The following is a 121896-nucleotide window of genomic DNA, read 5'->3' on the forward strand; positions in this document are numbered from 1 at the left end:
TTATAATCAATTAAGAGTTATTTCGAATTTATTAGGAATTATTCCTTCTTTTACCCATTCCAAGAAGTTTTGTGAGGAGTCTACAGAGCTCCATGGATTCCGAATAGTTATAGTTATCCCATGAGGAAGAGGAAGATGGGGATCAACCTCATCACATCCCTCCTTGCGCTAGGAACCAATCTAAAAGAACTAGATGGATTGAAAGCCTGTATCATTTTGTTGCTAGTCAAACACGAAGATTTCTTTGGTGTGGGTAAAAGGCATTGGAATCTTGACCAGACCAATCTACTGATGGGCCCAATTGAGTATGAACTCAACATAATAACTTGTATTTATGTAGACTATAACTGACAGTAGCATGTGGCCCATTCACTGATGGGTCACCACGGACATCTATAGTAGTAGCCGCCAATGCCATGTCCACATGTTGCAAAGCTGTACAGATATTTCTCAATTGTGCGTCGTAAACTATAATGGCAAAGGGTGCATGGGACTGATCTTTCACGGTGAATTTAATTGAACTGGCCCTTTCCGAATCCTCCTGAAAAATGAGACCGTGTAACCAAAAGTTCCATGGGGACCACGGAGATGTCCATGTGACTCTTCACTCCTCTACCAGTATCGGGGTTCATGCTAGGTCATGAGCCTGAAAACGATGCAGGTCAAAAGTTCAAGTGGGCAACACTACAGTAAACGGTGAGAATGGAAATGCCCTCCATTGAGGGAGCGGATTAGGTGAGACCCTGGATCCACTGAGCTCGGTGGGACCCCTGACTATGGGGCTCAGAGTGATGTGTGTGCCTTAAATCCACACAGTCCAACCATTTTTAAAGCTCATTTTAAGGCACGATCCCAAAAATGAATCTGAATCAAATCTTAGGTGGACCACACCACTGGAAACAGTCGTGATTGAATCCCCACAATTGAAAACTTCAAGGATTCCACCAGAAATGTTTATTTTCCATCCAACCTGTTGATAAGGTCACAAACACCTAGATGAAGAGACCACCCAAATATCATCTTGATCCAAAGCTTTTTTGGCCCACAAGGAGGTTTTAATGATCAATCACAACTGTTTCCTATACTATGGTCCATCTTGGATTTGGAACTGCATTATTTGGATCATGCCCTAAAATGAGCTTTCAATACGGATGGACTGCGTGAATATAGTCACATACATCAAAGTGTGGCCCCACAGCCAGGGGTCCCACCCACATCAGTGGATCTGGGTCTCACCCAATCCACTCCCTACCATTGAAACCATCCAACGGCCCATCATGATGTTTATATGCCATGCAACTGTTCAAATGGTACTGCTTTCCTCCATCCCAAGGGAAGACATTAATATCAGCCTAATCCAAATCCTCTGTGGTCCTCAGTGAATTAATTTACATTGATGATCATGCTTGGCATACAAGATTTAGTAAAAAGGAATTGATAGTCATAAATCTAAATTCACTAACATACACTTAAGAAGTGATACCATCTTTTAAATCTAAAATTCAATAACATATACTCAAATATTTCAAATATCTTTTAATCTGATGCACTAACGAGGATCTAATTCAGTAATAGACACCTCATTTATGGACCATGGCAATGCCACACCTGGAGCTTGATTCACCTCACATGTTTGCCTATGGGACTCTGTCATAGACATGACTGGAGCCGTTCTACTTGTGATAAAAAATGCAGGCTGTGAAGGTGCTGGGAGAGAGACAGAGAAGCGGTTGAGCATGAGCACAATCAAAGACATGGTGGGCCTATTGATGACATCTTCTTGAACACATAGCAATGCAATGTGGATGCATCGCATCACTTCGCTGCTCGAGCAAGATTCTCTTATAGTTGGATCAATCAGCTCTAAAACTGCGCCATCCTTCCATTGCTTCCATGCCTACAAAAATTGTACCAATGCAGAAATAATATTTTTAGAATGGTAGTATTGATGTGGTGGATTAATAACGTGAGGAATGCTGTCACTACTCATTTGAAGTATCCATCGATTCAAATTCTACTCTGCCCTGAGTGCAAGATCCAAGCCATTCGTCAGGTGGGCCAATGTTAACCTAATGGTTAGAAAATTAATGACCAACAGTTATATTCAGTGCACCCGTGTGAGACTTGATTTTTGGACAAGAGCATGTAAATAGTCAAATAAAACCCTCATTTATCATTTGAGAGTAGCCACGGCATTCTATCAGCGATTTTACCAATTTCATTTCAGATTGTTGAGAAAAATTCATCAAGACATTCTACTCACGTAGCTGAGAAGATACTCGGCACAGTCTGACTGGTAGAAATTACTGTTCTTCTGACCGGTAATGATCTCCAGAAGCAAAACACCGAAGCTGAATACATCTGATTTAATGGAGAACTGCCCACCCAAGACATACTCTGGGGCCATGTATCCACTTCAAGGAATAATCACCAATATCACCAGATGTTTGATAGTTAGTAGAGAATGGTTGATTTTACTCAAGCTGGATTTTAGTTGTTAGATATATAGAGAGAAATTGAAAAACATTTACAAGACAAGGAATGCTTATTTGGACGTCCCAACTGTCCAGGGAACATGACCAAAAATCTTGCTGATCGGACAATCCCAACCGCTCAATCATTTTTTACACTTATCTGTGGACGATAGAATGGACATTCCTTATCCTGTTTGATTCTGCATTGTGTACCTCTGTGAACACAATGAGCAATGGTTTTAAGGTTCGAAGACTTACTATGTTCCTGCAATTTGACTTGTACTGCACTGTGTTTGGTCCACTCCCACAATCCTAGCCAAGCCAAAATCTGAGATTTTTGGGTTCATCTCCAGATCCAACAAAACATTGCTAGCTTTGAGATCCCGATGTATAATCCTAAGTCGAGAATCTTCATGAAGATAAAGAAGGCCTCGAGCGACTCCATTGATGATTTTGTAACGCCTTTTCCAATCCAGATTTGACTTTTTATTTGGATCTATTCAGTAAGCCAACAGTTGCACATGAGTCATCAAATAATTTGCCAGAGTGAAAATACAAAAATCATTTCAAATAGTTCATTGTAAAGAAAGTTCTTATGTAGGATGAGAGTTATAATTTCACAAAAGCATGGACAAAGAGATTATGTGTCAAAAGGAGTACAAACCAAACAGAAACTTGTCGAGGCTGGCGTTTGGCACATATTCATAGACGAGAAGCTTCTCTTGTCCTTCCATGCAGCAACCTAAGACCCTAACAAGATTCCTGTGTTGAAGTTTAGCAACTAACGCAACCTCGCTCTTGAATTCTTTGAAACCTTGTACAGAGTCATGAGAGAGCCTCTTCACAGCTACTTCTTGTCCATCTGAAAGCCTACCCTGCAACATAGCAGGATTGTTAAAATCATCACTGATCAATAGGATTGCAGAATGCAGAGGCCCATTTATATTTACACCATATTCCGAATGAGGTCCATCTATCTTTGGATTAGGAACCCTTGATTGCCCTGGCAGAGCCCAATTTCAACCTACCAATCAGTGAGACGAAATGGTTAACCCCATCGATAAACCTTTTACATCAAAATTCAAACTATTCTGTGGATTGGTATGAATTTGTGACAAATTCAATTTATTCAGTCAGTATAGCTTATTTCGGAATATTCATAGCATCTCTTTTATATGGGTCTGTTTGGAGTGACCCCATCTGCATAGTGGTTCAACATTTTTACAATTTGGATTGATTTACAGTGTATGCCAGGTTGGTACAAGGGACAAACAAAATGATGGGCTTCTGATACCTTATAAACAGCGCCAAATCCACCTTCTCCAAGCTTGTTGTCTTCAGAGAAGTTGTCAGTTGCAGTTCTTATTGCAACCAAATCAAATTGCAGTGACTCCTCATTTCCTTCAATCCCATGAACGACATAAACAATGCAAATTTTAATTATTTTTGTTGGTTTGCTACACCTTAAGGTAGGAAAAGTTATGCAAATTTTGAAAGGAATGAAACTGTTTGCACTAGTGCAAAGGGTAACCCATGGTGGTTTACCAATCACTGGTTTCTTCTTTTTCCTCCTTAGGAAACAAGCAGCCACGGTGGAGATGAGCACGATTGCAACAACTATAGGAACCACAATGATGATAGTAGTTCGAGAGGAGCTTTGGTTTCTTCCTGCAAAAACAAGAAATACAGTAGGTTGTATTTTAAGGGGGAAAGTGGGCTTTCATAGAGTAGGTTGCAGTAATTTCTGGTTGAGCCAGGGCTGTGTCATATAAACCCAAATGGGTCATTTAGGACCCCTTGAATGTGAATTGGAAGTTTGAACTATTTAGATACTGGCACATCTTAGTGGTCTGATCAATCCAGGATGTCGAACATTAGAGTTCAATGCATAACAGGTCCTCAAAACAGAGGACATGGACAGAACACTTGGATTTTTTGTTTGTAAAAATGAGACCCATAGCTTAATCACCAAGATTGTTGGTCTGATTCAATCAATTGTCAGTGGACCATTCTAAAAAATCTCTCAGATTAGAAGATCACACCCACCAATGTTTGCCCATTTTCTATGTTTGTCTTCTGAACTCCTCATCCAGAAAACACCACAATTCAACAAGGTGGCTTTAATTAAGAACAATGGCGAACAGAAATCAACAGAAGAAGACCTGAAAACTTAGGAGAAGCAGCCGTTGTTGTTGTTGTTATCGCTAAGTCGTCATAGAACTTGAACATCTCAAACCTCAAATAGCAACTCGGCCCAATAACTTTCCCTCCTATTTTTCCATTACAGACTACCGGAAGGTGACCAATTGCACCTTTTAAGCACTCATTGCAATCATTTCTTGACAGATCGTTTGTGCATTGAACAACCACATATATCTTTTGGAAGATTGTGAAATTCGTTTCATTTGAAGCATACATCCGTTTGGATGGACCAAAAGCCGCCGTAGAAGCAAGACCATTCAACATCTGGCCCAAAATCAGATTAAACCGATCCATGTCTGATGCATTTAGATAATGGCAATAGGAAAACCATGGGGTATTTTCATATGATGATGAAAATGGTTGGTTGGAGTAGTGCAATAGACACCTTTCATACCATATAATTGCAGTTCTGTTGGGGCACTCTGCAATGATTTCTTCGCTTGCAGTGTTGAGGCAATCACGGCATTTGTCGGGTGTATTGTCGCCTCTGCATTGTGCAAGGCCATAGATTCGGTTTGGGTTGTCGCCGATCGTGTTGTTGGAGTAGCCGGTAAGTAAAGCATTGGTGGATAGAGAAGAGAGGAGGAGATTGAGGTTAGTCCCAAATGTGCTATTAGTGGTGTAATTAGCTGTGTTTGGACAGTCGGTCGAAAGAGGTTGTAGAATGCTAGTAGGGAGGTGGAATATAAAGAGTAGAAGGGGTGAGAGGAAGAGAAATTCAAAGGGTTTTGAGAGGAGAGAAGGCATCATGTGGTTGTTGTAGAATCTAGCTGAGTAATGGGAAGATGACATACTTCTTAATGATGAAGGTTTCTTATGCTAGATGTTGGGCACGCGGGGTCAACCTCACCTGCTACCTGAAGTCACAGGACGCGGTTTGGTTAGTGAGCCGTTTAATTTTTTAAGTCATTTCCAGTGGAAATCCCAGTACTGATCTTGTCGTACCGAGTAAACTCAGTTGGGCCAACCTTGAATGTATGTGGTCTATCCACGCCGTCCATCCCTTTTACCATATAATTTAAGGGGTTAAGCCCAAAAATTAAAGCATATCAAAGGATCAAGTGGATCATACTAGTGAAAACAATGGGGATAATGATTTCCTCCGTTGAAACCTTTTTAGGCGCCACAGTGATGTTTATTTGTCATCCAACCTATTCATAAGATCATATGGAAATGAAAGAAAGGAAATCACAAATATAACCTTGATCTAAAACTTATATAGCCCCAAGAATTTTTCAACGGCAGAGGTTCAATTCATCTGTTTACCGTGGTATGGTCCATTTGAACATTAGATATGCCTTATTTTTGGGCTCAAGCCTAAAATTATCTATTAAAATGGATGGATGGAGCAGATAAAATACATAAAATCATGGTGGACCTCACCCAGTTGACTCTCCTTACCAGTGGGATGACGAAGTGAAAAAACCAAAAACATAGCCTGATACCAAACTTTCATGGTGATAAGAATTCTTCAACGGTCCAACTGAATTCCCACTGTTTCCTCTCGTGTGGCCTACTTGAGTGTTAGATACACCTAATTTTTGACCGTATGTACTAAAATGAGCTCTTAAAACGGATGGATAGGATGGATTTCACATAAACATCTCCGTAGGGCCCACCCAGCATAATTGCGCACGATCTTTCTACGTGAGGCTTTCCATGAAATCCGCCCGTCTAGACCATACCATAGATAGTCAACAGGTCCAATTCAATGCAAATTCATCTCGTGGACCACGTTGTTACGTCACCGTGGAGCCCCGGTCACCGGAAGCTGATTGGCTGGTGTACCACATACCAGTTATACAGCTGGTGAATTGACGCCTGCAAGTTACGTGGGTCCCATCATGAGGTATGTGTTATATCCAAACCATCCATCCATTTGGCAAGCTCGTGGTAACGCTTGAAACTAAAAATAAAGCAGATCTAACTATCAAGTGGACCACACTACCCAAAAAGTGAGGGATTGAATGTCTACCATTGAAACCCTTTTGGGGCTACAGAAGTTTTGGATCAATATGAGATTTATTTGTCCTCTTCATCCAGGTCCGTGTGACCTCATGAACAGATTGGATGGGGAAAAAAACGTTGTGGTGGGCCCTACAAAATTTTTAGCGGTGAAAACCATTATCCGTACTGCTATTTGTGGTGTGGTACAGTTGATCTTTGGATATAATTTTATATAATTCTTTAAAATGATCTAAAAAAATGGGCGAAAGGTGTGGATATAATAAATACATCCCGTGGAGCCATGTAATTTCAATCTCCTTTGAACCGTTCTTACGACGCGGAGCTGAAGGATTAATATAAAAGTTTCTTTTCGTCTTCATCCATGTAATTTTCAACTGTAGGACCAGTATATGGCCCACAACCTTTTTAAGCCCACTTGCTTTTTACCTTCCAAGAATAATCCCCAGCTGTACGGCCTCATTTCTCAGGTCGAAAATGCCCCGGCTTTCCTTCCTGAGGCGGATCGCCTGGTGCTCGAAGACGAGCGCTTACGCTCCTCGAACTCCGAGTTGTACGAACGGTTCAAAAGATATCAAAGTTACGTGGGACCCACAGCTATGTATTTATTATATCCACAACGCTCATCCATATTTCGAGATCATTTCGGAGCATTATCAAAAAAAAATATTCATACCCAAAGATCAACTGGACCACACCACAACGAGCAGCGGGAAAATTGATTTTCACCGTTAAAATTTTTGTAGGGCCCACCATAACATATATTTTCCATCCAATCTATTCATAAGGTCAGAAAGACCTGGATGAAGAGGAAAAACAAATTTCATAATGATTCAAAACTTCTGTGACCCATGAAAGGATTTCAATGGTAGACGTTCAATCCTCCACTGCCTTTTACGGTGTGGTCCACTTGAGAGCTAGATCTGACTTATTTTTTGTCTCAAGGCTTAATACGAGTTCGCCAAATAGATGGACAGTTTGGATATAACACATACATCATAATGGGACCCATCAACAGCGATAGAATTACAACAGGAAAAAAAAAAAAGCCAGGCCCGGTCGACCGGGTCCAAACCCAGTCGACCCGACTAGCTGTCCCACTGACCCAGTCAACCCAGTCCAAACCCGGTTGACCCCAACTCGCCGTTCCATCTTTGTACTACTTTTTTTTTTCTTTTGCAAGGAGAACTTTTTCTCTCCAACATTTTTCTCTAATACATATTTATATAAATATGTATATATAAGCATATAAAATTTTTTTTCCCTCTTTTTATTCATTTCGTTCTTCATTTATTTAATAAACATATCTCTTAAACCAAAATGAGTTGCTTGACATACCATATGGGATTTGGAGGTAGGAGATGCTACTTTAGCTAACCAACTTACTTATTTTCCAAGATTCCATCAGGTCGATGGTTGAAAATTCATTTCATTCACTTCGTGGCCAATTTCAATCAGTTCGTGGTCAATTTTATTCATTTCATTTCACGTTCAATTCAATGCATTTCACGGTCAATTCCCTTCACTTTCACGGTCAATTCGCTTCACTTCACAATCAATTCCATTCATTTCACGGTCAAATCGCTTCACTTCACGGCCAATTCCATGCATTTCACGGTCAATTCCCTTCACTTCACAGTCAATTCGCTTCACTTCACGGTCATTTCCATGCATTTCACGGTCAATTCCCTTCACTTCAAAGTCATTTCTACGCATTTCACGGTCAATTCGCTTCACTTCACGGTCATTTCCATGCATTTCACGATCATTCCCGTCGATTCCGTGTTGATTCACGGTCATTTTCACGCATTTCATGGTCAATTCCCTTCACTTCACAGTCATTTCTATGAATTTCACGGTCAATTCGCTCCACTTCATGGTCATTTCCATGCATTTCACGGTCATTCCCGGCGATTCCGTGTTGATTTACGGTCATTTCCATGCATTTCACGGTCAATTCCCTTCACTTCACGATCATTTCTATGCATTTCACGGTCATTCCCGGCAATTCCGTGTTGATTCACGGTCATTTCCACGCATTTCACGGTCAATTCCCTTCACTTCATGGTCATTTCCATGCATTTCATGGTCAATTCGCTTCACTTTGCGGTCATTTTCATGCATTTCACAGTCATTCTTGCCGATTCTGTGTTGATTCACAGTCATTTCCATGCATTTCACGGTCAATTCCCTTCACTTCACGGTCATTTCCACACATTTCACGGTCAATTCGCTTCACTTCACGGTCATTTCCATGCATTTCACGGTCATTCCCGTCGATTCCGTGTTGATTCACGGTCATTTCCATGCATTTCACGGTCAATTTGCTTCACTTCACGGTCATTTCCATGCATTTCACAGTCATTCCCAGCAATTTCGTGTTGATTCACTGTCATTTTCACGCATTTCACGGTTAATTCCCTTCACTTCACGATCATTCCCTTCACTTCACTTTCATTTCCATGCATTTCACAGTGATTCACGGCGATTGAGTGTTGATTCACGGTCATTTCCACGCATTTCACGGTCAATTCGCCTCACTTCACGGTCATTTCCATGCATTTCACGGTCATTCCCGGCGATTCCATGTTGATTCACGGTCATTTCTACGCATTTCACGGTCAATTCCCTTCACTTCACGATCATTTCCACGCATTTCACGGTCAATTCGCTTCACTTCACGGTCATTTCCATGCATTTCACGGTCATTTCCGTCGATTCCGTGTTGATTCACGGTCATTTCCATGCATTTCACGGTCAATTCAATTCACTTCACGGTCAATTCCCTTCACTTCACGGTCAATTCGCTTCGCTTCAAGGTCATTTCCATGCATTTCACAGTCATTCCCGACGATTCCATGTTGATTCACGGTCATTTCCACGCATTTCACGGTCAATTCCCTTCACTTCACGGTCATTTCCACACATTTCACAATCAATTTGCTTCACTTCACAGTCATTTCCATGCATTTCATGGTCATTCCCGGCGATTCCGTGTTGATTCACGGTCATTTCCACGCATTTAATGGTCAATTCCATTCACTTCACGGTCATTTCCACGCATTTCATGGTCAATTCACTTCACTTCACGGTCATTTCCATGCATTTCACGGTCATTCCTGGTGATTCCGTGTTGATTCACGGTCATTTCCACACATTTCACACTCAATTCCCTTCACTTCACGGTCATTTCCATGCATTTCATGGTCAATTCGCTTCACTTCACGATCAATTCCATGCATTTCACGGTCATTCTTAGCGATTCCATGTTAATTCACGGTCATTTCCACGCATTTCACGATCAATTCCCTTCACTTCACGGTCATTTCCACGCATCGCTAAAGCATAATAACATATTTAAAATAAAAATCTAAAATAAAATAAGTACTAACCTTTGTAAGTTGTTCTTCCACTAATCTCTCTCATTTTATCTTTTCTTTTATTTTTATTTTTCTCTTTTTGATCGGTAAGAAATGTCCGTCCTTATAAAGAAAAGAGAGTTACTTGGATAAGACGGATAAGAAAATGATGAGGAAGGTTTTTGAGCCCCTTTAAAAAAAACTAAATTTTAAAAATTTTAAAATTTAAGGAACCAGAAAAATTTGGATTTGTTACAGATTTATTTTCCATTGATATGTGGGGTCCATCCTATTCCTTATGAGTAATCTATTCCGCTAATTCACTTTATTATATCATGTTAGGTTATGGACCAAAGGACATGACAAATCTAACAATGTATGAATGAGTGGTGATGATAGATGGTTGGTTGGATTGGATTGATAGTGACTAGGGTCACATAGTTGGGACGGTGTAGATCACTAGGAAAAAACACCCCGTTAATTCAACTTCTCGGATCTTATTAACTTATGGAAAAATGGAGCTTATTTGGTAATCATGTGTGCCACAAAGTTTAGAAATCAACTTAAATTTATCTATTATTAGAATTTTTCCTGTGGCCAGATCTGACGATCGGTTTGGATCTTCTCAGTGGATTCTACTGTGATGAAAGGGTGATGTGTTTAACTGGTCAAGATCCACTTTCGTTTCGCAACTAAATGAGTTGAGAGATAAAGTGTGATACCAAAACACATTGGTGTTATCTTTACTCCCTTTTAAAATAATTTTTTTTTCCCTTAGTTTTTGGAAATTTTTTTAAATGTAAATAACTTTCGTTCACACCGTTAGTTTCAGATGAAACTTTACCATGGCCCATCATTTCGTCTGCTCCATCAACAGGTAAAGTTTGAGCCTTGATCTCACCAAGATGCCCAAAATGCCTTTTTAATGACTCACATCTACCTGTAATTCAAATTAACGTGTATTAATCTCCCATATGAAAACTTATCGGTAATTGTAATGTATGTCCTATAATCTTTCAAATGAATAGTTTATTTTGATATTTTGATTATCCGTTTGGTGGATACAAATATGATGGATGGGATAATGAAGTACAAAATTTTAAGTAATTGAATTGTTAGGATATAATCGTACTTACGGCTTATTGTAAGGTAAGTTTTGTAAATGGATACATAAAAAGTAGTTTTTAGATGCGATCTATGTTAGAAATGTACACCGTTAGATTTAAGTGAAAAATTCATCGGTGTAAAATGTTTAGATCACAATTTTGACGGTAAGTTAAGCATATTTATAAGTGACGAACAAAATGAGCGGATTCAAATTTTAATTTGATGTCCGAACAAGTGGATGTGAAGATTTGGTAATTAGTTTACTTTGATCAGGTTGTCCAAATTTAATGTGGATGGTCGGATATCTTTATCTAATGGTAATATGTTATATCAATGGTTAGTTTTAATTTACGGGTAAGAATATTAAGGTATTTAATGATTCATCTTATCAATCAACGGTTGAAAAATGCTCCATGTGCTTAAATTCAGCTTAAACTACATAAATATTAATGGATCTATAAGTGTATAGTTGAACAAGTGTAAAAGTGTAATCGTACATCCTCACGTACAGATAAACATGCACCCAAAATTTCGGGTTGTTACAATTCTGGTCCAAAACCAATCATCTCAACATCATCTCTGCCATCAGATACTCCAGATCTCCTTCTTAGAATATTGTGAACATTTCCACTGTCTGATTCTATAGAACAGATTTACTGCATTAAACTATTCCATAGTGGACCCATCGTAATTGTTGCACGCCGGATTCAGACAGACTTGTCTTATCCTAGAAGCAATTCGCTTGTAACCCATCAACAATTGATAAGGGGGCAAATCATGCTTTAAGGATGACGTATCATTTTACGTGATTCAGCCTAATGAAACGAATTTCATATTTTATTTTATTTTTCTATTTTCAGTGTATCCGACGGATCATTTTTCTAATATAAATAGCATCCTGTCAAGTCTGGCGCAACTACGATTCATGCATGCTCGATTATTACACCAGGTCTAATTTGATCCTCAATGCCTATATTGAATAATCCACAATCATTTATGGCTTCACGAAATTCTTCCATGCCTAATGTGTTTGCTGGCTGACCTCCCATGCACTCCCCTGCATCAACTATGACATTAAAGCCTCCACAAATAAGCCAAGGACCTGAGATCATCATCCCAGAGAGTTCTTCTAGCTATTGGCTGTTTCACAGCAGGCATACACTACTGATACATAAACTTCAGCCTGAGAATTTTCGTGTTGGATCTTAACCGTGATGCATTCTCTTGAAGTTGCAATCGTGGAGACCTGATAGTAATTTATATACAGAATCCAAAATTTTCCTTCTGCTGCCCCTTCCATTACTGAATTGGAGAAGTCCAATTTAGCTCAATGGAAGTAATTTTTGTCCTTCTTTAACCATTGCCTCTTGAAGGAAAAGAAGGCCTACCTGATGGAGTTTTTTTTAACCCATACACTTTCTACTACGATATCCATTCAAATATTCAATAGGTGGGCCATATGTGCATTTGCAGACTATTATAACTCGACCATATTCAAGGTATACGTATGGAACACATTTCAAACTTTGGAAAGGAGTTTTTAAATCAGGCCCAAGCATGTTCGAGTTGAGCCCATGATCTCATAACTTGCCTCCAACCCAACCCATGAGCTAAGAAATGGGGTTCCACCTGGGTTGGGCCCACCAGCTAAACACTCGCAAGTCAATGTTGAACAAATTGCACCCTGCCAGCCGGCACAGACTAGTTACCAACCCTGGTTTGAACCTGTTCATCGCAATTTATGTGCATATATGCAGTAATCTAGCCTTTTGGACATGGACCATCAAAGATGTGGCCCACCTGATTGTTTCAGATCTTGTACGCGATTGCCACATGTATGAATTACATGTCATATATATGAAGCATATGTGGGAAACTAACTGAAAAGCGAATCATCTTCATGTGAAGGTCGAGCATCTACCTCTTGGTACCCATTTGAAGAATGGATAACATATTACACACATGACACATTCGGCGCTTTACGCGGCATTCATGCACAAAGCATCCAAGCCACTTCGCTACATAAATTATTCTCACAAGCATATAGTTTTCTTTTCTAAATACCCTTTTTATGCACTGAACTAACGAGGGGATAATTCGGTAATTGACACCTCATTCACAGACTCACTTGCCTGCGAATCGTTGCATCGGGGCACAGGCATCGGTTTCATTGTACTGGACAGAAAGAATGCAGGTTTTGAAGGCCTTGGGAGACTAACAGAATAGCTGTTGAGCATGAGAACAACAGTCGCCATGGTGGGCCTATCGAAGACATCCTCTTGAACACATAATAACGCAATGTTAATGCATCTGGTCACTTCACTTCTCGAATAGCATCCTCTCAAGCTTGAATCCACCAACTCTTGAAGTGTTCCATCCTTCCAATTTCTCCATGCCTGCACAAATTTGAGTTAATTAAAACAAGGAGCTTACAGTGATTTGCACGAGGAGAGATTGAAGTGGTGAATTGCGGAACATGTGTGCAGGATCCATGCCAACCATTAGGAAACTACATCGTGAAAACTTTATTTATTTCACTAAAAATAAGAATATATAAAAAAAGAGGAAGATCCATAAAAATCTTAAAAGATACACATTTTATTAAAAATGGAAATATCTTAATTTAATAAGATTATCATAATTTATTTTGAAACAAGAATAAACTACACATCATTGTAGGACTCAACTTCTACGTCCAACTAATCTCCAACCATGGTCCTCAAGCTTCTATGGCCAGAGGATTTGGGTGGGATGGCTGGACAGATTTGGTCATTTTCTGGGTTGAATAGGCTGCTGGTTGTTTGCTCAGGAGTATTCTTGTTAATGCTGGGAGAGGGGCAGCTCAGGCAGTGTTATGTTAGGAGCTCGACTTCCCCCTGTTGAGTAGCTGCTTGGCATGCTTTATTTCTCCTTTTCTGTTTTCTGGTTTTCCGATATGATAGGTGAGGCCCGATGTTTTGTGTGGGCCCACCCGAAAGAGTAGCTTGTACATCATTGTTTCTTTTATCTAAGATTCAAGGGCATAGCCCTCCTTTTGAAAAAAAGAAAAAGAAAAAAACAAACCATGGTCCTCAAGCATTGAAGAATCCACAAGATTTATCTGACCTCCAATTAATTAACATGATATTCAACCATGTACTTCTCCAAGCAGTGGCTCATGCAAATGGAACTGAGTTGTCTACAACCCCTATATTATACAGCACGCAATACACCCCAGCTCTGTGGGGCCCACCATGTGGTATATCTAAAATCAACTCTGTCCTTCAAGTGAAAACACTTATGTCCACATCGATGGGAGCAACATAAAATTGCGCCAACCAGCTGAACGGCATAAAAGTAGCTACAGATGTGCACTTACAATATCATCCTGATAAGTGTATTCCAATTTGTGGTTTTTTACCAACTCATCCCACTCATCCATTCACGGTGGGCCGAATATCATGTTCATTGTGTGACTGCGGACATTGATATGCCCACCAGTTTAGAGGGGTGGAAGCCATGATTGACATTCGTACCAGTGGTAATAAAATGGTTCATTGCACTTACATGGCTTAAAAGGTGCTTGCCAAGGCCTGATTCGTAGAAACAAGAGCTCATACCACTCACAGTCTCCAGAAGTAGAACGCCGAAGCTATACACATCCGACTTCACTGAGAAGTGCCCATGCATCGCATACTCTGGCGACATATATCCGCTGCGTATCACCAACAATAAAAATCACCTTTGATGAATCAAGCCAACTCAAGAACATTGCAAATTGGTCCCATTTCAACCACTCAGTTACATTGTGATTTGGTCGAATTTCAATTGATCAATGCCAGTTACAAGTACTCAGATTTTAAGTCGATAAATGAAGTGAGCTTCAAAGAACTTACAAAGTCCCAGCTATTCTCTCCGTATTGCCTTTAGTTTGGTCCATTCCAACAATCCTTGCTAACCCGAAATCTGAAATCTTGGGATTCATCCCTGCATCTAACAAAATGTTGCTAGCTTTGAGATCCCGATGAATAATCCTAAGTCGAGAATCTTCGTGAAGATAGAGAAGACCTCGTGCGATCCCTATGATGATTTTGTAACGTCTTTCCCAATCCAAACATGCCCTTTTAATTGGATCTGCACACCAATCCAAACAGTCAGTCGATGAAAATGAGGGTATCATTCATAGTGAACATTATGGTCTGAATTTTATTGAAACAGAAAAGGCCATAGCGAACATTATGTTATGTAGGCTGTTAAGATCCCAAGGAGAGATGCTAAGGAAATTTAATGAGAAAAGATTGAATTGACAGTGAGGCACATGTGTCAAGGAATCATGGGTCACTCATCAAGTGGGGCCCACCACGAACAAACCCTGGCTCAAAAATACAAAGCTCAACAACACATCCGGCAGGCACGTGCATGGTGAAAATGGATTGTTATAACAGGGAAACAGCTGTCTGTATTCTTTTTTTTTTTTTTTTTTTTTTTTTTTATAACAGGGAAACAGCCGTCTGTATTCAACATATGCACCTTGCCCACATTATATATTGAGAGACCTAATTTCTAAGACAGGGCATATTAATGGTAGGTTCCAACTAGAAACTGGCCCAGATCCACCAACATGTATCACATTAAAACCAATGCCATGAATGACGTTGCCTTTCCCTCTTTCATTCTAACAATTTCCTAGTCATCAGTCGCTTTAAACATCTTATTAGTTAGATCCAGAAAGAGAACGGATCCAATACAAATTTGTACTTCAAGCTTAGCCTACACTACATCGAAGTGCATTTAATTGCATGCAGTTGAGTGTATGTTAATCAAAGCAGTTTGGTGCACCTAAAAGCTTTGTACTGGATCTAGTTTCATGGAGAAATGCATATGAAAATGGGGCCAAACCGAATAGAAATTTATCGAGGCTTGTGTTGGGAAGGTATTCATAGATGAGTAGCTTTTCATTGCCCTCCAAACAGAAACCCATGAGCCTAACAAGATTCCTGTGTTGAAGCTTAGCCACTATTGCGACCTCGTTCTTGAACTCCTGCACCCCTTGTCTAGAATTCATGGAGAGCCTCTTCACAGCTATTTCTTGTCCATTCCTAAGCCAACCCTGCAAGAATTCAAGGACTTGAATATAATTCCCATGGACAAAGCTTCATTGTACCATGGTGGATAGTCTGAAATTTATATCGACTGAGATATCCTAACCATCCAGTTGGTGTCAATAGAATGGATGGTTAAAACAAATCGGTTGAGACAAATTGGATGCTTAAGATTGTCCAATAAGTTTTTGCTTTAATATATCCACATTGTGACGCACAATTTGGATAGTCTAGAATCAAGATTATCTATACGTATGACATGAGCCCGGGCCATTCAGTAATTTTTGCAGTCGTGTGGAAGGACCTTTCACTGACTGAATTTTACTTTTTCTTAGTAATTACCTTGTAAACAGAACCAAATCCACCTTGTCCAAGTTTATTAGCTTCAGAGAAGTTGTCTGTGGCAGCTCTAATCATGCCCAAATCGTATTGCAATGACTCCACATTTGTGCTCTCATCCCCATCTACACAAAAGTAGCAAATAATAAAAACCAAAATCAAAGTCATGAATATTATCTCCAACTAGAGAAATTTACTTAAATAAGGAGCTTATCTATTTCTTCCTTCATGCGGAATAATAGAAGCAACAACCATCTTAAAAGGCTCATTGGAATATAACATAAATGTGTGGGGGGAAAAAAAAAAGCAGTGAAATGAGTATTTCTAATTAACTTATGTGGGTGGAGTTGTTTTCTATACTCAGACAAGTTGAATGCAACTCATGAGAGTTTGCAATCTATGATTTGGGCTCAAAATCTTGAACTGCTCACCGGATGGGGTTATACAAAATTTGATTTTCTTTTTTGCTTTTTTTTTTTTCACAGGCTTGATGCATCCCTTACCAGCTCTAGAGGCTATATACATGTTCTTTGGATTCCTCCTGCGCAAACAAGCATAGATGGTAGAGAATAGCATCACGGCAGCAACTATCGGAATGACAATGGCGACCACAGTAGTGGATGAGATTTGTTTGCTACCTGCATGACAAGAAATGTTTTCCATACCTAGTAAAAATTTTCATTGGAAATGAAAGTATATGTCAAGGAAAGTTAAAATCAAAACAAATTAATAAACTTAAGAATACTTAATTCCAGAACCAAAATCTTCCACAACTCCATTTGAAGGAAGCACGTGCAATGCGGACATTGTGGGCCCCACCATGATGTAGGTGACATCCACTCTGTCCATCATTTGCCGCAACTCGTGTTCAGGATCCAAAATTTAGGTCGGCCACAACACAGGAACAATAAAAAATCATGGCCAAGACCACTAAATTCATGCTGAGCACCCCATTTGAGTTTTAGATTTGATGTGTCTCTTCATCTTAGTAGGGCTCGCTTGATGAATGGGTTGGATTTTATACAAACAACTTGGTGGCCCAAGGAAGGTTTTTATGTTGGATGTGTAAGACTCCTATCAGGTGGGCCACACATGATCATTGATTCAGATATGACCGTTGGATTATTCAGATTGAGCGGTTTAGTGAGCCCCACTACAGTTGTAATCATTGTATATAGGTTTGGGGCGGGACGCTTGAACCGATGTCTCTATATTCGGTTATTAAGCCAGATATGGAAACAGATAGTGTGGAGACCCTAAAAGGGAGAAGTGTGATGGGTAAGCTTCTAGCCCTCTTTCCTATAAATAGATGTCTTGGTCCCCTCACCAATACAAGTAAAAAAACCCTAATCTCATTGAAGGTTCTCCTAAAGGCGTGAGGTGCGGAAGACCAAGATTTCTGTCAGCAGAATGTCTTCCCAATCAGGTACTCTTTTAGGTTATGGTTTTGAATCTCCATTGTTGATGCATATATGATCTGTCAATTCCGCAATACAGGTATAATAGGATGTCCCATGATCTCCACTACTCACTGTGATGTAACCCACGTATGCTTTGGATTGGCTTGATTATTGCATTTAGGTCCTAGCAATGGCGACCACACTACTGATTGGATGTCCCATCTCACGGATTATTTGCTACTGTTCTGGTTATGCTGATTGGCTTTGAGGGTGGCCGCTTGCGGGGGTTGCCTAGCTAGCGTGGGCTATTTGCAAGGGCTGGCTGCAGGGCAAGTAGTGTGAAGGGTGGAATGCTTGGTACATGGTCTGCTTGGAAGTTGGTCTATTGGGTGGTTGGTTTTAGGCTATCAGTGGAAGGATCGACCTCCTTGGAGTTGGTTGGGGCCAATGGTTTGTTTGGCGCCCTGTCTAGCACCAGTTTGTGTTTAACAACTCCCTCTTCTTCCTTGGCCCTTCTGCAGATCTAGAAATGGGGCTTACCGGAGTTTGTCTGAGTTTGGCCCTCTTCTTCTCCTTTTTTATTATTTTTTATTAATTATTTTTAGTTTTTTTTTAACCCGCCTGTACTACAAGGCTATAAGTTTTCTTTTGGCAATATAATTGAGGTGGGAAATTCCACCTGCTTCTTAAAAATAAAAATAGTCCTAACAAGACCTGTCGCAATTAATGGACTGCGCAACTGTCACTAAAACATCACGGTGGCCCAAAGAAAAATTAATTAACTGAAAAGTTTCCCCTTGTAAGAAGGATTAGAATCCTCGTGTTCCCATCTTGAGTTGTACTCTTTTAATTTTTATTTTTAATAAATTCAGATGGTATAAAAAGAAATTTAAAAATACCATCCAGCTCCCACCATAAGATATTTAAAAATAAACAGATATTTTTTTTTTTTAAAAATGGCTTTAAATTGGAGTTTCTGCTATTGTCAAACCAGACTAGAAAGTTGGACCCAAAACAGCGGATTTTTATTCGAACCTAACCAATAGGTTAAAAACCCTGGGACCAGAAGCAGCAACATCGGCCCTTAAATTATTGGGTATAATGACAAATACCTGTGGTGCACGTAGAGAGGTCACCTTGACCTGGTGCCATGAATATCCATGTTTCCCCTACCGTAACTAGTATTTATATCAAAAGACTTGGCGACTGAAGACAGGCTCTTTTGGTCTGGAGTGAGTGGAGACTCTCCCGAGTCGGATGCGAATTGGCCTAACTTGTCGAAGATGGGGGTGAATCAGTATTGAATCAGATTGTGTCTAACCAAGTCGAGTTGAATTGTCCTGACTCGACCAATACATCACTGGATCATCGAGGCGACTCATGGTGCATGTCAAACCAGATTCGGTTCGATCTAGTCAGGGGTGAATTGGCCTGACTCGTCTGAGACGGGGTGAATCATCTGGGTGACTCATGGTGTCAAACTAGATAGGGTCTGACTGAGTCAAGGGTGAATTGGCCTGATTCATCTGGGAGGAGGACGAATCATGATGGTGAGTCGTGGTGTCAAACCAGACTGGTTCCAACCAAGTCTTTGTCAACTCGGACGATTCATCTAAATCTTGAAATAATGATTTAAATGGTTGCATTACATGAATTAGAATTCAAAACAAATAATCAGGACTTAGATGAAGATTTTTTTAAAAAAATAAAAATAGAAAAATAAAATGCTTACCAGTGTCATTTTGATCAGTGGATGGAGGAAGAAGAGGAGTTTGAGGATGAGGAGGAGGAGGAGCCTGTGTCACAACCGAGTCCTTATAGAACTTGTAGGCCTCAAACCTCAAATTACAACTCACCCCAAGAATTCTCACACCTCGGCTTCCATTACAGCATCTCGGTATTTCAGATACAGCCTGTTGCAGGCACATATTGCAATTTCTTCGGGATAGATCTCGGGTGCACTGCATAAGCCCATATATGTTTTCCAGGTTTGTAAAATTCACTTCTCCAGTCGCATACATGTCTGCTGACGGATCATAAGCTGCTTGCTGAATAAGACGTTTCATCAGGTTTGGCAGAAATAGATTAAACCGAGTTGGGTCTGAAACACCTTGGTTATTCGGCAGGAAAACTGGCACATAAGAATCCCACTGGTCAAAGAAACTTTTGTTCGAGTAGCGCAAGGAGCAGTTATCATACCATATAATTCCACTCTTGCTGGAACACCTTGTAACGATTTCTTCGCTTGCAGTATTGAGGCAATTACGGCATACATCCGGCGTAGCATCACCTCTGCAGAGGGCAAGACCATAGGCCCGGTTTGGGTTCCGGCCGACCATTTCTTTGGAGAAGCCGGTGAAAGTGGCGTTAGAGGTAAGAGAAGAGAAAAGGAGATTGAGATTAGTTCCAAAAGTGCTATGAGTTGTGTAATTACCATCGTCGAAACACATGTCATGGAGGGGTTCAGCACTAGTAGTAGAAACACGTGACAAGAAGAGTGGTAGGAATGAAATGAAGAGAAATTGAAATGGTTTTGAGAAGAGGATTGGAATCATCATAGTTCGTGCATCTGAGGTTTAACCACACCGAAGGGAAAGGTTGTAAGGTCTTTTGAGGAGAATTGAGTGTCCAATGGGCAAAAGAATTCAACTTGGGTTGGGCTGGATTGGACTGGTGTGAGTTTTGAAAAGTCAATCTGCTTTGGGTCGGGTGGTGCTTAACTATTACAAGTTGAACGTGACTCATCCGAATGGAACTCAGTCTCAGTCAACCCTCACTAGTCGACTCCAGACCCAACCTCTCTGGCTAAACCTAAATACAATATCGGAGATTCTGTAGTTTTGGTCGGGTTAGGTGATATGGAAAGGGGCTGGCTGGGCACACGTTCATAGCCTTTCTCATCTGGGAAACGAGGAACTTGTGGTTAACATGTGGTCGTACTACTCCACTCCTTCCTGGCCGAAACTGCCCGGGTCGTATACGACACGGAGGAGTCGTCAAACCATGCCCAAGTAAATAAACTAGACCGTGTAGCTTATGTTGATGGACCATTTCTCGAAAATTCCTAGATTAGAAGAATTTGGGAAGTTCTTAGCCATCTAAATTTGGATCACCACCACACCTCTTCTCCTAACCGTCTATTCCCAAGGTGCCAAAGTAGAGTGATAAGATCTACTTCTCTATCAAGAAAGTTGTTTAGATATATGCATAGGGAATTTACAAAGAACTACCTACTCAATGTAGAATTTATATTCCGTGATTTATTTTTATTTTTTTCCATAGAGTTTTTAACTAATCTATCTGATGCAGGGATGAACGTGATGAGGATAATTACTCCGAATCCACGGAGCTTCTCTGAACTCCTCACAGAGACTTCTTGAATCCACGAGGAAAGAAAGCAGAAAATAGAAATAAATTCTAAGAAATTCAAAATTGATTAATTGATGAATAAAAACGAGTTCACAACCCTTTAAATAGGGGTACCAAGCAATGGGAAAGAAATCAGAATCAAACTACAACTCAAACTCCTAGAATCCGCGACTTACTATAAATAGTAAACTTACTATTTATAGACGATCGTGATGCCTACTAGTGTGCAAAGTTTTCGGCCAAAAATAGTGTCCTATTTGGCTTCACCAAACCATTCTCCTAATTATTCTAAGCTCTTTTCACGTTGGGCACAACTCCTAAAGCTCGACGGATGAAGAGTTATAATCAAGCTAAAACTTATTATTTATAGTAAAAATGAAATTAAAACAGAGAAACGACCGTCGATCCAGGGATTTTTTTCACAATTTCGGGCTGCGTAACCTGGCGTAGCAGGGTTGGTTAGCTTTAGTAGCTCGTTCTACCCCAAAATCATATATTTTATGTCAGGTAACTCATTCCGGATTGCAAGATACGTCCAATTTAAGGTTCGATGGTCTGGATCTCTTCTGTCGTCGACCGGGCTTTTTCTGATCCATCGTAGCCATGTAACTGTCCGCGACCCGCTCTACATCACTATCCCATTAATTTAAGTAATTACCACCGAAGTATCATCCCTCATATTTCGAACAAAGTTAGGGTTGGCCATGTGAGCAAATAAGTCTACAGTACAGCCAGGCCCACTGTATGAAATTCCCCGTAATAACTAATTGTGTCCACACATTTTAAACCCAGCCACCAAAAATCAGCCCCACAATTAGGAACAAATACAAGTCAACCTTCACTCTCCAAACCATTCCCTAGGGAGCTCCTACTTGAATCACAAATTTGGATGTCACATAATGGTTGGAGTGTAACAACTCTGAGTTTTTGAACCATATAAGAACTAGACTAATCAAATTATTAATTTAATTTTGGTGGTTACTAAAAAAAAATCAAACACTTACATAGTAGGTAGGTGTACTCTTGGTGGAAGGATAGGTCAATGGAACAATTCCTAACATTAGAATATTTATATTTTTGTAAAAATTTACAATATCCTAGTGGATTCTTCTAGATTTGGGACTCTTTTTCTAATTAAAGGTGGAAAACCATAGGAAATCTCTGCAAAAAACCTTAAAGTAAAGAGTTGTTGGAAGAAAGAGAGAGAAGCCATGTGGAAGAGAAGCCTCTGTTGGTAAGTTTCTTGAGATTCCTTTTAAAATTTCTGAGTTTTCAACCTAAAAACCTTAGATTTAAACAATAAATGAGGTGAATCCATCCTACCTCCATTGTTTTGATCTATGGAGAAGTTTTGAAGAAAGAGAATGACTTTTGTGCAAAATCTCGTATTATTAGAGACCAGATTCAAGAAAATCAGACGTATTAAGTTTAGGAAGATTTGAATAAAATGATCGTAAAGTCAAATTATGTCAGGACCTCGAATCTTAAAGTGATTCAACTAAGGAATTTTCCACAGCAATATACAAATAGTGTAGATGATATTAGACTATGCCGTAAAATTTATTTTAACCAACGATTGTAAGACCCGAATATTTCAAATTCAAGCCATCCTTTGGTTATTTCAAATTTATCGCGGAGAAAACCGTTAGGTGGGTTGGACCCAATTTAGGAATCAATCGAATTCTCAAAAGCTAAGGAATAGAGGAGAAAATCGTAAAATTTTTAGAAAATCATATTATGTAACAGAACTTAGCCAACTTTGTTCAATTGATCGTAGTTAATATTTGATTGATTGAACGGGTCAATTTTTGTCCAGCAACCAAAGTTGAAAAATCATAACATGGTCCAATTGATCGAAGTCTAGGTTCGATCGATCGAGGGTATTCTTGAGTAATCTCAATCAATCGAGAATGGTAAAATATATCCAACGAGCTATTTGAATTAAATCTGACCTATTTTGATCAAGTGATGAGCAGATTCGATGATCAAAGGTGACTAAATTTGTTCAGAGACTTAAGATGTTAAAATAGGAATTTCATTGACCTATAGTTGATTGATCAGAAGATCGATCAAGGGACCTCAATCTAGCTCGATCAATTGACAATCCTCTGTTGATTTTCAAATTTAGTCAAAATTAAGGTTTAATGATGGTTCATCTTGGGTTGATCAAAGGTGAACCCCACTTGATGGAATAATTTAATTGTATTGTAATTTGTTAAATCATCTTAATAGAGATTCAAAGTCAAGTTTTCCAAGCATACGACTGTTCGGTAGATTTGACTCTACCAAGAATTAGTGAGTGAATCCCAATGTGTCTCATATCGATAGGGTTAAGATAGATAATATGTTTGTTATGATTGTTATAATTGTCATGATCTATTAATTATTGTGTCGCTGTGATAACATGCTAAGGTGATTCTTCTTGTATTGATTCATGCTTTGATGATTATTAATGTGAATTGAATATATGAACATTTGAGTCGTCATGATCATAAATTCATTGTTTCCTCTAGTACCAAGAGATGTACATACTGAGTATGTTGATGCATAGACATTGATCACGAATTACATGTATCCATAGTATTTCTGCATTAATTCTATAACCATCTTTAGATGACTGCATGCACACCTCATGCTTAAGTTTCTATCGGATCTCTCTAGATGGTTTGGTAGATTCGTTACCAGATGCCCTTGTTAGAAGAAGCCTACTCATGGAATAGACGTGTGCCTTGCATATGCCTAGCTATAGTAGAAGCCTACTAGGGGAATATATGTGTTGGCGGATATTCGACCCAAGCAAGTGGATGATCATCCTAGTTAACATGCATTCATGACATCTCAACATACATACTCATGCCTGCATATATTATTTGATTGTCGATTGCCCTATCTTATATTATGTTATGTATGAACCATGTTGGGTTCACTCACTGGCCTGGCCAGCTAACGTTGTGAATTGAAAAACATACAAAGACTAACGAAATAGGAAAACCGAATCAAGTGCCGGAGAATGAGACTAGGTTATATGAGACTCAAGACCAATGACTATATTTGACGAAAGATGAACTTACCACATTGGAGGAATGATTTGCTCATCTAATTGATTGATAGGAGATTATTTTCTATTTAGTCACCGATATTTTGATTTGACATTTCATTATTTATAATTATAGTTTTATTGAGAATGGTATTAGATATCCTAGTTGAATAAAGTTCCAATTGGTTAGATAGCTTGATTTTAGAATTTATTTTGTGGTTATGTATATGATGAAATAACTAAAAGCTAAAACATGTGATTGTGTGAATATATGGATGTTAATGCAGTGAGAAGTCAGAATACAATGAATTGCACCTCCTAACAATTGTTTGATGAGTGGAATTATGTGCACTTGGTGCACGGTTCATGTATTGTAACTTGGGTTTGATGGTGCACACTATGTATCCGAATTGCGGGGCCTGGCATGGAGTGAATTTTATATGATCACCACACACGAGCTCTATAAAAATAAATGGTGGACATCTCTCTCCCAACTCAATTATATTTTTTGGGTCTTAGGCCTTTTTTTTTTTTTTTTTTGGGTTATTAAAAGAAAGGTGGGAGCACACCACCTGTAGCTTTGTCACTACAATAAAATAGTTGTACACAATTTCAGGTAGGCACCACAAAAAATCGGACCTCACCTATCACACATCAACATGCAGCACCACAAAAGAAGAAAAATAGCAGGAGCAATCAGAGCCTCACTATACACAACCCTCTAACCGAACTAATTAACCAAGAACAGCTCCTAACTCCATGGAGGCTGGCTTTCTTTTTTCTCTTTTCTTTTCTTTAGAAAAAAAAAAAAACTGGAACCACCTTTTAAAGTGGCCACACCCAGCAGCACCAAAAAGAGTACCTCCTTCGGAATTTTAATCATGGTAGGTCTTGGTCCTAACGTTGGATTACACATGGATCTCACATAAACATCATGGTAGATCCATCAAAAATTACAGTGGAAATCCCTAAATTTTAATCCCCGTTTCCTTTTTTATTTCCTAGCTGTTGGGAGAGGAATGCCACCTTGATTTTTATGAGGCTCACCCTAACGTGTATTTGAGATCCACTTTGACCATTAAAGTTGTAATCAAATGTTACCAACAGAGCCAAAGAATTATGTTGACTTGTGTTTTAGGTGGGCCACACCAAAATTTAGGCACAGGGCCCAAACGTTAGGACCATATATGATTCAAGTGGACCATACCAATGGAAACAGTTTGGAAGGTAAGGATTGCCCTACATATTCTTTCCAATGGTGTGGTTCACCTAAATCAGGGATGAGACCAAATTTTTGGGATGTGGTGACTCACGATGGATTTCATAGTAAATCCATGGGTACTACGGTGGCCTTGCGCATTTCAGTTTCGGGCAGCGTGCTCTGCTAAGGTGGGGGGTTTCGAGCAGCTATGGGAAGGTGTAATTCTCCCTGGAATTGCAGGGTGGATTGGGCAATTTTTCCGCTCTGTTTTACATTTTATTTTTTGTTTTATTATTTTTATTTAAATTTTAGGTGAGGCCCAAATATTTTTTTGGTGTGGAGCCCACCTGAAATTGAACATATACATTGTTTGTTCCTTTCATCAAAGATACAGGGGCAAGGCTCTTCATTTGAAAAAAAAAAAATAATAATAATAATAAGTACTACGGTAGGGCCTACCTAAGCCTCCCACCACTTTACTCATATGGTTAAACACTAGGTTCCATTCAAAATTCTGAAGAAAGTACTCTAGTGATAGTTGCTTAAAATTGATGAGCATTTTTATTGGACAACCTTTTCAAAAGGCAGGGCCATGTAAATTTACACATTAAGTAGGTGGTTTTTTTTTTTTTCTTTTCTTTTCTTTTAATTCCCGTGCTTTTATGTAAAGCAATTTCCTGTACTCTCCGCCACAGCATAATAAGCACAAAAATGAGGCATATCCAAGTCTCAATTGAACCACATTCCTAAGGACCACCATGATATTTATTTGACATCCAACCTATGACATCCAACCTATTCATAACGTCACATAAACCCGGAGGGATGGAAAACAAAAAATCAGCTTTATCCAAAATCTTATTGCTTCTGAGAAGTTTTTCATGGAGAGCTCCACTTGAGTCCCGTCTCTACCTCAATTTTGGGTTTATACCTTAAAATGACATGGAAAAATAGATAGACGGTGCCGGTAAACCCATACATCATGGTAGCCCCTTAAGAGTACTTTCAGCTTGTGTTGAGCTGGGACCGGCCCGGTCGTACTCAAGCTGCCTCCCTAATTTTTAGAGTTGGGCACATCTAACCCGATGTGGTGCATCCGACTCAATCCGATCTGTTTTGATCCAAACCGATGACCTGGATCGGTGCGGATCAAGTAGGGGCCCTTCAGATTTGATTGTTTTCGGAGCGAGATCAGGTCGTGGTTAATCCGAACCGACCCGATCGGAATGGAACCGGACCGATTCGATCCGGCTAGATCCGGAGTGGTTCATATTGATATTTCTACTTTTTCCTATGGTATGGTCAACTTGAGCTGTGGATATTCATCAATTTTGAGTTCAACCACTAAAATGATATGGAAAAACGAATAGATGGTGTGGATAAACAACATGCATTCAAGGTGGGCCCCAACAGAATTTACTCACTACGGTAAGAGGATTTGCCCATGTAGTTCCACACAAAGTTAGCAGTAGCTAGATGTAGGTACGTGTCGTGCAAAGACGAGCACTGATGCTCCTCGAGCTCCGAGTTGTACGAACGGTGAGATTAAAGTTATATGGCCCCATGGTGATGTATTTATCATATCTACACCGTTCATATATTTTTAGAGATTATAATAGAGCACTATCCAAAAAAGGAATCATATTCAAAGATCATCTAGACCACACCGCAAATAACAGTTGAGAATGATTTCACCGTTAAACAATTCGTAGGGCCCACCATAACATTTATTTTACATCCAATTTGTTCATAAGGTAACAGAGGCCTGTATTGAGAGGAAAAACAAATTTCAAATTAATCCAAAAAGGGTTTCGATGGTAGACGTTGAATCACCACAGCTTTTTTAAGTGCGGTCCACTTGATAGTTAGATCTGTCTTATTTTTCATCTCAAGCCTTAAAACGAGCTCGTCAAATGGATGGACGGTTTGGATATAACACATACCTCATGATGAGACACACAAAACTTGCTAACGTTACACTATGCATGGGAGTCCCTTGCACAATGTGACAACTACTAGCGTGCTGCGCACGTCATTTCTGCGAGGAGTTGTTTGACCTATTGCCGATGCACGGGATCCATGTACACGCACTTAGCCATTGGACAGTAGAAAAACATATGTCTGAATCCAAGCCATCCAAATAGTGTGACCCACTTGTGGATGGTGCATTTATCCAGTGTACCATTGACTATTTCTTATGTTAGCCGTCTATTAGTTGCCTACCCATCAAAAACTTCAAATTGTAATATCAGTGTAATTTTTTGGGTCATGATACATTGTATACAATGATAAACTATTTGGATGGTTTAGATTGAGTTGCATGTTGGCCGATATGTACAGTAAATTTGTGCATGTGTACAAACCATCAAAGTCAGCAGAGTGACAACTTATTCAAGCCTTCTCTACATTTGAACCTAAAGCTACCAATGTCATAATTAAAATCACAACATTTGAACCTAGAGCTACCAATGTCATAATTAAAATCACAGCTGTACTCCTCAAGCTCCGAGTTGTACGAACGGCTCAAATGAGATCCACATTACGTGGGCCCCACAATGATGTATTTATTATATCCATATTGTTTATCAATTTTTCGTAATCATTTTAAAGCATTTGGTAAAAAGGAAAAAAAATCATATATCAAGTTCAAATGGACCACACTGAAAATAGGAGCAAGGATAATGATTTTCACCGTTAAAAAAAATCAATTTGTACCCAATCCGATCCGACTCGGTTTCCCTGACCCAGCCGGACTCAGTTCGGGTCAGGCCATTAATCATGCAATGGATCGGTTCAGGTCAGATGCCTCGAACTCCGTGCTGGATCAGATCGAAATCGGATCCAGCCACGTAGATTTCGGACCGAATTAGGTTGGACCGTATCCGGTACGCGGTCAATGCCCACCTCTGCTCCCTATCCGGTCTTGAAAATTTCTTTCATGCCGAAAAACGAAAGGGCGTTGGAATCGCCAGCTATATTTCTGGGTCAAGGGGGTAACAAACCTAACAACTCTCCACGGTGGGGATTAGCTGTTACCCGGGTAATACCTTACTGGGTGTTACCATAACGTGTGGGGCCACCTTGATGTGATGTAACTGTTGTATGTCCACGCCGTCCATCTATTTTTTCATCTCATTTTAGGATGCCATCCCAAGCCTTAAGAAGTTCCAAATTTCGGGTGGATCACACTATTAAAAACAGCGATGAATGACTATTATAAAAATAAAATAAATAAATAATTAAAGAAAGAAAAAGAAAAAAGAAATTGTAGCTTACACAAGCTTTGGACCAAGCTAACCGTTGTATTGTCCCTTCACCTAGTTCTTTTTTACGTTATTTACACGTTGGATGGCAAATAAACATTAGGAAAACCTTATAATAGGCCTTTTGGAATTTTTATTGGTGAGGCACTTGATCGCCACTATTTCATGTGGTGTTGTCCCCATTAGATTTGGATCTGCTTAATTTTTGGGCCGGGGAAAGTCAAAAAATGGGTTGGAGAAAGGTATGACACCATGGATATACAATACATAATTAAGGTGGGCCTCACGGTAAGGTTAATAGACTTCCAACTCTCTAACGTTGCCTGAGTATCATTGACAGCCGCACATGAACTAATAAAATTCGGTCACATTATAACACGATGGGCATCGGTAGTGTCAGGGTCCGTATCCCCTTCTGTCACATTTTAACACGATCGTACAGCTAGCCAATGCCATGTATACACGTCGCCAAGCTGTAAGGAAATATTTTCCAATGCTGTGGTCCTGAGCAAAAATGTCCGAGGACATGACAGAAAGTAATATTGATCGGTCGCTTTCCCAGTTGTCATCTGGTCATGGTGGAAAATGAACAGATGAAATATTGTTCACGTATTAGTTAGGGCTGAAAGTTGGGCAGGTTAAACCGACCGACCGTGATTGACCCGCCAATGGGTTGGGCTTGGGCAGGATTTATCAAGTCCCATTTCAAGCTTGGGCTGTACAAACACCTACCCTATAAACTTGGGTTGGGCTCGAGTTGAGGTCTTGGGTTGCCCGATCCAACCCGAACCCGATCAATATATTAATTAACTTATAAATTATAATTGAGTGTGGATTGTATGTGTTGAAGAGAAATTCCAGTGTTGTTGGGTCTCATTGGTCCACTTCATTTTCGATGACTCAAGCTAACAAGATATGCTGGATTTCTCTCTCCCAAATAGATTGTGTATTACACAACATGACTTTTAAATGAGTAGTTGTCTTATATTTTAACTTGTTTGTTTAGAATAAATGGAGTTTTTTCTGATAAATAGCTACATATATAATTAATAAAATTATAGATATAAAAAATAAGACATGTATTGAAATATAATAAACTAATGCAATCATTAAATATATTAGGACCAATACGACCGAACCTGCTTGGGTTAGGCTTGGATTGAGAATTCCCAACCCGAGGTTAGGTTGGGTTCGGTTAGGGTTGAGGTACAAGAACTTTGGGTTGGGCTAGGGTTGAGCATGAACCCGACCCGACCCAACTCAACTCAACTTGCCCAACTTTCAGCCATAGTATTAGTACGTGAAAGACACTACTTCCTGCAACACGAGTTACAAGAGCCCGGCCGAAGCTCAAGGGAGCCATTGAGATGTCCATGTGACACTCTCCATTCATTGGTTATGCAGGACATAAGTGTAAAGACGAGGCAGGTCCATAGCTTAAGCGGGCCACACCATGGTAAACGGTGAAGAGGAAGACACCCACTATTGAAACCTTCCACGGCCCATCCGTGGTGTTTATATGCCATGCAACCTGTTCACATGGTGATTTCCTCTTGTCGAAGGGAAGACAATAATATCAGCCTAATCCAAAACTTTCGTGGTCATCAACTATCCTCTGCTCATTAATTTGCATTGATGGGCATGCTTTGCTGCAGCGGATTGCGTCCTGCTCCGCTTGGATGGAAATAGGTCGAAGCAGTGGCTCCATGGGGCGGTTTTTTTTTTCCACATGGTTCATCCATTTTTACAAATTAGGGTATGAGCCCAAAAATGAGGGACATCTGAGCCTCAGGTGGAATATACTACATGAAGAAGTAGTGATAATGACACCCACCATGCAACTTCACCTAATATGGTATTCCCAATCAACTTGTAAAGATTATTATTTTATTGTGCTTTTCATCACTACGAATGCCTATTTAGAAACTTTAAGTACTTACTCGGAATTAGTAAACTTACACTTCTTTTTTTTCACATTAAACTTTTTTTTCCATTGAAGGTATGAAGAGAGAAGAACAGATTAGTATTTCAGGTGGGCACCACAAAAAGGTCGGGCCCTTCCTATCATATAGCCTAAATATGAAGCAAAAAAGAGCAGAGAGAAAAACTGCAGCCATCCTGCAGAGAACAGGGCATAATTGAACCCCAACGATGACGAAAAAGGAAAGATCAACCAGACTGGAAGCTGGGCTTAAACGAAAGAGGCTTGAGGGGAGCAAGGAACAAAAGCTGCCAAAAAAAAAGCCACTGACAGAGCTCAGGGCAAACTGCAAAGCACACCGATCTAACCACTGAGAGGACCAAGCCGAATTGCCCCTAGGCCTAGCTTGTCAAGGAAAAGGCTGCCTCTAACATGCCTCGGGAGGAGCGATGAGCGACAAAAGAGCAAAGAAACTTGGGACTCGCTGCCCATACGAGCCATACCATCTGTAAGACCGTTACCTTCTCGATAAATATGATAGAAAAGAATTTGAGCAGAAGATCTCCATCTCAGAATTCTATCTATCCAGTAGACCCATTTCCATGAGGGGCACGCGGTACCGTTGAGGAAATCAACCACCAGTTTAGAGTCGGGAGAAGCCTAATCTAAAACAATGGGCAATCCCATCATGGACCGCACGGAGTTCCGCATATGTGTTGGAAGCTAGCCCATAGCCAGCTGAAAAGGCAAAAATAAAGTCGCCATTATCACCCCTGCAAACACCACCACCCCCAGCCGGCCCTGGGTTACCCCTTGCCGAGCCATCAGTGTTGAGCTTGATCCATCCCCTACGAGGTTTCCCCCACCTGACGATTGTAGGGAGAGAGCGAGGGCGGGGAGAGACAGAAATCCCCAAAAAAGAGCAAGAAGAGCTAGAAGGAGGCGGGTACAATAGGTCAGGGGCACGCTTAACTAGCGAGGAAATCTCACACCTCACCTTGAACACAATCTCAGCCACCTTCATAGGCTTGCCATCATATTTAGCTGAGTTCCTAGACTTCCAGATCTCCCACAAAATCAAAGAGGGAGAAATCCTAAGAAGCGGGGAAAGATGCCGTTGCAGTCCTACTGGGTTCCACCATAGATCGAGGGTGTCTAGGATAGACAAATTGGCGACGAAAGGAATGCCGAAGGCCTGCCCAAAAATTTTCCATACGTCTGAAGCTGTCTCACTGCTGAAGAAAAGATGATGCAAGGATTCAGATTTGTGGCCACCGGATGCAATGCCATCGCAGCAAACGCACTTAGAGGCCAAAGATACACCTCGCCCCTGAACGTCTACATCAGTTGGAATCGCCCTATGCAAGATTCTCCAGACGAATAGAGAGACTTTGGGAGGCATTTTCTCATGCCAGACCCATCTTGACCAGGTCCTGCGCGGGAGGGCAGCCCTACTGAGTTGCCACGCTGACTTAACTGAGAACACACCTGACGCAGTGAAAGGCCAGACACAACAATCTGCTCTTTCTGACAGGCAGAAGCCTCCCTGAAAGATAAAGTCTATAACATGCTGAGGGAGAAAGGAGAAGAGAGACGTAGGCGGGAGAGGCCCGTTCCGCCCAAGCACTTGGTTAACTGGGGTGGCAAGCAGAGATGCAGGGATATGAGACGTGGAATGATTGATAAGTGGGCCCATACCTGTCCAATTGTCAGACCAGAAGCTGCAGGATCCACTACCGATTTTTCAACACACATTACCATCCAGAATAGGCAGCAACGCATGAATCTGCTTCCAAAGGGGAGAGGCGAACGAAGGCGGGCTGACAGAACCAACCGCAAACTGAAGTAACTTGTATTTCGCCTCAATGAAATTTTTCCACAGGCTATTACCTTCCTTGTACTTGGTAGCCCACCCCAGCTTCATCCAGAGAGCCTTCATGAATTCCGACAATTTCCTAACACCCAATCCGCCTTCAGCTTTAGGCAAACTTACCGACTGCTCCAATGGAGCTTCTTCTTACCCTCATACCAGCCCCAAAGAAAGTTGGCAAAATGGCGCGCCAACGACTTTAAGACACTCGAAGGGACAAGAGTTGCAGCCATGGAGTGAACTGGAATACTCCCAAGAACATGCTTAACCAGCACTAGCTTGCCAGCCTGAGAAAGGAAATGCGCTTACCAACCACCAATCCGGCTCTCAATCTTGTGGATAAGAGGGAGAAATGCACTCAATTTCAATCTACCTAAAGCCAATGGCACGCCCAAATAAGAGAGACTTGAAGAGCACTGTGAGATGCCAAGCAATCGTTCGATTCTTCTGGCCCTGATTGGAGGAAGTTTGGCCGTGCAGATAAGCACGCTTTTGTGAAAATTTATTTTTTGACCTGAAGCTCTTTGATAAGATTCCATGAAAAGCTTGATCGCGCGAAGAGAAGCAATGCCCCCGTTGACGAAAATGAGAGTGTCATCCGCATATAAGAGATGGGAGATGATCGGACACCCCCTTCTAAGCTTGAACGGAGCACATTTACCTTGATCGATCAGGCCTTTAATCCCTCTGCTGAGAACCTCAGCTGCTAGAATAAACAGACTTGGAGAAAGAGGGTCACCCTGCCGAATACCTCTCGAAGATTTGAAAAAACCGGTGGCTTCACCGTTGATGAGAATCGAAAACCAAGCATTACTCCAACAATTTTCAGCCATCTTGACCCAGGAATCACTGAAATCAAATTTCAAAAGCACTAGCTTCAAGAAATTCCAGTCTAGCCTATCATATGCTTTCTCCATGTCGAGCTTTATCACTACATTCCCTCCATGAACTTTCCTGTTTAGCTCTCTAACCACTTCCTGGGCCAGCGCGATGCTCTCAGCCATCGATCTGCCCTTAACAAAGGCTCCTTGCTCCGGGGAGATAAGCAAAGGAAGCACGGAATTCAGCCTTGCCGCGATGATGGAGGATATGATTTTGTATATGCAGTTACACAGGCTAATAGGCCTGAAATCTGAAAAGGATGATGGGGCAGATTTTTTTGGAATAAGACAAATAAGGGATGCTGACATAGCCCTAGGAAAAACACCACCCTGAAAAATGTGCGTGGCCGCTTTGTGAAGGTCGTTTCCGACTATCTCCCAGCAGGAGGAGAAAAAACTACCTGCATAGCCATAAGGCCCAGGGGCAGCATCTCTAGGGATGTTCTTCACCGCCGAATGGACTTCGAGGAGCGAGGGGAGGGCCATCAGAGTAGCGTTCATCTCCTGAGACACCAAGGAAGGAATTGGAGCCAGAATAGAGTTGTTGATTTGCACGTTTTCAGCTGCTAACAGGTTCTCAAAATAGCTGCAAGCAGCCTCTTTTATATCAGCTTGCTCTTCCAACCTACGGCCTGAGTCGAGCTTGATAAGTCTGATCGCTGCCCTTCTCTGTTTCTCCTTGGCTGAAGCATGGAAAAGCTTGGTGTTTCTATAACCCTCCTCTAGCCAATTGATTCTTGCTTTCTGCTTCCAATAGATCTCCTCCAACATCTCTACCCTCCTGAGATTTTTAGTAGCCGCTGCAAGTTGGAGCTGGGTTGTCCCGACAGAATTAGAGTCTGGCTGTAAATTTTGCAGCCGCTCCTCTAAGGCCGAAACATTGCGCTTAGCTTCTTTAAGTTGCTCGAAAATATTTCCAAAGCTTTCTTTATTCCAAGTCTTAAGGGCCCTCTTAACATTTTTCAGCTTCATAATTAGGTTGAACATGGGGTGAGAGGAGGTAGGTAAATCCCACGCTTCTTTCACTACCCGCGAGAAATCTGCATGATGGGTCCACATCCGCTGAAATCTAAAAGGCTTTGGGCCAGAAGGAATGCTGTGGGGAAGGGCCAACAACAGAGGGGCATGATCAGAATTTAATCGGGGGAGGTGCTTCACATAAAAGGAAGGAAATGCTGATGACCAAGAACCATTGATGAGGACCCTATCAAGCCTCGCCCATGCTCTAAAGGATCCGACTTGATTGTTGCACCACGTGAATCTTGGACCTACAAAACCTGCATCCATCAGGCCGGCATCATTAATCGCATCAACAAACTCTTGGGAACTAGGACTGGCTTGTTGTCTTCGACTCCTTCTCTCTGACATATCTGACACAGTACTGAAATCTCCACTCACTGCCCACAGACCCTGCAAAGACCTGGACAATACCGATATTTCCTGCCATAAAATTCTTCTACAATTTCTGTCACAGCTAGCGTACACAAAGGTGAGATATACAGGGAATGGAAGATGCTGAGAAATAACTGCAACTGACAGGGACTGAGATGACATAAGAATTATATTAACAGAAATTTCATTATGATAGAACAACCAAATCTTACCACCTGATTCAATATTGGAGAAAGAGGAGTGAAAACCGAGTTTAAGACCAGTTCTCACTCTCTTGTCCTCGCCAAGCATAGGTTCCAAGAAGGCAATGATCCAAGGCTTGTAGGTTTTGATCAATCTTTTTGCTGTTCTGATAGAATTTTGATTTTCAATACCCCGAATATTCCATACAAGAATGCTATCCATCAACAATTCTCCCCAGAAACTTAAGCCGTTGTTTTAGTGTTCTCAGCCTGGGCGCTGTGTTGAGGGTCAAATATTGCATATCAGACCCATTTATTGCATGGATTTACAAGCATGATACCGTTTAATAGCCTAATTTAATTGTATTTGTGATGCAGAGTGTATGTACGAGCCTGGACCGAAAAGGGTGCTTAAAGCATGGACTTAATGCTCTAATGACACTAAATCATGGGACGGACTCCAGAGACACAAGATCAACAGAATTATACATCAGGGACCCGGAAAAAAAATCGAGAAACCAAAGCTCAAACGGCCTGAAAGTCAGCCAGAATGCAAGATCACAGGGTTTCTACCATCCGTTCGGTTCGAAACTTCACATATGGCCTAAAGACCAAAAACTAACCGTACACGTCAAATTTCAGCCATTGGATCCCCCTGAAAGTGGCCCAACGGACAGATCAGCCCATAGATCAGTGATTTGGGGCCCGCCTGGTGTCTGAAAGTGCTTCAATCTTGGGCTCAACTGTTTAAATGAGCTGCCAAAACGGATAGACGGAGCGGATCTCTCAAAAGCATCATAATGGACCCCATTGGAGTGTGTGTGTGCATAGTGCATAAGTGCACTGGCCGTGCACAGGAACGAGAAGTCGGTCAATCCGACCTCTGCCCGTCTTCTTCTTCCAATTTCAACTAAAACGCACAGCGTTTTACGCCGTGCATTGCTGTTTTCGCCGGGAGATCATAGTGGACCCCACTCGCTCCTCAGTTCAACGATCCAAACCGTCCATTTGATCCGGAGGATGGCCAAGACCCTCGCTTAGGTGTTTTTTCTCCACCATGCAACTTATCGCACGTTCCTAGCCGTTTAACGCAGAATGGGCGGTGAAATTCAAAGTTCCATGGGCCACATCTACTATTAGCCAAAACAATCCATTCCTGGATGGTTTTTTGCAAGAAATCTAATGGATGGACTGGATTTCTCCGTATACGTCGATCATGGCCCCAACAACCACAACAGAGGGAATTGCGGAAGCTCTGTTTCGCAATCCGGCATCGGACGAAGCTCTGTGGACCACCGTCGTACATCAATTTTCCAATCCGGACCGACCAGTAGGGGCCCACGGGTCCCCTCATCCAAGCCTAGGTGGAGGAATCTCAATAAACAATGAAGATCGTTTTTTTTTTCTAAACAGAGGACGAACGGTAGAAGCACAAGTCCCATGATTCATGTCGAATCCAAGCCAAATTGGTCCATCTCCGACTGAAAATCGGACGTGAATCCACTGGACGGAGTGGATTTTTGTGCCAGCATTGATTATGGTCCGCCAATCATCACAGATGCGTAAGTTTTTCTTTGAATCCTGCTGCGTAAACTGAGGGAGTTTCCGACTCCGTTACAACAACTACTCCCACCGATCTCTATCCTCTATAAAAGGGATCGGTTTTTGTTGGAGAGGGGAGTTCTCGGTTTTGGGGAGAGAAAGGGAAGAAACGTGAGGAGGGAGGTAGCAGGGACGTGGAGAGCTGAAGCTTGGTTTCCATCGGGCTGAACGTGGAGTGCACAGCTGGTCTTTGGTTGAAAGGAAGGGCTGCACGTTGGCTGGGAGTGCTGAGCAGGAGCAAGGAAGAAAGAAAGAGGAGAAAACGTGGAGGTGGCTTGGGCTGCTAGAATGTGCAAACACTAAGGGTTTTCTTCTTTCCTTTTTCTTTGTGTTCCGTTTTTTTTCTTTTCACTTGTATTAATTTCAGGCCATCCATGTGTGGCTAATCCTCTTAGCTAGGGCTAAGAGGTGAAGCCTGTAGCGAGATGGGAGAGTCTAATTCTATGCACTTAATTTAAATTTCTGAACTGAGTTTAAGTTGATTATTCAAGGAATAGTTTTGTTAGTCTTTAATGGTCTGTTGTGACTAAAATTACAATGGGTCTGCAATGGCTTTGAATATTTCTTCCCCTTTTCATGTTTATGAAGTCAGGAAGCCCTGTTGTTCATCATTGCTCCATGGGCATGGTAGGATGACAGTACTTTTCCTGATCCTCATACATTGTTGATTGGTTGGTAATTAGTTTAATCCTGTTGTTTGCTTTGTCTCCTGGGCATGGTTAGATGATGGAATCCATTCTAATTCATATACCTCTCATCTCTTGAAAACCAGATCAAGTAAGTTCAGTTTGATTTCCATGATTCCTGATGCAGGCAAAAGATCTCCCTGATCCCTACAAGTGGATCCTCTGAATCCCTAGTTTCCTTCCTCTGAATTACTTAAGTTTTAGATAATTATTCCACCATTATACATCAATTTACATTGGAGTTATATTACATCTTTTTGCTAGTTCTATATCTAGTCAGTTTCAGATCACGTACAAGTTTCAGTCCCTGTGGATTCGACCTCGGTCTTACCGAGTTTATTACTACATCACAACCCTGCACTTGGGGTGTGAACAAGTTTTTGGCGCCGTTGCCGGGGACTGACGGTTACGTTTTTCTGAAATTAATTAGTTTTAGAATTAGGTTAGGATTAGGATTGTACTTACTTTAGGATAGAAGTTTTTATTTTATTTTATTCTATTTTTAGAACTTAACCTGTTTTCCTGTTTTGTAGGATCCTGACATAAGTTCTTAAATTGGTAATTCCCTCCTAATTTCTCTACTTCTTCTGTTTTTAGAATTAAGGTTTAAATCTTAGAAAATTTCTAACTCTAGTATCCTCCCTTCTGTAGGAAATAGTTTATTTTTAGAAATTAGGTTATTTCTTTCCCTTTTTAGAAATTAACTTTCTATTTTTATTTTAGTAACTTTCTAATTTTAACTCTTTTAAAATCTAATTTGTTTCCTAAATTAGTTTTAGAATTTTTGTTTAGAAACTAACCTTCTTATTTTGTAGGCCTTTAAGATAGAAATCTCTAATTCGGTACACTCCTTCTATACTTCCTATTTTTCAGTTCTCTTTTAGTAATTTACTTTCTAGTTTAGGACTTTCCTAATTCATTTTAGAAGTTTCCACTTTCTTTTAGAAATTAGTTTACTTCTACCTTTATTTTAAAGGATTGTTCCTCTTCTTTTAGAATTTAACTTATTTCGTTTTTATTTTTGCAGGTCCTTAACTTAGGGGCATCAATTTGGTAATTTCTTTCCAACTCTCTCTCTCTTTCTTTTTAGACTTTCTTTTCCTTTCTTAGGATTAGACTTTGAATTTGATTAAGGGCTGCGAGTGTTTTCATGCCCAAGTGGGCCCGTGACAACACTCGACGTCTCTTGACTGAAGGAGGATTGGTTGAGGGGTTGACTATCCATCGCAGGACTAGACACCGCTCGAAATCCCCTGAGTTAACTGAGGTTATGGCTGAAGACCAACCTCCTCCACTTCCACCCAGGGTGGAGGATACCCAAGATGAGAATGAGGTGCAACAAGCACCCCCGCCTCGTACTTTACGAGATTATCTACAACCGGCGGGAGTGAGTACGCCCTCATGCATGATTTTTCCTGAAAACACAGGACAAATGGACATCAAGCCAGGAGTTATCCAACTCCTTCCCAAATTCCATGGACTTGAATCAGAAAGTCCATATTTACATTTGAAAGAGTTCGATGAGATTATAGCTACATTATGTTTTCCTAATGTATCTGAGGATACAATTAGGCTGAAACTCTTTCCTTTTTCCTTAAAAGAGAAAGCTAAGACGTGGTTACATTCACTGCGTCCTAGATCCATTGGTACATGGAACGATATGCAGAGGGAATTCATAAAAAAATTCTTCCCACATCATAAAACGATTACCCTCAGAAAAGCAATCATGAACTTTGCCCAAAAGGAAGATGAAGCATTCTTCCAATGTTGGGAAAGGTTCAAAGATTTGGTCAGTTCATGCCCACAACACGGATTTGAAACGTGGCGCATTACAAATTTTTTCTATGATGGACTGACATCTTCCATGCGCCAAATGGTCGAGACAATGTGTAATGGAGAGTTCATCAACAAAGATGTTGACGAGGTATGGGATTACCTCGATAGTCTCGCTGAAAAAACACAATCATGGGACTATTACCCAATGGCGAACACCACGTCTAGGCCGACTCAATTAAAGGAAAAAGGTGGATTATATCTCTTGAAAGAAGAGGATGATCTCAAGTGTAAAGTGACTACGCTCATAAGGAAAGTTGAGGCCATGGAAGGAAAGAAGGATAAGGTCAACGAAATTGTTTGCGGCATCTGTGATTGCAACATTCACACAACTGAAAACTGTCCTACAATACCCGCCTTTCGAGGAGTGTTGAATGAACAAGCCAATGCCGTAAATAATTATCAAAGACCTTTTACTGGACCTAACTCCAACACATACAATCCTGGCTGGAAAAATCATCCAAACTTTAGTTGGAGGAATGGACAAACGGCGACTCCTCCGGGTTTCTTCAATCAAAATCCAAATCAAGTGAAACCTCAAGAGGAACCGGTTCAAAATCCCATACAAGAGCTGGCTCAGGCAATGCGGGGAATTACAGATTTTATGCAAGAGATAGACTCTCGTATGACGGTTATAGAAAAGGGGATGCTTCCTGCACAACCTCTCCCCAATCCTAAACCGCAGTACGAGAGTAATGATCCCAGCTCTTCAAATCAAATGAGGCATGCTAAATCCATCACCACTCTTAGGAGTGGGAAGATCATTGATAAAACTCTTGCGGTTAGGCCCAAAAAGCCTCAAGAACCAGAAGAGGACAACAATGATGGATCCAGTGATGCCCCACAAAAAGTAGAACCGGAACTTCTAGAGAAGCCAGTTGCTCCATTCCCCCAACGGTTGGTTTCACCAAAACCTCTCTCTAACTCTCAGGACATTATAGAGGTGTTGAAACAGGTGAAAGTCAACATTCCTCTACTTGATGTCGTTAAACAGATACCTTTATATGCCAAATTCCTGAAAGACTTATGCACGACCAAAAGACGGAAAATTATTCAAAAGAAAATCTTCTTGACTGAGAAAGTGAGTGCCATCCTAAAGCAAGACGTGCCGCAGAAATTCAAGGATCCCGGTAGCCCAACCATATCATGTGTAATCGGGAACCATCGAATTGATCATGCACTTCTTGACTTAGGAGCGAGCGTCAATTTGATTCCCTACTCGGTATACAAACAGTTAGGTTTGGGAGAATTAAAACCCACCCTAACCACACTACAACTTGCTGATCGCTCTGTTTGTGTACCAAGAGGGATAATTGAGGATGTGTTGGTCCAAGTTGATAGATTTTACTACCCTGTAGACTTTATCATCCTGGACACCGAACCCATCAATAACATGAGCACTCAGATTCCCGTCATTCTTGGTCGCCCATTCCTCGCCACGTCAAATGCAATTATCAATTGCAGGAATGGTATCATGACTATGTCTTTTGAAAATTTGACATTGGAGTCAAACATTTTTTTCAATAACGGCAGCAACGCAGAGGATGATGACGATTTCCACGACATTAACATGATTGACTCTTTCGTGGAAGATACGACACCTCTGACCTTATCCTCCGACCATCTAGAGACGTGCCTGGCCCACTCCCATGATTTTGATGATGACATGATTAGGGAGACATGTGCCTTGCTTGATACTGCTCGGTACTTGAAGTTAACCGGTGGAGGCCACAATTTGAAGAATTGCCACAAACCGATGTAGTGCCTCTACCGCCTAACCTAAGCCGCCCAAGCTTGACCTAAAACCTTTGCCCTCCGATTTGAAATATGCATATTTAGGTCAAGATGAGACATACCCTGTGGTGATCTCCTGCCCACCTGAAGAAAGAACAGAGAGTATGCTTATATCTACTCTCATTGAGCATAAAGAAGCCCGGATGGACGATAGCGGACCTCAAGGGAATCGATCCTCAATTTGTACTCATCGCATTTATCTTGAGGATAATGTGAAGACCTCTTGGCAATCACAACGTAGATTAAATCCAAATATGAAAGAAGTGGTTAACGTCGAGGTTCTTAAACTATAGGATGTAGGTATCATATACCCTATATCTGATAGTCAATGGGTGAGTCCAACTCAAGTGGTTCCTAAGAAGTCTGGCATCATCATCATAGCCAATGCCAATAATGAACTCGTGCCAACTAGAGTTACTACTGGTTGGAGAATGTGCATTAACTACAGGAAGTTAAATACCGTCACGAGGAAAGGCCACTTTCCTTTGCCCTTCATTAATTAGATCTTAAAAAGGTTAGCTGGTCATTCCTACTACTGTTTCCTTGATGAGTATTTGGGCTACAATTAGATAGATATAGCCCCTGAAGATCAGGAAAAGACTACATTTACATGTTGCTACGACACCTTTGCTTACCGAAGGATGTCATTCGGACTATGTAACGCCCTTGCCACCTTTCAGTGATGTATGATGAGTTTCTTTTCTGACATGGTGGGGCAATATTTAGAGGTCTTCATGGACAATTTCTCTGTCTTCGGTCCATCTTACAGTGAGTGTTTAGAAAGTCTTAAACGTGTGCTGAAAAGATGTGAAAAAAAGAACTTGGTACTTAATTGGGAGAAGTGTCATTTCATAGTTCATAAGGGAATTGTCCTTGGACATATTATCTCGTCCAAAGGGATCGATGTGGATAAGGCAAAAATTGATCTTATATCTAACCTACCCCCCCGCTAGAACATCAGAGACGTGCGATCCTTCTTAGTACACGCAGGATTTTACAGGCGATTCATAAAGGACTTTAGTCTTCTCTCTCATCCTTTATGTAATCTTCTTCAAAAGGATGCCCCGTACGAGAATGCCGGGAAGCTTTCACCAAGCTTAAGGGCACGTTAACCATCGCACCTATCATGCAGCCACCGACTCGAGCCTTCCTTTTGAGCTTATGTGCGACGCTTTTGATTATGCTCTTGGGGTCAGAGAAAAGATAAAAGGCCCTACGTCATTCATTACGCAAGTAGAACTTTAAATTCGCCGGTGAACTACTCGACTACGGAAAAGGAACTCTTGGTCGTAGTGTTCGCCTTGGACAAATTTAGGTCCTACTTGATCGGATCCAAGATCATTATCTACAGATCATGCGGCACTTAAGTATCTTCTTTCTAAGAATGATTCTAAGCCCCGTTTGATACGATGGATCCTTCTACTCCAAGAATTTGATTTGGAAATTAAAGATAAAAAGGGAGTAGAGAACGTAGTGGCCGATCACCTTTCTCGCCTTAATACCTCCGATTCCCTTGAGGTGACTCATATCAACGACATGTTCCCCGATGAACAACTGTTCAGAGTCTCCTTCACCTTGGTTTTCCGATATTGCTAATTATCTTGCTACAGTGCCATACCGACACAGTGGACTCGCAAGATAAGAAGAAATTTTTCACCGAGGTGCGCAACTTTTCTCGGATGATCCTTATTTATTTAAATATTGCCTACCAAATTCAAAGGAGATGTGTACCAGACGATGAGCATCCGAGCGTCATCTCCTTCTGTCACTCGAGGCTGTGGTGGTCACTTTTCTGGCTAAAAGACCACGGCCAAGATTCTGCAGTGTGGCTTTTTCGCCCACTATGTTTAGGGACACTCATGAATTTTGCAAAGCTTGTGAGCGTTGTCAAATTGGGAGCATTGTCCGTCGAAAGATGATGCCTTTGAATCCCATCCTTATCATTGAAGCATTTGATTGCCGGGGCATCGATTTCATGGGACCATTCCCAAAAATCTGGAAATCAGTATATTTTGCTCGCCGTGGATTATGTCACTAAATGGGTCGAAGCGATTCCGTGTCGAAAGAATGACCATCGCACGGTCATTAAATTCTTAAAAGAAAACATTCTTTCTCGATTCTAACGCCTCGAGCCATCATTAGTGATGGGGGCTCACACTTTTGTAATAAACCATTTGAGAGCTTAATGAAGAAATACGGTATCTCTCATAAGGTGAGCACTCATACCATCCACAGACAAGTAGGCAAGCCGAGATTTCTAATAGGAAAATTAAACACATCTTGGAGAAGACGGTCCAACCCCGATCGTAAGGATTGGTCAATTCGATTGACCGATGCCTTATGGGCATACCGCATCGCATTTAAAACCCCTATTGGAATGTCTCCTTTAGACTTGTCTATGGGAAGGCTTGTCACTTGCCGGTGGAGTTGGAACATAAGCGTACTCGGCGATCAAAAATCTTAAATTCAATCTGGACAATCGCTCGCTACGCAAACTTCAATTGAATGAACTTGAAGAAATCCTAATGATGCGTACGATAATTCGAGAATTTACAAGGACAAGATGAAAGCATTTCATGACCAACACATTTTGCGAAAATCATTCACGCCTGGTCAGAAGGTCCTTTTGTACAATTCTCGATTACATCTCTTCCCGGGTAAGCTTCGATCTCGTTGGACCGGCCCTTACATTGTTGTTACTGTTTTTCCTCATGGGGCCGTTGAGATAAGAGATCCCGACAATGGCAAGGAGTTTAAAGTCAATGGACATCGATTGAAACCATTTGTCGAGAAATTCGATTCAGAGGACATGTCCATGCCTCTGACTGATCCTGTTTACCAGGATAAATCTCCTAGTCTGATGGAGGTATAGGTAAGTTTCCTGTTTTCTTAGGACTAGGGTAGTTGCTTTATTTGTCTGGCTGAAGACGGTAAACTTAGCGCTCCTGGGAGGCAACCCAGTTCTTCATTTCATGTCATTTTTTTTCATTAGTCAGTTCAATGTTTGTGGGTAACATTACTGCAAACTCTCACGAGACTACAACTCGTCCACTAGGGGTAACCTAGGGGTTTAAAGGCTTGTTGCATACGCTAAATGCAATCGAGAGCACCTACGAAAGTGGTATAGGTAGGATTTTATTTTTTGTTATTTTTGTTGCCTTTTCTCTCGTGCTGACCGATGCCCATGCTGTGATCTCTTGGAAAGTGTCTCTCTATGCATCATCCAGGTACTATCTTCCCATTACTTCTCATTTACTCATTTTGTCCCATGTGCATTGCATGCCTATTTCGTTTACATTGAGGACAATGTAGAGTTTTGGTTGGGGGTGGGAGATTAGGTTTCTTAATCAGTGTTTCCTTGGTCTTGAGCAAAAATTGTGAAAATTTTTAAACTTTTCTAGAATTTCATATGAATTTGAAGCGATTTTGACGGCCATCTTGGACTTAGAATTTTAAAATGCGTGATGTTGGTACTTCATGACTCTTGGATTCAGTTATCTATCAAATTTCACAGTTAAGTTAGAACTATTAATCCATTATTAGAAGTTTTAAACATTGAATGAATCATAATTTTACATGTCACATCTCGCTTACACGTTAAGGTTTCATTCGATATTGAAGGATTAATTTGGTGATCACTAAGCTTGAAAGGAACCAACTTGAGAAATTGAAAAGATTGGGCGAATGGTTTTCACCATAGGTTTGCTCCCTATAGGTGAGGATTCGATTCCCCATGAATGATATGTGAAAAAGTTGGGTGTACAGTCTTTACCTTAGGTTTGCTCCCTATAGGTGAGGTTTGATCCTTCTCCTTGGCGTTACTTCTAATGAAAAAGTCAAAAATTAAAAAAATAAGGTGTAAGCCAAGTTGGGTTATCGTGATTTCTCTTATCTGTTACCAATGATATCCTTAAATATCAAGGTGAATCTTAATGTTGACAAGTCGAGATTAGACTATACATTCATAGATCTCAATAGTTAGAATTTTTCTAATTAATGGAATAATACTTTGAACTTGATTATGAAGTTTACCGTGCGCTTGAATCTAGGAGGAAGTAATATCCAACATTCATGAATCTGAGAATTCTCACATCTGGATTATTCTACAAAAATCACGCAAGTTTATAGAAATTGTTCTATAATTCTCAACTTACTTTTCGCATATTTTGCTCGGGACAAGCAAAATGCTGGTTGGGGGTTGTGTTGAGGGTCAAATATTGCATATCAGACCCATTTATTGCATGGATTTACAAGCATGATACCGTTTAATAACCTAATTTAATTGTATTTGTGATGCAGAGTGTATGTACGAGCCTGGACCGAAAAGGGTGCTTAAAGCATGGACTTAATGCTCTAATGACACTAAATCATGGGACGGACTCCAGAGACCCAAGATCAACAGAATTACACATCAGGGACCCAGAAAAAAATCGAGAAACCAAAGCTCAAACGGCCTGAAAGTCAGCCAGAATGCAAGATCACAGGGTTTCTACCATCCGTTCGGTTCGAAACTTCACATATGGCCTAAAGATCAAAAACTAACCGTACACGTCAAATTTCAGCCATTGGATCCCCCTGAAAGTGGCCCAACGGACAGATCAGCCCATAGATCAGTGATTTGGGGCCCGCCTGGTGTCTGAAAGTGCTTCAATCTTGGGCTCAACAGTTTAAATGAGCTGCCAAAACGGATAGACGGAGCAGATCTCTCAAAAGCATCATAATGGACCCCATTGGAGTGTGTGTGTGCATAGTGCATAAGTGCACTGGCAGTGCACAGGGACGAGAAGTCGGTCAATCCGACCTCTGCCCGTCTTCTTCTTCCAATTTCAACTAAAACGCACAGCGTTTTACGCCGTGCATTGCTGTTTTCGCCGGGAGATCATAGTGGACCCCACTCACTCCTCAGTTCAACGATCCAAACCGTCTATTTGATCCGGAGGATGGCCAAGACCCTCGCCTAGGTGTTTTTTCTCCACCATGCAACTTATCGCACGATCCTAGCCGTTTAACGCAGAATGGGCGGTGAAATTCAAAGTTCCATGGGCCACATCTACCATTAGCCAAAACAATCCATTCCTGGATGTTTTTTTTTGCAAGAAATCTAATGGATGGACTGGATTTCTCCGTATACTTCGATCATGGCCCCAACAACCACAACAGAGGGAATTGCGGAAGCTCTGTTTCGCAATCCGGCATCGGACGAAGCTCTGTGGGCCACCGTCGTACATTAATTTTCCAATCCGGACCGACCAGTAGGGGCCCACGGGTCCCCTCATCCAAGCCTAGGTGGAGGAATCTCAATAAACAATGAAGATCGTTTTTTTTTTATCTAAACAAGAGGACGAACGGTAGAAGCACAAGTCCCATGATTCATGTCGAATCCAAGCCAAATTGATCCATCTCCGACTGAAAATCATAGTGAATCCACTGGACGGAGTGGATTTTTGTGCCAGCATTGATTATGGTCCGCCAATCATCACAGATGCGTAAGTTTTTCTTTAAATCCTGCTGCGTAAACTGAGGGAGTTTCCGACTCCGTTACAACAACTACTCCCACCGATCTCTATCCTCTATAAAAGGGATCGGTTTTTGTTGAAGAGTGAGCGGTTTTGGTTTTGGGGAGAGAGGAGCTCGGTTTAGGAGGGAGTTGCTGCTGCTGCACGTGGAGAGCTGAAGCTTGGTTTCCATCGGGCTGAACGTGGAGTGCACAACTGGTCTTTGGTTGAAAGGAAGGGCTGCACGTTGGCTGGGAGTGCTGAGCAAGAGCAAGGAAGAAAGAAAGAGGAGAAAACGTGGAGGTGGCTTGGGCTGCTAGAATGTGCAAACGCTAAGGGTTTTCTTCTTTCCTTTTTCTTTTGTGTTCCGTTTTTTTTTTTCTCTTTTCACTTGTATTAATTTCAAGCCATCCATGTGTGGCTAATCCCCTTAGCTAGGGCTAAGAGGTGAAGCCTGTAGCGAGATGGGAGAGTCTAATTATATGCACTTAATTTAAATTTCTGAACTGAGTTTAAGTTGATTATTCAAGGAATAGTTTTGTTAGTCTTTAATGGTCTGTTGTGACTGAAATTACAATGGGTCTGCAATGGCTTTGAATATTTCTTCCCCTTTTCATGTTTATGAAGTCAGGTAGCCCTGTTGTTCATCATTGCTCCATGGGCATGGTAGGATGACAGTACTTTTCCTGATCCTCATACATTGTTGATTGGTTGGTAATTAGTTTAATCCTGTTGTTTGCTTTGTCTCTTGGGCATGGTTAGATGATGGAATCCATTCTAATTCATATACCTCTCATCTCTTGAAAACCAGATCAAGTAAGTTCAGTTTGATTTCCATGATTCCTGATGCAGGCAAAAGATCTCCCTGATCCCTACAAGTGGATCCTCTGAATCCCTAGTTTCCTTCCTCTGAATTACTTAAGTTTTAGATAATTATTCCACCATTATACATCAATTTACATTGGAGTTATATTACATCTTTTTGCTAGTTCTATATCTAGTCAGTTTCAGATCACGTACAAGTTTCAGTCCCTGTGGATTCGACCTCGGTCTTACCGAATTTATTACTACATCACAACCCTGCACTTGGGGTGTGAACACACAGCTGTGTCCTTGGAGCCGCTAATTAAAGATTGCTGTTGAGATGGGCTGGCAACTGACGCTGATGTTGCATCCTCTGCTGAGAAGATAGGCTAGGCAGGGGACTGACAAGGGGGAAATGGGATCACCGGTGAATCATCTCCCTGACGAGAATTGATATCCTCGACCGGGCTCGCGAACCTGGCCCTGTTGAAATATGGAGACAAATCTACCATTAATTCGGAGCTGCGATCGCACGAGTTCAACTCTCCCTGAGATGGAATGTGAACAAGCTGCTGAGGGAGGGGGTTGATGCTTGAAGAAAGGAGGTTGAAGAGCTCCTTGGGGGGTCTTTGGAGTGTTGATGGTGAGTGATATGGAACAATTTCCATTCCATGGAGAGAAGAAGAAGAGGGGAAGTCACCAGTGGATCTGGATTTGGAGAGCTTCCTGCCTGCTATGATAATGTTAGGCTGGTGCTCCGGGTAGTTGAGCTGCTTCCTACCAAAAATTAATGAGTGGGGAGAGTGTGGTGGATGCTCCTGGTCGCTACTATTGCTAACCGCACCTTCTGAAATGCTTGTGTGGGTCAGAAGAGGGCTGATGATCTTAACCGAGCCTGTGAGTTTTTGGGCTGGGCTAGGTGACCGAGCTGCAATATCTACCCTGTCTGAATGTTTCAGCAACAAGGCGTTGTCTGGGACACTGATGTAAACGCCCTGTCTAGAGTTCGGAGGGTCAGCATCACTGTTTGGGATTGTTAGTGTCATCTCACAAACACCTGCTGTGGAGCAATTTAGAAGCGTGTGCTCCGACTGAAAACGAGTTGCAACCCATTCTCTAGTGGAACCAGGTTGATCAGATGGTTTGCTAGATGGAGATCTGGTAGTTGGGATAATCCTGGAGGAAGAGGGCTTTTCCAACTCCGCCTGAACCAGGAACAATCTGTCACCGACTCTAAGCTCAATGATGCGCTGAAGATCTACATCCGAGTGTAGAATAACTTTGATCCTGGAGAAGGCTTGAAAAATACCATACCTACTAATAGTATCTAATTGAATAATTCTTCCAAAAGATCGCCCAAGATCAAGTAGAACAGATTCAAACCAGGCATGGGAGGGAATGCCATAGAGCCTGATCCAAGTCCCCACCTCCCCGCAGGCCGACTCCAGAGTCCAAGGTGTCACTGACTGAAGGCCCATCTTGACGTGCAGCTGTGTTTCTTCTATGAATTCCGAAATTTCTGATTTGGATTTGAAGGTGATGAGGAACGAATTAACAGATATCCTGGAGATGTCAATAGCAGAGGCATTAAATTTAGAGTCTCTTATAACATCTTGCAGCCTGATAATGGACGTATTTGGGTCTGTCGCTACTCTGATCAAAGCTAACTTGAGTTCATTCAATTTGAAATTCACCAGATCCGGATCAGCAACTATTGAAATTGCCATCCTAGGGTGTGTCCGGTCAGTTGGGTCCTGCTTCCCGGCCGAGATAGCTGCAGCGAAGGATGTTGTTTCTGCAATAGGGGCCTCCTATCTGCTAGGACGAGGAACAAACACCTTGTGGGCGAAGTTGCTGGCCACGGCTTTTTTCTGCTTTGCCTTCCTAACTGCAATGATTCTACCATCCACTCTATGGCCGTGCAGAGTATCCATGGCATTCTTCGCTTCTTGTTCATAGTAAAAACGGACAAACGCATAACCTTTTGGCCTGGAAGAATCTGGGAAAACTGGAGAGTAAACATCATACAGTTTTCCAAATCTGCAAAATATCTTCCACAGATCTTCAGATGAACAATCATAGGGAATGTTCCCCACGAACAAGCTGAAACCCTCTGATGGGTTGGCCTTCCTCGCCCATTTAGGACTGCCCGATCTTCTAGCCGATCTTCCTTTCCGCTGTTTAGAGCTAGCTACCGAGCCCCTTCTAGATGGGGCCCTCTCCCTACGCCATGGACTACGCCCTACCATCTGTTGCTCCCCACTTTGGATGATCGAGTTTGTTCATGCCAAGTCTTTTCTACATCGAGATATCATGCCAGATAATTTTCTTATACCAAGGGTTTTGAAATGGGTTTTGGGTAGGAAAAGGGAAGAGGGATTTGATGAGTTCTAGTAAACTTACACTCAAGTGCCTTTAATGCCCTAAAAGAGATGATTCTTGCTAAGGTCAGGAACGTGTCTCACATCTGTCAATAGACGTTCCACCCCACTGAATATCCTAATGCACATCGAACCAATACCAACCACCTTACAGACAATTATTATTATTAATTTTTTTTAAAAATTGTTTACAGGCAATGTTATTACCCATAAAAACATGTCCACCATCGTTCTTGTTGTAACTTGTGAACCAATTTCTATGAGAAGTCATGTGGTATGATGTTCTTGAATTCAAAATCTAGTCGTTACTTAGGTAACCACATTTACATGCAGTCATAACATCACAACCATCCACCTCTTCGCTAGATTACATCGTATTGGCTTCCTTCATCGCATTATTAGACTTTTTTCCCTTCTAAGGCTTATGATTTCGATAATCCTTCTTCATGTGCTATGTCATTCCACAATTCCAACACTTAATTTTTTTCATTCCCTTTTAATTTGAATCCAGATCGAGAATTTCCCTTCTTATATTCAAAATTTCTTCCATTGTTAACCAAAACATTTGTAGAGGTATCCTTGCTACTCTCTTTCTTTCTCAATTGCTTCATATGAATGGTTGAGATGTGACGCAGGGATGAACGTGATGAGGATAACCACTCCGAATCCACGGAGTTTCTCTGGACTACTCACAGAGACTTCTCGAATCCACGAGGAAAGAAAGCAGAAAATAGAAATAAATTCTAATAAATTCGAAATTGATTAATTGATTAATAAAAATGAGTTCACAACCCTTTAAATAGGGGTACTAAGCAATGTGAGAGAAATCAAAATCAAACTACAACTAAAACTCCTAGAATCAGTGACTTACTATAAATAGTAAACTTACTATTTATAGACGGTTGTGATGTCTACTAGTGCGCAAGTTTTTTGGCCAAAAATAGTAAGTGTCCTATTTGGCTTCACCAAACCGTTCTCCTAATTATTCTAAGCTCTTTTCACATTGGGTGCAACTCCTAAAGCCTGACGAATGAAGAGTTATAATCAAACTAAAACTTACTATTTATAGTAAAAACGAAATTAAAACAGGGAAACGACTGTCGATTCAGGGGTTTTTCGTAATTCCGGGTTGTGCAACCTGACATAGCCAGGTTGGTTGTCTAAAGTAGCTCGTTCTACCCCAAAATCATATATTTTACGTCAGATAACTCATTCCAGATTGCGAGATACGCTCGATCTAAGGTCCGACAGTTCGGATCACTTCCATCGTGGACCTAGTCTTTTCTGGTCTATCTTGGCGATGAAACTGTCCATGACCTGCTCTACATCAAGATGATAGTTTCAACATCGATGGTATCCGTACCGTAGATCAGAGTGTCTACGAGATTCTTATAAGACAATAAAAGCGAATTTAACAGAATTAATGCTTGATCTTCATCTCTGATTTTAACCTTCGTATTTGTCGGTTTCTAGAGAAATTCGCTATACATGCTCATGTGTTTACTCATATCAGATCTATCTGTCATCTTAAGATTGTAGAATTGTTTATTAACATAAAGACGACTGCCTACAGTTTTCTTCATGTACAAACTATCAAGTTTCGTTCATACCCCTGCGGCGGTCTTTTGATCTAGGACATTATACAAAACGTTGTTCACTGGACACATTTGGAAAAAGGTTGTAGCCCTCTCATCATGTTCATCTCACTTTTCATTAATCATAGATGCAAGACGCTTCACCTTACCAAGGAGAGCTTGTTACAATCCTCGTTGAATGAAAATGTCTCTTGTCTTCACCTGCAATAGTTCAAAATTATTTCTACCGCTGAACTTCTCTATTTTGTGTTTCATGTTAGATCCTTTCGTCGACGTATTTCAAATTAAAACTTGAAAATTTCCTTTGTCTATTAAGCCTTTTGTCTTTATTGCATTATTGTTGAACAATCATCACTAATGCAATTGTAAAAAGTCATTTTTACCGACTCGATGGATAGGCGGTTGAATAGAGGGCTTACCCTCAAGGTTCCCAGTCTCATTGTCTATTTGGTGTCTAGCTGCATCCGGCTCTAGCATGTCCAACAAAGCACATACACGACCGATCAAATTTGAGATAAACAAGTCCATCGAGTGCTCTCTTCGTTGTATGCTCAGATTCAATTGTTTAGGAAAGAAATGATGTTATGATCTAGTCTATTAGGGATTGTGCTGCGGAATCACACAGAGATGGATCTAGGATAACAATCCAAGAGCACCAAGCAAACACAAGAAAATATAAAAGATTTAACGTGAAAAATCCTTTTGGAAAAAAACCACGGCACAAAGCAATAGATCTTCACTATGAAAGCAGAAATTACAAAGAGAAAAGACTTACCATACTTAAGTAATCCTCAAATATCTCCCTTGCTCCACCATTTTAGAAACCCTAGAATGCTTTTAGAAAGCCTTAGAATCCCTTAGAATACCTCCTAATCCCGTTTACACCCATATATATAATTTTAGAAAGAATCTCAAATAAAATCAGAAAGAATCATAAACAAAATAGGAAACAAATCTCGCACTTGCGTAGTTTTGCGCAAAAAATCTATGTAAAATCTGATTAGATTTAGGACATTAAATACAACAATCTCCACCATGTCTTCAATTTTTAAATGTATATCTCCTTGTCCTCTTCTCGTATTTCTGCCTCGCATCATAGCTTCATTAATGCTTCTTGTGCACATTCTGTCTTCCTTTTACATCATCGCCAAGTCTAGAGAAGTTATATAGAACTTGAACTTCTCTATAGGAATAACCTTGGTGAGCATATCAGCTGGATTCACACTGTTGTGAATCTTCTCTAGTGTTACACCTCCTTCCTCAAGCACCTGTCGGATAAAGTGGTAAGAACATCAATGTGTTTAGTATGTGAGTGATAAACAAAATTTTTAGCCAAATTTATAGCACTTTCGCTATCACAGTTAACTAGCATGGCCTCCTGCTAAAGTCCCAACTGATTTATCATGCCTCTCAACCAAACACCTTTCTTAAACGCTTCCATCACTGTCATATACTCTACTTCTATTGTGAAAAGAGCCACCACGGATTGAAGCTTTGACATCCAACTAATTGCTCCACCCGCTAGTACAAACGAGTATCATGAAGTTGACTTTCTGAAATCCACATACCCTACTAACTTTGCCCATGTCTAAGATGTAGTCTTTTGTACCTCGAATGTATTGAAGTAGCCATTTCATCGCTTCTCAATGTTGCTTGGCGGAGTTTGATATGTATCTGTTCACAACATCGACTGCCTGTGAAATATCTGATCTCATATAGACCATGACATACATTAAACTGTTAACCGCATTCGAATAAGGCACATGAGACATAACTTGCTTTTTCTCATTTAATTTAGGACATTATTTTGAGGAAAGCTTGAAATGAGCCACGTGGGGAACGCTTATTGGCTTTTCTCGGTCTATCCTATACTTGATCAGCACCTTTTCAAGGTATTCTGCCTGTGATAACAAAAGTCTGTTCCTCTTCCTATCTCTATGAATATTTATGCCAAGAACCCTCTTTGCAGCCCTCAAATCTTTCATTTCGAATGTTCCTGATAATTGATTCTTCAGTATGTTGATTTCAGACATATCATAACAAGCGATCAACATATCATCAACATACGATACTAGGATGATGAATTTATCATTACTCAGTATCTTTTAATAGACACGGTGATTGTATTCACTCCGAGTAAATTTCTGACTCAACATGAAAGAATCAATTTTTTATACCACTACCTAGGTGACTGTTTCAGGACATACAATGACCTCATTAACCTACAAACTTTTTTCTCTACCCCTTTAACTTCGTAGCTCTCTAGTTGCTTCATGTAGATTTGCTCTTCCAACTCCTTGTGCAAGAATGCAGTCTTGACATCCATCTGTTCCAGCTCGAGATCGTATGGGCAACCAATACCAACACAAATCTGATAGATACTTGCTTAACCACTGGAGCGAATATATCTGTGAAGTCGATTCCTTCTCTCTGAGCATACTCCTTCGCTACTAGCCTCGTTTTGTATCTGTCATATTTCCTTTTGAATAGCTACTTGCATCTAATCATTTTTCGGCCCACTGGAAGCTCCATCAGCTCCCATGTGTGATTTTTGTGTAACGATTTCATCTCATCGTCCATAACCGCCTTTCACTTTTCTACATCAGGCTCATTAAGAGCCTCCTGAATAGTAGATGGGTCCCCATCATCTATGATGAGGGCATATGCAATATTAGAGTTGTCCTTATATCATCTTGGTAACTTGCGATCACGCGGTGGGTTTCTTCTAACAGGTGGCTACTTTACCTTCTCTTGTACCTCTGTCTGCACATCTGTCTCTGCCTGAGTATCATTTGTGTCAATCCGTACGTCTACGATCAACCTTTATGGTTCCTCTTGCTTCTCTTAATCATTCTTATGGAATAGGGAGCATTCATCAAATCTAATTAATGTCACGACTAGTGATAACCTTGCGTATGACCTTGTCAAATAACCTATAACCTTTCACACCAACACCATAGCCAACAAAGATGTATTTTTAGCTTTATGGTCTAATTTATCTTTCTCAACTGAAGGGTAAGCCTCACAATTAAATATGCACAAATCTGAGTAGTTCATCTTATGATCACTCTATACTTCCTTTGAGATTTTACATTCAATTTTCGTAGAAGGATACCGGTTCACTAAATAACAAGTCATTTTAATGGCCTCTGTCCATAAGTCCTTGCCCAACGCAGCACTTAACATGCATCGGGCCATTTGCTCAGCCACACTGTTTTGTTCAGGTGTATGGTGTACTGTGTTGTGCCTAATGATCTATTCATCCTTGTAATATTCATTAAACTCAGTGAAAGTAAATTCTCCACCATTATCAATCCTTAAAGCTTTTATTTTTCGCCCTGACCATTTTTCCATCATTGTCTTCCATTGTTTGAATACGGTGAAAACTTTAAATTTATGTTTCATGAAGTGAACCCAACTTTTTGAAAATAGTCATCAATGAATGAAATAAACCATGATGATCCCCCAACAGAAACTTCTGGCAAGACCCCCATACATTAGAGTGCACATAATCAAGCATTCATTTATATACATGTTTTCCAGATTGAAAAGATAATCTAATTTGTTTACCATATACACAATGCTCGCATATATCTAGATAAGAATTCTTAAAAGATGAAATCAAACAATGATCATATAGTACCTTTATGTCCCGCTCGCTAATGTGGCCCAGACGAGCATGTCACAAACAAACAGACGTAGAATCTGCAACAGTTGTTGCCGCTCCACTTGCTGAAGTATTCCCGATCAACCTGCAAAGGTTTTCGTGTCTTTGCGCTCTCATAACCACAAGTGCCCCTTTTGAAACTTTAAGGACATCATTAATACCAGTGAACTTGCACCCCATATCCTCGAGTGCATCGAGAGAAATCAAACTTTTCTTCATATCAGAAATGTGCCTAACATCAGTCAAGGTACGCTCCATCCCATCAAACATCTTGACGCTCACTGTACCAATATCCACAACTTTACAGGCATTGTCATTGCCCATAAAGACCTGTCCACCATCGCATTCCTTATAAATGGCGAACTAACTCCAATGAGGGGTCATGTGATATGATGCTCCTATGTCAAGCATCCATTTATCTTGATGATTGTCATGCAAGTGACCAATCATGGACACAGACAGAACATCACTAACACTTATCGTTTCATCAAATGTGACAACATTGGCCTCCTTGGAAGAAGCCTCTGAGTTTTCTGATCAGGGTCAAATATTGCATATCAGACCCCAGTAATTGCCTAAATTGACGTACATGATGAGGCTTAATGGAGTGTTTTACTCGTGTTTTTATTACAGGATGAAATCAGGAGTGTGTATTGAAAATTGATGTTAAAGGCATGGATTTCATGATCCAAAGTCTCCAGAGCATGGGATGGACTCCAGAGAACTAATAATGAAGATTTTACACGCCTGGGATCCAGGAAAATCAAGCCGTTCACATTAAAAAGGCCTGAAAATGGTCCAGAATGCAAGATCACATGGTTCCCGCCATCCGATTGACTTGAAACTTCATGCATAGCCTGGAGACCATAAATAAACCGTACATATTAAATTTCAACCATTGGATATCTCGAGAAGTGGCCCAACGGCCAGATCAGCCCTTTAATTCCTTAAGTGGGGCCCACCTGGTCCCTGGACATGGCTCATCTTTGGTATCAACGCTGTAAATTATATGGGGAATCATATGGATGGAGGAGATTTGGGGCATACATCATGATGGACCTCACATGTGCACTGCATGCACACAGGGCGGACGCACACCGGCAGTACAACCATACATTCAAGGTCGGTCAGCAGACGCTGACCGACGAATTTTAAAAGAAAACGGAAGTTGCCGTTTTTACAGAAACAGGGACTTGCGATCTCCTGTTGTGGGCCACCATCACGACTCGTGGGTCCAATCTGGACCGTCTATTAGACCATAAATGCCGATATTATCATCGCCTAGGTGGCGTTATTTCAGATGGCAATAGAGATCGGTTTTTAACCGTTCAAAAGCAGAATGGATGGCAAGAAGCGAAATCACGTGGGCCGCATCAGCAGACAGTGAAAACAGTCCATTCTCGTCCGAAATTGTGTGCTGCATCCAATGGACGGCTTGGATTTATCTATACAGCAACAAAGTGGGCTCCACCAATGTCGCAGCGCGAACAGTGTAATCCCTGTTTACGCACGCCGGACGCTGTCCGATTTTCGCACCTGTTGTGGCCCACTACACTTGATCAGATGGAAGATCTGATCCGTCCATCATGTAGAAGACTGGAAAACGTCCTAAGGGACGGTATTTATTTGGAAATCGAGTGAGGAAAGAGGGCTGTTTTACATCTGATCTTGGCTGCGGAAAGAGAGTCCGAACGCGGCTGCTGCTGCGACAGCGTTTCCAGCACGTCTCTCCACCGCCTAAATTGCTATAAGAAAGAGGAAAGAGAGCTCGTTTGGGGGACCAGAGATTGAGGAGGAGAGCCAGGGAATTTGAGACCTAGAGCAAGGGAGAGAAGAAAGAGAAGAAAGAGAAGAAAGAAGAGGGAGATCGATCGGTTTGATGTTCCTTGTTTTTATGAATTTTATTTCATCTATTTAATGGATTTTATGGGTCACTAATCTTTCAGCTAGGGCTGAGATGAAGCCCCTAATTTGATTAGTTCTTGTATTGGTTGAATTCACTTTGAATATTAATTAATTTGTTTCTTTCTCTAAGTGGGCTTGATTGGTTAAATTCTATACTTCTCCATCTATGAACTTGATTAAAGTATATATATGGATGTTGTTTGGATGCTTATTATAGGTGCTTGTGTCTGATCAAGAACAAGTTTCCTATAGAGGAAGAAACAGGGTGCTTTAATGAACTATACATTCCATGTGCCCGACCAAGGACATGGGATATGTCATTCATGGCATTGCTTAAAGGAATTAGACAGTCTGTATGCCCGATTAAGGACACAGATTGTGCTTTCTCTATATAAGTGGTATCAATCTAGATCAAGGTGAATCAACAGACAAAACAAGGGTTAGGATAATTAGGGGTGGATTCGAAAGTCCTAGTGCTCTCTCTCTGATTGAATTTTCTTTCCTGTTCTTAATTACTTATTTTTTTCATAAAATTGTGCTTAGTAATTCATTCCATTATTTGTTGGATTAGTTAAGGAGAATCATAGATTTGAATTGTGACGACCAGTCCTCGTGGGAACGATCTCGTAATACGTACTGTATCTACATCTGATTCGTATACTTGCGAGTTTAAAAATCATTTAAATCATGTTGGTTTAAATAAAACATCAAGTTTTTGAAGAAAAAAGAAAAAAAAAATTTCTTTCTTCGCTTCATTTTCTTTCTTCGCTTTAGGATTGGTACAATCTTTTTTCATGTATCCAGTCATCCCACAATTCTAGCACTTTAGTTTTCCTTTGGTCTTGCTCTTGAATTTAGATATAGGTCTTGAAGATCCTTTACCTCGATCAATATTTTTGCCCCTCGTAATCAGTGCATCAGAAGATGTCCACATGCTGCCGTTTAGCTTTCTCATGGCCTTCCCTCTAAGGGCTGAGATAATGGTGTCGACACTTAGGGTTTTTGTTCACACTCCAAGTATAAGGTTTTGATATAGTAATAAACTTAATAAGACGGAGGTCGAATCCACAGGGACTGAAACCTATACGTAATCTGAAAATAACCAGAACTAGAACTAGAATAAGATGAAATCTAAATTGAATGAATATGAGGGAATAATGGTGAAAATACTAATATAAAATTTGTAGAAATTAAAGGTGGAAAACTAGGGATTCAGAGGATCCACTTATAGAGATCAGGGAGATCTATGCTTGATTCATGAAGTCAACTGGACTTCGAGTCTCATCTTCATCCAGTTGGAAGATATATCACTAAAGTTCAATCTGAACTTCCTTTGATTTAGTTTTCAAAGAGATGAAAGGTATGAGAATTAAAGTTGATTTCATCATAAAACCATGCCCATGGGACAAAGTAAACAACAGAATTAAACCAATCAACAACCAATCAGATAGATATATGAATGTTAGGAAGGATTCAATCATCCAACCATATCCAGGGGGCAATGATAAACAACAGAGCTTCCTAACTTCACATCAAATAATGTAAAGGAAATACTCAAAGTTATCGCAAACTTATTGTAATTTTAGTCACAACAAACCATTAAAAACTAGAAGTATTCCTATAATCAAACTAGAATTAAAATCTGTTCAGTCTAACATAAATCAAAGCTGTAGGATCATTCCCATCACACCACAAGCTTCACCTCTTAGCCCTAGCTAAGAGGTTTAGCAAATCATGATCATGATTAACTAAATCCTTAAATAAAACATAAAGCAAAGATAAACAAAGGAGAAAAAAAAAACTCTGAAAAAAAAAACAAACTGCCCCACGTCCTTCTCTCCGCTCCACGTCCCAGAAATTGATATCCCCTGACCCTCTTCTCTCCTCTCTCTTTATAACAGCCAAAGGTCGGTCGGTTGGAGCTTCCGCACAAAGAGGCGGTGCATAGACAGCTGGAGTTGGTGGAAGAACCGACCTCCTTTCGCAGAAAATGAACCACACCCCGTAACAGCATCCTGCGTTTGAATTGAATCCGGGACGTAAGATCGTCCATTCCATGAGATCTGACAGCGTAGGCACCGTCGAGATTCCCTTCTCTGACTTATGGACGGTCAGGATCGTCCATCTGATCCTGTCTATAGACGTGTAACAGCCCAGAAAATCCAGGCAAATTTCGAACGCGTTGTACGTGCGTAATCCATATGCAGGGGAGCTGCGCTGAAGCTTGGTGGGGCCCATGAACGATGTCAACAGAGATATCCATTGAATTCCTTTTGGAATTTCAATCGGTAAGGGTTGTTTTTTCTTTGGTTTAGTGCGGCCCATCGAATCAAATATTTCCACAATCTATCTTATGTTTGATCGCTTTCTTCCTGTGTGCGCAGAATTGATGCAGATGGTCACCATATCTATAGTCGAAGCCTCCCCTTTAATGCATTAGACGGCTTGGATCATCGAATCTGATGACGAATATGGCCCACTGAATTTGTTGATGTAGACGCTGGCAAAAACAGAGTTCCGTTTCTATTTTTGAAGAAGGATCGGTCAACGTGCGTTGACCGATCTCTCCCGGTCTGGTGCACTACGAACGTGCACACCCCATGTGCACGTTCGTACTGGCATAGGGCCCACAGTAATGTGCATGGTAAATCCACTCCGTCCATCCATTTTTTTAGCTTATTTAAAGGGTTGAGACTTGAATTGAAGCATATCCAGGTACCAAGTGGGCCCAGAATCAATGGTTTACGGGCTGATCTGTCCATTGGGCTACTTTTATAGGAATCCAAGAGCTGAAATTCGACATGTAAGGTTAATTTATGGTCCTTGGGCCAGATATAAAGTTTTGAGTTGAACGGATAGTGAGAACCTTGTGATCTTGCATTCTGGGAGAATTTTAGGCTTCTTTAGCATGAACTACTAGATTTTCTTGAATCCCGGGCATGTGAATTCTTCGATCTCGGTCCCCTGGAGTCCATCCCTTGCCTTGGTGATTTTAGAGTATTAAATCCATACTTTTAGTACCCTTTTTCAGTCCAAGCTCCTAAATACACATTGCATCACAAACACGATTAAAATAGGACGTTAAGCATTATCATGTACGTAAAATCAGGTAAAATTTGGGGTTTAATATGCAATATTTGACCCTCAACAGTTTTATTTACGATGCACATTGTCCCTTAATGACTCATACGATGCCAGAAGAGAATTCAACAACATACATGATTGTTCGTCATCTTTGATCACTTCCTTTGTATCCAGTAGTTTGCAAACTAATTTATTAAAGTTATTGATGTGGGCCTCCATATCTCCACCCTCTGTCATCTTAAAGGTATACTACTGTAGCTTTAAGTGTAGGCGATTTTTAAAGAATTCTTTCGTATAGATATCCTCTAACTTCGCCTATAAACTAGCCACAGTTTTCTCCCTCAAAACACTGTAGATAACTTCATCCGTGAGACATAAACGGATGGAAGCTAAAGCATTCATGCAGTCAGGAGTATTCTAGTCTTCGTCATTTATAGTTGATTTCCACTCCTCAAGAGCCTTAACTTCGCCTTGCTTGGTTAATAACTAATCATCTTAATCTTCCATAACTCAAAATTATTTTTGCCTGAGTACTTCTCAATATTAAAGTTGGCATTTCCCATTGATACTAATCTTGCAGATTCATATTTGTGCCCAACGATTGCTCTAATACCACTTGTTGGGTTTTGGACTACAGAATCATACAGAGATGGATTTAGGATAGCAATCTAAGAGCACCAAGCAAATACAATAGAACATAAAGATTTAACGTGAAAAACCCTTTTACGAAAAAACTATGGCACAAAGCGACAAATCTTCACTATGAAAGCAGAAATTACATAGAGAAAGGACTTACCAGACTTGAGCAATCCTTAAATATCTCCCTTGCTCCATCCTTTTAGAAACAGTAGAACCCTTTTAGAAAGCCTTAGAATCCCTTAAAAAAATCTCTCAATCCCGTTTACACCCATATATATAGTTTTAGAAAGAATCCCAAACAAAATCGGAAAGAATCATAAACGAAATCGGAAACAAATCCCGCACTTTCGCAGTTTTGTGCAGAATCTTATTAGATTTAAGACATTAAATACAACATAGTCTACATTCTTCCCGCCCCCTCTATTTGTTACAGGTGATGGATCTTTCTCCTCTCTACTTCAAGATAAAGGGAAGCACCTTTTGTTTCAGTAGTAGTGGATAGATGGTTTTGGTGATCATTGGGTAAGTGCATTTGCTGGATAAGAGATTAAATAGGATCATCTTATAGGGTGTATTACTGTTAGTGAAGTTTGGAGCCTCTTGTCCTAGAGTTTTAGGGTTGCTAGCTCTGCTAATAGCTTTGATCTCGGCTAGTGGTCCAAAATCCTGGTTTATTGTTTGCAATTTTTGATATGGTAACAAGTCTTTTAACCATTTTGGTAGGTTTTTACCATTTCATAAAAGTTTTTTTTTTTTTGTTAAACTAGAAATTAAGGGCTTCTTTTGCTTATATAAGTACATTTAAAATAAAAAAGAAAAGCAGGAGCACACCACATGAGGGGATGTATATTATTTTTCCCTTACTTATATAAGCAAATTAAATACATTGTAACTATTACTTTCCATTAGGGCTATACACGAGCCAAGATAGCTCGAAAAGCTTGCTCGGCTTGGCTTGATCAATCTAGCTCGGCTTAACTAGGCTTGAGCGACAACTCAAGCCGAGCCAAGCTTCATATGACCCTGCTCATTTTGAAAATGAGCCGAGTTCGAACATAGTGGAGTTTGACTCAACATGACTCGACTTGAACTCGGTTCGGCTCAAAGCTCGAGCTTGTATTTGAACATTATATATATATATATATATATATATATATATATATATATATATATATGTATATATACACACATATATATATATATATATATATATATGGAAATGTTACTATAAGGTCACCCTCATGAGAACTTCCTGTGAGGTCGAGCTATGTAGGCCCCACCTTAATGTGTGTCAAACATCAATACCGTGCATTTGATAGATCCCCTTCCCATCCTTACCATTTTCCTTTCTTACCCAACTTGTCACGCCCAAGCTCCTTCGACGCAGGGAAGGACGTGAGGTCGAGCACCGTCTTCCTCAAGGAGTTAACTGTTCCGAATCCATGAAACTTCTTTGGACTCTTCACACAGACTCCTCGAATCCACTAGGAAAAGAATAAGAAAATAGAAAATAAATTCTATAAAATTCGAAATTGATTGATGAATGAAATAAACGAGTTCACAACCCTTTAAATAGGAATATTAAGAAATGGAAGAAATTTCAAAATCAAACTACAATTAAAACTCCTACAATTCGCAACTTACTATAAATAGTAAACTTACTATTTATAGACAGTCATGAATTCCACTAGTGCGCAAGGTTTTTAGCCAAAAATAATCAGTGCCCTTTTTGGCTTCACAAAGCTGTTCTTCTAATTATTCTAAGTACTTTTCATGTTGGGCAAAACTCCTAAAGCCCAACAGATGAAGAGTTATAATCAAACTAAAACTTACTACATATAGTAAAATTGGAATTAAATCAGGGAAACGACCGTCAATCTAATGGTATTTCAAAAATCTAGCTTGCATAACCCAGTAGGACAGGGTTGGGTGGCTAAATTAGCTCGTCTTACCCCAAAATCATATATTTTATGTCCGTTAACTCATTTCAGATTGCGAGATACGCCTGATTTAAGGTCTGACGGTCTGGATCACTTTTGTTGTCGACCGGGCCTTTTCTGATCCATCTTGGCCATGAAACTCTTCGCCACCTGCCCTACATCATCCTATCTTTCACTCTCTCTTATGCCCGAGCTCCACAACTCTCTCTCTCTCTCTCTCTCTCTCTCTCTGTCTCTCTCTCTCTCTCTCTCTCTCTACTTGGCCACTTGCATGAGCTTGACTCTGCTTTTTCATTTGTCTCAGCCTTATGGCCTGTACTCGGCCACTTGCCCGAGCTCTCTCTCTCTCTCTCTCTCTCTCTCTCTCTCTCTCTCTCTCTCAACACCAATAAGGCACCTAGCTCCATGGTGCCATCTAATATTTATATATATATAGGGAAAAGGTACTATGCGCTCGACCTCACGAGTCCGTCCCATGAGGTCGAGTTATGTGGGCCCCACCGTGATGCGTTTCGAACATCTACCCCATCAGTCAGATGCACCATTCCATCGTGGGCCTAGGTCTCAAAAATCAAGTCAATCCGTGACTTGTGTGGGCCACACCACATACAGAAGTGGGGAGGGGCTGTGCACCATTAAAACATTCATAATCAGTTTTTTGGGCCCATCGAGATGTGGTTTGCAAATCCAGCCCATCCATTATGTGTGTCCCACCTGAATGAGGGTTCAGACCAAGTTTCAGCAGCATTAAAAACTCAGGTGGGCCCCACCAAGTGCTTTTATATGTTTTAACGGTGTCTTCACATGATTTTAGATGGTATGGCCCACCTGAGTTCTGTATACGGCTGATTTTTGGGATATCCCATAATTTAGAGGGGACCCATCAAATGCACGGTGTTGATGGTCGACACGCATCACAGTGGGGCCCACACAGCTCGACCTCACATTACCTTATCATGAGGTCGAGCGCATAGTACCTTTTCCCATATATATATATATATATATATATAAAATTGAATATTTGATTTGGGAGTTGGGTTAGGTTGCTAGGTTGAGTTAGGTGTAGGTTGGGTTAGGTTGGGAACAGGCTCAACTCAACTCGAGGTAAGCTCACCTCGAGCTCGACTCGAAAGGTTTGGCAAACAAGCCGATATCCAATGGTAAGCTCAAGGCCGAGCTCGTGCTCGAACTCAAGGAGAGAAAGGACTAGTCAAGCCAGGCTCAACCAACCTCGACTCGACTCGGCTTTGTACAGCCCTACTTTTCATCAATAAAAACAGTTTTAATTTTTGGTTATTTAAGACTTCTCTGTTGGTTGAACGAAGTGTTATTTTTTAGAAGAAAACAGTTTTCTCTTCCTTTTTATCCATGCACCTGCTATGTTATCCATTCATATGTTCAATAGGCGGGCCACATGTGCCTTTAGAGACTATATAATATTACTCGTCCATATTCAAGGTACACGTACGGTACACAAGTCAATCTCTGTAAGGAGTTTTTCAGTTGGGTCGGACCCATCTAAAGCTATCAGGACCCACTAGCCGAACACTCAGCATATCAATGTTGAATAAATTGCAGCCCAACCACTGACCAACCTAGTTACCACCCTGGTTTGAGCCACTTCGTCGCAATTTATTTATATAAATGCAGTAATCTGGACTTTCGAACATGGCCCTAAAAGATGTGGCCCACCTGATTAATTCGAATATTGTCCACGATTGGCACATATGAATTACAGGTCACCTGGATATATGAATTAAGCATTGGAAATCAACTGAAAAGCAAATCACCTTCATGCAGAGATCGAGCATCTACCTCTTGGGACCGACTGAAAGGATGGACAGCATATATTGCACATGTGACACAATCGGCACATTTACATGGTGTGCACACACACAACAACCTAGCCACTCATATGCATACAAAGTAGTACAAGGGTAATTTTCTTTCTCATAAACATATAATTTTTCTTTCTAAAGACCTTTTTTATGAACAGAACTAACGAGGGGTTAATTCGGAAATTGACACCTCATTAACAGATTCACTTGCCTGTGAATCGTAGTACCGGGCCACTGGAATGTCCGGTTTCATTCTACTGGACACAATAAATGCAGGTTTTGAAGGCAATGGGAGAGTAACAGAAGAGCTATTGAGCATGAGAACAACCGTTGACATGGTGGGCCTATCAAACACATCCTCTTGAACACATAATAATGCAATGTGGATGCATCTGGTCACCTCACTTCTCGAATAGCGTCCTCGTAGGCTCGAATCCAATAGCTCTAGAGGCGTTCCATCCTTCCAATTTCTCCATGCCTGCACAAATTCGAGTTAAACAAGGAGCTTATAGTGATTAGCACGAGGTGATATTGAAGTGGTGAATTGTAGTACATGTGTGTGATATCCGGGCTAATCATTAGGTGGGGATGTCTAAGATGAAGACATGCGGCGCACAAAAAGTGGAGACCTCAATAACGGGTCAGGGCCCGGGTCCGTTTTTGGGACGTGACAGACTTGGTATTACAAGATGCATCTGACCTCCAATCAACACGGTATTCAACCATGTACTTCTCCAAGCAGTGGCCCATCCAAATGGATTGCGGACACCACCATCTTGGATGGTTGGGACCCATGATTCACATTCATACCAGTGGTAATCAAAGGGTTCATTGTACTTACAAAACTTAGAAGGTCTTTTTCAAGGCTTGAATCCGAGTAACAAGTGTTCCTCCTACCACTCACAATCTCCAGAAGTAGAACACCAAAGCTATACACATCAGACTTCACCGAGAAGTGCCCATGCATGGCATACTCTGGTGACATGTATCCGCTGCAAATCATCACAGATAGAAATCAACCTTGATTCTAAGCTGAGTCAAGAACATTGTGAATTGGTTCGATTTCAACCGGTCAGTTTCATTCTGAATTTGGTCAGATTTCAATGGATCAATTTCAATGTGACTTAGGAGGACTCAAATTTTAATTGCATAAATGAAGTGAGCTTGAAAAACTTACAAAGTCCCAGCTATTCTCTTTGTATTGCCTTTAGTTTGGTCCACTCCAACAATCTTTGCCAGACCAAAATCTGAAATTTTGGGATTCATCTCTGCATCTAACAAAATGTTGCTAGCTTTGAGATCCCGATGAATAATCCTAAGTTGAGAGTCTTGATGAAGGTAGAGAAGACCTCGTGCAATCCCTCCGATGATTTTGTAACGTATTTCCCAATCCAATGATGCCCTTTTAAGTGGATCTACACGCATCCAAACAGGTCAACAATACACATGAGGGGATCATTCATATATAGAAAACATTGTGTTATCTAGACTGATCATTCGATTCAAAAGAGAGATGCTTAGGCAATTTAATGAGGAAAGATTGAATTGATGGTCTGATACACGTGTCAAGGAGGCATGGGTCGTTCATCAAGTGCGGCCCACCATGAACACACCTTGCCCCAAAAAAATCAAGCTCAACAACTCTTCTAGTGGGCACAAGTGTATGATGAAAATGGATTTGTAACAAGAAAACAGCCGTTATATATTCTACATACCTTCCTTGCCCACATTATATGTTGAGACACCTAATTTCTAAGACAGGGCATCTTCATGGTAGGCCCTAACTAGGAAATGACTCAGATCTCACAAACATGTACCACATTAAAACCAGTGCCATGAATCACATTGTCTTGCGATTTTCCTTCTACCAATTGCCTAATCATCAGTTGGTTTGAAAATCTTAATAGATTGATCCAGAAAGAGACTTGACCCAATACAAATTTGTACATAAAGCTTAGCCTGCACCGCATCTAAGTGCATTTAAGTGTATGTTAATTGAAGCAATTTGGCACATGTAAAAGCACAGATGAAATTAGACACACTTAAACGTACTTCAATGCACTTAGTTCTTTAAGCTTAACATAGAAAGTGTTGTACTGATTCCAGTTTCATGGAGAAATGCATATGAAAATGGAGCCAAACCAAATAGAAATTTGTCGAGGCTACTGTTGAGAACGTATTCATAGATGAGTAGCTTTTCATTGCCCTCCAAACAACAACCCAAGACCCTAACAAGATTCCTGTGATGAAGCTTAGCCACTAATGCGACCTCATTCTTGAACTCCTGTACACCTTGTCCAGAATTCATGGAGAGCCTCTTCACAGCTATTTCTTGTCCACTCCAAAGACAACCCTGCAAGAATTTAAGGACTTGAACATAAGTGCCATGGACAAAACTTCATTGTACCATGGATGATTGCCAGAAATTTATACTGATTGTGCGATCCTAACCATCCAGTTGGTGGCAATAGAACGAATGGTTAAAATAAATCAGCTGGGCCAAATTGGATTGTTAAGATTGTCTAATAATTTTATACTATGATATATATCCACATCACGACCCACAATTTTGATGGTCTAGAATGTAGATTACCATACATATGACATGAGTCTAGGCCATTTAGAACTAAATTTTTGTTTTTCCAAGTAGTTATTACCTTGTAAACAGAACCAAATCCACCTTGTCCAAGCTTATTAGCTTCAGAGAAGTTGTCTGTGGCGGCTCTAATTGTACCCAGATCATATTGCACTGTCTCCACATTTATGCTTTCATTCCCATCTACACAATAGTAGTAAATAACAGATCGAAACTCAAATCAAAGGCATGAATATTATCTCCTACTAGAGAAAGTTGCTTAAATATAAAGCTTATCTCTTTCTTCCTTCAAGTAGAATAATAAAAGCAACACCTGTCTTTAAATTTTATTGAAATATGACATAAATGTGTGGCATTTTTATCTCCTATGTTCATTTGAGATGAGTATTTCTAATTAAATTGAGGTGAGTGGAGTTGTATTATGTACTTGGATAAGACGAGTGCAACCCATGAGAGCCAGCAATCTATGATTTGGGCTCAAATCTTGAACTTCTCATGGGATGAGCCTACTCAAAATTTGATTTTATTATTATTATTATTATTATTATTTTTTCGAGTCTGCTCTGGCTGGGCACAACCAATTTCCAGTTCTAGAGGCTATATACCTGTCAATGTCTTCTTCGGATTCCGCCTTCGCAAACAAGCGCAGATGGCAGAGAGTAGCATCACAGCAACAACTATTGGAACGACAATGGCGACCACAATACTGGATGAGATTTGTTTACTACCTGCATAACAAGAAATGTTTTCCATACCTAGTAAAAAATTTCATTGAAAATGAAAGTATATGTCAAGCAAAATTGAAATCAAAGCAAGTAAATGAACTTTAGAATACTTAGATTCCAGGACCGGAAACTTCCACAACTCCAGTTGACGGAAGCACATGCATACAACTTGGACATTGCGGGGCCCACCATGATGTAGGTGACATCCATTTAGTCCGTTGTTTTCAGCAACTTGGGTTCGCGATCCAAAATTCAGGTTGGTCACAAAACAAGAACAATATAAAATCATGGCTAAGACCACTAAATTCATGCTGAGCACCCTATATACGTGAGTTTTGGATTAGGTGTCTCTTCATCTTAGTCAGGCTCACTTGATGAATGGGTTGGATGGTATACAAACAACATGGTGGCCCAAGGAAGGTTTTTATGTTGGATGTCCCATCTACCCTTTTCACTGCGATGTGGCCCACATATGCTTTGGATTGGTTTGAATATTGCTTTTAGGGCCTTAAATGAGGTGTTGCAATTGATGGACCGAGTAGATGTCACTAAATTATCATGGTGACCCAAAGAAAAATTAATTAACCAAAAGGTTGGAGCCTCTCATATACCCTTGAAAGAAGGATTAGAATCCTCGTGTCCCCATCTTGAGTTGTTCTCTTTCCATTTTTATTTTTAATAAACTCAGGTGGTATGCTCCCACCTTTGGATATTGAAAAGTTAAAAAGATTTTAAAACAGAAAAGCCTTCTCTAAATTGGAGTTTTCGCTATTGTCAAACCAGACTAGAAGGTTGGACCCATTTGGGCTCTAGCCGGCCTCTCAAAACAGCTAGATTTTTTTAGAACCTAACCAATAGGTCAAAAGCTCTGGGGAACAATAGAACGCAGCAACATACACCCTTAAGTTATTGGGGATAGCGACATACCACACTACCCTCCACAACTGATGTATGTGGTACCCCATTTTGTGGCAGCACTCCTTCTGGCCTATGCTCAAGTAAGCCCTTTTCATCTTACGGTGACTCTCACTTTAGCCCATGTTGCCATTTTCATGGACGGCCCTCTTCAGCAATTGAAATTGGGACATGGTATTGGCTTTGATAACAAATGCTAGATGTTAAGAATCTAACAATATTCTAAAAGCCTTGCAACTAACGGAGCATGTCAAGTTTAGGCCCTTATACTGAAATATACACACAGCTCTGGCTGTTTTCTTTATATAAACTTAAAAAATAAAAAAATAAAAATAAAAAAATAGAATAAAAAAAAATTAGGCCCTTACACACCACTTGGGTGGATTGCAACATGGGTCGATATAGAACCCAGAAACATGGGCAATTACTTTGTTAAAGAAAAGCACTAACATCAGCAAAATCAAATCATGATTTCTACTTGAAAGTCAGAGGCTCTAACCCTCTAACCACTATGTTAATAGTTTATTAGCGGTTAATTTCTTCTATATTATAATTTTAGATTTTTTAGCCAAAGTGGGCCACGAGAGGGACAACCAATTGGACCAGAAGATGGACTGAACCACCGGTAAAATAATAGCTTATGATATGTCCTGATTCTAAAACATTGCTTCTAAGTATCACGAGGAAGATTGCCAATTTGCCTGTAATAAAGGTTACAAGAATCCCCTTATTCCCGACATTGCATGGTTAAAGCTTGCCACTTATGCGTGCAGAGGCAGGGCTGTAGTGATTAGTATGAAATACACGTTTCATGCAATGGAATTTTCTACTGATTTATAGGTCCCATTTTTGACATGCATTGGTGGCATGTCTTTATTAAATCATATCAGGAGTAACCGGGGATCCCTAAAACCAGTTACGGGGAATTTGTATCATTCTCCAACCCCTCGCATGCTGCCAACCTTCCACATGCCACTGAATGCACCAAGCTATCCTGCATTTAATCTACGCATACTTTGGCAGGGACCCCACAATCCATATATTAGTCCAAAAATCAGGACACTCTACTGATATAATTGGCCAGTGTTGGCATTTAACCGAAGAACTGGGTCACAATTTTTAACCAGGTCTATTTGTTTCTATGATCATCACCTCCCAACTGATGAGTGGACCAGCATGATTTTTGGGCCAGGTCAATGCCAGGTTGGGACCTGGTTGAGAATGCCTCGATCACTTTGGTGGCACATAGAGGAGCCACCTTATTACAATCATGTCAGACTACAGACCTCGTGCCAAAAATCTCCATGTTTGCACTACCGTAACTAGTATTCATAGGATGGTTAAAAAGACTTGGCAACTGAGGACAGACTCTTTTGGTCATGAGTCGAGTTAGAACTCGGGCAAGTCACCGGGGAAATCGACTTAGACATGGTAAAGATACTTGTTCTTGATGTCCCGTCTAAGAAAGAGACCCAAGTCCCAATAACCCCACTCGACGTAGATTCTACATATTGGAACCAAGCCAATCTTGGAGCAGCTTAATGGAATCAAGCAAACATCATTAACGGTGCAAAAACCAATGGACCAACATAGAAGTATAATTCGCTAGTTATTGTAGATGCTTGCCAAATCTGAAAAAAAATAAAATAAAATAAAATAAAAAGCAGAGGTTATTTCTTTGTCCTCAGAAACCCTCAAGGGAGTTGGATGAGAAGAAACTCTCACATCCGGTTCTGTAGTAGAGATGAGGTTGAGGGTAAATTATAGGTAACTCGTGGTGTTGGATGAGATTATGTCCAGCTGAATCAGGGGTGAATTGCATGACTCATCCAAGATGGGATTGAATCATCTAGGTGACTCGTGGTGTCAAACCAGATTAGTTCCAAAAGGGAGTGAATCATCTAGGTGGGTCACGGTGTCAAACAAGATTGGGTCCGACCGAGTCAGGGATGATTTTTTATTTTATTTTATTATTATTATTTTTTTTTATTTTTTTTTGAGTCAGGGATAAATTGGCCTGAATTCATGTGTACGAGGGTGTTGAATCATTAAAGTAATGGTGTGAAACCAAATTGGTTCCAACCGAATCTGAATCTACTCAGGCGATTTTCCTGAGTCTTCAAATAGTGATTTAAATGGGATGTATTACATGCGTTAGAATGCAAAATCTTTAATCAGGACTAAGATGAAGATATCATATGCTTACCAGTAGCAGTTTTATCAGTGGATGAAGGAGGAAGAGGATTTTGAGGAGGACTCTGTCGTACAACCAAGTCCTTATAGAACTTGTATACCTCAAACCTCAAATTACAACTCGTCCCAAGAAGTCTAGCACCTCGTTTTCCATCACAGCATATCTGAATTTGAGATACAAGCTGTTGCAGGCACATAATACAATTGCTTACCAATAGATCTTGGGTGCACTGCATAAGCCCATATAAGTTTTCAAGGCTCGTAAAGTTCTCTTCTCCAGTCGCATACATGTGACCTGACGGATCAGAAACTGCTTCCTGAACAAGACGTGTCATCAAGTTTGCTAGCAATGGATTAAACCGAGTTGGGTCTGAAACACTTTGATTACTCGGCAAGAAAATGGGCACATAAGATCCCCACTGATCAAAGAAACTTCTGTTCGAGTAGCGCAAGGTGCAGTTATCATACCATATAACTGCACTCTTGTCGGAACATCTTGTAACGATTTCTTGGCCTGCGGTATTGAGGCAACTACGGCATACGTCCGGCGTAGCGTCGCCTCTGCAGAGGGCGAGACCATAGACTTGGTTTGGATTTTGGCCGACTATTGCATTGGAGAAGCCGGTGGATGTAGCGTTAGAGGTTAGAGAAGAGAGGAGGATACTGAGATTATTTCCGTAAGTGCTATTACTTGTGTAATTACCATCTTCCAAACACATCTCGTGGAGAGGGTCAGCAATAGTAGCAGGAACATGTGACTTGAAGAGTAGTAGGAATTGAAGGAAGAGAAATTGAAAAGGTTTTGAGAAGAGGATTGGAATCATCATAGTTCGTGCATCTGATGTTTAACGATACCGAAGGGAAAGGGCGTAAGGGCTTTTCAGGATAATTGAGTGACGAATTGGAAAAACCTTTTTACCTGACTGGCCAAGCCTGGTATTGATTTCAACTTGGTTTGGGCTGGATTTGATTGGTGGGAGTTTTGAAAAACCAACTTACTTTATAGTTCGAGTTTTGGTTGACTCGCCCAAGTTGTATGTGACTCATCCGAGTCGAACTCAGTCTTAGTCAAGCCCGATCTATCTCAGCACCACGAGTCGACATTGAAAATACGTCCGGATTGGCCCGAAAAACTCAACACCAGATCACATTTCCAGGTAGTCTTCAATCTACGACACAACCTCTGGCTAATTAAACCCAAATCTTATACAGAATATTCTGAAAATTTGATCCGGTTTGATAATATGAAAAGGGGTTGGGCTCAAGTTCTGACATAGGGATAAACGTGATGAGATCGAGCACCATCTTCCTCAAGGATAACTACTCTGAATGCACAGAGTTTCTCACACTCATTGGAGAGACTTATAGGGATACTAAGCCCTGGAATAAGTTTCAGAGTTAAATTAAATCTAAAACTCTCTAAAATTCGTAACCTACTTTACTATTTGCGCAGGTTCAATTCTCGTCGTTCGCCCATCATTCCTTAGCTAAGTTCTCCTCTTTTTTTTTTACTTTTGTAAAGATGAAGAAACCTATTGGATTTTCCATATTCCTATTTACGGCGACAAAGAATTAAACTAGCTAGTACTATATGTATTCCTTTTCCTACTTCTTCTTCCAAGCACAGGATAACCCCAAGGCGTTGTGAGTTTTTTTTACCAATCGGGGCCCTCCCTTCACCACCCCCATGGGGATGGTCTACTGGGTTCATAACTACTTCTCTTATTACAAGACGCTTACCTAGCCAACACTTAGATCTAGCTGCACCCAAACTTTTCTGGTTCACCCCAACAATAGTAAGTTTCCTATTTTAAGGGAATTGTCGTTAGCTTCGAACTCCATTTTGAGGGAGTTGGGAATTGTCGGCCCCTCCCCTCAGAAGCCGATTCCTTCAATAGTGAAGTAGCAGTACCCAATCGGGGATTGTTGCAAGTTGAATGTGCATGGTTCAAGTAGGGGTAATCCGGGCCCGTCGGGAGGAGGAGGTGTTTGTAGAAAGAAAAAAGGGGCTTTCCTTTTCGCCTTTGTCATTGGATATGGCCTCAGATCCAATAACGTTGCTGAGCTCAGAGCAATCTGAGATGGTTTAGAGATGTGTTTGCATAGGGGTATCTCGAAGGTCCAAGTGGAGTCGGATTCAAAGTTAATTGTGGATCTCCTGAATGGTAAGTGTCACGGGAATGCAAGCTGGTGCCATTGGCTGTCTCGTATTCAAAGCTTCAGAGGTCAAGGTCAAATTTCCTTCTCTCACATCTTCAGGGAAGCCAATGCCACAATTGATGGTCTGGTGAAACTGGGGAGTTCAAATCAGTGCCACTCCACGTTCTCTAGCCCCAGTGGAGTCGGATTCAAAGTTAATTGTGGATCTCCTGAATGGTAAGTGTCATGGGAATGCAAGCTGGTGCCATTGGTTGTCTCGTATTCAAAGCTTCAGAGGTCAAGGTCAAATTTCCTTCTCTCACATCTTCAGGGAAGCCAATGCCATGGCTGATGGTCTGGCGAAAGTGGGGAGTTCAAATTTGCCACTCCACATTCTCCAGCCCCGCAGATCTCCCTACTCATATTAGGGGTTTGGTCTTGCTCGATAAAGTTGGCCTGGGCTCTATCTAACTTGGTGCAAATCGTAGTCGTTAGGCCCTTTTGCTTTCGGGGCCAGGCCCCTAGTCAGTCATACGTTGCCTTGCTTTTGTTTTCATTTTGAGGGTTTCTTTTGTTGCTGGTTGTCCCCTGGAAGGGCGTTTCTAGGTCCCTTCTAGTTGGCAGCCTGTTTCATCTTCTCTGTAAATCTTGTGGATATATATATATATATATATATATATATATAATTCACCTAATTATTCTAAGTACGTCTCATTTTGTACACAACTTCTAAAGCCTAACAAATGAAGAGTTATAATCAAACCAAATCTTACTAAAAATAGTAAAAATGGAAATAAGAAGGAAATTTGACCATTATGAAATATCATAAATTCATCATGGGTGACCCAGCATGGACAGGTTGGTTGGCTAAAGTAGTTTGTCCTACCCCAAAATCATATATGGTACATTGAGTAACTCATTTTGATTCACGAGGTATGTTTGTTTTAAGGTCTGGAGAATCTCAATGACTTCCACCTTCTGCCTTTTCTGGTCTTATACTAGACATCAAAGTGTACGTGACCTGCCCTACAAGCTAATTTAACTCCACGGAGGGGGAGCACGTGACCAACACGTGAACCTCGTATGACTCACTCGTTCGCAACTGAAACCTGGTCGACGCACCGAGTCGTATATCACATGGAGTCGTCTAACCATGCTTGAGTTAGTGAACTAGACCGCTGATCATGTAGCTTATGTACATGCACCATTTCTAGACAATTCCCAGATTAGAAGCATTTGGGAAGATCTTAGCCAACTAAATTCGGATCATTACTGCACTTCTTTGACTAACCGTCCATTTGCAGGCCGCCAAATTAGAGTGATACGGTTTCTATGCCTGGAAAGTCTGATGGGTATGGTCCATCCAAGGTGGGTCGAAAAGTCCAAGCTCATGGATTACCGAACCATGGAAGCCACGTGTGCAACTCGCCCCCTTAAAGATCATTTTAGGCTTGATCTAAAAATTGAGAGGGATATAAATCTCAGGTGGACCACACCACAGGAAAATAATAGTGATTGGATATCTACCATTAAAGTCGTACTAAGGCCCATTGTACTATTTATTTGACATCCAAACTGTTGATTAGGTCATATAGGCTAGGATGAAGGGAAAAAACTAAAAACTGCTTGACCAAAAACTTTCATGGCCCCTGAAATGTTTTTAATGGTCGATGCTCATTCAACATTGTTTCCTGTGACGTAGTCCACTTGGGATTGGGATATACCTTAATTTTGATATCATACCATAAAATGATCGGGAAAATGGAACGGACAAGGTAGATTTATCACAAACATCATGGTGCCCACCTAGCGCAGGAACTTGAGTAAATCCGCCTAAGCCGTGTCACTTCTGTCTATCATACGGCTAAGCCAGTGCCACGTATACACGTTGCCAGGGTGTACAGAGATATTTTTCAAAATATTGCTGTTGACAATAATGGCCAAGGGTCCCAGGACTGAAATTTGTCAGTGAATGCGATTGAACCGCTATTTCGCAGTCTTCGTCTTCGTTGAAAACGAAAAGAAAAAATATCGTACATGCTAAAGCCAAGTCTGTCCCCAACGGATGCGGATTGCGTCCTACCCCCGCCCCTCTCTAGCCCCGAAGGGGCAGTTCTGTGGGCGGGACCACCGTGATGTATCTTTATATCCAAGCCGTCCATCCCTTTTCTTAGATTATTTTAAGTTGCAATAAAAATGAAGCAAAGCAAGCTTAAGTGGACCACACCGCATATGATTCTTGCATTTCATGCAACCAAGCTTATTATTTGGTGTGGTCAACTTGAGCATTGGATCTGCTTATATTTTTTGTTCATGTTTTAAAATAAACTAAGAAAAGGGATAAACAGCTTGGATATACAGATACATCACGGTTCGCCCACCCACGGAACTGCCCGTTCGGGCTAGAGACGGGCGGGGATAGGACGCAATCCGTGTGCGTCTCCAACCGACTCATTCTATCAAACACTTTTTTTTTTTTTGTTAGCTTGCTCGTAAACTTTGTTAGCTTGTTACTCATTCTATGTAACACTTATTGCAGAGGCCAGGGGGTCACGAGATTACATCCACAAGTTTTGCACACTCAGGTTCAAAGCTTAAGTGTGCCACGCTACATTAAACGGTGAGTGGAGTTGGGCATATCTGACCCAATCTGGTGGATCCAACCCAAACCAACGGCCTGGATCGGTCGGATTGAGTTGGGTCATTCAAATCGAAATGTTTTTCGGATCGAGTTTGGATCGTTGTCAATCTAGACCGATCCGATCCAAATAAATCTGATTCGATCCGACCCGACCCGATCCGGAGTGAATAAACCACATGCATTCATGGTGGGCCCCAATAGAGTTTACTCAGTACGTCGTACCTACAGGTTACAGCAGCTATATAGCTAGTGTGTGGTACTAAGTTAACTCAGCTCACTTGCACAAGATCCTATCCCTTCATTTGTTGGGCCCTGATGAGGCATGACCCAATGGTTACAGTCATCATATGATCCTCCCCATTGATTTGAAGACTCTTGATAGTTGTTAATTAGCTAATCTCATCGATATGTTGGCATGTGGACTGTCCATCATATGTTCAACATATATATATATATGGAAGCCACTATTAGAACTGGAAAAGAGTGCGGATAAAGCCGTAGCTAGTTAAATAGCTACGGTTATTAGCCGTAGTATAACCCCAGCAATTGATACCATAGCTAGTATCTGTACCAAAAGCTCGTACAGCTGCAGATTATATTTGTAGCTTAATATGGAACGGGAACCGTAGCAATAGGCTAACCTAAGAAACAGCTACGGTTAATAGCCGTAGCTACTTGCTTTCGTTAAAAAAGTTTAATATAATGGTGTGCATTCCCTGACAAAAATTATAATACATCATATCTGAATTTTAAAAATAGATATATAAATAAAAATTGAGAGAAACAGGAGTTTAAACCAATCTAAAAAGACTCTAAATTACGTTTTTAAAAAGAAAAACAATATATTTTCTTTCTTCATCTTCTCCTCTTATTCATCGTCATCAGGCCCCACATAATCATCCTGTCATAAAATTAAATCCTTTCATCAACATCTAACCATCTAACAACAAATCCAACAACTACAAATTTTCAGACGTTCCTCAAGATAAGTGAAAAAAAATTCCATTCTATACAAACTGCAGGTTTGGGGCAGACATGAAATGAATATTCAGATTATGCTTTTCAACCTTCCCACCCCAAAAATAATATCCACAATACAAATGGAAAGAGAACAGACAACTGCATTGGAATCATAAAGTTCAATCAGACATACATAAAATGGCAAAAAGAAAATGAGCAGAGATTGGACTGGAATCATATAATCCAATTATAACTGTATCAATATAATGGTAAAACAACATGAAAATGATCCGAAGTCCAAAAATTCAAGCATGCCCACACGACCAAAAAAAGGTGAATAAACGGGGAGAGAGAGAGAGAGAGAGAGAGAGAGAGAGAGAGCAAAGAATTGAGTCAAGAAATTCTATCATGCCCACATCATAAAAGTAGCAAAGAACTGGAGAAGTAAACTAACATTCTATAAAATGCTATAATGGAGCTCATTTGTCACCGAAGTTCAATTCAATCCTCCCTGTGGTACGCATGGAAAACATGCAGGGTCGGCATTGTTGATGTGGATTGGTTATAGGCCAAATGACAGTGGTCAAACAAAACTAGCACCACCAGTTGTGAGTTTTCAGGTTAAATGCGGGTCATTGCTCTCATACTTCCTTTTAAAGGCCGTTAATTGGATGGCTACCACTGTAAGGATGGAGTTACATGGAACTTAGAGGACACAAGCTGCATAAATATCATTTTCTAAGATGAAAGCAGACATTAGAAGAAGGCACTTTAAGCTTTTAGGAATACCTGAGTATTAATTAATCTGAGCCACTTTATGGACATGCAGAAGGCCAACCATGTCCTGATAACCTGTGAGGAGTTTCGCCATCTCTTTGTCCTCATCTGATTCAAAAAGGTTTCCCCAAACAGATCCACAAATTATCACAGATACAGTTGGGCTGTAGATGAACGGATATGTAGAATAATAACCTGGGATCGCCCTGACAGAGAGCAGAGTATCCGCCAAATGCTGCCATCTCTTAGAGAAGGAAGGTGACAGAACAGATGGAGGGAAAGTAATCATCGCAACTGCATTGGTAGATTGTATCATACCCTTGAGAGATCTGATAAAGGAAAGCAAATCCCTGTCCTACAACGAAATGCGGACAGAAGTTAACTGATCATGGAATTATGATTATACCAAAGAGCGCCCCGACCTTTTTAAAGTACAGTAGATTGCTTTTTGGTGAGTAAAATGACTAAAATGCTGTCATCTATTATTATTCTTAAAAAGGTAGTGGAGTCAAGGCATTGTGGGGTCCGTATTGGGGCGCATGTGTCCATGTGTATATGATATCCAACCCATCCAACAGGTGCCTCCCACCATTTTGATCATGCAAACCAAAAATCAGGCCAATCCAGCAATCAGGTGGGCCATACCATAAAAAGTCTACACAACCCAAAACCCTCCAAATTCAATTGTGGCCCACTTGATTATTAGATCGGCCTGATTATTAGTTCATGTGGACATCATGGTGGGATGCACCTTTTGGACGGGCTGGATTTCACGAACACACCATGCCAGCCACAAAATGCTTGACTATACTCTGGAGAAATAATTGACTGGGCATTTCAGTCATTTCTCACAACAAAAAGCATGTTCTCGTACTTATAAAAAAGCTGAGGCATTGTTTCGTAAAATCAGAATTCTGCAGTAAAACCCCTAAAAAAAAGATCGTAGAAAACCAATGCTGGACTTGGAAGACGGTTTGTGCTCTAAAGGATCTATTCAATATGAATTTAATTTAAAGATTAAAGAGTTCTTAAAGGAAGCAGTCCAGCATAGACCATTACCTTTTCAGCAAGAATCATAAAACCGAGAGACTAATGGGATGTAGTCACAAGGTTGAAACTAACCAAGTCAGAGAAACAGCATTGTGGAGCACAGAGTGACTGTATAGCTATGCGGCCGGCAAACCCAATACCGGCACCATCATTTCTGGAAGTAAAACCAAAAGGTATTAACAAGGCCAACAAAGATAAAAGAGGAATATTCATATTGAGTTGAGCCTTCAAACGGCCTTCAAACGTAATGCACTAGTTGTAGAAGGCACTATATGATGCTCAACTGAGATTTTGATGTCCCTTAGCGGCCTTCAACAATGGTTTGGATCATAAGTTGTTCAAGATAAGCCACTTATTCCACAAGTAGCTTATCTTAGTTTCTACTTATTAAGAAGGTAAGTATGTTTGGCAAACAACCTACTTATCTGTTTCTACTCTCTTTCATCTCTCCAATGCCTCTCTTTGGCAACTTATGAAAAATAGCTTTCCAAACAGGCCGTTAATCTATTCCTAGAGTATAATTAGGATGAAAGAAAAACCAAGTATCATCTTGATCAAAAGTTTTTGTAGGCATAGGAAATGTCTTCCGGGTTCAATTCCTGAAAGTGTTACCTTCAGTTAAAAAGGTCAGTGTTACCTTCAAATAAAAAGGTCTTGTCCCAAGTTATTCTTTTTATCATTTTAGGTCATGAAAGGGAATCCAAAATTCAGGATGATGGAGAAGATCCAAACTTTTAAGTGGTCTGCACTTAGAAATAGTGGGAATGGAAATGTCCATAATTGAAACCATACCCGTGGTGTTGCTTATATAGATGCGGTTTAGCTAGTGACCCCAACATCAGCCATTTATCTAGCTAGTGTCAAAGGTCCGTGGGCTCCACCATGATATATGTGTTTTATTCGCACCATCCATCCATTTTCCAGCTCATTTTAGATCATGAGGTCAAAAATAAGGCAAATCCAAATCTCAGGTGGACTACTCCACAAGAAAATAATGTTGATTGAAGGCCCACCATTAAAAACTTCTTAGGATCCACTGTAATATTTATTTTCCATTGAACATGTTGATTGAAGGCCCACCATTCAAAATCTCAGTTGACCACACCAGGGGAAACATGAAAAGCCCAGCATTCATATTGGTAAGACCATCCAGTCTGCACCATTTTTCAAGAGTGGCCCACCCAAGGAGCTGCCCAGATAATAGACTGTAGTGCCACCTCCAATTTGACTGTAATGTAATACTATAGAAAATGGAAGCAAAAAAAAAAAGAAAAAAACAATTGGCCATCATCATCATCATGGTCTCATGCCAGCTATGCTAGAGTGGTACTGGTATGTGGCACCCACTTGATGTATAAAGGCAATCAACCCTATCTATCATATGCATCACCACACATTACCTAAATCTGCCTGATCCAACAGTCAAGTGGGCCACAACAAGGGAACAATGTGAGAGGGGATGCCTGCCCTTGATTTAAATAGGGTCACACCAGAAATATGAAACAGCTTGCTTTAAACGAAGTTGCAGGAACACCTACCAATATAAAAAAGAAAATTCCAAGTTACACATCAAACAAAGTTGGAAGGAGATACCAGCAATAAAAAAGAAAGTCCTAGTTTGTAGGAAGAGCATATCAAACAAAGTTCAAGGAGATCCCAATAATTGCTGTGAAGAATTCCATTGCAGCATGAATTACCTGATTGTGAAGCCCGGCATTTTTGTGGTGCCCACCTGAATGTGTGTGGATTGTACATCCCCTGTTCATATTGTCAAATACAGGGGCGAGACCCCTCCTTTTGAAAAAAAAAAAGGTCTACTAAGAAGAGGACCACATAGTTTTCACAAGCAGCTCAATGAGGCAATTCAACATGGAATTGACAAGGTAGGTAATAGATGAAATACCCCAACATTATTGTATTTCCAAAGCTTATGAACTCCATAATCAATTACCTGCAGCCAAAAACCAGCTCATGTCAACCAACAACTCTACACACATCATTTTTTTAATAAGCATCCAAGTAAAAATCAAAAGGAGATTGTCCAGGCATGGCCTGGATATTGCTAGTTACTGAAAACAAATTGCAAGAAACCTACAGCTAAATGTGGCAAATTACTATACCCAGGCACAAGGCCTTAGAGGTTTGCAATCCCCTCCATAGTCATCTCTACACAAATAGACATGCCAACCTGGCACATGCACAGGAGATCCAATCCAGTTTATCAGGTGAAACCATTATTAGATCATCAAACCAAAACAATTAGGCTGCCCAAGGGTATGCCAATGTCAATCTTTTCAAAAAAAAAGAAAACTACTCGCAATCAAGAGTCCATTTTTTTGTACATATTGACCACCTGATAGTTAACTGCTTTAATGGCAGATCACCTGAACTGGGTTGGTTTATGCCCAAATTTTGAACTGGCTAGGTCTGTCAACGGGCTGGTCTGGGTTAGTTTAAGCCCAGATTTTGAACTGGCTGGACGCTGTGACGAGCCCACTGACAACCCTGGGCTAACTGGGTTTTCTCTAACCTTGATGTAGAATTTCAGCAGCCACATCTTATCCTCAATGTAGCAGTTGGGAAGCAGAGTCAATTCCTGAAGGGAGGAATGTTAGTGTATATGAAAACAACATGTGCTTGGTCAAGCACAGATTGTCTATTTGAAAGGGGAAAAAAAAAAGGAAGAGAAAATGTACCCATTTAAATAGATATCCATGGTTTAGATTCCATGTATATGGGAGATTCACACCAAAGATCCCAGCAACCAATGAATAAATAGGGAGGCAAACAGTTCCTGAGCTAATGAACATCTCTAACTGCAATGGAATAGAAGAAAAGATAAATATATCCCCAAATTGTGCATTGCAATTTAAACAACTACTGTCAGCAGTAAAATGCAAGAACTTGGATATCACACTGAAGAAAAGAATCTAATGCATGGGGAGTTCATTACCAATGTCCTTGTAGAATCTCACCTGAATCAGTTGATTTCGATGATTGTCGAGCTGCGGCAGAGGGGAAAAAAACCATGACTAACATGGCTTTATTTAATTATTTTTTTAAGGAAAAAAAAAACAGCAGTAACAATCTATTTCCATCCAAATAAAACCACGTGTATTGTAAAAGAGAGAATTCTTCATGTACAAACAATTACTTGAATATTAATGCAATCTTCTGTGTTGTCAATATATTTGCATAGCTAGAAAGATATTTTAATTTAGTAAAATTCCATAATAAAAAGGTAAAATAGCAAACAGAAAAGTAGAAAGAAGATGATAGGGCTATGACACTCAGTATTGTTTTTAATTCAAAGTTTTAATAGTCCAACCATCCAGGTCAATTTGATTGGGAATTTGTGGACCACACACCCCTATGGAGAGAAAGCTCATCCGGCATTTTAAATGTAGTAGTTAATATAGTGTGCGACCCAATCTGTCATACGTGGGACCATGGATTAGTTGGGCGTTTAGAGATATGGCTGGAAAGTACATGTGGACCCTGTCTGAAAATCTGGGAATCGGACTCGAGCACTGCTCAGTATTAAAGAATTTGAGCCAATCGTGTACAGCTACAATCAGCCAGCCAAATCATAGCACATATCTGTGCACCAAGCACAGGAGCATCAATCACGGTATATCTCTATTCATGTGGATTGGAAGGGCTGTGATTGAGAGGCCCACCTTCAAATGGGTGAACGGTCCACCTGCATGACCCGACCATCTTCATCCATTTTTTACTTTCTTTATTTGATCAAGCTCTTCATTGATGCGAGAAAACAACAACCGTTAAGCCAGGGCATCATGGGCGACATGAACCTGAGAATCAATTGTCTTTGAATCAATCAATCAAGGAATCCTACCACACATGGAAGATAGACCCACAGGACCATTAAGCTAGGGCATCATGATGAGCTACACAGATCATCTCTGTTTTGAGCAAACTGTTGCTTTTGCAAGCCACTGATTGGTTGGCTTCTTGTAGACTATTTGATTATTATCAACACTTCCCATGGAGTTTTTAATTCAAAGTTCTCAGATTTTGAAATGATTGAGTCGCACAAATCATTGCACTCCACACGGTCAAATTCCTATTAGGAATTTCATCAAACACCCCACATGCACACCCAATCTCTGCATATTTCGCATAGATATTCTACAGCCTGGTCTGCACAAATGGTCTTGAGTCGAGTCTGTGGAGGAAAACATGCGAATGGATTTGCAGGACTTCTTCAAGTTTTTGAAAGACCCATATTATGTGCATGATTTAGTTTCTTAGTAAAAAAAAGAAAAAAGAAAAAAGGAGAAGCCGTTTGGATGCCTGTAATTTGTGTAAAATGTAAGAAAGTTACAGGTAGCTTTCTTACAGTTTGTGTTTGGGGGAGAAATGTTACAGGTAACAAAGTCTCAACCTATAACTTTCTATCAGGTAAGATTGCAAGAAATGTAACAGACGAATTAGGTGTTTTTCAAGTCACAGGTTACTTTGCTACAGGCAACGGCTATCCATTTCAAATTTGGGCGAGGGTGGTGGAAACGCAGCTGCATTGAGAGTGCACCTACGTGCTCTGACCCAACGTCTCCTTCTCCCTCTCTCAGCATCTCCTTCCCTCTCTCTCTCTCTCTCTCTCACAGCGTCTCCTTCCCTCTCTCTGCTCTGGCAAGGGAAGCCCTAGCCCTTACTGATTTTCTTTTTTATTTTTTCCTCTCCTTCATTTTTGTTCCTTTGCGTGAGTGCGGAACGGGGCTGTTTGGCAAGGCGGTTTCGGATGCCCAATTGTGGGGCCCACAGTGATGTACTTTCCTTACATCCACACCGTCCATCCGTATTGAAAACAATCTTAACTAAATTCCTACTATTAAAAACATCACGGATCCACTAAAATATTTATTTTCCAACCGACGGAAGCGGTTTCAGAGGTGGAAATCAATCCTAACTGTCCTGAGGTATAATCCACTTCATTTTTGTACATGCTTCAATTTTAGGCTTAATCCCTTACATTCTAAGGAAAAACGGATGGATGGCATGGATAGACCACGCCTACGTGAGTTTACACAGTATGGTAAGAGTGTACCTAACTCAGTACGCAGTCCGATTTCCGATCCAACCTATTAACAAGGAAATTGGATCCTTATTTGTACCGAGTAAACTCAATTGGGCCCACGGTGAATGTATATGATTTATCCATGCCGTCCATTCATTTTTTTAGCTTATTTAAGGGGTTGAGACCAAAATTAAAGCAAATCCAGAGCTCAAGTGGATCATACCACGGGAAATAGTGGGAATAATGATTTCCACCATTGAAACCTTGCTAGGCCCACAGTGATGTTTATTTGTCATCCAACATGTTCATAAGATCATACAAACATGGATGAAGGAAAAAATCAAATAAAGCTTGATCCAAAACTTCCATGGCCCCCAAGAATTTTTCAACAGTAGAAGTTCAATTCACATTGTTTCCTATGGTGTGGTTCATTTGATATTTGGATATTCTTCATTTTTGGGATCAAGACTTAAAATTATATGGTAAAATTGAAGCACACCATAGGAGTTTACTCAGCACGCAATCTGCTTTCGTTGATAAGGTAACAAAAACTTGGATGAAGATACCAAACAAATATTATCTTGATCCAAAAACTTTTGCGCCCACAAGAAGTTTTTAATGGTCGATTACTATTGTTTCCTATACTATGATTCACATGAGATTCAAATCTTCCTTTCAACACGGATGAACGATGTGGATGTGAGAAAAATACATCACAATGGGCTCCATAATTTGGGATCCCACACACCTCGATGGATCTACTCAAGTTTGACTAGCGACGTTAGCCAATAATTATATCACTACTAATTGGTGCTTTGTGGGCCTCACTATGTTGCATGTGTTTTATCCATGTTATTCATCAATTTTTTTCATATCATTTTAGGGCTTGATCCCAAAATCAGCAAACATAGGCAGATCTCAATCTTAGGTGTTCATGATTAAAAACCTCCTGGTGCTGACTATAATGTTTATTTGATGTCTTACCTCATAATTAGGACATAAAAACCTAGATGAAGGGAAAAACAAATATACACACACATATACATATGCATACATATATACATATACATATACATGTTCACTCCCCAAGTATAGGGTTGTGATGTAGTAATAAACTCGGTAAGACCGAGGTCGAATCCACAGGGACTGAAACCTGTACGCGGTCTGAAAATAACCAGAACCAGAACTAGAACTAGAATAAGATGAAATCTTAATTTAGTGAATATGAGGGAATAATGGTGAAATAGTAAACTAAAATATGTAGAATTCAGAGGTATGAAACTAGGGATTCAGAGGATCCACTTGTAGAGATCAAGGAGATCTATGCTTGATTCATGAACTCAATTGGATTTCAAGTCACATCTTCATCCAATTGGAAGATATATCACTATAGCACAATCTGAACTTCCTTTGATCTAGTTTTCAAAGAGACGAAAGGTATGAGAATTAGAATCGATTCCATCACAAAACCATGCCCATGAGACAAAGTAAACAACAAAACTAAACCAATCCACAACCAATCAGAAGATGTATGAATGTTAGGAAGGATTCCATCATCCAACCATGTCCAGGGGGCAATGGTGAACAACAGGGCTTTCTAATTTCACAATCAAAATAAAGAAAAAAAAAATACTCAAAGCCATCGCAGATCCATTGTAATTTAAGTCACAACAAACCATTAAAAACTGAAAGCATTCCTATGTTGGGGATTTGTGCTACGGAATCACACAGATCTAAATCTAGGATAGCAATCCAATGACACCAAGCACACACAAGAGAACACAGATTTAATGTAGAAAACCTTTGCAGGAAAAAACCATGGCACAAAGCGACAGATCTCCACTATGAAAATAGAAATTACAAAGAGAGAGGACTTACCCAATTCAAACAACCTCGAATCTCACCCTTGCTACACCCTTTAGAAACCCTAAAATTCTTTTAAGAACCCTTGGAACTCTTTTAGAAAACCTTAGAATACCTTTAAATCCCGCATACACCCCTTTATATAAGTTTATAAATAAGTAGAATCGGAATAGAAAACAAAAATTGCAAAATCTGCGTTTCTGCAGAAAATCTGCGTAAAATCTTCGATGTCATCGAAGGTCCATCAATGTCATCGAAAACGGACCAAAACTGTCCAGTAGCAGGGGTGAAAATTTTCGACAATTATCGATGGCATCGAGCAACCTTCAATGTCATCGACGACTGGCTTCGATGACATCGAAACCTGGTCGATGTCATCAACAGACCAACAGACAGATTTAAGACATCTGTCCATAACATCCTATTAATCAACTAAAATCAAATATCAGTTCATAAACATGAATCCAAGACGTAAAATCGCCCCATCACGCTACAAGCTTCACCTCTTAGCCCTAGCTAAGAGGTTTAGCAAATCATGATCATGATTAACTAATCTCTAAAACATAAAGCAAAACAAAGGGGAGATAAAAACTCTGTTAGGAAAACTGCTCCACGTCCAACACTCTCTCTCTCTCTGCTCCACGTCTCTGTTTTTACAGCAAATTGGCTCCCAGCATTTCTTGCATTCGATTTGTTCTTCCAAACGGTTCAGATCATTGATCATTACTTCCTGTCCCACTAAAATCTTCATGTAGAGCCTCTTTGAAATCCCTCTGCGAATCAACCTTATCCAGCTAATCAACCTTACGCAGCCACGCTCGCGGTTTCGTGTGAAAGCCTGAGAAACCTCTCCCACTGGTCCTCCTAGCATCCCTCAAAAGGTGTTAAAACAGCGTCCCATTGGACGGTTTTGGATGTAATTCAATACGGATGGTCTAGATCAGCCATTCGATCAACGATGGTGGCCCACCTGGATCGTCCGCAGGTCTTCTTGCAAAACAGAGCCTGCGGACTGCTGCGCTAGTGCTTGGTGGGGCTCATGTTTGGAATCTAAAGAGGAATCCATTCCGTCCATCGGATGTAGCTCGATATTATAGTTAAACATGGATATTTTCAGTCGTCCATTGATGAGGTCCACATGATCTTTTACTCTGCCGTCCATCTTACATTTGAATGAAATCCATCTGTGTGTGCATGTATGGGACCATAAGGAGACCTTGAAGAGGGTAGTGGACACCTTCTGGATCGAATGGACGGTCCTGATCATCAAAAAATGAGATGAGTGGGGCCCACTAGTGATCACAACGGCCGCACGTTGCGGATGCTATGTAATGCGAAAATCAGTCGGGTCAGCGCCGGTTTTGACCGGGCGGCCAGCCTGGTGCATTGCAGGAGTGCACCGCCTGTGCACTCCGACATGTATATGTGGCGTCCATTGTGATGCGTGTGAGAAATCCTCCCCGTCCATCTCTTTTCTCATCTCATTTAAACGGATAGAACCAAAATCGAGGCATATCCAGATATCAGGCAGGCCCCAAATCAGGATTTTATGGGCTGATCTGTTTGTTGGGCCACTTACACAAGGATCTAATGGGTGAAATTTTACATGTACGGTTAAATTATGGTCTTCAATCCATATATGAAGTTTTGAACTGAACGGATGGTGGGAACCCTGTGATCTAACATTCTGGACTACTTTCAGGCCTCTTTAGTGTGACACACGTGATCTTTTTAAATCTCGGCCATGTAGAATCATCAATCTCAGTCCCCTGGAGTCATTCCCTTGCCTTGGTGATTTATGAGCTTTAAATCCATGCTTTTAGTACCATTTTTCAGTCCAGGCTCCTAAATACATCCTGCGTCACAAACACGATTAAAATAAGTCGTTAAACAATATCGCGTTCATAAAATCAGGTAATAACTGGAGTCTAACATGCAATATTTGACCTTCAACAATACACAAATATATATACATATACACACACATATATATGGGAAATGCTCACCTGCGCACCAGTTCGCACGGAACCAGTGCGAACTTTTTTGAGAACCCATCATACTTGATGTGGATCTAAAATCTGAACCGTTCATGTGAAGCAGCACCTCATGAAACCCCCTGGGCCCAAGTTTTACTTTGATTTAAAACTTTGATGGGCCATGAAAAATGAAAACAGTTTTCTCCCTTGATTTGCATTTCTCTTTGCTATGGCCCACCAGACTTTTAGATCAGGGTGAAAATTTGTTACATGAGGTTTCATGGGATTCCGCATCACATGGACCGTTCAGATTACACACCCCTAACACGTGTGCAAAGGTGCGCACGTACGCAGGTGAGCATGACTCATATATATATATATATATATATATATATATATATATATATATATATATAGACGCACACACGCACGCACCCTTATATTCTATAATAAAAATAATGTTTCTCATATAATAATTAGTTTAGCTTTAGAATTAGTCCAACTAGTTATTTAAATAGGCTCAATAAAATTACATACTTTTAAACTTTTTAACAATTTCATATTCTAAACTCCGGTTAGTGTGAATATAAAACATCTTACATATAACTAACTTACGGGTTATCTAAACACAGAAACTAAGTTACCTGTAAGTTAGTTACAACTTACACCCAAATAGGATTACCCGTAACTTTCTTTCACATGTAAGTAGGTTACCTCTAACTTAGTTACAACTTAAAAAACTTACAAGCATCTAAACGCAGCCTAAATACTCCTAAGAAACCACCACCGAAAATGTGAAATATCCATAAAAATCTCCTCTAAAAGTAGCAAATGTGAAACCTAAGCAAAAAATATACACAGCAGCACATCCCAATCTACTTAGTTGAAAAGAACTTCCAATAAAAACCCTCAGAAATCCCAAGCAAGAAGCAAAGTCATCAGAAAATAAACAAAATCCATGTTAGATTTCCAAAAACAGAACGAAATCCACTCCTCAAATCATTGGAAACAGAGATCGAAGAAATTAGGGCATGAAAATTACCTTTCGAGATCTACTACAGAGATAGAGAGAGATGCTTCACTTCTCAATGTCGATGCCATGTTAGATCCAACATCCAATGCCTTATGCATGCACGAGAGAGAGAGAGAGAGAGAGAGAGAGAGAGAGAGAGGGAGTTAGGGGTGGGGAGAGCGGTGGAAAATAGGGTAGGGTTTTTTTTGTTACGTATTTATAGGAATCTTTAATAGCGCTCGATTTTTTGTTAACGTCGGCAAAAGATACACCAAGCTGCCGTCTGTGCCGGGTTTTTGACGTAGGGATGAACGTGATGAGGATAACTACTCCGAATCCACGGAGCTTCTCTAAACTCCTCACAGAGACTTCTCGAATCTACGAGGAAAGAAAGTAGAAAAATAGAAATAAATTCTAAGAAATTCAAAATTGATTAATTGATGACTAAAAACAAGCTCACAACCCTTTAAATAGGGGTACCAAGCAATGGGAAAGAAATCAGAATCAAACTACAACTAAAACTCCTAGAATCTGCGACTTACTATAAATAGTAAACTTACTATTTATAGACGGTCGTGATGTCTACTAGTGCGCAAGGTTTTCGGCCAAAAACAGTAAGTGTCCTATTTAGCTTCACCAAACCGTTCCCCTAATTATTCTAAGCTCTTTTCATGTTGGACGCAACTCCTAAAGCCCGACGGATGAAGAGTTATAATCAAACTAAAACTTACTATTTATAGTAAAAACGAAATTAAAGTAAGGAAACGACCGTCGATCAAGGGGTTTTTCGCAATCCGGGCTGCGCAATTGGGAATAACCGGGTTGGTTGGCTAAAGTAGCTCGTTCTACCCCAAAATCATATATTTTACGTTAGGTAACTCATTCTGGATTGCGAGATACACCCGATCTAAGGTCCGACGGTCCGGATCACTTCTGTCGTCGACCGGGCCTTTTCTGATCCATCTTGGCCATGAAACTGTCTGCGATCCGCTCTACATCAGTCTCCTCCACTTCAAAAGAACTCATCCTCGAGTTCTCATCCAGCGCTGGTTCATGATACTCGATCAGATCCGCGACGTTGAAAGTCCGTGAGATTGTCATGTCATCTGGAAGATCAATAACATAAGCGTTGTCATTGATCTTTCGAATGATTGAGACGGGTCCAATCTTCTTATTTTTCAACTTATTGTATGTCCCGGTCGGAAATCTCTCTTTGCGCAGATGGACTATAATGCGGTCGCCCACCTCGAACACTTTTGTCGCCGGTGCTTGTCCGCTTGTTCCTTATACTTCTTGTTCGAGGCATGTAGCTTGCTCTGTACTTCCACATAGATGCCCATGATCTTGTCAGCCATAAGTTCTACTACAATGCTCGTGCCTGGGTGCTTGGCCAGAGGGACCAAGTCAAGCATGTGACGAGGCACTCATCCATAGATAATCTGGAACGGTGATTTCCCTGTCGAGCGGTTCACCATGTTATTGAATGCAAACTCTACTTGAGACAAGGCCAAATCTCACTGCTTCGGTTTTTCTCCTGAAATACAGTGAATGAGGTTTCCCAACGTGCGATTCACAACTTCGGTCTGCCCATCAGTCTGTGGGTGGTAAGCACTACTGAATTGAAGTCGTGTAACGAATCGAGTCCACAAAGTCCGCTAAAAGTGGCTAATGAACTTCGTGTCACGATGAGAAGTAATGGTCTTGGAGACCCCGTGTAGCCATACGACCTCCCTAAAGAATAGATTCACCACGTGTGTTGCATCGAGAGTCTTCTTGCATGGGATAAAGTGTGCCATCTTGGAGAAACGATCTACCACCATGAACACCGAATCCATACCGTGTTGTGTTCGTGGGAGACCAAGCACGAAGTCCATTGATAAATCCTCCCAAGGACCGTCAGGCACAGGTAATGGGGTGTAGAGGCCCGTATTTTGATATTGCACTTTAAAGGTCTGACAAACATGACAACGTTGTATGGCTTTTCCCACATCACGTACTAATTGTGGCCAGTAATACCGCTCTTTCACAAGAGCTCGAGTCATGTCTCACCCAAGGTGTCCACTGAGGCCACTTCCATGTAGCTCCTGAATAATCTACTCCCTCAGAGAACTTTGGAAGATGCATAATCGATTCCCTTTGAAGAGAAAATTGTCCTGTATATGAAGTTCACTGGGGTGACCTTTTTAGCACTTCACCCAAGAATCTTTGAAATCCTCATCCTCGGCATACAGCTCCTTAAGACAGTCGAAGTCGACCACCTTGTTGCTCATCATAACAAGTAGTGATGCACGACGGCTAAGTGCATCAGCCACCTTATTCTGCTACCCTGACTTGTGCTTCAAAACGAACGTGAATTCCTATAAAAACGCAACCCATCTAGCATGCACACGATTCACGTTAGTCTAATTATTAATAAACTTTAATGCTTGACGGTTAGTGTACAAAACAAACTCTCTTTGAATCAGATAATGCCGCTAATGTCGCAGCGCCTGAACAACTGCGTACAACTCAAGCTCATAAGTCGACCACTTCTTTTAGGCTTCGCTGAGCTTCTCGCTGTAGAAGGCTACCGGCCTGCCTTCCTGTGATAATACTCCCCCAATTCCGACTTATGAAGCGTCACACTCAACTTCAAATAATTTATCGAAATTAGAAAGCACCAAAACCAGTGTTGTTGACAAACGATACTTGATCTCATGAAAGCTCTTGTCAGCTTTATCGGTTCACTGGAACGGTCCTTTTTTCATGCAATCTGTTAGAGGCGCGACTATGGTGCTAAAATCTCGCACAAATCAACGATAGAATATTGTTAACCCGTGAAAACTCCTGTAAGACCCGTATCCTAGCCCATACTGTTCCATAGGCTTCCACGGTCCTCCCAGTTGAATTTTGACAACCTGCGACACGTAGACAGCAGTTGCGTGTGATCCCGAGTCGTGTCCCGTATATCAGAGTTGACTCGACTCGAGACTGTACCATTGCGACCGCACCGTTGCCGCGGTTTCAATACCGCGACTCGCAGACCGATCCGATACCCTGGTAGGGAAATGTGGACCCGCGTTCAGTTCGAGAAAAAACACCGTGCATTACAAATCCCAAGAGAATCTCTACAACATGTCCCATCAATCAATCACTTCATCAATCAATCACATCACATCATGTCACGTACAAGAGCAACCCATGCTTCCTTTCTCCACAAGTCAAGCAAACCCCAAAGTCAACCAATCTCTCACCTCTCCCATCACTCACCTCACATCCATCACTCACATCTCTCTTATAACCACCACACGTCTCTCTCTTTCTCAACATAAATTCCAAGCAACAATTCCAAGAGAGAAGAGAGGTGGACGTCCATGCATTTCTAAGGAGAGAAGTGATTTTTGTGGCCCACTTTCCTATCCTATAAACCTTCATCCTAGCCATTCATTTTTCATCTTCCACCGTTAAAGTGAAGCACAAGGAGATCAGCTTTCCAATGGACCAAGAAGATCGAAGGTGGGTGCTTATTAGGCTAGATTTTTCATGTTTTGATGATGGGCTAAGTGAGGCCTACCGATTGATGGTATGGATCTCACTTTGGACCCTAGGTGTGGTCGATGGCCCACCTTGATGCTCATGATCATTCCATGATGGGGCCATTTTCCATGGACCCCATCATTGTGTTTATTTTCCCTGCATGAAAAGAGGTCATCTAGACCGTCCATTTCGAGGTGGAAAAGGGATCTCCACCGTTGATCTTTAATTTGGTGGGCCCACATGTATTGGGACCCACTTGATGTATGATTGAATTCAAGGGAGGGCTCATAGTGGCGGAGCCCTCCATCACACGTGCCTATTTCTCTCTCTCTCTCTCTCTCTCTCTCTCTCTCTCTCTCTCCCTTTTTGTGATGATATGGTTATGTGGCCCACTTGGATGGACCCCACCTTATATATGTGTTTTATCTACACCATCTACCATTTGGTGGCCCACCTAAGTAGGGCCCACCTCAATGCATGTGTTATGCCCAACCGTCAAGCGTCCTTGGGACACTGGACGTGAACTGGGAAAACACAAATATTAGCTTGTTTCCAAGCTTATGGGGTGGCCCACTCATATAGGCCCCACCTTGATATATGTATTCAATCCACGTCGTCCATCCTTTTCCTTAAACCATTTTAGGCGTTGAGCCGAAAAATGGGGCCAATCTGACCTTCTGGCGTCTATAGCATAGAAAATGGTGGTTTTCACGGTTAAAAATCCACATAATGTATCCACACACTAAAATATATTGAATATTGGGCTTGTTGGGCTTGTCTTGAGATATGAGAACCAATAGGCGAGGTAGATTCTTTCGATGCAGGCCCCACACACGAAGAACCTCAGAAAATGTGATTTCAAAAAAAAATAATAATAATAAAAGAGGCGGCAGACACTGCTACTGCCAGAGGCGCGCAGGCAGCGCTTGCCGCGTGGAGGCAGGTGGACGACTAGGTAGGGACCCACGGTCCCAGCCGTGGGCCCCACCATGATGTGTATTTGTCATCCAATCCGTTCATTTGGTGGGCCCCTTCCTGAAGTGAGCCCCCTCCAAATATCGACTCGATCTGAAACTCATATGGCCCACATCATAAGAAACAGTGGTGATTGAACGGCTGCCATTGGACCCCAAATTTGTTTTTACTCTTCGTCCAGGTCTCTGTGACCGTATGAACAGATTGGACGGCATATAAACAGTAGGGTGGGCCCCATGTGGGACCCACGAGGATGTATGCGTTTTATTCGCACCCTCCACTGCTGTGGATGGTGGAACCCACCAGACTGTATGTGTTTTATCAATGCCGTCCAGCCATATGGCTGGCTGTTGGATGGCTAGTGGCCCCCACCATGATGCATGTGCTGCATCCAAACCGTTTACCCATTTTAAAAGCTCATTTTATGATATGAGCTAAAGAATGAGTCAGGTCCATAGTTCATGTGGACCCCCACTATGATGCATGGGTTGCATCCAAACCATCCACCATTTGGCAAGCTTGTATTACAGGCTTGAGACTAAAAATAAGACAGATCTATAGTTCAAGTGGACCCCACCTTAGTATATGTATGGGGCCCATCTTGATTTATTTGTGGCTGCCTATTGAGGCCCACCTTGGTATATATATGAGGCCCATTTTGATTTATTTATGGCCGTCCATTGAGGCCCACCTTGGTATATGTATGGGCCTATTTTGATTTATTTATGGCCGTATATTGAGGCCCACCTTGGTATGTGTATGAGGCCCATCTTGATTTATTTGTGGTCGTCCATTGAGGCCCATATGATATGCATATGGCCCATGTGATTAGGCCCATTTTGACATATTCTAAGGCCCATCTTGATGTAGTTATGGCCCATCCATTAGGGCCCACCTTTGATATGTATGAGACCCATCTGTGAGGCCCACCTTTGATATGTTTATGGCCCATCTGTGAGGCCCACCTTTGATATGTTTATGGCCCGTTGTTGAGGCCCACTTGATGTATATGAGGCCCATATGATGTGGCCCATTTGATGTATTTAGAGCCCATGGGTTGAGGCCCATTGTGATGTATTAGGGCCCATGGGTTAAGGCCCATTGTGATGTATTAGGGCCCGTGGGTTGAGGCCCATTTAATGTATTTGAGGCCCATGGGTTGAGGCCCAATGGGATGTATATAAGGTCTATTGCATTGTATGATTCCACCATGGGTTATGTAATGACATTTATGGCGGGCCATGCCTTGAGAGCAATGTTGGTTTGACGTCCACATTATAAAAATAATGTTGGTTAAATGTACGGATTATAACTCTCCCTAGGGCCCATTGATAGGCCTATACTTGTTGTGTGTAGGCCATCAAGGCCCATCTTCGTTGTGAGGATAGTTCATCACCATATAAAATGCTTAGTATAACTCCATAATTCATGCCCATACGCATCATATGTATGCCTGATATGAGGAATGTTTGATCATAGCATACGCTATTGGGCAAACTATTTACGGGACTCCTTATGAGACGGAGTGCCCACATTATCGCGCCGTATGTGCAGGATTGCTGCATGACTGGATAATGTAACTCATGCATCTCACATATATGTGACTTGATCATTGTACGCCCTAGCGACATCAGGGCCGGGGCCTCCACAGACACATCATGGATGGCCAGATGGGACACCGAAAATGCTTGGTTCTAGCACTGTGGGCACGTAGGATGTCCTTGGGTGAAAATCTCAAAACCTCCTTAGTACCAGGAGATGCTCCAACGTCTATACCGAGTGGAATATGAGCGCCGGTGCCTATACCATGAGGTCGTGTCTCCCACTGTGTCGTGGTCGGTTGGAAGGGGGTGTGGCCTTATCCGCCCAAGTGAGGGGGCTATAAGCTAGGCTAAGTATGACCAGCTTGTAAATGGGTCCGCTATCGATGAGCCGGGCCCGATATTGGTAGGCGAATAGTTGGGTCTCTTCCACTCACTGGGCTGTGCAACTAGGGAGGAGGCAGTTGGAGTGGAGTGTAATAGACCCCGGTGATTTTTTCAGAGAGCAACCATACTGATATGTAGACTTATTAAACAGGAATTGCATATCCATTCATTCATTCATTCACTATCTACTCGGGCTGGTGGTGCGTAACTATTTGTCTCGTGTACCTTCGTATGGCCAGGATTTCGGTTGGGCGCGCGACTAACCTGAGATCAGGAGTTTACCACATTGAGTTGGACTATCCAAATTTAGGTATGGGACTGGTTTGGATAGAAGTCCCTTGTGGTGAACCCCGTAGCCTGCGATACTACGTACTATCATCCCGACTTCACATTCCAGCATGGCCATTTCATTCGCACCGCATATTACGTTGCATCCGTAGTACTTAACATTTTGGGTTACTATATTTTTGTATGAGGTTGATGATGTTCGTGGCTCGTCAGGATTTGCATATTGCATTACATACTCAGCATCTGTTATTGTCTTATTATGTTTCGCATCGCATAGCCTTGGTACGACTGATAGCACTCATGGACTTACCAGTATATTTTCGCTTACTTTGATATCGTATGATTCATGTCTTGAAAGTATTTCCGCTTATCCCGAGGATGTATAATTTATGGGCTTTATGGTATACTTGGCACTTATCTTATACACACTTTCACCACCCTTCAAGCTTTTGTAAGCTTATGCACGATAGATGCGTGCAGGTGGCGTTAGGTTGCAGCAGCGTTGAGCTTGGAGTATGCAGCTGTCCTCTGGAGCTTTGATTTCGATATATATGTATTTCCCTTTGCATTGTATCCAAATGATTATATTAGTAGATATGTGATGATAATGTTGCCTTTATGATTTGGGTATACTTGTGGTTATGCTTCTTATGAGACAAATGTATGTTGGAAAATCCTCCTTGTAGGATCTCAGGATCGGAACCTTGCGTATGTACCCTGGGGGCCGAGAATGGGGTACTACGGAGGCTGTCGGCACCGGGTTCGGCGATCGAGATTCCTGTGGATCCGATTTTCGTGTTTGGGGCGTGACAACTCCTCACCTCATGAATGTTTGTCGGGATCGGCCACTCCCTAATAGCTCGCACCTTTTCATCATCCACACGAATGCCTATGGACGTTACAACAAATCCTAGAAACAACAGGCTGTCAATTAAAAAACTATACTTCTTCAAGTTGAGGTACAACTTGTTAATTTATAAGACCTGCAGTACCTGCCTGAGATGTTTTCTATGCTCCACCTCATCCTGGCTATATATCAATATGTCATCAAAATATACTACCACAAATCGGCCAGTGAACGGCTTTAGAACTTGATTCATTAGATGCATAAAAGTACTTGGTGCGTTTTATAGGCCGAAGGGCATGACCAGTCACTCCTACAACCCTTCCTTGGTCTTGAATGCCGTTTTCCACTCATCACCGAGTCGGATACGAATCTGATGGTACCCACTCTTTAGATCTAGTTTAGAGAACACCTTGACCCCTTCTATCATATCAAGCATGTCGTCCAACCGTGATATTGGGAACCGATACTTGATGGTAATTTTGTTGATTGCCCGACTGTCGACACACATGCACTAGCTTCCATATTTTTTTGGCGTTAATAATGCTGGTACGGCACATGGGCTCATGCACTCTCTTAAAAGACCCTTACGGATCAATTCCTCCACTTACCCTTGAAGTATCTCACACTCCTTCAGACGCATCCGATAATGAGTACGGTTGAGTAGGCTAGCCCCAGGGATGAAGTCTATGTGATGTTGGATGTCCCTCATGGGGGGTAATCCATCAGGTAAATCTTTAGGCTAAACTTCTTTGAATTCGTTTAGCAATAGTCTTAAACTTGGAAGGATGTTTAAGGGTTCCTCTTCCTCGCCTTTCACCACTATGGCGTATACCTCGCTAGTTTCCTTGGATTCCTCCATGAAATCCCGAATGGTCAAGAGAAAACTCCCCTCCACTTTAGAAGCTTCAGGGTGGTTCTCTGGTGCCATAGGTGCAATGATTATTTTTTGACTATCCTTGACGAATATGTAAACATTATCTCGTCCCCGATGGGTCGCATCACGATCCGACTGTCAGGGTCGACTAAGTAGCATATGACAAGCTTCCATGTCGACCACATCACAAAGTATTTGATCCTTATAATTTTTACCAATTGAAAACGAGATAATGCATTGTTTAGTTATCTTGATCTCATTCACCTTTTTTATCCAGCCAATTGAGTACGGAGAAGGATGTTTCGTCGTTGGTAGTTGCAACTTGTCTACCATCACTCTTGAGATCATATTCTCGCTACTACCACTGTCTATGATCACATCACAGACCTTTCCGTTGATAGTATACCGAGTACGAAATATATTGTGTTACTGTGGATGTAATTCTTTTCGTGGGGCATACAGTAATCGCTTCACAACTAGAAAATCGTCACGATCCTCGCCCGTCACTTCATCGTCACCTGCTATTTCTTCAGTGGTTTGTTCATGTTCATCAAAGCCATGGTCTTCTTCTACGGCCTCATCTTCAGTGCCCCCTTCATTTATAGTCAAGTGTGATGCGGGACGTTGATGACAAGTGTTTAATAAGTGGCCTGGTTGGCCACAGTGGTAACAATTGTTCGACCATAGCCGAGCATAAGAATTTGGAATCCTACTCGGACTCGTTGTTGTGGGTTATGCATGTTGAGGTCTGAATGAGCCCTCCCCGTATCACGGTTTACGGTTGTAGGAGGTTGAGGACGTTCTCCTCTAGATCTTTTCCTCGTGTCAGCACTGGATCCTGCGTGGGACCCGTCATAGGGAGTCGAGTTGAAGGATATGGACGAGCAGGAGCTCTTGCAAGTTGTGTTTCTGCCCTACCCGCCAATTGAACTGTTTAATCCACGGTCCCAACTGGGTACATCTGAACTCGGTCCTGAATTGTCAGTCGCAACCCACCTATAAATTGTGCCACCTTCTGTGACTTAGATTCTGACAGATCGTTTCATGCAGCCAACCGTTGGAATTCTTCAGTGTAATCTGTGGCGGTTCGATTTCCTTGTCGGTAATTTTGATATTACTAGAATAATATCTGCTCATAATCACTGAGGAGAAATCATGATCGAAGAAGACGTCTCATTCGTGACCATGATGAGATGTGCGCCTTATTCTGGCGGGTTCGTGAGAGTTGTAATTGTTCCCACCATGCAGAAGCACCAGATTTTAATTTAAACGCTACCAACTTTACCCTTTTATGATTTGACACGTCCATATAATCAAAATATCTCTCTACTTTGGCTACCCAATCGAGAAAATCTTCTATACGTAATAAACCGTTAAAACTAAGAAGTTCAGCCTTACCTCGATAGTCTCTTTCAACACGATCTAGATGATCACCTCCATGGATTGGTCGTCGAGCAAAACCCTCATTAAGGTCTTCGCTGCTAAAACTTGAATCATCTGGTGTAGCCCTACGGTTTGCCACTGGTACTGCTTTACGAAAATCGGGGTTGCGTTGTATAGTAACCATAGGTGGTGGAGCAACCAAAGGTGGTGGAGCACCACTTAGGGTTCGGGGCGGAAGTAATGCATCCGCAAGACGGTTGAGAGTTGCCTACTGCCCTTGCAAGGTCAACTGACTCTCCCGATGGAAAGCTTCCATTCTTTCCGAAAGATAACGAATCCCTGGATCACCGTCCATAGGATTTTGATTAATACCTTCATTGTTTGTCATCGGCCCGAGGAGAATCCTCGCTTTGATACCAATTGATGCAGAGATGAACGTGATGAGGATAAATACTCCAAATCCACGGAGCTTCTCTAGACTCCTCATAGATACTTCTCGAATCCACGAGGAAAGAAAGTAGAAAAATAGAAATAAATTCTAAGAAATTCAAAATTGATTAATTGATGACTAAAAATGAGTTCACAACCCTTTAAATAGGGGTACCAAGCAATGGAAAAGATATTAGAATCAAACTACAACTAAAACTCCTAGAATCCGCGACTTACTATAAATAGTAAACTTACTATTTATAGTAAACTTACTATTTATAGACGGTCGTGATGTCTACTAGTGTGCAAGGTTTTCGGCCAAAAATAGTAAGTGTCCTATTTGGCTTCACCAAACCGTTCCCTTAATTATTCTAAGCTCTTTTCACGTTGGAAGCAACTCCTAAAGCCCGACGGATGAAGAGTTATAATCAAACTAAAACTTACTATTTATGGTAAAAACGAAATTAAAGCAGGGAAACAACCGTCGATCCAAGGGTTTTTCGCAATTCCCGGCTGCGTAACCCGGCATAGCTGGGTTGGTTGGCTAAAGTAGCTCGTTCTACCCCAAAATCATATATTTTACGTCAGGTAACTCATTCCGGATTACGAGATACACCCGATCTAAGGTCCGACGGTCCGGATCACTTCTGTCGTCGACTGGGCCTTTTCTGATCCATCTTGGCCATGAAACTGTTTGCGACCCGCTCTACATCAGTTTTCTTATAATGGAGCTTCACAGCTGCTGCAGTGGAGAGAGATAGAAGAGACGGCGGAGATGTATTGGAGAGAGAGAGGAGAATGAGAAAGATGGAGCAGAGAGAGGGTTAGGGAACGGAGAGAAGAGAATGAGAAAGATGGAGCAGAGATCGGGAGAGAGAGGGTTAGGGAACGGAGAGAGAGAGAGAGAGAGAGAGAGAGAGAGAGAGAGAGAGAGAGAGAGAGAGAGAGATGCAAAGTTTTGGGCACGGCTCTGTTTTGAGAGCGCACCCAATTTTTGGGCGTCGTTTCGAGAGACGGACCATGGACGGTCCGGTCAGGGGCTCTGTGGGGCCCACCATGATGTATTTGGTTTATCCATTCTGACCATTAATTTTAATAAATTATTTTAATTCATGATACAAAAATTAAAGTATATTGAAGGCCCAAGTGTACTATACTATAGGAAGCAAATGTGATTTAATCTCCATGTTTCCTTCCTTGTGGTCCACTTGAGCCTTCCATCTAGCTGATTTTTTTATTTCATACACTAAAATAATATTTCAAAAGATATGGAAGGCTTAGATAGAACATATATATTTTTTTAGATTCTATAGAGCCCCTTACACCACCTTTAATTATTAATAGTGTGGCAAATTTTTCACTATGGATTAAAACCGTAAGAATTATATCCACGATTTATATCCGTAGCAAAAAACTAACGTGATGGTCTGTATCCTTTACTCCTTTTTTTGATAGTAAGGGGTCTTCATTGTAATACAACAAGTGAAGAATATCAAGTACAAATGAGCTTTTTCATCTCCAAGTCCTTCCTCTTGTCCCACTTCTAACTTGTTTAGAAATCTACGGGTGTTAAAGGCCTCTTCACATAGAACACCCACCCACTGACCAGCCTAGTTACCACCCTGGTTTGAGCCAGTTCGGCACAATTTACGTATATAAATGCAGTAATCTGGACATTTGAACATGGCCCACAAAGATGTGGCCCACCTGATTAATTCGAATCTTGTACACGATTGGCACATGTATGAATTACATGTCACCTGGATATATGAATTAATCGTTGGAAACCAAAAAAGCAAATCAGCTTCATGTGGAGATCGGGCATCTACCTCTTGGGACCCACTGAAAAGGATGGACAGCATATTGCACATGTGACACAATCGGCACATTCATGGTGTGAGCACGCACAACAATCAAGCCACTCAAATGCATATATACAAAGTATTACAAGGGTAATTTGCTTTCTCATAAACATATCATTTTCTTTCTAAAAACCTTTTTAATGCACAGAACTAACGAGGAGTTAATTCGGAAATTGACACCTCATTCACAGAGTCACTTGCCTGTGAATCGTAGTATCGGGCCACTGGAATGTCCGATTTCATTCTACTGGACGCAATAAATGCAGGTTTTGAAGGCAATGGGAGAGTAACAGACGAGCTACTGAGCATGAGAACAACCCTTGACATGGTGGGCCTATCAAACGCATCTTCTTGAACACATAATAATGCAATGTGGATGCATCTGGTCACCTCACTTCTCGAATAGCATCCTCTTAGGCTCGAATCCAACAGCTCTAGAAGCGTTCCATCCTTCCAATTTCTCCATGCCTGCACAAATTCGAGTTAAAAAAGGAGCTTATAGTGATTAGCACGAGGTGAGATTGAAGTGGTGAATTGTAGTACATGTGTGTGATATCCGGGCTAATCATTAGGTGGGGATGTCTAAGATGAAGACATGGCGCACAAAAATTGCATGCAGACCTCAAGACCAAGTCAGGGCCCAGGCTCCGTTTTCAGGAGGTGACGACTTAGAATCACAAGATGTATCTGACCTCCAATCAACATGGTATATATAGACAATCTGCCTGATAAAGAACTAATATGGACTACACCCTTGCGCAAACCTATGGTTGGAAATCAATCCCCATTTCTAGTTGTGGATCTGGCAGAGATTTTTGACCCCATGGACAGTGAATGTCACAAAGACAACAAGGCAAGCGTAATGGAACTTTATTGTTGTATGCCTGTGTAAAGCAGGAGTTGGATAGGATTCCAGTCCTATCCAAACAGGTTCATTTATCTCAAATCTATGGGACCCATTTGCCCTATGCGGCATCAAAGGCCCAACCAGCCGGATGGCATAAAAGTACCTACAGATGTGTACTTACATCATCCTGGTAAGTGTTACAATTTGTGATTTTTTACCAATGGATCCCACTAGCTCGTCCATTAATGGCCCACGAATCTCATGTTCGGTGTGGGACTGCAGACATCTTGAAATCTTGCATGGTTGGGACCCATGATTCACATTCGTACCAGAGGTAATCAAAGGGTTCATTGTACTTACAAAACTTAAAAGGTCTTCCGCAAGGCTTGAATCCGAGGAACAAGCGTTCCTCCGACCACTTACAATCTCCAGAAGTAGAACACCGAAGCTATACACATCAGACTTCACAGAGAACTGCCCATGCATGGCATACTCTGGCGACATGTATCCGCTGCAAATCATCATGGATAGAAATCAACCTTGATTCTGAGCTGAGTCAAGAACATTGTGAATTGGTTCGATTTCAACCGATCATTTTCATTCTGAATTTGGTTGGATTTCAATCGATCAATTTCAATGTCACTTATGAGGACTCAAATTTTAATTGCATAAATGAAGTGAGCTTGAAAAACTTACTAAGTCCCAGCTATTCTCCTCGTATTGCCTTTAGTTTGGTCCACTCCAACAATCTTTGCCAGACCAAAATCTGAAATTTTGGGATTCATCTCTGCATCTAACAAAATGTTGCTAGCTTTGAGATCCCGATGAATAATCCTAAGTAGAGAGTCTTGATGAAGGTAGAGAAGACCTCGTGCAATCCCTCTGATGATTTTGTAACGTATTTCCCAATCCAAAGATGCCCTTTTAAGTGGATCTACACGCATCCAAACAGGTCAACAATGCACATGAGGGGATCATTCATAGAAAACATTGTGTTATCTAGACTTAACACGATTCAAAAGAGAAATGCTAAGGCAATTTACTGAGGAGATTCAATTGATGGTCTGAGACACGTGTCAAGGAGGCATGGGTCATTCATCAAGTGCGGCCCACCATGAACACACCTTGCCTCAAAAAAATCAAGCTCAACAACTCTTCTAGTGGGCACAAGTGTATGATGAAAATGGATTGTAACAAGAAAACAGCCGTTATATATTCTACATACCTTCCTTGCCCACATTCTATGTTGAGACACCTAATTTCTAAGACAGGGCATCTTCATGGTAGGCCCTAACTAAGAAATGACTCAGATCTCACAAACATGTACCACATTAAAACCAGTGCCATGAATCACATTGTCATTCGATTTTCCTTCTACCAATTACCTAATCATCAGTTGGTTTGAAAATCTTAATAGATTGATCCAGAAAGAGACTTGACCCAATACAAATTTGTACATAAAGCTTAGCCTGCACCGCATCTAAGTGCATTTAAAAGCAATTTGGTGCATGTAAAAGCACAGATGAAACTAGACACACTTAAACGTACTTCAATGCACTTAGTTCTTTAAGCTTAACATAGAAAGTGTTATACTGATTCCAGTTTCATGGAGAAATGCATATGAAAATGGAGCCAAACCAAATAGAAATTTGTCGAGGCTACTGTTGAGAACGTATTCATAGATGAGTAGCTTTTCATTGCCATCCAAACAACAACCCAAGTCCCTAACAAGATTCCTGTGATGAAGCTTAGCCACTAATGCGACCTCATTCTTGAACTCCTGTACACCTTGTCCAGAATTCATGGAGAGCCTCTTCACAGCTATTTCTTGTCCACTCCAAAGCCAACCCTGCAAGAATTAAAGGACTTGAACGTTAGTGCCATGGACAAGACTTCATTGTACCATGGAGGATAGCCTGAAATTTATACTGATTATGTGATCCTAACCATCCAGTTTGTGGCAATCGAACGGATGGTGAAAATAAATCGGCTGAGACAAATTGGATGCTTAAGATTGTCCAATAATTTTATACTATGCTATATCCACATCACCACCCACCACTTTGATGGTCTAGAATGTAGATTACTATACATATGACATGAGTCTGGGCCATTTAGAACTGAATTTTAGTTTTTCTAAGTAGTTATTACCTTGTAAACAGAACCAAATCCACCTTTTCCAAGCTTATTAGCTTCAGCGAAGTTGTCTGTGGCAGCTTTAATTGTACCCAGATCATATTGCATCGACTCCACATTTATGCTCTCATTCCCATCTACACAATAGTAGCAAATAACAGATCAAAACTCAAATCAATGGCATGAATATTATCTCCAACTATAGAAATTTTCTTGAATAAGGAGCTTATCTCTTTCTTCTTTCATGTAGAATAATAGAAGCAACAATTGTCTTACAATTTTTATTGAAATATAACATAAATGTGTGGGATATTTATCTCCTATGTTCATTTGAGATGAGTATTTCTAATTAAATTGGGGTGAGTGTGACAAGTGCAACCCATGAGAATCGGCAATCTATGATTCAGGCTCAAATCTTGAACTTCTCATGTGATGAGCCTATTCAAAATTTGATTTTTTTTTTTTTTTTTGTCTGCTCAGGCTGGGCGCATCCAATTTCCCGCTCTAGTGGCTATATACCTGTCAATGTCTTCTTTGTATTCCGCCTTCGCAAACAAGCAAAGATGGCAGAGAGTAGCATCACAGCAACAACTATTGGAACAACAATGGCGACCACAGTACTGGATGAGATTTGTTTACTACCTGCATAACAAGAAATGTTTTCCATACCTAGTAAAAATTTTCATTGAAAATGAAAGAATATGTCAAGGAAAATTGAAATCAAAGCAAGTAAATAAACATTAGAATACTTAGATTCCAGGACAGGAATCTTCCACAACTCCAGTAGAAGGAAGCACATACAACGTGGACATTGAGGGGCCCACTATGATGTAGGTGACATCCATTTAGTCCATTGTTTTCAGCAACTCGGGTTCGCGATCCAAAATTCAGGTCGGTCACAAAACATCATGGCTAAGACCACTAAATTCATGCTGAGCACCCTATATAGCTGAGTTTTGGATTAATTAGGTGTCTCTTCATCTTACTCAGGCTCGCTTGATGAATGGGTTGGATGGTATACAAACAACATGGTGGCCCAAAGGCTTTTACGTTGGATGTCCCATCTCCCTTTTTCACTGCAATGTGGCCCACATATGCTTTGGATTGATTTGATTATTGCTTTTAGTTCCTAACATGAGGTGTTGCAATTGATGGACTGGGTAGATGTCACTAAATTATCATGGTGGCCCACAGAAAAATTAATTAACCAAAAAGTTGGATCCTCATATCCCCTTGAAAGAAGTATTAGAATCCTCGTGTCCCCATCTTGAGTTGTACTCTTTCCATTTTTATTTTTAATAAATACAGGTGGTGTGCTCCCACCTTTGGATATTAAAAAGTTAAAAAGATTTTAAAATAGAAAAGCTGTCTCTGAATTGGAGTTTTCGCTAGTGTCAAACTAGACTAGAAGGTTGGACCCATTTGGGCTCTAGCTGGCCTCTCAAAACAGCTAGATTTTTAGACCCTAACCAATAGGTCAAAAGCTCTAAGGACCAATAGAAAGTAGCAGCATACGCCCTTAAATTATTGGGGATAGCTACATGTATACCACACTACCCTCCACAGCCGATGTATGTGATACCCTAATCTGTGGCAGCAGTACTCATTCTGGCTTATGCTCAAGTAAGCCCTTTTCATCTTATGGTGGCTCTCACTTTAGCCCATGTTGCCATTTTCATGGACCACCCTCTTCAGCAATTGAAATTGGGACATGATATTGGCTTTGATGACAAATGTTAGATGTTAAGAATCTAGCAATATTCTAAAAGCCTTGCAACTTACGGAGCATGTCAAGTTAGGCCCTTATAAACCACTTGGGTGGATTGCAACATGGGTTGATATAGAACCGAGCAACATGGGCAATTGCTTTGTTAAAGAAAAGCGTGCTAACATCAGCAAAATCAAATCATGATTTCCACTTGAAAATCAGAGGCTCTAACCACTATGCTGATATATAGTTTATTAGCCGTTAATTTCTTCTACATTGCAACTTTAGATCGACCAGATATTTTAGCCCAAGTGGGTCACAAGAGTGACAACCAATTGGACCAGAAGATGGACTGAACCACCGGTAAAAATGGCTTGTGGTATGTCCTGATTCTAAAACATTGCTTCTACTTGTCACAAGAAGGATTTCCTGTAATAAAGGTTACAAGAATCTCCTTATCCTCAATATCGCTCAGTAAAAGCGTGCCACTTGTGCGTCAGAGGCAGGGCTATAGTGAGAAGTATGAAATAGACATTTCATGCAATGGAATTTTCAACTAATATGTAGGTTTCATTTTTTACATGTCTGTGTAGCATGTCTTTATTAAACTGTATCAGGAATTACAGAGAATTCCTGAAACATTCCTAAAATCCTTAGAAGTAGTTTGTATCATTCTCCAACCCTACGTGTATTAACTGTCGACCTTCTGCATGCCACTGAATGCACCAAGCTAGCCTGCATTTAATCTATGCATACTTAATTTGGCAGGGACCCGCAATATATACATCTATTAGTCCAAAAATCAGGACTCTCCACTCATCTAATTGGCCAGTGTTGGCATTTCGCCGAAGAAGTGGGTCACAATTTTTAACTAGGTCTATTTGTTTCTATCATCACCTCCCAACTGATGAGTGGACCAGCATGATTTTTGGGCCAGTTCAATGTCATGGTGGGACCTGGTTGATGGATGCCTTGGATCACTTTGGTTGAACATAGAGGGACCACCTTATTACACCCCTGTCAGAATACAGACGTCGTGCCAAAAATATCCATGTTTGCGCCACCGTAACTAGTATTTACAGTATAGTTAAAAAAGACTTGGCGACTCAGGTCAGACTCTTTTGGTCATGAATGAGTCAGAACTCGGCCATTACAGGGGAAATCGGCTTAGACATGGTAAAGATACTTGTACTTGGTGTCCCTTCCAAGAAAGAGACCCAAGTCCTAATAACCCGGCTCAGCATAGATTCTACATATTGGAAACAAGCTAATTTTAGAGCAGCTTTGTAATAATGGAATCAAGCAAAAAGCATTAATGCTGCAAAAACCAATGCACCAATTGAAATACAATATAATTATAATTCACTAGTTATTTTAGATGCTTGCCAAATCTGAAAAAAAAAAAAAAAAACAAAGAGGTTATTTGTTTTCCTCAGAAACCCTCAAGGAGTTGGATGAGAAGAAACTCTCAGAACCGGCTCTGTAGTACAGATGAGGTAGAGGGTAAATCATAGGTAACTCGGGGTGTTGGATGAGATTATGTCTGGCTGAGTCAGGGGTGAATTGCATGACTCATTCAAGATGGTGTTGAATCATCTAGGTGACTTGTGGTGTCAAACCAGATTGGTTCCAAAAGGGAGTGAATCATCTAGGTGAGTCATAGTGTCAAACCAGATTGGGTCCAACCGAGTGACGAATGAGTTGGCCTGAATTCATGTGTACGAGGGCCTTCAATCATTAAAGTAATGGTGTCAAACCAAATTGGTTCCAACGGGGTCTGAATCAACTCAGGCGATTTTCCCGAGTCTTCAAATAGTGATTTAAATGGGATGTATTACATGCGTTAGAATGCAAAATCTTTAATCAGGACTAAGAAGAAGATATCATATGCTTACCAGTAGCAGTTTTATCAGTGGATGGAGGAGGAAGAGGATTTTGAGGAGGAGCCTGTGCTACAACCAAGTCCTTATAGAACTTGTATACCTCAAACCTCAAATTACAACTCGCCCCAAGAATTCTAGCACCTCGTTTTCCAACACAGCATCTCGGAATTTGAGATACAGCATCTTGCAGGCACATAATACAATTGTTTACCGATAGATCTTGGGTGCACTGCATAAGCCCATATATGTTTTCAGGGCTTGTAAAGTTCTCTTCTCCAGTCGCATCCATGTGACCTGACGGATCAGAAACTGCTACCTGAACAAGACGTCTCATCAGGTTTGCCAGCAATGGATTAAACCGAGTTGGGTCTGAAACATTTTGATTACTCGGCAACAAAAATGGCACATAAGATCCCCACTGATCAAAGAAACTTCTGTTCGAGTAGCGCAAGGTGCAGTTATCATACCATATAACTGCGCTCTTGTCGGAACATCTTGTAACGATTTCTTGGCTTGCGGTATCGAGGCAACTACGGCATACATCCGGCGTAGCGTCACCTCTGCAGAGGGCGAGACCATAGATTCGGTTTGGATTTTGGCCGACTATTGCAATGGAGAAGCCGGTGGATGTAGCGTTAGAGGTTAGAGGAGAGGAGGAGATTGAGATTATTTCCGTAAGTGCTATTACTTGTGTAATTACCATCTTCCAAACACATATCGTGGAGAGGGTCAGCAATAGTAGCAGGAACATGTGACATGAAGAGTAGTAGGAGTTGTAGGAAGAGAAATTGGAAAGGTTTTGAGAAGAGGATTGGAATTATCATAGTTCGTGCATCTGATGTTTAGTGACACCGAAGGGAAAGGCTTTAAGGGCTTTTGAGGAGAATTGAGTGACGAATTTGATGCGGAGGGGGTTGGTGACACTTTCACGGCTAAGATGGACCAAGAAAGGCTGATTAGAGGCAGAAGTGATCAGGACGGTAAAAACCTTACAAAGGCCGTATCTCACTAATTAGAATGAGTTTTTCGACGTATCGTATATGATTTTGGGTAAGAGAAGTTACTTTGGCCAACCATCCCCCTACCCAGGTTGCCCATGCTGAATTTGTGAGATTTCATTTTATTTTCATTTTCATAACTCTTAATCCTATGAGTTTTAGGATTTATGCTCGACACAAAAAGGACATAGAAAAATTAGAAAAATAACATGGTTAGGCCAAATTGGATACTTATTATTTTTGGTCCAAAACTACGAAGTCTTGTAGGAATCATTGTCATCTAAGTCACGTTTTTACATAGTTTGAATATGAAACTATTTAAATAATTGTAATTTCACTTTTTCATTATTAATTAATTAATTTTAAATTATTAGAAATTAATTTTATTTTTATCCCTTCTGAACTTGACTTGAGAAATCTCTATAGGAGTCCAAATAAGCCCCATGAATTCGGAGTGGTTATCCCCGAGGAAGACCGTGATCAACCTCGCCACGGCCTTCCCAACGTTAGAATTGAAAAAAAAAAAAAACCCAAAAAAAAAAAACGTGGAAAAAGGAAAAAGAGAAGAAGCCTTTACTTGACTGGACAAGCCTGGTATTGACTTCAAATTGGATAGGGCTGGATTAGACAGGTGGGAGTTTTCAAAACCCAATTTACTTTGGTTCAGGTTTTGGTTAACTCGTCCAAGTTGTATGTGACTCATTCCAGTGGAACTCAGTCTCACTCAAGCCCAATCCATCTCAGAACCACGAGTCAACATTGAAAATATGCCCGGATTGCCCGAGTCAACTCAAGACCAGATCACATTTCCAAGTAGTCTTCAATCCACGACACAACCTCTGGCTAAACCCAAATCTAATAACGAAGATTATGAATTTTGATCCGGTTCGGTAATATGAAAAGGTGTTTGGTCTCAAGTTCGTAGCGTTTTTTAAGTCGAGACAGAGGGAACTCGTGATCAACACGTGATCCTCGCATGACTTGTTCATCACCGAAACCGAGCCACTCGCCGAGTCGTATACCACATGGTGCAGTCGTCTAACCATGCTCGAGTTCGTAGACGGCTGATCATGTAGCTTATGTAGATGCACCATTTCTCTGACAATTCCCAGATTAGAAGCATTTGGGAAGATCTTAGCCATCTAAATTGGGATCATTACTGCACTTCTTTGCATAACCGTCCATTTGCAGGCCGCCAAATTAGAGTGATAAAGCTTCTATGTCAGGTTAGTCTTATGGTTGTGGTCCATCCAAGGTGGGTCCAAAAGTCTAAGCTTATTGACTACCTAACCATGAAAGCCACGTGTGCAATGTCGAAACATAAGTTCACGGTCATATCATTCGGTCGAGGATCACACAATTTCTACTTTTCTAAATTGCGTTGGGTAAAGCAAATGACCGCACTCTCCGCTACGGTATAATAATGTGGCGGCTGAAGCTTTCAACTCGTGATGCATGCCATAGCATATGAATCTTGGAAACGGATTGGCTACTCCCCCTGACACTAGCCAATGGCTGGTGTTCGGTTCTCTGTAGGCCCCACCATGATGTATTCGTTTCATCCATGCCGTCCATCTATTTTTATAGATCATTTTATGGCATTACACAAAAAAATAGATATGTCCCGATCTCAAGTGAACCACATTACAGGAAACAGTGTTGAATGAACGTAGACCATTAAAAACTTTTTGGGGGCCATAAAAGTATTGGATCAAGCTGATATTTGTTTTTTACCTTCATCTGGGTCTTTATGACTTAATAAACAGATTGGATGTCAGATAAACAGTACAGTGGGCCTTAGGACGATTTAAATGATGGATATCCAATCACTATTGTTTTCCTATGGTGTGGTCCACGTAAGATTTATATCCATATTATTTTTATTTTAAAGCCATAAAATGATCTTTAAAAATGGATGAACGGGATGGATGAAACACATACATCATCTTGAGGCCCACAGAGCACCGACCACCAGCCACGGGGCTGGTGTGAGGGGGGAGTAGCCAATCCGTTTCCATGAATCTTAGTTCATCACCGCTACAACATAGCGGTTTTACGGTAGAAAAGTCCGACCGTTCATTAAATAGGATTTATTAATCTGTCAATGGTGTCAGAAAAATGTCCCATCTTATTTTAGCAATATTTTCCGTCAGTCATGCAGTATAAATGAAGATTCCATCCTTCCATGGCTTTTAAACGGGTGGTTAGAATTTTACTAATCGATATGTTTTCGTGGATAGCGAGCCCACTGGATGGAAAGTCTGGATTTATCAACCGTACGGCCACAATGACCTTGGAATAGGAACGCACCAACACGCAGTCCGGACCAAAATTATGTGGAGCGTAACCAACCCACTGAAGGGCCGGGTCCAGTACATGCCTGGCCTAATAATTTTGTGTAGACCATTACTAACAGCAGCACGATGGGAACTTAGCTGGGTCCATCTTTATGTTTGTGAGAAATCCACTCGGTCCATCTATTTTTCAAGATCATTATAGGACGTACATCCCAAAATGAGCCGGATCTAAGACTCAAGTGGGCCAAATGAGAGGAAACTGTGGGAATTGAACAACCACCATTGAAACGAATCCACAAAATTCGTTTTTATAGGGAAGCATTGGAGCGCCCTAACACCATCCGAGGTAGGTTTCTTTTAGATAAGGTGGGGGCATGGGTCCTTTTTCCGCTATTGGGCAGCCCCAAATGTCTCTGTCTTGTAATTTCCTCCAGGTACGAAGTAAAGGCAATCACTTATAAATTTATTTATTTTGTTTTCAATTTGTCACGGTTGTATTAGATGGGATTAGGTGGGGCGTTTGGGGGCATGGTATTAGATGGGATTAGGTGGGAAGGAATTGCATTTGTTCCGTGTCAACTCCACTCCATGTTTGGGAAGAATGGAAAAGCTTGGAATTAGATTAGATGAAACTGCATTCGATCCTGTGCCAATTTCACTCAATCTTAGCAAATTACGTACGTCCAACCATGATGTGTGGACTATATCCACACCGTCCACCCATTTTTGGAGATCATTTTAGAGCATCGGCCAAAAAAATCAAGTAGATCTAAAGCTCAAGTGGACCCCACCATAGAAAGCAACAGGGATTAATACCTACTGTTGAAAACTTCTTTGGGGCCACATAAGTTTTGGATCTGCCGCATTTTTAGGCCCATGCCATAAAATGAAGTTACAAAACAAATGAACAGTTTAGATATAACACATGTATTATTCTCAATAGTGGTACAGTCAGGATGTGGCTTTCCTGCAAAAAGCCTTTCCCAAGAAGTTCGAGTGCGAGGAAGTAAGGTGCTATTATGATGTTTACGATGAATCCACCTAGTCAATCCATTTTTTTTCAGCTATTTAAGACACAAGACAAAAAATGAGATAGATCCAAAACTTTAGTGAGCCACACGAAAGTATGGCCACAAAAGTCGAGAACCAAGCTAAGTTTTTTTTTAAAAAAATTATTTATTATTTTTTCTTTTTATTTTATTTTATTTTATTTTTTCCAGTCAATTGCGATAAGAAATGACCTTATACACATCAACATCAAAGTGGACCAAGAAAGTTTTTGATGCATTTCTTTTTACCACTTTATCCTCTAGAGTGCCATACTTAAGCTTTTGATGTAGAGCGGGTTGCGGACAGTTTCATGGCCAAGATGGATCAGAAAAGGCCCAGTCAACGACAGAAGTGATCCAAACCATCAAATCTTAGATCATGCATATCTCGCAATCTAGAATGAGTTATCGAGCGAAAAAAATATATGATTTTGAGGTAGAACGAGATACTTTAGCCACTCAACCTGGCCATGCCGGGTTGCGCAAGCCATATTTGCGAAATACCCCCGGATCAATGGTTATTTCCCTATTTCAATTCTATTTTTATTATAAATAGTAAGTTTTAGTTTGATTATAACTCTTTATCCATTGGGCTTTAGGACTTGCGCCCAACGGGAAAAGAGTTAGAATAGTTGGGAGAACAGCTTGGTGAAGCCAAATAGGACACTTGCTATTTTTAGCCGAAACCTTGTGCACTAGTAGACATCGGTTTGCTTCTGATTTCTCTCTCATTGCTTAGTATCCCTATTTAAAGGGTTGTGAACTCGTTATTTTCATTCATCAATCAAATTACGAATTTATTAAATTTTATTTTTATTCTTCTTGCTTTCTTTTCTCATGGATTCAAGAAGTATCTATGAGGAGTCCAGAGAAACTCCATAGATTTAGAGTAATTATCTTTGAGGAAGACAGGCGATCGACCTCATCACGTTCATCCCTACGTGAGCTTTGGATGTACCATTTTTGTTTTATCTTGTTTCCTAAGGGCGTGTTTGGGCAGGCGTTGGATGTGGAATTAAGAGGGATTAGGATGGTTATCGTCCGCAATCCCATCCCGCGTGATGTTTGGGATGGCGGATGTACGTCGTCTGCCGTAGCCCTCGTAAACGACGCCTTCATTGGCGGGCGCAGGCCAGTGGATGACTGATGGAAGAGACGACTCTATCAGATGGCATCGATGCATGTCCATATAAACGTTGTTACTCGGTGTGGATAGGGAGAAAATCCAGAGGGTTTGGTCGTCCGTCTCCCAAACCAGCGTTGAGGTGGGTGTTGGTCATTCGGACACGGGGTCAGCGTTGATCAGGGTGTTGGTCGTCCCTCTCCAAACCGGCGTTATTCAGGGTGTCTTGGCTTCGTCTTCCTCACCGGCGTGGATCGAGGTACCGGTGAATCTCCTTCCTCGTCATCGTTAATATAGGGTTTTGATTCTCTCCGTTTGCAAGTAAGTACCCGACATAACTTTTGGGTAAATTGGGGATTTGCAACTTCTTTTGAGTGGAGTTCCTATTTGTGTTGAGGAAGATGTGTTGAAATGAGTTTTCCTCGGACAATTGACTGGTGGATGAGGATTTTCAGCTTCTTTTGAGTCATTTTATACCATTTATCATGTTAATGCCCCTTGAAGACCAACGAGAGGTTAAAATATATTAATATCATATTTGAAAATTGGAGTGGTAAATCACAATATATGTTTTGAGATTTGAATTTTGGAAACCATTTTCTGGACCTGAAATGTAAAACCACTAGTAATAGAAAATTTCAAGTTTTATTGGTTGACAGGATCTTTATCTGTAATTACTTTCCTGAAGGTTTCTTTGTTAGCTACCAATTGAAAGATCTAGGATTTTTCCCATCCGGGAGATTTTTGGCGTATGGACTGTTCATAGTTCATAGTCAAGTTTATAATATCAATGATTTGGATCACTGAGAAATATCCCATCCAAAGCTATGTTTGGATGCACAAATTGAGGTATGTTTAGATATCAAACTATCAAATGTCACCCAAATCCACGTATGTGTGTGGTGAGGCCTGGAATTGTAATGGGAGAGTGATGTTCCTGATCGTAGGACCATGCACTTTGTTTGCTTGTGATTTCTATCATTTTTCTCTTCTATTTCTCCAGTGTATTGGAGTGGGGTTGCAAATCCCCTCTATGGACTCCGATACACCATCCTAAATCTTGGATGTTGTTGTTGCCAAACGGGAAAGGCCTACCTCATGCTTTGGATGGGATATTCCAAACCAACCCATTTATTTGAAGGGTTGCAAACTGAATTTAGAAAATAATATTATTTTATAATATTAATAAATTAATATGGTTTTAATTATCTCGGTTAGCAAACCATTGTGTGGATTACTTAGGTCTTCACCATAACACAGGAGAAATTGCAAACTTTCAATTATTTTTTTTGAAAAATAATCTGTTGGCAATAAAAGCAATAAATTTACTAAAATGCATTTATAATAATCAAGGTTCTTTTTGGTTTGTGTGTTTATGGATGTATATAAAGTTAAAACATATTTGCATATTTTGGTGCTGATCCATGGATATGTTGATCTGCATGTCAACTGTTGCAGGAGTTTGAGTAATTGGTTGAATGGAAGTATGTGTGTTTTCACTAACAACTATATCTCTTATGATAACGCATGTGGGCTTTCCATGGTAGTCCATGAAATATGCGTTGGTATGTCAATGACATGAAATTGGACAGGTTTAAAGCACAAGACCTTTTACTTCGATGCCTGTTTTAGGAACTCTTGTAATCTTGATGATTCGCGAGGTGTCCTCCATCAATGGTGGGGTCCATTAGAACAAGGTGTGGATCATTAGACATGGCTAAGCACATGGCTCCATGTGAGCATCTGTGGTTGGGTGTGTTGCACCCTTTAATTCCTCTCCTTCCAATCTAGGGTTGTCTATGGGTACCCCAACCCACAATACCTGATGGGCCTGACCTGTCTTTAATGGGTCAGAGTCCCATTTATTGAACCTGTTAGTCCGGTTCTGGCCTTACCTTTTGGAAAACCTTATTTATTAGTTAATAATTATTACTATTCTAACTGCCTATTAGGAAAACCTTATTTATTAGTTAGTTCCATTATATAATCAAAATCCATAATTGGTAGTCTTCTCCGGTAATTGATATTAGAGAAAAAAATCAATTGCCACTGTGATGAATTTCCCATTGTTGTCACTGACCAATTGATCAGTGAACTTTATGTCAATTGATCATTTCAAATAATCAGTTACAATAGCATGTGGGGAAAGCCTACATGCCAATATTTTTGTCCTCCATGGAGCTTAGGAGGTTGTTGGCTTTACTACCAAGAAAAAAAGCTTTGTTGTGGTTTACTTATATAGTGAATTGGGACCAATGTATGATCTTGACATGGATTCCAATCTTCCACTACAGGAAATTGCTCTTTTACTGATGAAAAAAAGTCCGTAAAAGATGATTTTTCGTCGGTAATATGTCATCAGAAAAATTGTTGGTAGAAGACCGTGGGTAAAAACTTTTAGCAATGAAAAATCACTTTGTCGGCAATGGTAAAACTTTTACCGACAAATTTTTTCATAGGTAAAAAATGTGGATGAAACTTCTACATATAAGACTTTTTCCGACGAAAATTTTCATAGGTAAAATAACTTTTAACTACGAAAGTTTTCGTAGGTAAAAATGTGGATGAATCTTTCTTAGATAAAAAATGTGGATGAGTCTTTTACCTAAGAAATTTTTCGTATATAAAAAATGTGGATGAAACTTTTACCTATGAAAGTTTTCGTAGGTAAAAAAAATGTGAATGACACTTCTACCTACAAAATATTTCATCGGTAAAAGTCTCGGTAATTTTTGTTCAAAATTCAGGCAAAAATTCCTGATACACACCTGTTACAATATATTTTATCATATTCATATTCACATCCATCCAAATACAAACTACATCCATCCAAACATAAACCACATTCAGTGGTGTGAATAATAAAAAATAAATCATTAAAAAAAAATCACAAAGTGAAGTAACTCGGTGTGTTGAGACAGGGTCTAAATATTTTCATTTATTTATTTTCAATGGACTGAAACTTAATTATATAAATTTTTTAGGTTTAGGTTTAGGTTTAGGTTTAGGGATTTGAGAATAGGTTTAGGTTTAGTTATAGGTTATAGGTTATATGTTTAGCTTTAGATTTAGGTTTAGGTTTAGGTTTAGGTTTAGGTTATGGGTTATAGGTTTAGGTTATAGGTTATAAGTTATAAGTTATAGGTTTAGGAATTCGGGTTTGGGTTCGGGTTTAGGTTTACGTTTTCAAGTTTAGGTTTAGGTGAAGGTTTAGAGATTTGAGAATATGCTTAAGTTATAGGTTATAAGTTTAGGTTTAGGCTTATGTTACGGTTATAGGTTATAGGTATAGGCATAGGTAATAGGTTATAAGTTATAAGTTATAAGTTATAGGTTGTAGGTTTAGGTTATAGGTTAAGGTTTAGGTTTAAGTTATTGGTCATAGGTTATACGTTTAGGTTTAGGTTATAGGTTATAGGTTTAGGTTTAGGTTTAGGTTGTATATTTAGGTTAAGGTTAAGGTTTAGGCTATAGATTTAGGTTTATGTTATATGCTTAGGTTTAGGTTATAGATTATAGGTTTAGGAATTCGGGTTCCGATTCGGGTTTATGTTTAGGTTTTCAAGTTTAGGTTTAGGTCAAGGTTAAGGTTATAGGTTATAGGTTTAGGTTTAGGTTTAGGTTATAGGTTTAAGTTATAGGTTATAGGTTTAGGTTTAGGTTTAGGTTTAGGTTATGGGTTATAGGTTTAGGTTGTAAGTTTAGGTTAAGGTTAAGGTTAAGGTCATAGGTTTAGGCTTAGGTTATAGGTTTAGGAATTCAGGTTCGGGTTTAGGTTTATGTTAAGGTTATAGGTTATAGGTTTAGGTTTAGGTTGTAGGTTTACATTTAGGTTTATGGATTTGACAATAAGTTTAGGTTTAGGTTTAGGTTATAGGTTATAGGTTCAGGTTTAGGTTAAGGTTATAGGTTATAGGTTTAGGTTTAGGTTTAGGTTGTGGGTTTACATTAGGTTTATGGATTTGACAATAAGTTTAGGTTTAGGTTTAGGTTATAGGTTATAGGTTCAGGTTGAGGTTTAGGTTTAGGTTTAGGTTATAGGTTTAGGTTTAGGTTAAGGTCAAGGTCAAGGTCAAGGTCAAGGTCAAGGTTAAGGTTAAGATTAAGGTTACAGGTTATAAGTTATAGGTTATAAGTTTAGGTTTAGGGATTTGAGAATAGGTTTAGGTTTAAGTTTAGGAATTCGGGTTCGGGTTTGGGTTTAGGTTTATGTTTTCAAGTTTAGGTTTAGGGTTAGAAAATCTTTATACCCACTATAAATATATGTAGTTTATCTACACCGTCCATTTGCTTTTCCAGATCATTTAAGGGGTTGAAACCAAACTCAGGTGGACCATACCACAAGAAACAATGGGTATAATGATTTCCATCATTGAAACCTTTCTTGGGCCTGTAGTGATGTTTATTTATCATCCAACCTGTTCACAAGATCACACAGATACCGATGAAGGGAAAAAATAAATATCAGCGGTTCCCACCTTCAAGGGACCTCCGCCCAATATCCAGATAGCTCCGACGCACATCCGAGTCTGCTCCATCAATTTCGAGCTAATACATAAACACGAGTCTGTCGAAATGGCCAAGCCACCCATATTGCTGTTTATAGGAAATGGACAGCTTCATCATGATTATAACAGCAGTTCCCACCTTCCAAGGACCCCCGCTCAACATCCGGGTAACTCCGACGCATATATTTCTCTACAAATTTTGTTTATTTTAACTAATTTACTTTTTTGTACATATATTTCTCTACAAATTTTGACCAACACTTCCATTCTGATTGGTCCAAAAGGCTTTGATCCTTTCCTACTGTATGACACTCCCCTACATCTGTTTCTTTCAAAACTAAATTTCTAGCAAAGTCAATTTTTCATACGCCATAATCATTTTTACAAACACTTACATGTTACTTAATTCTATTTGTAGCCCATATAACTTAAAGAATCATATATACAGCCTTAACACTCTTATTTCTCTGTGGAATTGATCATACACACAATGAAAGCTATTGCAGCATTTGAATATATATAAGAGAAATATTTAAACATTATTACATAGACGAAACTACAGACAGTTCAAACCAAAGAATATAAACAATAGAAATGAGATTAAGCCATTTCAAAGATTCTACTTACCAAATGATGGTAGCACCAACTGCTATTTCCAGATTTTTCAGAAGACCAGCTAACAAAATCATTACCATCAAATTCCAATACTCCAAGCTGCAAGAATTTAGAAAATTAGAAGGAAAGAAATGGAAATCTTCCAACCTGTGAGAAAGGCGAATGAGTGCTATGCACATAAAAATACACTAATTGAAAGAGGTAGAAATCATACAAATTTCCTTCTTGTATAGCCAATGTATATCAGAATGCCTAATATAGAACAGGTGGCCAGCCTATCTCAGCACCTAGATGACCAGCAGATAGTAGAGAGAGAAATTTGACCAATGAAAAGGCTTTTTCAAAATAAAATGGGGGATTTTTAAAAGAGCTGTCATACTCTCTCTAAAGGCTCACTCAATTCAAATACACTCAAACAACTTTCTGACGTAGTTTGAACAGGCAGAAAAGGAAACATCACCATGATAAAAAATCAACTTCTCCAACTTCCCAAAGAAAAGAAGGAAAGAAACAAGATCAAAGGGTTTCAGTTTGTGTGAATGATTACGAAATTTAGGGGAATCACTCACAAAGATAACCCAATCAAAGACAATGCTTAGAAAACATCATGAAACACCAAAAATATCAATGTCATGTAAAACCGTAAATTTAAACTGTATGAAACATTGGTGCATGATCCACGTCTTCATTAAGTGGTATATCAATCATGCAGGCAGAAACTATTTGGAGCGTGTCATACTTACAAATCTATTATCCCAGACAATATCAATCATGCAGGCAGAAACTATTTGCTTTAACTTTCAACCTGGTTGAAAGAAGAAAAATTATACTTCATAATAAAATAAATATATGCGGTCCCAAGTTGAGTCATGGTTTGCAAACTAGAACTATGATGTTAGCACATTCAATGCCTACCACTGAAATAGTCCAACCACGTGGCACCCCAAAACAGATCAACACTAAATGGCAAAGATTCTTCTTGCCATCAACCTGTTGAAAATTAATTCCATGAAATTAAACCAAGGTGCTAAAATTCAGCCTCAAACAAACAACAGTAAAATGACCAGATATACTGCTTGAAACATTCAACCAGAAGAAATAGTTCAAAAATAGACAACACTTAATACCAGCCTTCCATATTTAGTTAAAAAAAAGTGGGCCAGTGGAAGTGGATGGAAAAACATCCAACTGTGATTTGGTGGTACATCCAAATGCACCTTTATTGTACTCTTGAACTGTACTATGTGACCTAGCTTTGATGCTTGATGGCACATAAAAGCTGTAGTATAAACAGGATATCAGAGATGACAATCATGGAACAAAAAACCATATATACACGTGGCTCTTGTTGTTCAGTGTAGGATAGAAAACAGAAGCTACAGCTCTTTTTGTTCGGTGTGGCGGAGAAATGAAACCCAGTGTGGAATACGTGTGGAAGTTCTAAACCATTCATTAGATGGGTCATGGTGACATGTTTATGAGTTGGGTTATGGAGGTAGGTGTGTCTGACATCTTACATCTGTTTTCGACACCTACACACGTCTAACTATATTTTTTTACCTTCTTCTTTTTTGGGATTGGCACATTTATCTATAAGTTAGCTATGATTGTTGTGGATTGGTTGGTTCAATCAAATATAGAAGTATTGACAAAATTTATGGACATCAAATGCCCTATCTTCGCTAAAAAAACCTGCAGTTGGTATTGGATTATGACCCCACTAGATTCTTAAAGAACATCTTCCTCAAAAATACAACATCCAAGTCCATGCAAGTACAAAGATCAAACCATAGTTCTTCAAAAGCCATGATATTAGTGTCAAGACCATCATCTCATAAAGGCTTTATTGCCCTTATGAGATGAAATTACAGCATTCAGGGTATAGACTGATTGGGCAAAAGATGTATTCTTTGATCTGCAAAAGAAACGGAGTCTGATGTGAACCAAGCAAGCGAGTATTTATGCCTATGAATAGAACTCCACTGGGAATGAAATACTCGACGCAACTAAAGCCAATTACTGAAAAATAAAGAAAAAGGAATGACTTATGGAAAGGTTGGGCCACTCTTTCTATTATGATTACTGATACAAACTCACTACAAGGTGACCATCTCAGTCACCTATCACTAAGCCTAAACCCCTCTCTATAGATGCTAGTCAGGTTGGAGCATATCCAAATGGTCTAGTACATCAATCCAAACAATTGATGGAGCATATCCAACATTTAAACATAATAAATCCAAACAGTCTAGTACAGCCAATCAAATCCAAACAGTCTAGTACATCAATCCACACCATCCAAATCATGGGCCTGTTTTGCATGGAGCATAGCCAAAATTTATACTGATCAAACGATCTAATTTATTTGGTGTTGGCCATTGAATTTGGACTGCTATCCATTTTATTTTAACTGGCCATTTGAAGGCTAAAACTAGATGTTTCTTAATTAGTGTGATTTTCAAGGTAGGCTCGATCCACAGTGGGACCTCCAAATTGGAAGGTCTGGATTAGTGCCACATGTATGGTGGATGAGTCACCACCATTTGGGAAGTTACAACGTACACACATCAGAGGGTAGCCCATGTTACATAATGCATCAAGTGGTAACAAAGTGTACTACTGTTTCACTCTTTGCAACACATCTATTGCAGGAATGGCTAAGTAGCCAGGAAGATGATGTTGGAACCGTGGATGTTGACGAATCTCAGGAATTGTCATTAGGTGATCAAATCACTTGCTCCAACAGACAAATGGCTAGGAAGGGTGCATTTTCCACTCTGATGACAAAGAAGGTAACAAGCATATAAAACAACTTGCATCTAAAAATACTGCATGTATAAAAACAACAAGCATTTTCCAATCATGTTTCTTTCTCAGCATGTTGCATATCTGCATAGACAACATCAGCATCCTCCAGAGATCTTTAACTGCATCTTAGCAACAGTACCCACAGATTTTGTAGTTTCAGTCCTAAAGAATACAGTTTAGCCAAGAGGAAGTGACAAAAAATAATGATGAAACCCTAGCATTCACAGCAAGAAGTAGCTGGCAAATATCACCACGAGGGAGATTTGCATTAACTGAATACAACTCCAGTATTATTTCATCACTCAAAACTAAAAGCTTGTAGTAAAAACGATATGAAAAATGCTTATGGAAACCAAATCAAATCCCCTATTCATACAGCTAATGCATTTTAAAAAAAAATAAAAATCCCTTGTTGTACATGCAATTCTGCAATCGAAGAGTACTAAAAAATGATGGTCACAATTTTTTCTCAGAGGAGAGGCAAGATTCTAGAAGGCTTCCCTGTTCATTCTTGCTGCTGTTGCAAAGACAGAGACAAAGGCAAAGGCAAAGGCAAAGGCAAAGGCAGAATCAGCTTGTCTTATGCAACAAAACTGCTTCTCTCATTCTACTGACAACTCCCTTCATCACTACAGTCAACAGGTGGATCCAGCCCCTGTATTGGAAGGATCCATCTCCTTTGGAAGGTTTGGACTATTAAGACCATTTTTATCATGTGTAGCCCACTGATCATTGGACCAGGCAACCAGCCTGTGCTTCTTTTTTTTTTTCCCTATCTTGCTCACTATTAACTAGTCGGAGATTGATCTAATTTCAAACAGTTTTCAATTGAAAGAGGAAAAATGTGGGATTGATTCCATTGTACATTGTCTTACAATTCCTTAGTCGAATCTCTTGATAAAAATCCTTTCTGAATATCTGAACTGATGAACGATCTGTACCTGTAACACCAAAAGAAAAAGAAAACAGGGATTTTAGATTTTCTACAAATGAAATCAAATAGACGGAAGGACCTTATGTAATAGGGAAACAGGGAAACAGAGGCGATTGTGTCCCACCAAAGGCCAAAGAAAACAGGGAACAAGCTGGGGTTTCTTCTGACCTTATGTAAAACAATGTCGAAAGGACCTTGATCTGAAAGAGGCCTGTTGTGGTTGATTACAACAAATAAGATCCCCTTCTTCCTACACGGATTTTTTGACGGTTGTTCATTAGTAGCAGAGATTCAGCAAAATCTCCCAAAAATAGCACCAAAACCTAACGCTAGATCGTTCCGATCTATGAGATTCAGCAAAATGTCGTGGTTATAAGTTTTTGTAGGGAGGAGAGAAGGGTTTTGGGAGACGAAGGTTTGAGAGCGTCGAGTGTTGGGAGAAGGGTTTGCGAGAGTAGGGATTCGGTAGAAGGGGTGAGAGAGCGAGAGATATGCGGAGAGATTTGGGCGTGGTTCTGTTATGAGCGCGCACCCAATTTTGGGCGTATGGACCATGGACGGTCCTCTCAAGGTTCTGTGGGGCTCACTATGATGTATTTGCTTTATCCATTCCGTCCATTAATTTTAATAAATTATTTTAATTCATAATCCAAAACATAAAGTTGATTAAAGGCCCAAGTAAATCACACCATAG

The 121896-nt window shown here is 40.6% G+C and overlaps 4 protein-coding genes, 1 long non-coding RNA gene, 1 other non-coding gene and 1 pseudogene across 23 annotated transcripts in view; all 7 read right to left on the reverse strand.

Annotated features, from left to right (window-relative positions):
* Positions 1-5479, reverse strand: part of LOC131238118 (cysteine-rich receptor-like protein kinase 44) — a 13683-nt gene extending 8204 nt beyond the window's left edge. Inside the window, exons 1-7 of one of the 2 annotated variants that reach the window (XM_058236179.1) lie at positions 4637-5479; positions 4020-4142; positions 3769-3875; positions 3139-3349; positions 2733-2970; positions 2264-2414; positions 1371-1897 (exon numbers count right to left, since the gene is read on the reverse strand). In XM_058236179.1, the coding sequence (XP_058092162.1) occupies positions 1550-1897; positions 2264-2414; positions 2733-2970; positions 3139-3349; positions 3769-3875; positions 4020-4142; positions 4637-5468 (2010 nt within the window). In that variant the 5' untranslated portion in view covers positions 5469-5479 and the 3' untranslated portion in view covers positions 1371-1549. Of the gene's footprint in view, positions 1898-2263; positions 2415-2732; positions 2971-3138; positions 3350-3768; positions 4143-4636 lie in introns of those variants that run through there. The other variant, XM_058236178.1, reaches the window with a different exon arrangement.
* A 7522-nt stretch (positions 5480-13001) lies between these two features.
* Positions 13002-20776, reverse strand: LOC131238210 (cysteine-rich receptor-like protein kinase 44). Of its 3 annotated transcripts, none has more exons than XM_058236186.1 (7): positions 19660-20764; positions 17031-17165; positions 16531-16652; positions 15926-16196; positions 14983-15220; positions 14654-14801; positions 13002-13503 (listed from the first exon to the last, which is right to left on the reverse strand). In XM_058236186.1, the coding sequence occupies exons 1-7, from the start codon at positions 20483-20485 to the stop codon at positions 13189-13191; spliced, it is 2055 nt and encodes a 684-aa protein (XP_058092169.1). In that variant the 5' UTR covers positions 20486-20764; the 3' UTR covers positions 13002-13188. The 3 variants fall into 3 exon arrangements, with proteins under 3 accessions (XP_058092169.1, XP_058092170.1, XP_058092171.1); XM_058236187.1 differs by having other exon boundaries at positions 13005-13503; positions 15986-16196; positions 19660-20758; XM_058236188.1 differs by lacking the exon at positions 14654-14801 and having other exon boundaries at positions 13304-13503; positions 19660-20776.
* An 18263-nt stretch (positions 20777-39039) lies between these two features.
* On the reverse strand, positions 39040-39146 carry LOC131222156 (small nucleolar RNA R71). Its single transcript, XR_009159868.1, has one exon. It is a non-coding gene; the product is annotated as a small nucleolar RNA R71 (small nucleolar RNA).
* A 25048-nt stretch (positions 39147-64194) lies between these two features.
* LOC131238273 (cysteine-rich receptor-like protein kinase 44) lies at positions 64195-107780 on the reverse strand (annotated as a pseudogene).
* Positions 77275-82093, reverse strand: LOC131238347 (magnesium transporter MRS2-I-like). 15 transcript variants are annotated; one of them, XR_009167833.1, is made up of 8 exons: positions 80999-82056; positions 80833-80898; positions 80206-80289; positions 80000-80060; positions 79703-79836; positions 78375-78456; positions 77448-77607; positions 77275-77360 (listed from the first exon to the last, which is right to left on the reverse strand). XR_009167833.1 is itself a non-coding variant. In XM_058236196.1 (3 exons), exons 1-3 carry the CDS (start codon positions 81110-81112, stop codon positions 80167-80169), a joined length of 267 nt encoding a protein of 88 aa, XP_058092179.1. In that variant the 5' UTR covers positions 81113-82093; the 3' UTR covers positions 80112-80166. The 15 variants fall into 15 exon arrangements, 1 of the variants encoding a protein (XP_058092179.1); XR_009167816.1 differs by adding an exon at positions 80423-80490 and having other exon boundaries at positions 80000-80253; positions 80999-82055; XR_009167827.1 differs by having other exon boundaries at positions 80000-80096; positions 80206-80253; positions 80999-82054.
* LOC131238289 (cysteine-rich receptor-like protein kinase 10) lies at positions 100342-102565 on the reverse strand. The gene is made up of 3 exons (XM_058236192.1): positions 101840-102565; positions 101504-101654; positions 100342-100764 (listed from the first exon to the last, which is right to left on the reverse strand). The coding sequence occupies exons 1-3, from the start codon at positions 102085-102087 to the stop codon at positions 100447-100449; spliced, it is 717 nt and encodes a 238-aa protein (XP_058092175.1). The 5' UTR covers positions 102088-102565; the 3' UTR covers positions 100342-100446.
* An 11682-nt stretch (positions 107781-119462) lies between the features above and the next one.
* LOC131238434 (uncharacterized) lies at positions 119463-121686 on the reverse strand. The gene is made up of 3 exons (XR_009167849.1): positions 121371-121686; positions 121144-121209; positions 119463-120237 (listed from the first exon to the last, which is right to left on the reverse strand). It is a non-coding gene; the product is annotated as an uncharacterized LOC131238434 (long non-coding RNA).
* Positions 121687-121896: the final 210 nt, after the last annotated feature.

Source organism: Magnolia sinica, chromosome 1, assembly GCF_029962835.1.
Source record: "Magnolia sinica isolate HGM2019 chromosome 1, MsV1, whole genome shotgun sequence".
Lineage (NCBI taxonomy): Eukaryota > Viridiplantae > Streptophyta > Magnoliopsida > Magnoliales > Magnoliaceae > Magnolia > Magnolia sinica.

Excerpts from the sequence above, each read along its gene's own strand:
- LOC131238210 (XM_058236186.1), bottom strand. The coding sequence starts at position 20,485 with ATGATGATTCCAATCCTCTTCTCAAAACCATTTCAATTTCTCTTCATT. Across the intron at positions 16,653-17,030 it reads GTATATAGCCTCTAGAGCTG|ATGGGGATGAGAGCACAAAT; the intron begins GTAAGGGATGCA and ends ACTTTTGTGTAG. Across the intron at positions 15,221-15,925 it reads ATCCAGTACAAAGCTTTTAG|ATCCAATTAAAAGGGCATGT; the intron begins GTGCACCAAACT and ends ATTGGTGTGCAG.
- LOC131238347 (XM_058236196.1), bottom strand. The coding sequence starts at position 81,112 with ATGTTCATTAGCTCAGGAACTGTTTGCCTCCCTATTTATTCATTGGTT. Across the intron at positions 80,899-80,998 it reads ATGGATATCTATTTAAATGG|GAATTGACTCTGCTTCCCAA; the intron begins GTACATTTTCTC and ends TCCTCCCTTCAG. Across the intron at positions 80,254-80,832 it reads TGCTGAAATTCTACATCAAG|GTAATTGATTATGGAGTTCA; the intron begins GTTAGAGAAAAC and ends TTTTGGCTGCAG.
- LOC131238289 (XM_058236192.1), bottom strand. The coding sequence starts at position 102,087 with ATGCGTGTAGATCCACTTAAAAGGGCATCTTTGGATTGGGAAATACGT. Across the intron at positions 101,655-101,839 it reads AGGAGAATAGCTGGGACTTA|CGGATACATGTCGCCAGAGT; the intron begins GTAAGTTTTTCA and ends GATGATTTGCAG. Across the intron at positions 100,765-101,503 it reads CGGAAGACCTTTTAAGTTTT|GCATGGAGAAATTGGAAGGA; the intron begins GTAAGTACAATG and ends GAATTTGTGCAG.